This window comes from Sarcophilus harrisii, chromosome 1, assembly GCF_902635505.1.
Source record: "Sarcophilus harrisii chromosome 1, mSarHar1.11, whole genome shotgun sequence".
NCBI lineage: Eukaryota > Metazoa > Chordata > Mammalia > Dasyuromorphia > Dasyuridae > Sarcophilus > Sarcophilus harrisii.
In genome coordinates, this window is record NC_045426.1 from 48,376,609 (window position 1) to 48,520,787 (window position 144,179).

Sequence of the window (144,179 nt, forward strand, 5' to 3'; positions counted from 1 at the left end):
AGATGACCGGGACCCCTAAGAATGTGAATGACTTTGCCCATTTCATAGCTAACATATATCTGAGCTAGCTTGTATCTGGGTCTAAATGACTCCATATCTATACTACTCCACCAAACCAATATCTATATGTATTTCCTTTATTTATTGTTTTTTTAAACTTTAATTTTTCCTAGCTTTATTCAATCAATCCAACATTCAATCAGTACACATTTATTAAGGGCCTCCTATGTGCTGGTACACTATGATAGGCCTTGGGGAGTCATGGGGATACAATACATATGAAACAGTTTCTTCCTCAAGGACTTGCACTTTTACAGGGATGTACTAAATCAGAAAAGGTTTTAAGCAAAAGCAGACCTTTGAGCTGAGACTTCAGGGAAAACAAAGATTTAAAAGGTGGAACTGAGGAAGAACATTCTGGGGATGGGTGGATGGAGGAAGGAGAGCATCTACTGCAAAGACAAAGAGCCTGGAGGTGAGGGATATACATAATAGAATTGTAGGAAGGTCAATTTGGCCAGACCATGAAGAACATGAAGCACAGTAATATGCAATAAGACTGGACAGGTAAAAAGAAATATATGTTCCAACTTCAAATCAGAAATTGGAAATCTCTTTTTTGAAATGAAATAGGGATTTCTTTCTTTGCTCTATCAAAACCTGCCAACTTCCTTCCCCAGCTGCATTCTCCAACTTACTCTTAACCCTCAAGGGCCTTATTTGCCATGACATTGGCCCTGACCCCAGCTTTCCTGAACCTAACCAGCAATAGCAATAAAACTCCAAAGAACAATCGCTTTAAACAATTAAAATTGTCTAGATCATGACATTGCTTTCCACCTCCTTTTCCACCTCCAACAAGCATACTGCTAACCCACAAAGAGATTGTAGCCCATCCATAAATGTTTTTAATGTGATTCACTGAGCCAAAAAGGTCTTGTTTACTGATTACTGAAACACTATTTATATCTTATGCTGTTAAATCCCTAAGGAAAGAGAGAGAGACAGTTATGTTGAGGCTTTAAGGCAAATAGACGCTCAACAACTAGGTCAGGAAAATATCATTTGGTGAGATGGTCTCACTCAGGTGTCTAGTAGGTATAGATTCACAGCAATGGTAAAATCCTTAGCATTTTATCATTTTTCCCATACCTTTTTAGTTTACAAGCATTTCATTCTCTGTCACACTTATAAGAAAGGTTTCAATAAATTCTGGTTTCTTCCAGAAGAGTAAAATTACCTTGAGTGTAGAAAAAAAAATAAAAGGGTTATACCTCACTGGAAGCCTTCAAGCAGATGCTGGGTTAGATGCTGTTGGATGTATTGGAGTGACAGCTCTTTTTAAAGTATAAGTTAAATTAGATGGCCATTGAAGTCTTTTTCTATTCTAAAATCCTGTGATTCTGTGAATGTTTCTCTTGGTTCTTCAGAGAAAGGTGGCAGAATCAGCACTTTTTTTTTCTTTTGGTGGATTGGATGTAGATGTAACAAAATGGAGCTCTATGTATATGGTAAAGCTGGCTAAAATTTCTGGCTAGGATTCTGTCCTTGTGTGTCTAAAAGCAAGACAGAAGAGACATCTCTAGCCTTTTCTCCCCAAACTCTTCTCCAAGTGAGACATTCATTCCTGCCAGAAGAAATGAGTTTGAGGCCAGAGGTCACTCTGCTTTCCTTAGAGAGGAAGGATACTGGATTAGAAGTGTATCTACCAGCTCTTCTTGAATATTATTATTCTAAATGTTACAATCAGGATCCATCTAAATTCTAATCATTTTGTCATTAGGAGGGAAAGGGGACCCCAAGTTTAGACCAAATACCAGTTTCACAATAAACATACATAATAAACAGTGGAGAAATTAATTTATCCAAATCACATAAACGCAGAAATCAGAAAAGTATCCATAGAAGATAATACATCAGGCAGATAATATACTCCATCCTACTGGAAGGGAGATACCTCAACTTAATCAAAAGAAAGAGTCCTGGAACTCACTAAAGTGGAAATTCCTTTCAATCTCTAGGGTAGCAAGCTCTGAATAGGAGGAATCATGAAATGATTTGTTCATAGTCATACAAATTGTAAGAAGTTCAATGAAAGAGAAATGATCTGTTCAAGGCCACATACCCAACACAGAGGAAGAATAAGATTCAAACCCAGTTACCCTAAATTGAGGGAGTTTTGTACTATGTCACACTGTTCTTCTTCAACCCACTAAAGCATCCCCTTCCTTTGATCTGATTCAAGGTTTCAATGGTATTTTGAAAATCATGTTGGGCCATCACTCATAATTTTTAAGAACTGTAAATAAATGTATGTATATTATAATTTTATTATATATATATATACATATACACATACAAACATATTTACATATTTGTGTCTAATGCTAGCCATCTCTAGGGCAAGAGAGAGAAGAAAAAAAGGGAAACAGGAAAGTTGCATGATAACTTTATTTTATATTTAATAGGCATAGTAATGTATATATGATGGATTTACAATTTTATTTATAATCTTTTTCTCTATTCTACTATGTTACAGAAATGTGTGCTTCATTACTTAAGTTTGGAATAAAATGAATAAATCTCAAGAATAAAAAATTTTTTTAAAGAATTCTTAGAGCATATCTAGCTGATACCAGTGTATAGAGTTAGTCCATTGAAAAGAGCAACCATTTCACTGTTTTCCCATTTGGTCTACACTTGGTTAAATAGCCAGTTTGATTGGATTCCTGAGTGATCTGATCAAGGATTTTGAAAATAGCTTATTGTTTATACTTAGCCTCATTTGCCCACAGTTCTCATTTCTTTCCTTCCTGGTCTTATTTCATTTGAGATCTGAATTTCCACAGATAATTTTGGTTTGATTATTTGTGTTTGGTAAATCATGAATTTAATCCTTTATTTACACTCTCCAAGTGCTTAAGTCCTAATTTCAGAAAATGAGCTACCTACTTTTGGATACCTTGGATGTCAGGTCATTGCCTGTGCAAGGGTCTGTAGGGGACCTCTAACTCTTTGTAAACCAAATGCCACACATCTTCTAGATAAGAACACCAATTTAAGGAATTATAAAGCTTGAAGTCTTTAAAGGGAATTTGTCTAGCCTGGGGATTATTAATTGTCATTTATATCAGACACTACTTTGGCAGTTTGGTGAATCTTAAGTATCCTTCTCAGATAATTTTTTTTAACAAAATAAAATCAAATAATAGGATTATAAACAAAACAAAATATACTGAAATATGCTTATCAAAACATTTTTAACAGAGCAGGAATCCTGGATTAACAATCCCTGATCTGTCTTAGTTTCAGAAAGTGGTAGTTCTAGAAAAGCCTTAAAAGTCATGTTCTCCAACTCACTTATTTTACAGAAAAGGACATTAAGAGTCAGAGAGGTAAATGGTTTGTTTGTCCAAAGTTGTCCTAAAACTGTTTCAAATCCTTAATTGTCAATAAATCATAGTAGGGTCAAAAGATTTTGCAACTGGAAGATATCTTAGGGATCATCCATTGTTAGAATATTAATATATAGTGGAAAAAGTTCAGACATAGACAGGATAATAGGATTATAGATTTAGAACTCTAAAAAGCTCCAGAGAACTCCTGGTCCAGAATTTTTCTACCTTTTTTGTCATGAAACTTTTTGCTAATCTGTTGAAACCTATGAAATCTTTCTTGGAATGCCATTTTAATGCATAAAATACACACACACAATTATAAAAAAACACCAATTAAAATAACTAAAAAAATATTGTTTTAAAATACAACACAGATTGGGGCCAACTCTTACTTTTCAGGTGAAGAAACAAAGAAGCCAAGTCAAACAGATAGCAAACATCAGAGATGATATTTGAACCTAGGATCTCTGATTATAGAGTTAGGGATCTTGATACCATTCCCCAAACTCCTAAAATGGGAAAAAGAATGTTTGTAATTCTTTATTCAATTCCTGTCAGCATCAAAAGCAGTGATGGGAAAAACACTTTGGAAAAAATTTAAAATAATGCATAAATGCAGACAACTTTGAGGAAGGAAATGAGAGAAGGACCAGGTTTCTTCATGGAGAAGATGCCTAGGGTGCCCTTGCCTGCCCCTACAGGAGTCTGCCTGTCTGTGGAGGCTCTGCCTTACCCGTGTATGGCTGGGAGTAAAGAAAAATCTGATTCATTTCAAATTCCACATACACAGGGTTTCATTAGGGGAAAAAAAAAAAAACCAAAAAAAAAAAAAACATGGCTTGTCTGTATGAGGGGTTGCCATGGAAAGTGCTATTTTCATCTAATATGAAAGTGAAAAGACACATAAAACAGAGGGAAATGGCCAGAATGTGAGCTCGAAATATCCCTGGGCAGCACTAGCTTCCCAGCATTTTTAGGGAAGGCAGTTTCCTTGCGTTTATGCGACAAGAATGAAAACTATGAAAGGTCTCAATGACCTATTCCTTCCATTTTCCCATTGAGAGAGAAAACATGCTCCAAGCCACGGGCCGCAAGGACTAATCCAAGTAAGTGACAGCTTCCTCAGTGAATGATAGCCTGAAGAGGACAAGTATATAACACGCCATTGCCTCCAAAAAACACAGTCCCTTGCCTTAAAACAATAATACCTGTCTCTCCCTCCACTTCTGCCTATAAAATGAATGCATTAAAGGGGATTAATAACTTGTGGATGTTTCTTTTCAGAGCATATCGTATACCAGGGGAGCATGGAAAAGCATTATGGAGACACCCAGTGCCTTCCAAGAAAAACTTCACCTAAAAAGCCAACACTGAATAGTCTTGGCATTGGCTGGATTACCCACCTTGTGTCTGATAACAAGTGCCCAAGTGAGTGAAGAAGAATTTGGGGGCTGTGTTGGCCAGGGTTGGGGGAAGGGAGTGGCTCTTGGCATTTGGATAAGCCAAAGGTCCAGGGCTTCTCTCCAAAGTCCCAGAAACCAGGGAAGCAAATATTTTGCTAGTGCATCTGGCTCCACTGTGGTCTTGCTGGCAGGACCTTTCAAGTTGAAAGAACTCTGAGGCTGAGGACATAGAGGGAACATTGGCAATTTTAGAGAGGAAGTAAAGGTGGTGGGGGAGAGAGCAGAGGAACAATTATGTGTTTATCTTCCACACCAGTTTTAGAGGAAAATAATTTCAGGCATTTAATCAACATCTTTGAAATAAATACAAAAATATTTAAGAAAGAGAGAGAGAGAGAGAGAGAGAGAGAGAGAGAGAGAGAGAGAGAGAGAGAGAATATCATATATTTGCATCTGGAAATTTCTTTAAAGTCAAATTCTTAACCTGGAGTCTGTGGAATTGTTTAGATAACTATTTCAATATAACTAGTTCTCTTTGTAATATTAGATTTTATCCATTAAATAAAAACATTCTGAGAAAAGATCCATACACTTCAACAGACTTCCAAAGGGACCCATCCATGAAAGGAAGGGAGGGAAAAAGGGGGAAATATTTATTAGGGACCTACTAAATGCCAGACTATGCTAAGTATTTTATAAATACTTTTTTATTTGATGCTCACAACTCTGTGAGTTAGGTGCTATTATTATCACCCCTTCTATATTTGAAGAAACTGAGACAAACAGAGGTTACTACCCCAGGGTCACTTAATCAGCCATTGTCTGAGGACAGATTTGAACTTGTCTTCCTAACTTCATGTCAAGTACTATATCCACTGTACCATTACATACAAAAAAAAATTTTTTTAAGCTTTAAGCGTCTATAACCTCCTTTCATAGATGAAGAAACTGGAAGTTTGAGATTTTAAATGGTTTGACCAAAGTAAACTAGTAAGTGGCAGATCCAGGACTTGAACCTGGATCTTTCAACTTCTGATCCAGCTGTCTAACTCAGCCACCACAAATTATTAGAAGCCATCATCAAGCTCAGTTTGTATTATACTATGGTGTCAGAATTCACATTAACTAGTCAACTAAATTGCTTGCACTGCTAAATAAAAATGGAAGTTTGGGTCATTCTAAATGATGAATGAGTTAAAGAAAAAGTCATTATGTAAACCATTCCCATTTGGTTTGAAGTTATGCTAAATGACCTCCTTTTATTCATCTATCTTTCTTTTTGTGTATTGCTTAGGCTAATAAGAAAATGGTTTTGCTGGCTGAGAGACAACATGGCATAATGGTTAGAAAGCTGACCTTCAAGTCAAGAAGATTCAAATACCACCTCTGATACATACTGATTTTGTCACTCTAGATTAGTCATGTAATTTCTCAATATCCCCAGGCCTCTTTCTAAAATTATACTTCTAGCTATTGAGTCATTTCAGTAATAATGTCTTTTTGACCCCATGTAGAGTTTTCTTGACAAAGATATTGGAGCAGTTTGCCATTTCTTTCTCCACTCAATTTACAAATTGGGTAACTGAGGCAAATAGAATTAAGTGCCTTGCCCAGGATTACACATCTAGTAAGAGTCTGGGCTAGATTTGAACAGGAAGATGAGTCTTCCTGATTCCATACCCAGCATCTATTCACAACACCACATAGCTGCCTCAAATTATAGACAAGGTGTTAATAAACATGGGTAGGAACGGGAGATTCTGCTGAAATAATGAAATTCTCTCCAACAATCACCCAAGGAAAAAGTGACCCAGAAGCAAACTGGGGGGCAAAGAGATGAAATCCTTTTGGGATTTCAGAAATAGCAACAAACATCATTAAATGCCTCCTGTATTCAGAATACTGTACTAGACTAATTGCATATTTTAAATAAGACACATTTATTCTGCTACAGTGATGAATCTTCTATTTTATTAGGGAAATGTCACAATGCAAATAATGATAATATACAATATTATGTAATAAATTCATTAGCAAGATTATAAAGCAAATTGTTAGGTGAGATTTATGGGAGAAAGTTGTTATGGGATAGAGTGAGTTTCCTCCTCTTTAAAATGATGTGATTCCTAAAGCACCTTCTATTTTAAATCTGTGTCACTGATGACCCATAAAGACAATATTCCACACCATCTTCTTCATGTGGAATTACATTGTCAGAGCATTGGGCAGTGTGTCTTTTGCTGCAGCAACACATATTCAGAGAAACTCAAAATTGCTAGGGACAAATCTTTCCTACATCTCCAACAATTGGTCTACAGCCAGAGCTTGAAGGCTTCAGTGAGACTGAATTCTCTCCTAGCTAAAGCAGCCTATTAGCCACTTTGGGATGGCTGTGATTATTAGGATACTTTTTTTGTAGCATCATCATCATGATCATCCTCATCAAGGTACCTTCCTATCATTTGTCACCCTCGTTCCCAGTTGATAGCCAGTACCTAGGACAGTGCCCATCACATTGCAGGGACCTCCACAGGGAAGAATGTCTTAACTGATTCAAGCTTTGTTTTGATGTTTTGCTTTATTTCGCTTTGTCCTACAAGTTTAAGCTGTGACATGGGTTATTACTTTGGGGGTTTAAGATAGTATCAATATTCTGTAATTATTCTTAAAACAAGAAAAATCATTTACTAAATCATAAACTTTTAAAGCAAAATATAATCTGAAAGATCATCTTATGCGACCCCTCTCATTTTGTTCTGATAAGAAAACAAGGCACAGAGAAGTCAATTCAAATCTTCTCTCCTACAAGGAGACTACTGAATTCTTCCGTCCCTCCACTCACTTTCCTAATAACTTTCATCTATTCCTTATATATCTTATATGCACCTATTTATTTACATGTTGTCTCTTCAGTAAAAATGTGTTTGTTTTTTTCCCTTTTCTTTATATCTCTAGCACTTAGCATTGTGCCTGGCATATAATAAGCATTTAATAAATGTTTGTAGACTGATTTATCAAAATCAGTACCACTAGCTTGGGCAGAGCTACAACTAGTATCCAAGTCTTCAGATTTCCTATCTAGTACTATTGCTGCCACCTATCTGGCAGTTAAGTTAGATTTTGCTTATATTCTTCCTAGATTAGAACTCTAATAGAATAGGACCATAAATGGGTTTTTTGGTTGGTTGTTTTGGCAGTCAGATAAAAGGTAAAGTGGGGAAATGTAGAAGTTGGCATCAGAAGGACCTAAGCTTAAACCCTACCTCATCTGCTGTGTGATCCTATAAAAGTCACTTAACCTTTGAGCCTCAGTTTCCCAATGTATAAAATCGGGATAACAATAGCACTTACCTCCCAGGGTTGTTGTGAGCATCAAATGAGTTAGCATATGTAAGATCATCCTTTATATTTTTTAAGACTTACCTGTGAAAGGGACAGTTTCTTATCTTTACTCAATTAATGATGAGTTTCCATCCATAACCTAGTGGCACTAAACAAGGGGCAATTAAATAAGGGATGAGGGAATTGGATGTTAACTTTGCTATTTCTCTGCCATTTCATTTACACTTGTTCATAGATTCATAGAAATTGAGAGCTAGAGATCATCATTTTGGATGATCTTAAAAAACTTTTAGATAGTTTCCCTAACACAGCTATGTGACACAGCGGATAGAGCTCTATAATGTGATTCAGACAATTCCTGTATGACCCTGAGCAAGTCACTTATCCCTATTTGTTTTCATTTCTTTATCTGTAAAATGAGCTAAAAAAGGAAATGGCAAACCATGCCAATATCCTGCCAAGTAACCCTCAAATAAGGTCACAAAGAGTTAGCCACAACTGAAAATGACTGAACATGGCTATTCTAATGTCTTTGTGTTTGTAATTTTCAGAAGTATAAAATCATTGTAAAAATGCATCCCACCACTCTCTCTTGCAATGTGCCATAGTGTTTATCTTCCTATAGGAATGAGAAAGTAGCATCCAAAACCTCTAATGTAACCTCCCGTTGATTTTTCCCAAGTTCCTGGTAGTTAAGAGTAATTGTTTCTATCAATTTACAGCTCACAAGACCCTATTTCTATTAGATCTCCTCCAAATGAGTTAGAATAAAACATTCGACAAAACAATAAGACAAAGGAACTTTACTGAAAATAGAATTAAGTTAAATTCTAAGAGTTAAATCAAGCTGTGAGCCCTCTACTCTCACTTTCCATTTCCTAAAGCTACCTCCTTCCCACACACGCATCCTAAGAAGTACTGGTTATAACTTCTGTATAGACATTTTAAGATAGTCATATTGGATACATAGGGTTTCTTTTCATGGCATGACAAGCTTGGATATATTTGGTATGGTATAGGCAAGGGAACCAGAGAATGCTGTAAAGAAAGAGACTGGTTTTCCCTTTAGCTTAGAGATTGAAGAGTGTTGTAGCTTCCTGAAAGAGAAACTGAGCAATTAGGGCATCAAAGCCCTGGTGCAGATAAAATGTTCTTCCTTGGCTATCTTGCTCCTATCTCCTCCATCTCATCCACTACTTTCCTTGCATGCTAGTCAAACTGTGCATACTAAAAAGTGCTCAGCTGCCCCTAAGTTTGTAGGAGATGTAGTTCCATAATAAGTATGCCCTATGTCCATGATGACCCCTTCCAGATCGCTATGTGTCTTCTTAGAACACTTTTCTATTTAGCCACGAGTTCAACCCATGGTCTAGGATAAGATTTTTTTGCCATGGTTAATTCCCTGAAATAATAGAAAACTGACTTGGGAGCAATGAAGAGGTTGACAATTCTGTGCTCCCTCTAATAAATATGCAAAGTTCTTCAAACAGATTTGCCTCCATTAATTCTTCAATCTCCTTGTACTGTCTTCTGCCTATCCAAAAAAAGGGATTCAATATTTGACATGTGTTTTCTGGGTTAAATGTCCTTTGAAATCTTCAGAGGAATCATGCTGTGTAAGTCTGCGGTCTGATTATTACCTGTTTGGAGTTTTGGAACCTCTCATCACAACAGAGCCTGAAGCAGGCTAAAATGAACACATTCCCTGAACTATGCCTGAGAGGCTCAGCTAATTTTATGAATAAGTATAGCTGGCTCTTAGAAACAATTTTGTTTAAAGTACCAAAGCTTATCCTTTTTGAAGTCCATTGCTGAACTACACCCTCATGTGAAAGTGATAGAGAAGAAAACTTTCCAGAAGTGGTAAATCATTGCTCTGAGTGACATGGTGGGGTGAATCAGAAGCCATCTGCCCATTCCATCCGGGAGCAGAGAATAAGAGTGGACATGAGCAAGGGACAGAAATAGGGGGAAAAAAGAAAAAGGGGAAAAAAAGCTAATATGGTGTGGAGACACAACACTCAAATCAATGTCTAAAGGCATATTTTTCAGCTCTGAAGAGGGAGTATGATATAATGGAAAGTGGGCTGCACTAGGAATCAGGAGAATCAGAGTTCAAATCTCCCATACATTTGTATGGGATCTTAGGAGAAATGACTAAGACTCATTTTCCTCAGAGCCAAATTTTGGCTTCATATCAGGAAAAACTTGCTAATAATTTGATCTGTACAAAAGTAGCATAAGGTCCCTAAAGGACCGGTGAGCCTCCCTTCTTTGGATGAAGTCACACACAAAGACTGGAAAGTCATTTGCCATATCTTTTATAATGGGGTATCCATTTGGGCATAGGTTGGATTAGATGGTGACTAAACTTCCTTCAAACTCTGAAATTCTGTGACTGATTCATCTGCTACATGTGTTCATTTATACCCATCTTCCTTATCTTATTCTACAGAGTTATTGTTAGGATAAAATAATAATTAATAATCAAAACTTACTTAAAACATCATGTTTAGCTTTACAAAGTATTTTCTTCACAAAAACCCAATGACGTAACATATATGTGTGTATGTGTGTGTGTACACACACACATATACATATATATGTGTGCATGTGAAATGGCTGCCAAACCTTTAAGAGCCATACAAAGTTCACCTATTATTATATTCCCTTGGTCCAAAAATAATCAGCAATATTTTTTTAGTGAACTTTCTCCCCTTCTACTCCAAATAAGGGACATTTCCCTGTGGATAAAACTCAATTTCCCAACTGTTTATTTTTATATGAGAAAAAAGTTCTTCTAAATAATCTTCATTTCAAATGGTGTATAGTCTGATAACTTGCTGATTAGTTTATGGATAATTGCCATTTAGGACTTAATGAACATAAAACTAATGAAACAGTTTGTGGATTGTATCCAAATACTCAGCTAGGTCTCTCCAAAATTATCCTACTATGTGTCCAAGAAAGATACATGAAACATACAAAATAGCAGCATTGAGTGCACTGAATTTCTCTCCATGGCAGTGAAAAAGAGTACTGGATATAGTGTTGAAAATCTGAGTTCAAATTCTGCTTCAGAAGCTTACAAGTTTTCAAATCATTGAACCACTCAAATTTGATTTCCTCATCTATAAAATGAGGAAATCTATAAAATAATAGCATCTATTTTGTAAAGATTTGCAAAGATTGTAGAGATTAAATGAGCTAATTTTTATGACCCTTAAGGCATTCTAGAAATGCTTGCTATTATTATCATTAATTACAAAGAACATTTTTTATTCTCCTAAGAAAAAGGTTATAGAGATAAAAAGGAAGCCAAATGTTACATAATTATAATGGGATGACCAACTTTGGTCCCAAATAATAGTGCTTAAAGCACATCAGCCTTCCTTCAGGAGAGTGGAGGAAAGAAGGTTAGAATATTGCCTGTGCCATCAGATACAATCTCTATGGAGATGATTTGCCTTTGGTGCCAGGTCATGGAAATATTTCAAGTCATGACTATAACTTTTATGAAAAGGAAAATGTATAAATATATCCATATTCAGACTTTTTAAAATAATTTATTCATATCATAGATTTAGAGCAGGGTGAGAACATAGAAGTGATCTAATCTAACTCCCTCATTTTATAGATGAGAAAAAATATGAGATTAAATAACCAATACATAAAATGGCAGAAGTAAGATTTGAACCCATAATCTTTGAGTATAAATCCGTTGCCTTTTCTACCATAAAACATGCACTCATTCTGTTAAATTAATAACCATGCTTTAAAAGGAAATGAATAAAGATGTTCATTATCCTGGTCATTAGTCCATATTTGGAACAAATAGGATTTTTTCCCTTCCAAACACAGCCCCTATAAAATTGTATTTACCTTGGAAACCAAAGTCCACAGTTTGACTTCAATATTAACAATCTAAAAATGCTTATATTCACATAGAAGGGAAGCCCCTTTTAAAGTTTAGATTAACCTAATGACTTTATTATATTAATAAAACAGAGGCTTTTTACCTAATGACTTATAAAATAATTACTTATGGTTATTGATACTGATGGCCCATTCTTTTAATTAAAATATTAAAGACTCTACTACCAAAAATAAATATTCTCATACAAAACATGTCTAAACCATAAAAACTTTACAAGGACTTCATTGTTTTAGGTGTTTTTAAATCAGTGCTACAGAAACAAGTCTTTTGCTGTTAATAGTTATTTCTCTAAAATGATGCTCAAATTTGTAAATAAGTCACATTTTCAATTCTTGTGGAAATGTCAGTCTATTTTCCTTTTGGCCCACCTAATTTTCTTTAAGCTTCAGTTGCAATTGGGGTATTTCTGCTACTTGCATTAGATGAGTTGACTAATAAATACAGATTGAGAAACCGTGTGATATAAATTCATTGAGTCATACATTGTTAGGAATCATCTGCTCAAATTCCCTCATTTTACATGTTGACATGTAGAGTCATTAACTGATTTGGCCAAAATCCAACTTCTAGTTAATGTCAGAGCTGAGATGCAAATTTGGTTCTGTTGACACTTACGGCCTTGTCTTTCCACTACACAATCCTAAGCAATAGGGAAGAAGCCAGGAAATCTATGTTCTAGTTCTGAATTTTCCATTCATTAGCTATATGACCTTAAGCATAGTCACCTGAGGCAGCTTAGTTTATGTAGATGATCGAAGGTTGAATTTAGAATCAAGAAAATCCTGGGTATAAGTCCCAAAGTGACCATGGTCATGCCATCTTATATCTCTGTGCCTCAGTTTCCCCATTTTAATGGGAATAAATACTTGAGGTACTTACCTCACAGGGTTGTTGTGAGGATCAAGTAAGATAGTACTTGGATTTTGAAGGCCTTAAAGTGAGGTATAAGTGTTGGAAAGACAGAAGACCATATTGAATGGGTTCTGGGCTTGACAAAGAATTGAGTTTGAACCCAGTTTCTGATACTATGTGTCTAACCATGGGCAAAGTCAGATAGCCTCTTTGAGCTTCACTTTTCCCATTTATAAAATGAGGATCATAATATTTGTAACATAAATTTCACAAGTTTTTGTAAAAAGAAATGTACACAAAAGTACTTGACTTTAGATATATAAGGTACTATCCCAGTACAGTCTGTTATAGTACCTACCTTCTTCAGTCATGTACTCTTTTTCAAGCAATGTTTTTGGTAAGTATCCTCTCACTACTGCAGCTCCTGAAATCCTTTCAGTATTCTTTCTTCCATAATTAACCAGAGGACACATAACTTGGAAACAAAAGACACTTAATAGCTTAGAAAAAATAAGTGACAAAGAAAATCCCTCCCTCATACACATATTTCTATGGAAACCACTCCAGAGACGAGATATATATCCAGGGAGCACTCATTGAGCAAGCATCTAAATTATGGTAAGAGCATTTCCAAGATTGTGAACATTTGGGTGTATCACTGGAGCAATGCATGCTCCTAGAATGCCTCTTTTGGAAGCGTTCAATGACCCTGGCTATTTCAGAGGCTCTTCATTCTTCCCCTACTAGATAGATATCTACATATCCATATCCATACAAATTTGTACAATACACACACATGCACATACACATATATACATAAATACATACATATATGCATGCATATATATACACACAAATACACATACCCATAAGCATATACATACAAATACATGAACACATACACACACATACATTCACACACACACATACATATATATATACTGATATTGTCCAGCTGAATCAATGATTTCAGATACATGTTACTGTGTTAAGCTTTGGGGCACTTCTCAAACTCTTTGTACATCCACTGATCTTTCACTGTCAGGATGCTTTCTGCTGCCATACGCTGTTCATCTGCAGTGTTGTTATTTTATCTGAGTACTATGTTTCTCTTCATTGTCATTTGCTGAACTTCTGTTACTATGGGGCTCTCTTTTCAGAAAGGAGGGCTAAATAAGAGATATGCTGGAACCAGACAGGAAGTCAATTGTTAAAATTTCAATGTGAGCATCTACATCTCAAAATTAAAAAGCTCAAATTAGGCCCTGATTAATTGTTTTGTTGATCATTTAGATTTCAGAAAGTTAAAGAGAAAATGTTTAAAATGTGGATTAAACTTAGAAGTGTATAGAGCATATATTTTTCTAGAAAGTTGATTGTTAAACTTTTGCCAGCTTACCTTTAGAGGGCTTTTTACTTCTAATTGCCTCAAAAGTATCTCCTTCTTTGGTGGTAGCCCTTTCTAGTTCCTCTCCAACCCTAGGGGGAAAAAATCCTTAGGCTTAGGTTAAATCTGTCTTTTGAATTCCCTTGATTTTATCAGAGCTGCTATTCTGTTAGTTTATTCCCTTGTCTGAATTAGAGTGAGAAAATTCCTTTCCATTTTCAGATGCCAGTCAGGGTCCTCAGAAACAACCACCATGGGAGCTTTAATTAGCAATGTCGGAAAAGCAGGATGGGGTTAGGGACTTTTTGTTCCTCATTCCTGCCAACATCAAACTCTTTGCTCTTCCTATGCTATTATTACTGAAGTAACTGTTGCTGCCACAATTCCTTAGATTAAATAGTTTGTTTTTGTTGCCTTGTGCTAGGTTTGCGACTTTGTTTTTATTTTGAAGGTGGAGCATCTCAGTAAACTCTTTTTTGACCAGTACTAGCAAAAAATTCAGAAGATTCTTTAATGTCCTGTACCCTCCATTTATTACCTTATCTGAAAATGTTGAAGTCTTTTGTAAATTAGCCAAAAGAAATAGAGACATGGTCTTAAGCTGGAGACTGGCTGATTAAGTCTTATGTTTGTTTCTAAAACTAAACTTTGTGTCTCTTGTATAGTACAGTATTACATGGGGACTCTACTCTCTGGTTGGCCAGACAGGAGCATCCATAGGAACTGACGAAAAGAGACATAAATTTCCATTCAGATAGATATCCTCATACATGAGAACATACACAGGATCATACAATTAGTAAGTGTTAAGCATCTGAGGACAGATTGGACCCTAACTCCAGAGTCAGTGCTCTATTTATTGTGCTACCCAGCTGTTCCATGGTCCACTATTCTTATTTCCTTGGTAACGTAGAGAGAGAAACTTAGTTACCTTCCCTAAACTATCCCCTTACTCCAACCTTTGCACTGACATCTTTCCCTGTAGGCAACTACTCTCTTCTCTTAAGACACCATTTTTTTCTTCTGATAACTTTATCTATGCCACTATTTAGTGGGTGCTAGTGACTTAAGGTGTTATGAACAAATAATATATTTCCTTTTTTCTAACTGAGGCAATTGGAATTAAGTGATTTTCTCAGGATCACACAGCCAGGAAGTGTTAAGTGTCTTGACTTCAGGACTGCTGCTCTATCAACTAGCTGCTCCATATATTTCCTTTTTTTTTTTTTAACAAGATTAAAAAAGCTACAATTCCACAACTCACAAGAATTACTGTTATTATGGCTATTGAAATCACTATCACAGACTAATTGAAAAGTTCTGGTCAAGAGGAGTCTTTTTTTCTGCAATACCAAATCTTTCCATGGAGATAGATGTTTATCTCATCTATGTATATATATAGAGCTTTCTCTGTGTCATACCTACCCCCATTTCATGAGTATTTGAAAAGGCACCATTTGCTATCCATCTGCTTTTGTCCAGATCATCAAGAATATAGAATTATTACATAACAATTAATTAGAGCCCTGGAGAATGTTCAGGTATCACATTTCTAATTACAAAGAAGTCTCAGAAATTTTGATTAATTCTTATCCTATCTTTGGAATCTTTCTCCTGTCAAGAGAGAAGTTCAAGAATCTAAGAAGATCCACAGATTTCAGTCTATGTCTTCATCTCTAATATTCATGAATATAGCACAACCATGCATATTGGGACCACACCAGAGGGCAACAGGGCATGCCTTTTATAGGCATATTCACGTTGGGTTTTGGGGTGGGTTTTTTTTAAGAGCTGAAGAGGAAACAGTAAAAGCCTGTCACCTCTGGAAAATTCTGGCTAATGACCTAACAGATTAGCAACTGGCCATATTGCTTTGATAAGACTGTCTAGTCCTGTTTATGTTAATAAAGGAAGGGAGACAACTCTGGTATGTCCCATGGCTATAACCTGGAAACTATCAGGTTGCTGAACTTGGAAGCTGGCAAGAAGAGATTCCCTGAGCTCACTCCAGTGGAATGAAAGGTGCCTAAGCTGAACAAAAGCATCTGCTTAAACAAGATCACAGCTAGGGCTTTAGAGACAAGAGCCACACCTAGATTCTATGGTTGTCTTTGTTTTGAGAAGTTGGCAACGGCCCCTCCAAACTTGAATTGGGCTGATTCTTGGCACTTGGGTGGTTTAAACTACGTCAGAGATCACTTTGAGTTTCCTTTTTTTATTTTCAAAAGGAAGATAGACATTCTGATTTCTGCTTTCTTCTTGAAAGTCATTCCAGGGCCTGCCCTTGAACAGAAAAGGCTATTGCCTACATAGCCTAATTGGAAGAAAATCATTCATTCCTACAATGTCAAAATTCCATACTTAGTCCTTTAGGTTTTTCTTCCTATACAAGTCCCATAAAATGCAAAATAGAGTAATCAATTTTGATTGAATTACTCTAACTAGGTATTAGTGACATCAGATCCTTTTTGTTCTAGTAGGAGGATTTGGGTGACAAGGAGATGAGAGAGGGAGGGTTAGAAGGATGACAGGAAAACTAGAAGGCATCACAGCTTCCTTCACAATTTCTTCTGGGTCCCATGATGAGAAAGATGATCATGGAGGATCTTCTGTCAGATGCCAAATGATCTTCCTTAAAATTCTTGTTGCTCTTGGATCTTTCTTGAGTATGGTTACATTGGACAGAGAGAGCAATCACTCACAGTGGGTGGCTGCAAAAAATAGTGCAGCATATTAATAAATCTATTATTTTATAAACAAAGGAATAAGATAGCTCAAGGTAAAGAAGTATGCTTTTATTTCTAACAGCTCAATGTCGTTCTCCCATCTTCCAGGACTGATGAATATAAATTGTGGACATCAGCAGAAGCTTAATAAATGTTAATATTAATTGACCACATTATTTATTGGAAACACGATAAGTGGTGACAGAGAAAATGCTATCAGGTTGTCCTTGTGAGTCTCATGGTGGGTCTGTTGGTAAATGGAAATACTGAAGTGTTATTATGGCAACAACGTAAATGGAATATCTTTATCGCTAGAGAAAAAAAAGAATTCTAAACAATCCTGAGATATACGAATCAATAACAGCCACTATATTAATGACTGTGGGTGGTAGGCAACAGCACTGGAGGAGATTCACAGAACTTACAGTTAGAAACTTTGGTGTGAACGCCAACTTATAAAATTAAGGCCTGAAGTTATTTAGTCTAGAACAAAGATGGTTATGCTGAGATTTAACTAGTGTTTTCAAATTCTTCTGAGAAATTTGCTAACAGTTAAGAGTGACAGAGGTCAAGAAGTTATATAACAACAAGATAAAATTAAGTGAGACAAGAAAGATGTTCTGGAGCGAATAACCATTTCCAAAGATCCCCAAGAATAGTATCTTATGAAATAAAGTATTTCATTATAATGAACACATAACTAATTCTCCATTTAATCTCCCTAGATTTCCATTTTCTTATGTGTAAAATGAGAGGGTTAGATTATGTGGATACTATGTTTCTTCCAGTTCAAAATTTATGATACAATGGGGCTACTTAAAGAAAGGGATTCAACAAGATAATTAAAGAATCGTAGACAGAGATTTAGAAAGGACTTCAAGACCTTCTAGTCTAACTTTCTCGTTTTACAAATAAGGAAAGGGAGGCCCAGAAAGGGCAAATGATTTGTCTCAGATCCTCAGTCTAACAAAATCTTTTCCAATTCTAGGCTCCAATTTTAATTCTTTGCATTTTTTTTTAGAAATGCCATTTGGAATCAAGACAAACTTTGGGTAAAAATTGGATTTGCTGTCATTTTAGTCATAGTTAGTTATCAATGACATCATTTGGAGTTTTCAGTGGTTTGCCATTTTCTTTTCTAACTCATTTTATAGATGAGGAAACTGAGATAGAGTTAAGGGACTTGCCCAGGATCACAGAACTAGTAAGCATCTCAGACCGGATTTGATCTCAAGAAGATAAGTCTTTCTGATTCTATGCCCAGAACAATATCCACTACAATTAGGTACAGTTAAAAGTGTTCATCTGCTATTCTAATTGTAAGGCATCTCTCTTTGCTATTATGAATAATTCACCATGTTGAAAATTAAATACCATTTCCTCCCAAACCAGCTTTATTGCTGGTTTTGCTATTGTCCTAATAGTGATTTTTGAAGGATCTTGGAGAATCAGGAAGGTACTGTAGGATTTTAGAAGGGCAAATGTCGAACCTATTTACACAGGAAGGAGAAAGAAATCTGTGAAATACAGGCCTGTGAGCCTGACTGAGATTTCTGGCACAATCCTAAAATGTTATTACAAGTTTGTCTATTGAACGCTGAAAAGAGAAAGTGGAGAATTACAAAGAGCCAGCATAGTTTCTTTAAGAACAGATTATGCCAAACTGATTTTATTCCCTTATTTGACATAGTTATTAACTAGCAGGAAGAAGAGGTGCTGAAGCTATTGTTTGCCTAGATTTTAGCAGAACCTTTGGTGAAATGTATTATATTTTTCTAGTACAAAGATAGAAAGATGAGAGTTACTTAGTAAGACAACTTAAGTGAATTCTGAGATGCTTGGATGATCCATCCAGAAAAGCAGTAATTAAGAGTTCAGTGCCAACTTAGAAGAAGATGTCTATCTAACTGAGGGCCCAAGGAATCTGTACTTAGTCTGTAATTTCTTTTTATTAATCCATGATTTAGATAAAAGTTCCTGTGGCATACCTATTCAATTTGCAGTTAGCAAAATCTGGGAGGAATAGCTAGCTAATACAGGTTGCAAAATGATGACAGTAGGACTAAATCCAGTCAATCAATATGTCCAAAAGTATTAATGTGTCTACTATGTGCCAAAAATTATTTCTAAAATACTGAGAATACCAAAATTAAAAAAATTACCTCTGTCCTCTAAGAGTTCACTATTATAATGAGAGAAATAATATGTAAAAACCACAAAGATATATAAAGAATATATAAAAGCTAACTATGGTAGAAAGGCACTCACATATGAGGGACAGAGAAAGGTTCAAATAATTAATTTCATTAATACAAGATGGGGAACTATAGATAGATTGAGCTATTCATCCAACTCAATATCATTCTACAATTTAAACTGGCAGCTAAGAAAGTTAATATAGTTTTGGGCTACATTAACAAGGATGTAGCTTTCAAAGAAAAACGAGATAATAGACACTTTGCATTGTGTTCTGATCACACTAGAATATTATGTTCAGTTTGGGGCAGCAAGAACATAGATTGAATGAAGTTTCCATGGAAGATCAACCAGAGATTCAAATTCTTGCCATCAGTAAATTGGTTGAAGAATCTAATTAAGTTTTCCATGGAGAGAAAGCACTCAAAAATTTCTTTTGTGGAAGAGGGATCACTTTGTTTCACTTCACCCAGGAATGTGTAGAAGGCACAAAGAAGCAAATGTCAGCTTAATGGGGGGAAAAGAACTTCCCTACAATTACAGCAATTCCAAAATATCATGATTTGCTTCAGGAATTAGTGGCCCTTACAAATCAGTGAGAGGTGTGCTCCCATCAGCTGATGAGAGTCTATCATTAAATTTTCAGTGTGAGCATTTATGCCTTGGAAATCAGCAAATGCTACAAATCAAGCCTTGACATATTTTTTTTGTTTTTTGTCCAGACTTAAAGTGATGGAGAAGAATGGAAATAATGCAGACTGAATTTTAATTTCTCATACATGTACATTTCTCCCTAGAGAGGAAGTTGCTAAACAAGCACACGGCTGGTTCCATCTCATTGGAGGATATCAAGCAACAACTGGATGTTTGTTTGTTGAAAAAGTTGTCATGGGAATTCTTTTTCAAGTTGAGGTTGTATTTGTTGGCTTCTGATGTCCATTCTATCTTTGAGATTCTGTGATTCTCATCTTCATTTCTGTCACTACCACTCACCGTCACCCTGCTTAGAAAGTGACTAAGTTTCTATGATCTTCCTGTCTTTCTTTATCTATAGTATCAGTTCATTTGGAATCACTTGATTTATCTGGAGTGATACTTAAGAGACTGCATGCTTTAAACTATAGTGAGTTCCAGTCACCACTCCAGTTGATGTACCATTCTACCACCCTGTAAGATGTCATTATCCAAAACCCATTGAGATTCCAATGTCCTTTGATTCACTGCCTTTACCTGATAAATCATTCACATCTAGATAGCAGATGTGGTTTTTATTTGGTTGTTTGAGATTTTAGGGTGTTTTTTTAAACAAATAAGACAGAATTTTTAAAATGTCATAATAAGTACCAATCATACCAACGCTTTTTCATTATCTGTGCAAATAAGTACTAGTCTAAGACTCCAAGACTCCATCTAGATGAACTATTGGTTTGGATTTAGGAATGAAGGAGAAGCAGAGATATATCTAAAGTTTGCATTAATAAATAAGTTTAAAATTATTTATTGTAGAATCAGGGAGGTACTAAAGGATTTTGGAAGAGCAAATGTTGAAACAGTTTCCAATTAAAGGACTTTCTCTAACACATCAAAATTTAAAGGGTACTAAAAATACTTATACTCTATCAGGGAAAAAACAATTGGATTTAGCTCTTAATAAATAAGAATAATTAGTTCAAATAAGCAAATGCCCCCTTCTCCCACTTTCAACTACTGGTCACATCCTAAAGGAAATTCTACCAGACCTTTGTTCCTAGTCCAGCTACCATCATTGTAGATTTCCCCCCATGTATTCCAGATTTTCCCATGTGCTGGGAATAGAGAGACTGGGGCAACTAGGTGGCACAGTGGATAGAGGCCCAGCCCTGAAGTCAGGAGGACCTGAGTTCAAATGTGACCTCAGACACTTCACATTTCATAGCTGTGTGACCCTGGGCAAGTCACTTAATCCCAATTGCCTCAGAGGAAAAAACAAAAGGGGAATAGAGAGACAGTATTCTTATGCGAAGATTTCTATTTTACCTCAGAGTGGAAGTCAGAGAGCTCTTCTCCCATGTGGTCTTATAAGATGAAGACCAAGATTTTTCTGTAAGATCTCTTTTCCCATAATCAGTGTTTGTATCATAATTGTTAGTTATTATTCTAAACAAAAGAAATTTACAAATGAATTCAAAGTTTCCAACCTCCAAATATGACTAAAATGGTGGCAACAAAGACAGAAATAAGGGAATGGGAAAGGAGATGGTTTGGGAAAGAAGAGAATGAATCAGATAATATAATTTGAGTGTATGGCCAATGAAAAATGGAAATATCCTATACAAAGTTGGGAATATGAGATTGGAGTTCAAATGGAAGGTCAAAGGTAGAAATGTAAACTTTGGTATTATTAGACATTTAACCATTCTTATTATTTAATTGATCTTTCAATAGTCAACCAGCAGTTACTGAATATTGGTGATGACCCCAATACTGTCCCTAAGAAGCCAACATCTGGATTCCTGCTCTGGTATGTACATTCTACTCTAGTATCTACCAACCTAATATGAACAATTTATAAACCTCTCAAGTGACAAAAGTTTACTAAGCTAACTGATCATCTACCACAAATTCTGACTCATTGAAGCCAAGAACAATTGTACTACTCCAGGACAAACTTAGGTAACATCTTATTTCTATATGAATCATTTCTAAATGATGTCTAAACATCTCCAAATTATCTGACAATCCCTTAACTCACAAACTAATCCCAACAGAGAAGAGTCAGAAGGGAATAGGGCTAAACTATGTTCTCTGAGGATGCAATTTATTTTCATGTGAAGTTTAGGCCTATTTTTGCAATCAAGTATATGAGTCACATTTTTTTGGCTCCTGGAAAAATTTAATGTGTGTAATAGATTGCTTTAAATCTATATTAAGATCTAGCAGATGAGAGGTGCTGTTTGGATACAATCTTTTCTATTTTAGTTTCTTTCCTTCAATGTACATTCAAAGTCCACATCAATGTGTGGCTGATATTTCTGGCTTCAGTTATTCTTGTTGAAAGTGAGGACTTCTCTCTGTTCTAAGAAGAGACTTCCAATGGATTCCTTCTCCTAAATTCTGGAATATATCAATGCAACTTCATCAGCATAGAATGTTTAATCCCACCCATCTCTTGCCAGTTGATGCTTTCCTTCATCTGATTTCTCAAAAGCCATTCGCCTCTCAATAGGCTCCTTGGGTGTCCCCAGATCTTCCCAACATTTTGGCTCCTATTCTACAGAACAGGAGTTAGAAAGAGCCTTGAGAATACCCCTTGTCAAAGTACACAGTGACTATTGTTAGAAACTCCAGACCTGGCAAATGCAGGGATGTTGGGATGTTGGGATGTTGGGATGTTGGGGTGAATGAGTATTCCCATTGCATGAAAATTCAGAGGATTAGAGCTCTAGAACTAAGCAGTTTTAGATTTATAGATTTAGACCTTAGAGACTACTGAGTTTGGATCTCTCATGTGAGGGTGAGAAACTCTATAATCCATTTAAACTGGTTTACTTACAGTTCCTTATTCCTCTTATCCCAGCATCTTTTCATAGTTGTCTTTACAGACAAGGCTCAGCCCTTTCATCTTTTAGCTTCTTTGGTATCAATCAAGAGTTAGTTTCTGCTTTCTGAGGGCAGGGGTGTCTTTCCTGGGCTCTCCCTTCCCCAACTACTCTTTCCCAATCTGATTGATCTCTACTCTCTATATATCCTGTATGTTCCTAGTTAATTATATGTTGTTTCCACACATATACATACCTTAGAATGTCTGCTTCTTGAAGGCATGAGTTAGCGTTGGATTTTTTTTTTTTATTTTGATTTTGGTTTTTTACCTTTCGTTGTAACTCCAGGACTTAGTACAAGGCCTTTGAGATATCAAATACTTTTCCAAAACCAAGCATCAGAGAGATTTAATGATTTACTCAGGATCATTCAGAAATCAAATGTCTAAGGAAAGATTTGAACCAATGCTTCCTGATTTTAAATTCAGAACTTTATCCACTATATTATACTGCCTCTCTACTCTAATCTCTTCCCCTTACTTACATTAGGAAACTGAGAACCAGGGTGGTTAAGGGACCTTCTCAAAGTGTCATACATTGGTAAGTGTCTTCCTCTGCTTCCAAACCCAATGTTCTTTCACTGTGAATTTCGACATTCATTGAAGAAAATGTCAGACATTGAAGGAAACACAGACGTAAGATATAGCAGTGCCTTCAAGAAGTTAGTAGGTCATTTGCTTATGCACAGGACATTTCCAAACACACACACACACACACACACACACACACACACAAAATAAAATCTGAAAAATAAATTTATGAGGGAAACATCAATAAAGTAGGTTTAGAAGAATGATTACTTATTTCTTTAAATGCTCCTATGGTTCTTCTGTGTGTATGAGATGTCCTCATATAGGTACTCTCTCCAACAATACAGGTCACAATTTCCATCTATAAAATGAGAGCGTTGAACACTATGAGCCTAAAAGTTTCTTCTTGTTCTAAATCTATGAAACTGTCCATGCCTAATAATTCAGTGTGATTCCTGTCTATGTCCTCCCTTTAATCTGCCATATTGTTCAGTCATTTCAATTTTATATGACTCTTTGTTATCCTATCTGGGGTTTTCTGGGCCAGGATACTAGAGTAGTTTGCCATTCCTTTTCCAACTCATTTTACAGATGAAGAAATTGAGGCAGACAAGATTAAGTGACTTGCCCAAAGCTATATAGTCAGTAAGAGTCAGATCAGATTTGAACTAAAAAAGATGAGTCTTCCTAACTCCAGGGCTGGCACTCTATCCAATGTGCCACTTATCTGATCCTTAATCCATCATAGAATTATAGATTTAGAGCTAAAAGGTGATCTTAGAAGTCATCAAGTTCAAACTTCTTGTTTTCCAGATAGAAAACTCTTTAATCCATCTAAACAGGCCTACATACAGTAGATAGGGTACCCAATATAATAGAGGTCTTCCTCTATCTTCTTTTGGATTTTGCAAGCGTGGTTCAACCCCATCCTTACAAATAGATAGCACTGCTAAGTGCATAAATTTTAGGTAATAGTTACCAAAATATTGATGAACTTAAAATAATATGCTGAAAGAGATATAATTTTTCTGGAAGGAAGGAAGTCAAATCTCAAATATCTAGGCTCATTTCCTTAACAAATCTGTCATTCCTACCTTCATATTATCCCTCATCCACACACTCTTCTCTCTTCAGATACTGCCATCACCCTAGACAAAGTTTCATTAGCTCCCACCTAAATTATTGCAAAGATCCAAGTCTTCCTTCACTTAATTCATCCTCCACTCAACTGTCAAATTGTTCTCCCTAAAGTCAAGGTCTGATGTCACCTTCACAGTCAATAAATTCTAGTTTCTCCCTATTACCTCCAGAATCAAACATAATATCCTGTTTCTCTTTTAAAACCTTCATAACACTGCCCCCTCCTTCCTTCTAGTGTCTATAATATACCTTACTCCCTTCTAAGTACTTTACTCATCAGTGACACTCTTCTTCCTGCTATTTTCTCACACGTGATTCCAAAATGATTCCAGGAATTTATGCTGGTTGTTCCCAATGCCTGGAACGCTCTCCCTTCTATCTTTCTTCTAGCTTCTCTGGCTTCCTTCATGGCTCAGCTAAAGTCCCACCTTCCATAAGAATACTTTCCCAATCTATTTTCAGTTTTACTGCCTTTCCTTTGAAATTATCTCCAATTTATCTTCTCTGTGTCTTATTTATATATACTGGTTGGGATGTTGACTACCCATCAGACTGAGCCCCTTGAGAATAAACTTTTTTTCCCTTTTTTTTGTATCATTAACTTTTAGAACTAGCTATCTCATAATGGAGACTTGATAAATATCTATTTACTTGATTTTGTCATTTTAATAACTGGCATTCCTATAGTATCCTAAGATTTTTAACCATTGTACACATGTAAACAATTTCTGGCATTTCTATGGAACTCTAAGTTTATAAAGTATTATACACATGTGAACAATAGATGGTGCTGAAAACTGAAAAAGGCTGAACTCTCAATTATCCCCTGAGCTAGAGGACCTAACTGAATAGGTATGGACAACTTGTTTTCCCCTCCCTTTGTGTGGGTGAAGCTTCCCTACTAGTGAACTAGTGAAGTAGTAATTTCCTTTTGCAGGTATGTTAATTTGTTTTATAACCCAGTGAGGGAAAAGGAAATAGTGGCTGCTGGGGAAATGGGAAAGTTAAAATATATATACTTTGCTCCTTCATAGTCATTTCACATTAACTTTATTTTGAGAGCTATCCGGATTTTGGACCCTTTGCTAAGTTTCTAATAGTTTCATTCAATGGTCATGACCACAGACAAATGGATATTTGGGAAAGATCTTAATTTAGAAAGGTCTAGGTCACCTATTACATCCTGTGCTATTACTGGTTGTCTTGCTACTGGACTCCAATGACTGCAGAAGAGAGAACAAGGGTAATGATTTAACACAGCTCTGCCTCTCTCCAACCCAATTTATGTGCAAGTCTAGACATCACGCTGATAACATCATTGATCATTGTCAAGAATAAAAGGTGAACAACAACATAGACACATTTTTTCCAAAGTATGCTCTCCAAGTCCATATCCTAACTTAGGTAAATTTTCTTGTCTAAGGAAAGGAGGGTCATCTATATATTTAAATACTGAGTAAAATACAATACAATACAATACTGAGTAAAATACAATAACACACTGATTTTCTATTAATCAACAGTAGTTGTTTTTTTTTAAACCAGAGTAAGAAACAAAATAAAACCATATAGAAGAAAGGTATATTGTTCCCTGGTTCCTGAAAAAATCAAGGAGTTTCAAAAGAGCACAAAACCCAAAGAAGGAAAGAGGAGGAAAAAGAAGTAGCACCAGTCTCTATCCCTAGCCTAATCCAGAGCCACATTATAGATTTCACTCAGGACAGAACTCACACTTGAGGTATCCATCCTGCCCTTGCTCAGGACTTATTTGCTATACCTCCACCTTCTCTCCATGACTCTGAATTTGCTTCTCTTGCTTATGATGGAATGTGCCTACCTTTTTTTTTATTTGCTTAGTTAGATATTCTGACTTCTATATTTTCCTCCCCATTAATCCCTTTCCTAGATTGAGTTCTGAGAACCATGAAGAATCTGCTCCTAGGTCAAGTTGAACCTAGCTTGGACTTTGGGAAATGTTGGACCATAAACAAACAAACAAACAAATAAATAAAATAAAACGGTAGTAACAGTAGTAACAGACAGCCTTAACCATCCTGCTTTGCTCAATGGTCAAGTTTTTCGAGAAAATTTAAGACAGATTATACATACATGTATACATATATCATTTGATAAAAAAATCTGAGCTAGGTACTGTCCATATTAATAACCCCATTTTAAAGATGAGGAAATTAAAGGTGAAGAAATTAAATGACTAACTCATGGCCTGTTGACCTGTAACTGTTGGAAATAGGTTTTGAATGAAGGTATATTCTGAGTAAATTCCAGTCTGTTTTGTTGTTGGTTTTGCTTTAGCTTTTGTTTTTTAAACTGTATGGTAGAACTTAATAAATCATTGGAACAACAGAATTAAATTATTATGAAAATTATGGTATTTTCAAAACCATACTATCATCTGTACAATTATAATCTCCTTCCATACTATGTTGCAATTCAATTTTGAGTGGCCACTCTACTCAATGTTTTTCTTTTTTCCTTCCCCATCCTGACACTCCTTCCCTGTCCACCTCCATCCTTTATATTTGAATGATACTATAGGTCAGCAATGTCTCTGTCTTGTGAAAATGAATGGAGAAACCGGAAACACTGTATTTCATTCTGATAAACTGAACATCTTCGTCCAGATTTCCTTCCCCCCACTGTCATCCCCACCCTTGATGAGCTGAGCTCATTGTATGCTTCCAGAGACAGTCACTGGAGAAGCATGGCTGGCCTTCGTCAAAGGGATTTAGTGCCTTCATGCCTTGTTAGTCAAGTATAGTACAGACTCGTCATTCTGCAGCACTCTGTGATCAGGTTGCTTTGGAATTCCACCCCTTGACAATCTAAGCATCACACTGATTCCCAGCAAGCCATTCTCAGGATGTGCCATGGTGTGGCAATCATGCTGAAAATCCTCATGTTAAGAAAAAGGTTCAGAAAATGACCAAATAATAATGGTTTTACCAGTCACTTTTCTCCCTCATGGGACTCATGGAGATTTCTTTTCAGTGTTTCTCTGTCCAACCATCAGAATGAGCTGTGCTCCACGATGTATACCAGCCCAATCCCTAATAATTATAGGCAGAATGTCCAAGAGAGAAGTTCGGATCATATCCTTCTCTCCCTGAAAAATTGTCCAAAGTAGAACTTGTCCTATATATTAGCTAAGTATCACAGGATTGAAGTTTCAAAATTAAGAGGAATGTCATTTAGCTCAAACCCAACATTTTACTGATAAGGAAGAAAAGTTAAAGAACATATCTTTCCCAAAGTCACAAAGACAGTAAATAGCAAAAGGTCCTCTAACTGTGAGTCCAGTGTTCTTTCTACTATACCATTCTGCCTAGCACATAAATAGCTGACGCAATCTTGCAGTACATATTTGTATTCTCCCCTGTGATATGTATTCTCCCCTGTTCAACAGCCTTATTGGTATTATTTTTCTCTTTTTTTCTACATATTTCTCCAGTCATTTTCCTAAGACTTAATATTACATTTCCAAAGGGCTCATCCATTTGAAGTCAAATATGTCAAAAATAGTGTAGCCAACTTGGCAAATAATCTGGAAAATGTTATATAAGAAATGTAAGAAGTGAGGGAAGATAAAACTCAAGTATCTTCAATATTTGAAGGTGCTTTATGTGGGCAAGGGAAAAACATTTTGTATATCCCCAGGAAAAAGAAAACTAAGAGTGGGAGAAGTTATTGGAGGAAAAACACAGATCTGAGCACACAATATTAAATTAAAATCCTTCTGACTCAATTAATTTTTTCAAATAGCTGTCCAATACTAGCTGCTAACTTGTGTTAGTAAAGCAAGAATTTGAATCCTGCCCCAAACCTTGTTAGCTTTGTGGACCACCCTCCCCAGACAAATCACTTACCTTTCTTGAGTCTGACCACTCTGAGCCTTAATTTTTCTAATCTTCAAAATGAGATAATAATAAGGCAGCTAGAGGCACAGTAGATAGAGTACTTAGCCTGGAATCAGGAAATCTGAATTCAATCTACTTTCAGATACTTGCTAGTTGTGTTAGTGGTGTGTGCCTGAGCATGTCCCTTAACTCTGATTTCCATCATCATCATCATCATCATTATCATCATCATCACATTCTTCATCTTCATCAATTTTAATTTGGGCCACTAACACTTTTTTATCACTTAATTTATTTTTGAAAAGTATTATGGATGCATTAGGTTTTACATTATAGGCTATTCAATGGTAAATGGCTAATAAGTATTTGTTTATTGATTACTCCAACCTAGTTCTATAGATCCTCCTAGGCTCTCTCCTAAGAACCATAATCCCATGGGAAGAATGTGGAGTATTTGGATTTACATTTTTGTCCCTGATATATCCATGGTGTTCACATCATTGGGTTAAAATAATGTAGTATCAGAATATAGTCAAATTAGTTTCTCTTGAATTAACTGGACCAGATCAGACTAGCTAGCCTTTTCACTTAAAGAACAGATCCTGAAGTTAGGGGAATCAGGACAGGTAAATTTGAAAGAAAGAAGGTAAGAGATGGAGCTTATCTTTACATCTACCTCACTTATACGTAAGGTACAATAATATGTATCATGTACATAATATTTATAATAATAACAAATGTTTATTGAATCAATTATGCTATACTCAAGAGCAGGTATAAATAAGTATAGTTAAAGATAAGGATAGATATAGAGATGATGAATGAGAAAATGAAAGAGGAAAGAAAAACTTAAACTTCACCTATTGTTCTTGATGTATTTCTCTCACTAGCAAACCATAAAACCGGCTCCCTAATTTTGAAGATCCCAAGCTGATCAGTTATACAGTGGTCCTCAAAGTGTAGTCCAAAGAATTGTTGGGGTCTCTGAAACCCTTTCAGAGGATCTACAAATTCAAAATCATTTTTTATTTCTAATATAGTAAATAGCTATAAATATAACCCATGTGAACAAAAACTCTTTGAACAGATCCTCAATAGTTTTTTTTTAACAACATGAAGATACTGAGAACAAAAGTTTGAGAACCACTGAGTTATGATGTCAGAAACCTTCAATCTAAACTGAATGAACATTACCTTTGTACCTAAGTCACTATATTACCCTCATCATCTTTTTGCAGATAAAAAATCCAATATTCCATGGGGGAAATTATTACCTGTAAAAACAATTTACAAGAGTTCAAATCGAAAAAAAAAACTCTAATGAAGGTTTTAATTATAATGATGTGATCTAGGCTTTGTCAAGGAACTGTCTTCAACCTAAGAAACAATGACCTCACTGTGCTTAATTTGCTCAAAACAATATTGACTGGAACAGTGTGTCTCAAACTTTTGTTCTTCGTATCCCTTAATACTATTAAAAATTATTGGGGACAGCTAGATGGTACAGTGGATAGAGTACCAGTCTTGAGTCAGGAGGACCCAAATTCAAATGCAGCTTCAGACACTTTACACTTCCTAGCTGTGTGACCCTGGATAAGTTACTTAAACCCAATTGCCTCACCAAAAAAAAAAAAAGAAAAGAAAAGAAAAAAAGAAAGAGAAGAAGAAGAAGAAGAAGAAGAAGAAGAAGAAGAAGAAGAAGAAGGAGGAGGAGGAGGAGGAGGGAGGAGGAGGAGGAGGAGGAGGAAGAAGAAGGAAGAAGAAGAAGGAAGAAGAAGGAAGAAGAAGGAAAAGAAAGAAGAAGAAGAAGAAGAAGAAGAAGAAGAAGAAGAAGAAGAAGAAGGAGGAGGAGGAGGAGGAGGAGGAGGAGGAGGAGAGGAGGAGGAGGAGGAGGAGGAGGAGGGAGGAGGAGGAGGGAGGAGGGAGGAGGAGGAGGAGGAGGAGGAGGAGGAGGAGGAGGAGGATCTGGAAGAAAAAAAAAAGGAAGGAGGATCTGTCCTAACAGTTTTTATTTGTGTGGATTTTATTTAAAGTTTAGAAATAAAAAGTAATTTTGGATTTATAGACCTTCTGAAAGGTTTCTCTGGATTCTCTGGACCATATAGAGGAACAAACCTACTTTCCTCTTTAAGGTCCTTCCCACAGGAAGTATAAGATAAATAGGTGTCTTGCATGTATGAAGAGTTTTCTAATAATAAAAATGAGAACTAATCACACAGAGAAGTTTTAGCTTTTCCTGGAATCAGGAAACCTGAATTCAATCTACTTTCAGATACTTGCTAGTTGTGTTAGTGGTGTGTCCCTGAGCATGTTCCTTATGCATGTAATCACCTTGTGCATATTTTACATTTATTCAGCACGTGTGTCAGGGTCTATACATAACACCATAGAAGATAAGCTTCTTGAGACAAGGAAATGCCTCACTTTGTGTCATTCTATCCTCATCATCTGGCACAATGTTTAACACATTATAGGGTCCTTAATAAATGCTTTCTTGACTGAATAATTTATTAGTAAAGACAATTGAGAAAGATCAAGATACAAGGCCTCTGGAGCCAAATGCAACTCATTAATTTTCTATTTATTTCCATTTTATTCTGAAGTTAATTACATTTCAATGATACACAAAAATGCCACTTGAATTCAATTTCTATATTAACAAACTGCTATCTATCATACTATTTATTATAGTAATGATAGGTGAGAATGTGTCTTGATAATTTTCAAAATCTGTATGCCACAGAGACAGTGAAAAGAACACAGGTTGTGAAGTTCAAAATGAGAATTTAGGCAAGTCACTTAATTTCACATGGTATTCAGTTTCCTCATCTACAAAATCCCCATCGAGATGAACAAGATGATCCCTAAATTCCATTTCAGAGGTGGATCTATGATTCTCTGACTCAAATATTGGATTTTCCATCCACTATCAGTTTTTGGATTAGTTAGTCTCTGAGGTGCAGTTTCTTCATATTAAAAATTAAGAGATTATTAGAAGACCTCTTTCAATGCTCCCAATTGTAAAGTCCTATGACAGAACTTCTATATAGAGTCAGAGCTAGAAGGAATATTAGATATCAAGTCAAGCTCCCTCTCTTTTTTAGGTGAGGAAACAAAAACTCAACAAGATATAGTGAAGTATTCAAGATCATACAGCTAGTAAGGATCTGAGGTGTGATTTGCACTCAGATCTCCCTGTCTCCAACTCTAGTCCCTCTATCCACTATAATAAATAATAGCCTCATCCTTCATGCCCAATATAGCTTCTTTCAAAACTATATACATAATCCCTCCATTTGATGTATTTCTCTCATTAACAAACCATAAAACTAGCTCTCCCACTTGGAAGGTCCCAAGCTGATGAGTTATGATTTCAGTAACCGCCAATATAAACTGAGTCAATATGTCACCCCTGCTTAAGTCTATATATAATGAACCAAAACTGAACTTACTACAAAAGACCTACAATATCCTCACTAGGAAAGCCCCTTATATTTAGTTTGTCCATTGTTCCTGACCAAGACTTTCGAAGGAATTCTTAGATAATGATCTGGGAACCACAAACATTTCTTTCAATCATAACAAGTACCCTTTTTCCATACTGAGAACATCCCATTCACACACATGTCTCAAAAGCAAGAGGACTTTTTGAAATAACAAATGACAATCTAGGTTGGGTTTTACAGCCAATCCAGCATTAGTGCCCTAAAGACCAAAGAAAGATCTTTTACAGTGGTCTTCAGGACTCTAACCCAAATACTGATTTATCTGGCTGTGAAAGTGCCTTTAAACATGAACTTGGGACCAATGTTGTGGAGAAATTGAGCCAAGGTGTGAATATGAAAACAGAGGAATAGACCAGAAGTTCATTCTAGTTCTAAAACCTTTCTTTTCATGACATTAGGATTTTAGTTTATCAAGATGACCAGCCAAAATCAGTCCCCACAAATTGTAATAAGAGACTTCTCGGCCAGAGATAACTGGTCTCTAGGGTTTTTAATTCAGGATGGATATAGTCCAAGAAAGCCTGTCTGAAGTTCTTAAATAAGAAGCTATGTAACTCTGTCTTGACTGTTGACAGAGGAATGGGCTTCATAGCTTAATAGAAAGAAGATTGAAGTTAGAATCAAAGAACCCACAGTTGAATCTTGGCTTTGGCAGATATATGTGAATTGGAAGAAATCCTCCTTTTTAGGGTCTGTCTTTTTCTATTAAAAAAAAAAAAAAAGAAAGAAAGAAAGATTTGGAGAGCATGATCTCTAAATTTAGGACTTTAGATTACTTAATATTAAGAATCATTGTAATTAGAATTCTAACCAAACTTTCCTGGGCTAGATCAATGGAACCTAATTAAAATGTGTTTATATTAGAACATTATTATTAAATTATTAATTTATTAAAACATTATGAAATATATATTGATGAAAGAATTTAAAATTGCTGGAGGATCATGGAAGTTCATTGTGTATTTTTCACACTTTAGTGAGGTATTATGCAGTGAGTAGTGAAAAAAAAACCTATAATTAAGATCTAGAAGATTCACATTCTCCAGGGTCTGCATTTACTAGCTTGGACAGCATTGTTGACTATTCTAAGGCTTATTGCCTCAACTGTAGAGAGAGAAAAAATTGTTATCCCCTATCTCACAGGATAATTATGAGAAAAAATATTTCATGAATCTCAAAGCACTGTATAAGTATGAATAATTTCAAATGGAGTCATAATGTATTATAGAGAAGTGAGGATTTAAAATCAGTTTTTTTTTTTTGAGATGGTAAGAGTCAATCAAGTAGTATTTATTAAGCATCTACTAAATGCTAGGAATATTCACTTTTTTGAACCTCATCTTGGAAAATGGGAACAGTAGTACCTGTCTTCCTAATCTAATGAGTCTGAGCAATTGCTAAATTAAAGGAGGATTGTTTATACATACATATATATATATATACACATAGATATATATATAATGTTAAAGTAATTTAAGAAATGGGAATCTGATTCTTGACAAGCTTGCATGGTGTACTGAAACAGCAATTGCCTAGGTTTCGGAAATAATGTGATATAGTGGCGAGAATATTGAAATTCTAACACAGGCTTGCTGTATGACACTGGGAGAGGCACCTTACTTTTCTGTGCCTCAGTTTCCTCATCTATTTTGGGCATCTAGATGGTACAGTAGATAGATTGTTGATAGTGAAATCAGGAAAACCTTCATATACTTCCCCCAATACATAGTAGCTCTACAAATCTAGTCAAAGCATTTAACCAGCCCAGGTTCCATTTTGTCACTGGTTAAACCTGAAGATTGAACTCAATGGCCTCTCAGGCTTTTTCCACCTAATAGTCAGATGATCCAGATTCAAGCCTGGACTCTCCAATATTCTAGCTATGTGTCGTTTTATCACAGATAACAATTTCTGTACTGCCTACCATGGGCAGCTAGATGGCACAGTGGATAGAGCACTGGACCTAGAGACAGGGAAACAAATTTGACCTCAGACTTTAGCTGTATGATTCTTGGAAATTCAGTTAACCCTGTTTGCCTCAGTTTCCTCCTCTGTATAATGAGTTGGAGAAAGAAATGGCAAACCACTCCAGTACTTTTGTCAAGAAAACCACAAATTGTGTCAGAAAGACTGAATTAACTAAACAACATCATGTTGTTTATAAACAAACTGTTATAAAATTCAAACTAGATAATGAACTAAAGTGTTTTGTAAAGCAGCTCAGTGGCTCATTGATTAGAATGTTGGGCTGAGATTTAGGAACATCTGAATTAAAATCCTGCCTCAGATAATTACTATGAAAATCTGAACATTCCATGTAAATATTGTTAGTATTATTAAAACCTAAAGTATATGTAAAGGTCAATCATAATATTTTTAAGATTAACTGGAATGAACAGCAGAAAATATTGTTGAAGAAGTGATGAAAATAATTTTATTTGAGAATTTGTTTGTTTTTTTTCTTTTTAATTATAGCAAGGAATAACATCTCTTTTACTGCTCTCTTTGATTCATTTAAGACAGATCCAAATATAAGGGTTTCTGGCTTTCAGCCATTGCCTATGTGATGCCCCTGTTCCAAGGCCCTGCTATAGAAAGGGCTATTCATGGTGAGGTTATCCTCATTAGTCAATGCTTATCTTGGCTCATGTCTATTTGCATTCCATTTAATAAGACCCCACTTCAGGGGGGAAGAGGGAAGTAGTCCAGACCTGTGATTTCATCAGTATAAGGAGCACCCATGATAGAAACTCCTTCCACAGAAACAAATTGGTTAGTGTTAAGGGGAAAAAATTCATTTATGTAAATCTGTAAGATTTATAGCCTTAGAGAGTTGGGTGGAGCATTAAAAGGTTCACTGATTTACTCAAGGTCACATAATTAGTATGTGTCAGAAGCAAGAATTCTTGACTCTAATGTGAGCCTTATCTTTTACTAACAGAATGATAATTTTTAACATGGAAGACAGGAAAAGTTCTTCATTGGTTAAATAATAGGACCAAAGTAATAAGGCTTTATGTCTGCTTAAAGATTTATTAGCTCAACCATTGGAACAAAATAATCTACAATAATGCTGCTTGGCTTTCAAGTCAATTAGCCCAATTGCTTCTTTTTAAAAATGCATTTATTTATTTGTATTGTCTTTAAATATTTTTGAATCTAAGCAAAATAAGAAAAAAAAATAGTAAGAGAAAGATAGAAAAAGAAAAACATGAAAAAAAAAATCCCCGGCAGAGCATGGGGAAGATTCAAAATATATAATAATAAATTTCCATTTCAAGAAAAGATATATAATAATAGAAGAAATTGTATTTACAATTGCCCATCTTTTTTTTTGTTTTCTTATAGTTTTTTTTTTTTTTTTGCTCTCTGCTCTGTACTTTTTACTTTATTTTTTTTTCCCTCCCCCACCCCAACCTCCTCCAAGCAGGCTGCAGTTAAGTATGGATATATTTGTGAATGCATACACACATACATACATGCACACATATACATACACAAATATATACATGCATATATTCCTATACATGTAAGACCATATTAATATGACTTTTAAAAAATGAAATGACTTCTTCATTTAAAGAAGAAAACACTGAAAACTAAGGCTATATTAACAAGGTTAATAATAGGTGGAAATTATTTAGCACTTTAAGATTTGAAAAGTCCTTTATATATATAGATCCTCATGACAATATTGTGAGACAGTTGCCATTATATTTTCATTTTTATAATGAAATGAGTACAAGATGTTAAGTGACTTTCCTCATATCATACAGGAAATCTGATGTGAAATTTCAATCCTGGACTTCCTGATTACAGGTTCAATGTTTTATCCACTATACCAGTCAGCTGCGTCTAGGTTAAATGATTTGTAAAAGGTCTCACAGATAATAAGGGGCAGAAATAGAATTCCAATGCAGATACTCTGATATAAACTCAGAACTTTTGTCACTTAGCCTTTCAGACTTAGAAATGGGTATCATTAACAACCCATTTTTAAAATGCTATCTGCCAAAAAACAATGACAAATTAACAGAATCCTTAGGAATGACCTATGGGAAAAAAGGAAAAGATGGTCAAATGATTGGCCATTTATTATTAATTTCAAGAGAAATTAAAGCCCCTTTCAGGAACGTATCCAAGAAATGAAACCTTAAAAACCGCTACTGATGAAATGACCAAACTTGACTAAAAGAATTGTTAATAAAACACACGGGCAGCTAGGAGGAACAGTAGATAGAGCATTGGACTTGGAATTAGAAGACTTCTACTTCAGGCAAATCCTAGGTGTGTGATCCTGGCAAAGTCAATTAACCTCCTTTGACCTCAGTTTTATCGCCTATAAAATGTGGATAAGAATAGCATCTACCCTCCAAGGTTATTTTGAGAATCAAATGAGATAGCATGTATAAATACTACAAATTATTATATAGTCTTCTCTCAGAGAGGTAGAGGATTTAAGTATAGAAAAATATAATATCACATATGATCATGTATCATTACTTTAATATACTTTGTAACAAGGAAGGATTTTATTGGATGATGATGAAAACTATGTTGTTGTTGTTTTTTAAAGCATCAATAAAACATTAGGGGGAAGGAATGATAATATACAAGGCATCTAAGATTCTAAAGAAAATGCATTTATCAAAACTAGTCCTCTCCATCCCCTATTTACCCCCTCCCACTCCTGCCCAAATTCTCCTCTTCTGCTAATGAGCAACACATCTTGGAAAGCTGTTAAATAGCAAATTTCATATTCTAGGTGTTTTGCCCCCTAGATAATCACTAATGTCTGGCAAGGGAATGAGTGGCAGTGGCAGTGCCAGGTTCCAATCAGGAGTGAGAAAGGAAGATAAAAAGAAATGTGCTCTCTCAACAGGATTAAAGGGGTCTGGGTTTAATCCCTTGTCTGGTAAGGGAAAAATACTTTCAGGGCCCAGATCTGTGATACTCATTAAAAACAAAATGATGGTCCATCACCGGACAAGGAGGTATAAAAAGAAAAGTTTTGGCTGGCTTCATTTTACAGGAGTCACTAAGTCACTAACCCAGCACCATCAACCAATTTTCAGCCCAAATTGAAAAAACTCCCCTTTATATAAGGTACTAGCACTGCTGCCTATAGCAGACTGATTCAAAATAATAATGTTTTTCTTCCCTACTCCACCACACCCTTCTTCATTCTCCATGACTTTTCCTCTCTATGTACTCACCAGTACTTCCTAAAGTGAAAAACATTTCCGATGGCAAATAATAATGATTGTGTTGAAACAACTTGAACTACTCTCCCTTCTCTCATTTTCTTTATAAGATCCCTCACTTCTTTCAAGAGAGAGCAACTGCCACAGCCTCCTGGAGACCTCTCCTCAAACATCCTATTATTTTTTATGATTTTTAAATTTTTTTATTAAAGCTTTTTATTTTCAAAACATATGCATGGATAATTTTTCACCATTGATCCTTGCAAAACCTTGTGTTCAAATTTTCTCCTCCTTCCTCCTACCCCCTCCCCAGGATGGCAGGTAATCCAATAATGTTAACATATTAAAATATATGCTAAATCCAATATACATACATCCTATTATTACCATTCATTCCCTCTTGAAATGATTTTGTATAGAGTATGCGGGTAAGGGAGGCAAGGAGGGACAATGTGATGAACACTGGGGTTAGAGATGCTTGGTTTAAATCCTATTTCCTATGATGTGTGTCACTTGAGAAAGTTATTTTGCCTTCATGGGCCACAGTTTCCTCATATGTAAAATGTAGGAATTGGACTCAGTGGCCTCTGAGATCCCAACTCTCCATCTGTGAACATTTTCATATCATTCCGGGAGAACGTAAGTAAGCATGACGAGTGTCTCACTTTTTTCTTTAAATCCCTACTATTAGTCCGGAGCCCTGCACATAGTAGGAGCTTAATGCCTGCAATGGAATTTAATTATTGAACGAATGGAATTGAGCCCCGCCACCATTCTCATGAATGAGCTGCCTGCCAGGGGAATCTATGGACCAAGGAATTGGCTCACACAGTGACATTATCTGTAGGAGGTCTGTCATCCCTGCCAAGCTTTGTAATTACTTGCTCCTCATTCTGTTTCCAACAAATTGTAAATCACCTCCAGGGCTGTATCTCCCAGATTACCAGAAAATGTTAACAGGCCTTGGAAAAAATTAGTAGATTTTGAGTCAACACTAAGACTACAAACCTTGCCCCCTTTCTCTTAAGTCAGAAATGGTGGGAAGGGGAGCATGGCTCAGAGTTTATTTTTGGATCCAGTTTAACTAAATAGACCCGTGTTTTCTTGGTCAAATCACACTCCCTTTTGGCCTGAATGAATGACTAAAGGCCCTGCTCCTCCCCTCTCTTTTCCTTTAAAGGCAATGGCAGAGGGTGGGGTGGGGCTGAGGGTGGAGGGGAAAGCTGGGTACAGTCTAGTCCAGATCCCGGGAGTGTGAATTCCCGTCTCCCTGCACACACAGCAGCTCCAATCCAGTGGGACAGATGTGAATCAAGCCTCAGGCAGCTGGCTCAGCTTCCTGAGCCTGACGTCACACTGGGTGACACCTCTCCCCTCTCCTCTCTACCTCCCAAGCAAAAGGGACAGTAGGAGCAAAGCTTCAGCCTGGGATTGGTCAGAAAAGTTGGCAAATGCTCGGCGATTGGCTGGCAAGATTTTAGAGGGAGTCCTGTTCTCCAATTAAAGCCGCCTGAAACAGCCTGGCTGGGTACAGAGCTCACAACTGGAACTAGAGTATTATTATCCATCTCTCAACATCTCCCAGACATCAGTCATTCAAACAAGAGCTGTCAGAAGCGCTCCCCACAGCTCTCAGTGCAGTCAATCCATAGCACTGCAAAATCTGAACCTGCCTCTGTTCAAGAAGAAAAGGGAAAATTGGCCATGGATCTGAACCCTGCAGTCCAAAAGGTGAGTTGAGATTTTATTTAACCTGGTTAACTTTCTTTTTCTACCTTTCTGCTTTCCTGAAATGTACTAGGAATTCTCAGGAGGATCAAGTATTTTTTTTTCCCCTCTCTGATTCTCACTAAACCCAATGTCACCACGAAAAAGTTCCAGCTACCTCTAGGCACCAAGGTAATGGGTTCCCAAACCCATTAGTTCACAGTCACTGAAAACCAGACTAGATCCTTGGAGGTAATCTGATTCCCATCATTGCCTTCATGAAAGTTTAAACAGAAGCTTTAATTTGACAGATGAAACTTGTCTGTTCTCCTACTCTCTAGTACCAGGGAGGGAAGAACAGATTTTTCATTTTTCATACTGAAAATGTATTTTGCCAAAAGGGAAATTCTTCTTTTGCTTTCATCCTTGGGGTTTCTCCTCCACTCGTTCCAGTCATAGCCAAAACTGCTTCTTCAGTGGCTGACATTGGCAGCTGGAGCAGCAATTCAAGCACAAGGGAACTGATTTCTGTCCCCCGGGGTCTGCACATTTCCCTCTTGAGAAGGGCTGGCCAGAAGCCCAGCAGGCAGCGTGTAAAGAATCACAGGTCACAGGAAATCAAGCTGAAGGAGAGGGTTTCAGTTGTTCCTGAGGCTCAAAAACATGCTATTTACCTGGCCCATGGTCAAAGGGAAAGAAAAAGTTTGAGAATCACAGAATGCCAGGGAGACTAAGAAGGGAACATAGAAAGTGTCTAGTTGAACCCTCCTATTTCATAGCTGGGGATTTTGAGACTCAAAGATGAGATATTACTCACATAGCTAGATGACTAGAAGTAGTTAGGGACTAGAACTCGGAACTCCTGCTACCTAAAGCACTGTCCATGTCCTATGAGACACCATGTAAGGTTAAGCACTGAAAGGAATCTTAATAGTTCACCTGCTCCAACCCTTCATTTTAGAGAAGACAAGACTGGGAACCAGATAGAGAAATGACGACTTATCCAAGATCATTCAAATAGCAAGTGGTACAACTGGTTTTTGAACTCTGACCTTCTTACTCTGAGACCAGCGTTCTTTCCAATACACCTCACCAAAACTGGAAAGTGGAGAATTCACCAGGGAACTTAGGCAATGAGAGAAGGTGAAATGCCAATCAGTGGATGTATTTCTTTGCTATTAATTCTGAGAAAAGAGCTATTCACATACAGTTTTCCAGAGGTGGGTCATTGAAGAATCTCTTTTATGGGTTGATCCCCACTGCAGTCTCTCTTCTTGATCACATCTGCTTAAAGGCTTCTCTAGATCCTATTGACCAGAATCTATAAATTACATGGAGAAAGTCCATGATAATCATTATTCTCATCTATGACAATACCTAAATTCATTTATAAAATAGCAGGCATTTTATCCACTTGCTTAAAAATCCACAGAACAATAAATAGAACAGAACAGAAGGATATCTGTCTGAAGACCAAATCTGTCTGAAGTCCTATCAAAAAAAGAATTACACTAATAACAATAGATATTGATAAATCATAATAAGGCAGTGGCATAGAGCATTTTGAAGTCTGTAATTTACTTGGGTTATCTCATTTGAGCCATGAAATAATTCTGTGAAATAGAAGTCATAGTTCTTAACCTATTTTACAGATGAGGAAATTGAGACTTAGAGAGGTAAAGTTACTTTGCCATGGTCACAGGATGTCAGTGTGGTGATGCAGCTTGTCAGATTACTTCAGTAAATGATGAGAGTCCCCAAATAAGAGCATGTATACCCAAAATATGGGGGGAAATACATGATCTAAATAGTGATATAGTCTAAATAGTGATAAGCGATCGTCTTTTCATTTTTCTTTCATAGCGTAGGGAATTACGAAAGATTATTCTACCAGCAGATAATTTTTGTCCAAACCTCTCCTCCCTAGACCTAGTGAAGAGAGCAATTTTAGAGGAAGAGCTCCTCTCGAAATTTTGTAATGTTGTCTTTTGGCCCAAGCCGATTAATTGCTAAGAAGGATAGCAGGTCCAAGCCTGCTCTAGCAGCGTGCAGACAGCCCCTTTGCAGTCCTATTTTGTTTTTTGTATGGCAATTTTGTTTTGTTTTGCATGGGAAAACAGGATTATCTGGTTTAGAGGAAGAACATTTTCTCCTCCTTGCCACTCTCGAATGCCAACTTCCCTGGCCTACACAGAGTGAATTTTCCATTAGGATCCAATTACAGGCTTAGAAAAGGTATGTGACGGTGCAGACATGAAAGGAAAGATATTTAATGCCTCTTGGGATTGTGACAATCAAAAAGATGAGTATAGCTTTAGAGGTTACCGAATGTCTTATGTACCAAAAAAAAAAAAAAAAAAAAAAAAAAGGAAAAATAGTAGGGGGGAGGTGGCGAGGATTGGAGGAAGAGCGTGGTTGGCTATCCTGAAAAGAATAGCAGTCATAAAGTTTCATGTCTCTCCAAATGCATGTTGGAATGCTTTATTACCTTTTTACTTATTAAATTCACAACTGGGCTGCCTTATACCGTTTGCCTAGTGGATACACAATCACAGACATTTTGAAATACTTTCATAAGTATTTAGATTTGAAGAGGATATGCTTACAGATGGAGTCATTTCAATGAACTTACAAAAGATAACAAAATAATTCCTCTCCCCTCAAAAAAAAAATCTAATGATACTAAAGTGCCTCAAGAGCCCTTGCCTTGGTGATTTGATTTTTACTTAATATAATAAACTTAACAGCTGCACTTGGAAGTCAATGAATTTGCTACTCAGAGTGAGGGATGTCTGAATGGAAAGAGCTCCCTACAAAATGGGGAGATTCTGGATTCATAGATTTAGAGTTGAATGGGACTATAGAGCCCACCATATTCAACCCTCTGCTTTTGCAGATACATGACAAACATCTGACCTTTCCACGATTATGCAAGTGGAAAATTGCAGAACTGAAATCTGAACCCTAATCCTTTGGCCCCAAACCCATTGTTCTCACTACCAAACAACATTATCTATCGCTATTTAGATATGCTGGTGCTGGGTCATTCTGTTAGGCACAGACTTTCAGAAGCCATCTCATGAAAACCATACCCAAACAAGAATTTCTTTGATAATAAACACTATATTCCTCAATGAGAAGGAACCCATCACCTCCAGATATGGCTCCTTCCACTTACACATAGCTGGACTGTTAGTCATGCTTCTTTATGTCAAGCTTAAATTTGCCTTTTTCAACTTCCTCTCCTTATTCTTAACTGTCCTCTAGGACCAAAGAATGAAAGTAATCTTTATACTCCATGGCTTCTGTTTTGAAACTAAAGTTCCTATTAACCCATTAATTCATTAGTCTTCATACATCATAAAGTTGAGGCAATTCCCTAGAGCAATTACCTTCCTCTAGAGCCCTCCAAGTTTATTGACGCAGCCCCTAAAATGTACCACTCAGGACTGAACATATACTCCAGATGAGGTCTGAACAGGGCTTTCTTATTAATTGATATAGAATTTACTAATGTCTTCGGAAATGGAAAAAAAATAACAAAAGCTGATGTTTATATTGCTCATGAAGGGTTTTTTAAAATAAATTTGTAGTGATTTCTTTTGATTCCTTTAGGGTTTGCAAAACACTAGGATCACATTTGAAGCTCACCACACACAACTCTTTGAGGATTACTAGTGTTATTATTCTAATTTTGCAACTGAGGAAATTGAGACAAAATGACATCTATGATTATACAGCTAGCAAATGTTAGTATCAGGAGCTGGATCCTGGTGTTTCCTAACATTAATCCAAGGTTCCTTCCACTATACTGTACTACTAACCACTTTGACATTTTAGTAAATAGTCCTCGCAAAATTCACACTAAGGAATTTTGCAGCTCTGAAACAAAGCACCAGCAAGCATTTTATCATTTTTGTAGTTGTTGTGTTGTCTTTTAGGAAACTAAGGCTAAGAAGTTATACAATTGATAGAATTATAAAGTATCTATAATTGATATGACCAAAAGAACTCTTAGAAATTATATTTCATTTTTCAGTTATTTGGTCATGTTTGATTTTATATGATCTCATTTGGGATTTTTGGCAAAAATACTGGAGTAATTTGCCATTCCCATTTCTGGCTCATTTTACAGATGAGGAAATTGAGGTAAATAGGATTAATAACTTGCCCAGGGTCACACAGCTAGAAAATGTCTAAAGTGGAATTTGAACTCACATTTTCTAACTCCAGGCCTAATGCTCTATCCACCTACCCTCCCTAATCGCTATCAACTCTATGCAATTACAGTGTTGCAGATTTAGATATAGAAGGAACCTCAGAGGTCACAGGGTCTAATTATCTCATTTTACAAATAAGGAAACTGAGGCTCAGAGAAAGGCTTTGAGTAAAGTAGAGAGAGCAACAAAAGAATTCCTTTGATATCTATCCAGCCTGAGTCTCTGTCCAGAGCCACAATAATGCATGAGCAACTGTGTTTTGGACCAGTTTTCCCATAGGCATTTCATAGGCAAATTATTTAATTTCTTAGAGTCTCTATTTCTTCATCAAGCAAAACGCAGGCATTTAATAAATGACCTCTACGTTCCCTTTGGGCTTGAAATCTGTGATACCATGTGGCTTCCCAGATCATGTTAGGTATCTCTAGACTTTTCCCCATCAATCTTTCTTCCCATTATCTTGCTCCAGGCTAAATCTCCCCCTGGTACTCAGTGGACCTTCCCTGATTTCACCTCTCATTCCTACACTGTGCTTCTTGGCAAGGTCTCCAGGCAAGCCATCCAACATAAACATGGCTCCTGGGGAATTGACATTGGCTCCTTCTGTCTTCAAAACATACTAAGCCATTCCTTAAAGACTTTAATTACTATGACATTGGAAGGATGCCCGTAGGTACAGCTCCTTCGGCCCAAAATGAGCTAGAGGAGAATATTCCCTGTGCCAGTGCCTCTGAGAATCAACACTGAAGATGTGATTTTTAAAATTGTAGATTTTTATGGTATTATGGGAATATGCTTCAGTTCTCAGATTGGTTGAAGATTTGCAACTGACATGTGCAAAAACAGCCAATTTTGGATTACCTGTGGCTATGGGGATCATTAAAAGTTAGAGAATAGCCAGCAATCTAAGCTTTTAAGCCTTCAGTTTCAGAATCAGCACAGAGCTTACCAATCTAGCAAACATCTTTTAGGGGAATACTGAATTCAGGGAACTGTGGTAGGTGCTGGGATCACAAAGGAAAAAAAAACAGTTTGGTTCCTGCCCTCTAAGAGCTTACATACTCGGGGGTAGGATTCAAATACTAAGATAAGTAAATTTATATTTAATTTGTAGAAGGAAAAAGAGAAAGAGCTTATCTGATTCTATTAGTATGTAAATATATTCACTTATTGGAATTGTCTTCCTTTCACTCACTGCTCATCAAATGATGGACAAAAAAAAAAAAAAAAAAGGCAAGTTCCTCACCACTGTTTAAAAAAATAAATAAATAAAAAGAAATGGTTCCTGGAAAAGAAAAGACTCTAGGAGTAGCATGATAGCTGTAATAACTTTTTAATTGATTTCTTTTAACTATTTGCCTCAATTCTTTCCCCAACTCCAGTCCATCCAAAGCAATCCAAAATACAAGTCTGACCACATCTCCCACTACTTAATATATTCCCATGACTCCCTATTCCTTCCAGAATTAAAGACAAAGTAATCTGTTTGGCATTTAAAACCCTTCACAACTAGACCCCCATTCGATGTTTCTCACTGGACAGAGAAAGAAAGTGTTTTGCCCAATCCACACAACTGGTGATAGGTAGAACTTGAACTCAGGTCTTGCTAGGTTAGTCCAAAAAACATATCTCTACTGGAGGCAAAAGAATGATGCTTTGAAGGCTCTTAGTTCAAGAGCTAGAGAGGATTTCAGAAGCCATCTTCTCCAATTCTTTCATATCACAATGAAGAATGCTGAGATCCAAGGACTTTAAAGGATCTGCCCAATGTCATATAATATTATGTCAGAAGCAAAATTTTAATACAAGGTTTTGTGGATACAGATTTCAAAAGACCCAAAAGCCAATGTGAGAAAACTTCTGTTTTCAAAATGTCTTCATTAACAAAAAACAAAAAAACACTTTTCTTTTTCTATATCTGACAAAGGCTTTCTTTCTATTCCATTCAAGGGCTTCATTAAGGTGATTAAATGGGTTTGACTTTGTAAGGATAATTCTTAAACTAGTCTCTGAGGGGATAATATATACACACCCTTTAGCTCTGGAATTTTCTAGTGCATCTGTTGGCAATTCACAAAATTAAAAAAAAATGCACTATCAAGGGCACTTAAAGTACTCCATAGTGAAGAGAATATGGGCCTGTTGTCAAGAAGACTTGAGTCCAAATGCAACCTCAGATAGACTTCCAAGCTTTGTGACTCTGATCAAGTTACTTAACTATGTTTGCCTCAGTTTCCTCATCTGTCAAATGAGCTAGAGAAAGAAATGGCAAATCACCTTAGTACGTTTGTGAAGAAAACCTTAAATGGGGTCACAAAGTGTTGGACAACACCAAAAAGAACAGCTAACCAATAACAATGAGCTATCAATCTCATCTCATCTATGCTCAATGACATTTCTAATAGTTTCCATCAGCACTCTCATCTCATTCAAGCCCATGATGGAAGAGTATAATTTACTCAAAAATCACATTTTCTAAATTATTATTGGACAACAAAAGAAGATGGCTTTAAAAGAAACATGTCCCATGTGTGCAACACACACAAATACACATATACACACACACACAAAGTATCTGCTTTTCTTCAAGCAGCCTAGTTTCTCTGGACTACTAATTGAATTTCTGACCAACTTGCTTTTACCCTTTAGGGCTAAAAATGGGAACAGGTAGAGGTCCAAGAGTATATATTCTGCTAAAACAGTGATTCTAGAGGTCAATGGTTATTATTATAGGCTTTATGTGCAGATTGTAAATTACACAAAAAAATCCGATCCAGTATTCACCAAACAAGTCCCCAGATGTTATACAGAAACTCCTTCCTCTTCTGACCACCCACTTTGCACAGCTCTTTTTTGGTCCAAACCAGATGCTTATTAACAACAAGCTAATGCCATCTCCAGGGATTAGCTACTTGATGGTTGCCTGAGGCTGCTGTTGCTGTTACCCTCCATGCCATAAGAATGTCCCCTGTTTCCCCCATGGATTTCTAAACTCCGGAGGCAAGTGGAGAAAAATAAAGGTGACAAATTTAAAGGAACTAAGAACACAATTTTAAACTTGAAAACTCCCTAAGAAAAGACTACAAATTTGATGTTCACACACTCAAAATATGTTTACCACATGTAAATATGGTCCACTTATTTCCTATGTCTAGATTTGGCCTTCAGAAGAATCCTAGAGATCCTCTGTCTTGAAGCTTCCAGGAAATACAAGTCCAGGGCACGTACTTGGCCTCTGGGATGTGTATCGTTGCTTGTCTAATTGGTCTGACTCATGGTCTGTCTTGTAACATGTGAATCAGAACCAAACAAAACACCGGACCCAAGCCCCCACTCGGACATACTTTAAAAGGAAATGCTATTTCTATTTCATAGGCCTCTGAACACTGAGGAACCCGTTAGTAAATCCTTCAATCTGAAAAAAGAGAGCTGAACACTCTAGTTAGATAGCAGCTGTTTCCAATCCTGACTGTTTGTTCTACTGATCTTGGTTTCTGTACTTAAACGTTGGATTTTTTATTAAAATTCCCTTTGAGGATAGCATATGAATTAAGCATAGAGTGGTAAATTCAACACAAATTTAAGTACTTACTATGATCTAGCCAATGAACTTGGAATTGAAGATATTAATACAAAACAAAATGATCCTCACTCTCCATGAGCTCACATAACTTTTAATCTAGGTGAGGGGAGGGGAAGGAGACTATATTAAACAGATAAATAAATACAAAGGTATTACTATTGTTAGTAAACAAAACAGTCTCTTGTCCCCAAGAAGTTTAAATATTACTAGGGATTAAATATGCAATAAAGAAAATAGATTGATAGACAGATAGGCAAATGAGTAAATATAAAGAACAAACAAAATTATTTCAAGAAGGAGTGAATACAGAGACCTTTTTTCAAGAATTTGAGACCCTGTTCCATGGAAGGAGCATTATATTTGCTCCAGGGAGTAAAAATGAAGGCAGTAGTTGAAAATGACAGAAGCAGATTTTAATTCATAGTTGGGAAGAACTTCTTAGCAAACTGCATTGTCCCAAAATTCTGTAGGCTGAGTGCTGGGTAAGTAGATTGGCTCTTCACCAGAGGTCTTGAAGGCAAGAATCCTTTGAGATCATAAGATCATAGACTGAGAGCTGAATGCAAGAACTGAAACCATTGACTTTAGAGTCAAGAATGCTGAAAGGTTAAAAAGGATGCATAAAGGTTAAAAATGGCTAGCTTAAAGTCACAGGGGTATTATTTTCCTAAATTGGGATTTGAATTCAAGTGTTATTATTCCAAATTCAGCAGGAAGATTTAGTCCTTTTGTTCCCTGCCATATGTGGATTTTTCATCATTGGGTACAATCCCTTCTTTTGTCAAAGAATGACAAAGACTTGGCTAAGATTTCATGACTATTTGTCATGAGTACAAGAAACAAAGCTAAGTTCTCTAAACTACCAATCCATTGTTCACTCCTCTCTCCCACACTGCCTTGAATGCTAAGCTAAAAGACAGACATGTGTTCTTCACTTCTTGGCCAAGAGAGCCATGTCATCCCTCATTCTTTCTATCTCCACATGTCTAGGTCAAATATGGATATCCTGTAGCCTATAAAAGTCAGTCCTAACTTCACTGGTTATTATCATATTATATGAGTAGACATAGGAGAAACAATATAAATCTTGTAGCATGTCCTTTGTACTTTATCATTTTTTGAGTGTTTTCATCTTTGATTTGGAGTCAGTAGATCAAGGTTCAAATTGTGACTCTGATATTTCCTAGTAGCATAAATCTAAAGCAAATCACTTGCCTCTCTGAGACTCAGTTTCTCTCCCTCCAAAAATGTAACTAATAAAAACGACGAAAGAGGAATAGAATAAGTATTTATGTAGCACCTACTGTGTGTCAAGCAAAGTTCTGAGCACTTTTAAAAAATTAATACTTTCTCTTTTGATCCTGACCACAACCTGCACTAGCCTACCATTTAGGTGGCTTTTAAAATCCTAGGGAGCAATAGAAATGGAAATACACTATTCATCAGGATATTTTTTCCCACATCAGCCTTGAGAGGAAAATAGATCAGGGATTGTTGTCCTTCATTCATAGGATTGATCAGTCATGGAAGAGGGAACTGAGAGAAGGCACTTGATCAAACTCCCATACCTAGGTAGTAGCAAGGGCAGGATTCACCCAGGCATCTCCAAATTCTGTGCGTTCACATCAAGCTATCAATAAAGAACTTTGGACATTGAACCCTAATGAGACCAATATCAGGCAAAATTATGAAGTGGGTGGGTACTAGATTCCATTTTATCCCTTTCATTAACTACTCCCATTGACCCCTGAGACAAAGACCAGCTTGGGCATGCTTTCTTATTCAAGTCTCCCATCCTTACAAAATCACAAACTCTCTAAGTTACAAAGAACCCTAAATGCTTTTTTGGTTTAAGCCAACCCTGAAATGTTTCCTTTATAACATCTCCCACAAATCATCATCCAGGCTTGGCTTGAAGAAATCTTGCAAAGGGAATATCATTCCCCCGAGTCAGCTCAGTACCCTTTTGAAGTGCTCAAATTATTAAGGCAATTATCCTTACATTAACATTGTCTGTCTCTTTGACACTCCTACCCATTGGTAGCCTACCCAGTTTTAGATATCAAATTAATAAGTTAAATCCAGAGTCACACTAAATAAAACTGATCTCTCTCCCACTTGCCAAATAGCTATTATGCTCCACCCCCAATTAAAGTTAATAAGCATTTAGTAAGTATCTACTGTGTACCAAGCAATGTGTTAAGCCCTAGAGGTGCCAAGAAAGGCAAAAAATAGTCCGTTCTCTCAAAGAACTCACAGTCTAATGGAGGAGACAATATATCAAGGGAAAAAAAAAACACCTATGTATCAGTAAGATAGATATGTGTGTATGTGTGTGTTTGTGTGTGTGTGTGTGTGTGTGTGAGTGTATGTAAGTGTGTGTTTGTGTGTGTGTGTGTGTGTGAGTGTATGTAAGTGTGGTAAATTGAAGATAACCTCAGAGGGAAGATACAAACATTACTAAATAATGGGAAAGCTTTCTGTTAAAGATTGAATTTAAGTTCCTTTACCCTAGTGGTTCTTAAACCTTTGTTCTCAGTATCCCTTTATAGCATTAAGAAGTGTTGTTCAAAGACAATATTATTGTTCAAATATTGTCCAATTAAAATTATCTGTCCAAAGAGTTTTTATTTATGTAGGTTATGTGTGTATATATATATATGTGTGTGTATATATATATGTATATATTTACCATATCAGAAATAAAAACTAATTTTGAATTTGTAGATCCTCTGAAAAAAGTTTCAGAGATGCCTGGGATACTTTGGACCACTCTTTGAGAACCATTGTCTTACCCAATCTTCATGTAAACTCAAGGGCCCTCAACATCCTTATTGCCTTCCTCTTAATATTCTTTACTTTTTTCAATGTCCTTCTTAAGATGCAGCATTTAAATCTGACCCTTTACCACTCCTTCCCTCCCCAAATTAATCAGTTCTGAGTTCCAGGCATTCATAAACCTACTTCAATCTCTGCTACCAAAATAGTGAAAGCTACTAGAAGATTGCTGTTTTATACTGTCCTAGGGAATTACATTTGTATTTTTAATGGGCTTCTTTGGAGGTCATAGGTAGGCTGGTACTATTTTGGGTTGGGCAGGCTTTTTAGTACTTTAAAACATATCATTCGAGTGGCTACCTTTACTACCTTTGTGTAGGGCTTTGTCTGCCCAAAATATTTTTATTTTTGTATAAGACAAATAATTCTTTTATGAACATTGAAAATTTTATCATGTGTTAGCAATGTTAATAGAACTAGGGGAGAGTGATGCTTAATTAAAGAAGGATGATCCAAGAAGAGCAAAGTCTTACCTCTCTTCTCTCTGAGTAAGCAACCTGTCCTTAAGATGTTCTCATCTATTTGGACAGCATGACTAACAGGTTTTTCCAGGTACTGATTCACAAGGTTCCCTACAGAGGTCAATGAGAACATGAGTCTATGAGAAGCCAAAGGGAATCGGATCTGTCTCATGACTTGTCCAACTCCCTTATTAGGAAAGTGACTTCCAGAGATTCCTGTCTCCCCCTTGCCCTGGTTTCATTAAAGACATATTGTCTGTCACCTGTCTCTCTAAATACATGATTATACAATCCTGTTTTATTTTCTTATCTCTGGCTTCAGTGTTTAAACTTTTTATAAAAAGCAATCATTTCTTATATTCAGCAGTTGTCTCACTCAACCGAGAATGGACTCATAGGATTATGGATTTAGCACCAGATAGGACCTTAGAATTCAGACCTTTCATTTTATACATAAAATGAAAGCCCAAAATAATTTACCCAAAGTCATACTGCAGGCAGCCAATAGCCCAGTTAGGGTTTAAATCCAGGTCTTTTGACTCCAGATTTCAGTGTTCTCTGCTATCTCTTTTGAGGAAAGAATTGAATTTTTAAAGCTGATTGTAGGGTAGGGTTTTTTTTTTTCTTTTGAAACTATAGTTGTGATTTATATGGCATAAGGAAATAAAAATGAATAAAATCTCTCTCCGCAATCAAACCAGCACTTGCTCTTCAATTTATAGGTATTTCCACATGTCCAGATCATTGGGAAGTTAAATGACTTGGGGAGGATGAATTTAAACCTAGATCTGCTTCCTACCCACTATGTCTACTAATTCTGGTGCCTCTTTCCTCCACTGGATGACTTGCAAGAATATACATTTCATGGAAGGGCCTGTGATTTAGAGTTACAAAGTACTAGTATGCTCTAGGTCTACCTCCTATTTTTACAGATGAAAAAAACAAAGCTTAGAAAGTGAAGTAATTGACTGGTCTGAGGTGACACAAATAACATAGAACTGGTCCAAGATCCTAAAGAATGGTGCCCTGCTTCCAATTCCAGTAGGGGAGAGGGGCAGCTACATGGTATAGTGGATAGAGCATTGGATCAGTAGTCAGGAACACTCATCTTCCTGAGTTCAGACCCAGCCTCAGGCATTAGCTGTATGACCCTGGACAAGTCACTTGCCTTAGTTTCCTCATGTGTATAATGAGCTGGAGAAAGTAAATAACAAACTACTCCAGTACTTTTGCCAAAAAAAAAAAAAAAAAAACCCAAGATCACAAAGAGCTAGACATGACTAGACCCTAACAGTGCTCTGTACCTAACAGGTATACAGATTGTATACACAATAAATGTTTTTGGAATTGGTTGAATCTTGAATTCATCTTTTACCCATTTGTCCAAACTTTGGTAATCTAATAGTAGGATCAGAAAGAACATGAATCGAGAAGTAAATTTCATTTTCATTTCCCATCCCATCTATCTGAATACTAATTGGGAAATGAATAACTTTGTCCTCTCCTTCACTCTGTTTTGTGGCCTAAGGATACATATTTTAATTTCCCCATCCATATAGGAGCAGAACTCCCTCCTTTTCATCTAAGCTCTTACTCTCTTTCCCTTCTAGCCCAAATCCATTCCACGACAATGAGGTGGCAAAAAGAGCCTGCCAGTCTGGCACAGTGAGAACCTGGGAAGGCTGTTACTTGAGAGGCCCACATTCTGAAAGGAAGCCCAAGAACAGTTAGTTTCTTAATGTCCTCATTCCTAGTGAGCCTCGCTGTTTTAAGTCTCAGACCAAAGGCCCCAAGAAGGCATAGGGAACATATGAGAACAAGAGGGACCAAAAAATGTATTCACTAACTCAGTCCAGGAGTGATGATCTATATAACCACTCACCTGCCAAACACAGTACTCTATGTTCTGGCAAAAGACAAAATATGCCATTTAAGGTGTCATGTGGAAAGGACATGCTCAGTACTTCACCTTTAGTTTTGAAACCATTTAAATAATTAGAGGAAAGAAAACTTGAATAGGAATCTTTAATGAACTGTGAAGAAAACAAACTTTTCTGAAATATGAGAATTCAGTTAACAAGGTCCAAAATCTCCAGTTAGTTCCCTCATGGCATTCTCACTGCAGATTTTGTCAAGCGGTAATGTATATGTTTTCTTGTGATATTCTGGAGCATTGGAAAGCCTGTTCTGTGCTGAAATGCTGAACACACATGGTTTTGATATCAAAATGCCACTTGGGTGATTGTTCTTGACTTTTGACAGTTGCTTATGGTTACATTAGGAAGAACCAGACAGTCTATGTGGTTCTCTGCCAGTTATCTGGAGAATGAAATTAGAGGGATCATCCTTCTGTTTATAGAGGCCCAGGGACTAGACAGGGGTAGATGGGAAAAGTATCCCACCTCATTCTTGCCTCCCTAAACAGCCATCAGAGTTAAATGGATGGTGGAAAATAATTCTGTTGAAATAACTTGGAACTTGCTAAAAGGAACGTGGGGCTAAGGATGGACTAACCAGAGTAGAACTTTTCAGTCTTAAAAGAGAAGAATGGAATGGGAATCTATGCAAGTTTCTAAACACTTGAAGAGGATCAAGAGAATGAGTGGGGGAGGAGGGTTTCCCCAAATCTTGGAATCTGAAAGTGTCAAGAGTCCTTCGGGCTTCCTTGAAACTTCCTGTCTAAAAGCAACTGCTGCAGAAAAAGAGGTTACTTTGGGACAAATATACAGCTAATAGGGATTTTAAGGGATGTTATGTCCATGAACCCAAGAGGTGGTTCAGACTAAAGTTACCCTTAGCCAATATTCAATTCAAAGGGCCCATTGAGATGAAAGCCAGAAATTCTGGCACTTGAGACAAATACCTACCACACAGTGTGCCCAGAGCAAAATATGTGAAGGATATATTAAATTCATACTTTAAAGACAAATACTATCAAGTGGGGAAGAGATAATGGACCAAGGAGCATAGAGATCCTGTGGTGCCATCAAAGGAAAGACATCGTTGGAGACAGAATTGGAGAGTTGGAAGGGACCACTCCACTCACAAGGGAATCCTCCCTCTAATATACCCACCAAGGGACTATCTATCCACTACTTGAAGATCTCCAAGGAGGAGAAAAATCTATCACATCTCAAGGCAATCCATTCCACTTTCAAAAAGCTCTCATTATTAGGAAGCTTTTTTATTATTTTTTTCTGATATCAGCCTGAATTGACTTCTTTGCAATATATATACCCATTACTCTTGATTCTGCCCTATGGGACAAAATAAAGCAAAATTAATAATGCTTAGCAAATATTTGAGGTGGAATTTGAACACAGGTCTTCCCAATTAAGAATCCATAGAAAATAATGAAGTGTAATTTCACTACAATGTAAAATCATGGACAAGAGGACTTTTAATATTTGAATGTAGTAATGATTCTTCTAAGATACCTGAAAAGTCTATTTCTAGGAATTCAGCCATGGACACAAAAAAAAGCAGGATAAGGTTGGACCAGGTAGACTTCCCTTGGACCACAGCCAAATAAATAGGGGAAAGGTTCACAATATGGCACCTTCTTATTTTAGCTAATTATTATTAATAGTTGTTTCTACTTATAGACAGAATACAGGAACTGTCAGTACCTGGGGATAGAGGCGAGCAGTTTTGACCTAATTATGATTCTGATTACAGAAATTATAGTCAGAGGAGAAATAGAGAAATTTGAGGGTGGGGGTGGGGGAGGTAGAAGAAATGGAAATGAGACCCTTTTCCAATTAAGGCCCCTAGACTTTAAATGTAGTATCCAGTGATTTGGGCCAGCATCATTATTCTCCTAACTTGTTTTGTTTTGTGAATACATACATGGATGAGCCAGAAACTGGTCCACTTTAATTATGGCTATAGATTTATTTTTGCAAGGAATTTTAGAGGTCTGAAGATAATAATAATAATGATAATTAATATCTATATAGTGCTTTAGTGTTTACAGAACACTTTGTATTCAACACCCTGCCCTCATTTTCAAGATAAGGAAACTGAGGTCAGGAAGCTAAGTGATTTTGCCCAGTGTCACAGAGCCAGCAAATGTTTGAGTCTTCCTGACTCCAGGGCCAATGTTCAATAGCAACCCGACTCTATCTCATGTTTCCTTAATTGTTTCAAAATCTATGCCTTGAACTTCAGTTAAACCGCCCTACTCTGCCTGGGACTCTCAAGAGGACAGACTCTTCACAGAGTTTTCAGCTAAGAATTCTTATTGGTCCACAACCATTATGTTAGCAATAGCTCGCTTTCTCTACTATTAAGTGAGTCTGAGTTTGTGATCCAGAGTGACAACTTTAAAAGTTACCAAAAATCTGTTGGAAATTACTGAAAGTTTACATCATTTCCTAATTTTCAGTTTCTTAAGTTTGTTGGGTTTTCAAAGCCCAACTTAAGACAACTGGAAAAGTTCTTTTCTCATTGCATTACAGGATGTCCTCTCCCCACCCCCATTTCCTTTCTTTTCCAGAATTATTATTATTATTTTTTTTTTGCCAAATACATGCTCTTCAATGTATATGACAGTAGAGACTCTGGAACCATCCCATGTCCTTTTGCACTGCACTCTAACTGTTGGCACTCCCATTTTTAAAGCAAGGCTCTCATCACCTATTGCTGCTTTGTAATTCTGGCCAAGTCCTTGTTTTCATGGGAAAAATCCCACTGTTTTGAAAATTAAGTCAGCTAGGTGATGCCATGGATAGAGCACTGAGTAGAGAGTCAAAAAGACTCTAGTTCAAATCCAACTTCAGACACTCACTAGACATGTGATCCTGGGCAAATCATTTAACCTCTCTCTGCCTTAATTTCCTCAATTGTAAAATCAAATGATAATAGCATATACTTTACAGGTTATTGTGAACATCAAATAAAATCACATTTGTATAACAGAGTCAAAAAAGACCCTAAGTCAAATCCAGCTTCAGACACTCACTAGATATGTGATCCTGAGCAAATCACTTTACCTCTCTCTGTCTTAAGATCCTCAACTGTAAAATGGGGGTAATAATGCATATACTTTCCAAGTTATTGTGAGCATCAAATAAGATCATATTTATACAGCACTCAGCACAGTGCCTGAACCATAGAGTCAAAAGACCCTAGTTCAAATCCAGCTTCAGATACTTACTAGATATGTGATCCTGGGCAAATCACTTAACCTCTCTCTGACTTAACCATAAAATGTGGATGATAATAGCATATGCCTTCCAGGTTATAGTGAACATCAAATAAAATCACATTTATACAGCACAGTGCCTGACAGATAGTAAATGCTTAATAAATGCTTGCCCCCTTCTCCCTTTCCCTTTTGTAAGGGAAATAATCATCCATTTACTTATCAATTTTGTTAGGTCAATTTTGGATTTCAAAGGACAAAGACAGGACTCTTTAAACAAATTAACTAACTATGGGGCTTACGTATATTATATAAACAGATATGATTCAAATATTAGCTCTGCAACTACTTGTGTGAACTCAATCAGGTCATCTCAACAGTTTAAATCCAGCCAAATAATTTCAGCAATTTGAGCCTTGATTTTCTCTTCTATAAAAAAAAGAGTTGGATTAAATGACAGCTATGATTTCTTCCAGCCTAAAATCAATGATTCTCTCAATCTAAGCCATTGGTAATACACAGGAAAAGTATGTTAGGAGATATGAGCTAGAATCCTTTAAGAATGCATGGATATTTTCAGGCATTTTACCTCAGTTACCTTCCAATACACCAATCCTCAATAATCTGGCTGAGGATGAACATAGACTTGGGAAAAAAAATTAATGTCGGTATAAAGGGGCTGCATCTCAATTCATCACTCACCTTAACCATTTCAGTGTATTTCACTGATTCCCTCTAAAAAATTGGAGCCTATTTGGACCATATTGCAACCTCTATTCATCTTTCCTAACCATGGGAGCCCCTCTATATAATCAATATAATGAACATTACTGGGAAAAAATAAAAAAGAGAGGAAAATTATTCCTTGAAAACACAATTTCATATCACTTGAAAGAAACTCTTACTAGAGAAGAGGCAAGGAAAGCAATTTGAAAACAAGGTTCATTTTAATTCTGACCTAACTTTTTACATAGCTTATCTTCAAAATTCAAACTATGACTTTTACTATTTAAGATACCATGGTTTGTTTAAAGAAATCTTCTTCATGTCAGTCTCTCCCTCACTCCTCTATTGTCTGGTAAAAATGCTTAAGAAATCAACAACGAGACTAGCAAAAATACTTTTATATAAACAAAGATTTTAGAATTATTTTTAAAATATACATTTGTGAAGCAGTTGCTTTTAAAAAAAGAACTAAAAATTTAAAATATCCAAGATATTTTAGCCCCCTTCCAAAGATATCTTTTCCTGAGGCAAATCCATTTTTAAGATGAAAACTAATGAAAGTATATTATTCTTGAAATCCTCAGACATGTGGAATTTGGGAAGTTTTTTTTTTCTTTCCTTTTCGTCCAAATTTACCCCTAGTAAACATCTTTAAAAATCCTAAGAAGAAGATAGGAGAGCCTTATAAAATATGGGATATTTGTAAATCTAAAGAGGTCAACTAGGGCAGTATCACAAAACATGAGATTCCAGATGTTTACTTATAAACCATCCTGGTTAGAGTAGAAAGAGAGAGAAAGAGAGAGAGAGAGAGAGAGAGAGAGAGAGAGAGAGAGAGAGAGAGAGAGAACCATAAAGACAAGTCATTTTTCAAATGTCAAGGATAACCTTAAGGCATCATTTGATGGTAGGAATCATTTGTGTTCAATTAAGAAATAGAAAAATACAATTTTAAAAAAGCAGAATGAAGAAGATCCATTACAATAGTAACTTTCGGCTTTGGTGTTTCCTTGATCTTGAATCTTCAAAATTGGATGGGAAATCCCTGCACAAATGATTCCCAGGAGACTTCAGTTACCGACTGCTTGTAAAAAAGCATATGTTGGCAAAAAAGGAGTCCCCAGAAGGAACACAAATCCTAAAGGAAAAGTGAACTTTAGGGAGCTTTTTCATCCATTCAAATTCAATTTTTCTTTTTTTAGATAAGATCAAATCAAGTCATTCCATATTAACCAATTTTTTTTTCAGTTTTGAAACACAAAGGTTGTATTTGGGATGGGAGGTCTTCAGTCATCTCAAAAGTTCCCTTATAATTTAAAAATTGTTAGATATCTAGAAGAAAAAATTTTCCTTCCCTGGCTACTAAAATAAGCCATTAGTCCTTCAAATAAAGGCCCAAATAATTTGTTGGAAATGTAGGCAGTTTACAGTCACATCAGAGACAGGGTCACGATAATTCCACTGATTCTGCCAGTCTGCATTTGTCTTTACCAGGGGCAATGTCTCTGTCTGGTTCCAAAGGAACTGGTGTCAAAGGAAAATATTAGCACAGCACTGAAGTCCTATCAGTGCTATCCAGTCGGGGTCTTTGTACACATAGGATTTCAAAGGAAGACTTTGGCCACAAGTACATGTAAACATCAACTATCAGCAAGAAACTGGCAAGAGAAGGACTGGTTTCCTTTCGTTGGTCAGTCATAATCGTTTTGTTTAACATTCTTCTGGCAGACTGAAAAGAGACCAGAGTACTTAGCTGGTACTCCAGGATGGCTTACTCATGGAGGCTTCCTATTTTTTCCATGTTGAACCCATTAACCAAAGGTGGTCCTGGCACCTGGTTGCCAAATGCTATATTGAGGAAGACTTGGTCCATAAACAACATTGCCTCACTCATAGGATTCTTGGGGTTACTTTGTTTTTTTTCAAAGCAAGGTGGTCCTATCTTTTAACTTTGAAAAGAGAACATGTTGTTAACTATCAAGTGTAGTCTAGACAACCTCCAAGGATGCATTCCAGTTGGGAGAGACAATGTCAATAAGTTAAAATTACATAGAACTTCTGTACCTCCTTTGTTAAACTATTTCTAGTATCTAGCTATTCTGGTTGTTCCAAAAAAATGACTTTTTCATTCCTTTTTAACTTATTTATCTTTGTCTGAGATGATTTTTTTAAATCATTGAAATTTTTTTTTTGTTTAGTTTTGTTTTTAATTGTGATAGAAAGAATTAGAGAGGCTGGGAAAATCCATAAAATTGGAATATTCAGTTCTCCACTAAGAGTTAAGCATATTTTGTGCTATATATCTTGCAAATTAGTAAGACAAGAAAAGTCATTTTCATGTAATTCTGTGAACCAGAATGACGGGATTTCAGAACTAGAAGAAAACTCAGTATTCTTCAATCCAATCTACATCTAATTAAAAATTCCTTTTATCACATATCCAACAAGTAATCACTCTTCCAAAGACTCTGCCAACAGCTACTTGCAGCTGAAGCAGGAACTTTAGCTTTGTAAGACATTAAAGACCTCAAAGTTCTCTCCTGTATCCTGGGCCATTGCCAGTGGTCCTGACTTTTGCTTTGCCACTGAATTTTGATGACTCTGGAAGAGAAAGTAAAGCTGGCGACTTTGCTCTACTCTGCCTCATTTAAATCTAGTTCACACCCAAGTTAAGACATCCAGTGATATTTTTGGTCCTCTTTAAAAATGAAGGACTGATAATTAGTATTTCCAAATATGAACATTAAAATAGCAAATGCCATTATAAAAATGGCTCCAAGGTCTGAAAGCAATACCTTTGTCTTTTGATCAATAAATGATACCTCAACTGCTGAAAAGGACAAATCAATATTCTCACTGATGTTAATACTCCCTTCAGTACATCTAGTCCTACCTGTCCTGTGTGAAGATCATTTGTATCTTTGTGTAATTCCCTACAGGGGGTTCATCCAAAATATAATTTCTTCACATCTTGAGATGAGTGGTAAAGCACATGGGATATCCATAAATTATTTAGCTTCCATGCCTACTTTGCCATCAAAGCTAACTTTCTTTTCTGATCATTCTTGTCTTTCATAACATCTTTTACATTGTCTTTCCTTCATAATTTCTTGTTTGTGTGCTGTAGTCTGTTCATACCCACTTTTTGGGTGACCCAGAACTTCAATTATTTAGAAATGGCAGTATACCATGATTCATGGACATATAACATCCTCAGAATAATATAAAACACTAATCACTCACATTTTTATAATTCTTCACTGTCTGCCCAGTACTTTTTTTTTTTTAACAACAATCCTCAGAAGTACCATTGCCCCATTTTACAGATGAGTAAATTGAGAGCATCAGTGGCTTGCATATATTTACACAGTTGGTCTGTTTTGGGAAATTCTGCCTCTAGATCACACTCAAATGTATTCAAAATAATTTTATTATTAAATATATTTTTATTTTATTTTAATTCTTTAGACCCTGGTTCATTCAAGTAGGAGTTATAGAGCATAAGTACCAGATTAACCAAAATGCCCCATTATATTATAATTCCATGCCCATTCTGGACAGAAAGGTGGCACAGTGGATAGAGTACTAGTCCTAGAGTGAGAAAATCCATTTTCCTTGATCGAATCTGGCCTCAAACACTTACTAGCTATGTGACCCTGAGTAAGTCATTTAACCCTGCTTACCCAACTTTCCTCATCTATAAAATGAACTGCAAGAAGAAATGGCAAAATATTCTGCTATTTGCGCCAAGACAACCTTAAAGAGGCTCACATAGACATAGATAAAGTTATAAAACAACTGAGAAGCAACATGCTATTCCTAATAACAAAGACTTCTCAAAACTAATCTGAGTTTAATACGATGAAGAATGGAAGCTTCCAGGTTTTATTTTATATAGACTAATAGTTCATTATTATAGCTTTTTATTGATTTTTGTTTGTTTGTTTTTATATCACTTATATTTTACAAAGCCCCCTGTCCTTGTGATGTTAGCCCATTCTTAATTTGTTTTTTCCTTGTCTCATTGTTGAAAGGCCTGAGCTGATTGCATAGTTACTCTGGCAAATTAATTACTCTTACCATATGTCAGAAATGAATCAACAGCCACCCTAAATTATCTACTTTTCAAAAGAAAAAAAACACTTTATTTGGAATACTAAGGTAACCCTGAGAAGACATTTATCAGATCCCTACACTCACATATAAGTAGGTCTAAACTTCATCTTTCTGTACAAGAAAAATGAATAGAGTCAAATTATAGATAGACTGTTTAGACTACCAAAGAAAAATTCTACTCAAGCATTTTAGCTATTCATTTGCATATAATTAATGCAGTAGATTTAAATAATTCATATCTATTCACTAAAGCAAGTCTAGTGAGACCTCTCTTTGATAGCCCCATAGTTCAAACTATTAGATGGATATACTTGAATTTAATAAACTTCATTTAACAAAGAAACATAAAGCAGAGTTTTCAGTTCAGATGGAATTTCATCCTCAAATTATTTCAAATTATAAGATTTTGCTGCATTAGTATTTTTATTTTAAAAGAGTAGGGAAGACAGAATTCATCCCACAAGGAAAGTTAGCCCAGTGAAATAAGATAGAAATAAAATAGAAATAAGATAGAAAGAGGGGGCCATTGACATTAAACAGGAGAAGCAAGGCACCATTGCTGCTATAGACTTTTGGAATGGCTCTTTAATAACTTAGCCAACTTGAAGATAAATAATAAAGTATCAGAAGAGAACTAGAGGCAATCAGGTGGGACCTTTGTATAAAAAAAAAGAAATAAGGTAGTAGTGATCTGGAATCCTGGAGAATATTTCTCCCTATGTGTGTTTTCCCCATGTTTTCTTCTAGAATTCCTCCCTTTCTGGAATGGAGATCAATAAGGTGTATTTATTTCATGGCATGGGGCAGATCTTGCTAAATTATCTTGAGTCAAGGGTCAGAGCCCAGAAACAGCAAAGTAGAGAACAGCTTAAGATGAATCTCTTCTTTGAAGGTTGGACCTCTTCCCATTCTTAGAAAAGTGCTTCGTAGACATTAGTATGTGACATAGGAAAGCAATAAAATAAGGTAACAGTAAAAGAGAAATCTCTAAATAAATTTGGCATTTCCAAGTCATCTTCAGCAGAGAAGGGAAGAATAAGGCAAGTGAAATCACATCCTTTCCTATCAGGAAAGGTAACCATCCTCCTCTTCTCTAGGCAGCATGGAACCAATTAACTATAGTTTCCATGTCTAGTGATGCACAGTTTTTATAAGAAGAATAACTACGAGAAACACTCTTTGGAAACATTTTATTTCCAGGAGGACCATTTTCCAAAAGTGTGACCTGATCATTTGCTAAACTACAATACTCCTTAATTGTGCTAATGACATTGGAGGAGATTGGGAAGGAGAATGGTTTGTGTTTATGGATGTGAGTTAGCTATTGGGGGTATGGATAGACTGGAATTTTCTGCCACGTTCATGAGATATATAGACTAATCAAAGAAAAAGTTCTGAGGAACATTATTGTCGAAAAAAGGGTCTGTACTTTGGGATCTGTTCCTCCTTCTATTTGGTTATACATGAAACTGTTGGATGAAGAGAGAAGATGACTTCAACTTGTAACCCTGGACAAGTCATTGGACTCTAAACCTCAGTTTCTCCATCTGTCATATGAAGGGAATGAACTGGATGTTTTCAAAAATCCCCTGTAGCTCAAAGTCACTGTTTTTATGCCCATGGCTCGGACCCCATCGATGTTGTTAAAACTTTTGAATGAGGTTAGACATCCATGTGTATTTGCCTCTTATTATCATGGCTCTGAGTGTTAGGCAATTCCTGGAACCAGCCCCAGGGCACGGAAAACTGGCTGTACATTTTAGACAGAGAAATCTTTCACTTTATAATGTTTCCTTCTCTCCATATGGAGTTGCTTTGCTAAGTATAACTACCCACTTACTCTTGCTCAAATTTCATAACCATATTAACCCTTCATTTACATTCAATGTCAATATTGGGTGAGGAGAAGCATGGGAAGTAGCCAAATTTTTCACATATTTCATAAAACTAACCTACTTTTCCTACTGATTTTTAACATACACAACTATCTGTAATATAGGCAATTTGCATGATTATACATTTAAAAGACTAAAAGTATTTTATCACTTTCAAGGAAAAATTTGACAACTAAGTGACAAAGCATTAGGCTTAAAATCAGGAAAATCAAATTTGGCTTTAGACACCCATTAGCTATGTGACCCTGGGCAAGTCCATTTACCACAACTGGCCTCAGTTTCCTCAATATAAAACGGTGATAATAGCATCTACTTCCCAAAGTTGTTATGAGGATAAAATGAGATTTTTAAAAATGCTTCTCATTAGAGTGTGGCATATAGCAGGAACTTAGTAAATCTTGTTCCTTTTTCCCTTACCCCCACTAAAGCACTCTTGCCTTCTAAAGCATTTTTTCTAAGAAGCAAATATATTTAGTAATATACAAAAATAAATGATATTCTGGCTTTAGAGCCAGAAAACCTATGTTCAAGTGGCTCTGTTGTTGCTAATCATCTGTGTGGAAGCAAGTCACATTCTCATTCAACTTCATTTTCCCCATCTGTAAAATGGACATAATATAGTCCTATATCACAAGGTTGTTGAGAAGTTTAGATGAGATATCAGATGTAAATAATTCAGAAGAATTTAAATTATAATATAAATGTAACTTGAAACTATTATTCTGCCAACATAGATAGGATCTTCTGGATGGAATCACTGGAAGGTCTTTCACAGATAGAACTAGAGGGTACATGTGTAAATCACGCTGCATTTTCCACCATCACATTGAGTTGTCTGGGTATTAGTTTAAAAAAAAAAAAAAGCAAGAGGGAGACAGAAAACTATAAATGAAAAAAGCTCAGGATATCTATAGAATAAAAAGAAAATCTGATTAACTCTCCAGATGAGAGGTTGTGAAACAGAATCCCATTTGCATCCCTTATTTCTTATCCTGTATCTGTGTGACAGATCAATACCAATTGAATATTTGGAGCAGAGGAGAAATTTCCTAGCATGTAACTACCTCTATGGGAGATATCACTGTGAGTTTAAATGGTAGGGGAAAATTCCATGGGGGAAGTAGACTAGAACTAGTCACTGAAGGATGGAAAGCATTCCAGATTAGAAATCAGGGAATTGGGCTCCATTTTGGGCTCTATTACCACAGAAGTGTTCTTGGGAGAACAATAATAAGAGCTAGAGTTTCTATAGCTCTGTAGGACCTCCAAAATACTTCCCTCACAACTTAGTAATGGATGGATAGATAGATAGATAGATAGATAGATAGATAGATAGATGGATGGGTGAATGGATATAAAATAAAAGTGTAATTATCCCCATTTACTTATCCAGGCCCATAATATAGACTAGGTCTGGGAATCAAATTTCTGTCTTCTGATGCTAAGACCAACACTGTTTTGAGATGATTGGGCTAGTACTATCTGATATTTTTTTTTAAATCTGTGAGCCAGATTTTCTTTATTTGTGAAAGAGTAATCAAACTAGTAAAATTCTCTATGTATTCCAAAAATGTGTGATTCTATGAATGGGTAGTGTTGGATTAAGAGATAAGAAGTGGGTATGACTTCAGTGAGGGAGAGCTCACAGTGAAATTCAAAAAAGAATAATGTCATAAAAGTAGAAATGACTAAGGCTTATTGAGGAAATGAAGGTGCCTGTCGAATGTAGTGGGTTCATGGTAGAGGGTTAGGAGGAGATAAGTAAGGTGGAGGCAAATTGAGGGAGTCTGGTGCTCTACTTTAGAAAATACCAATATTTTGTTCTCCATCAAACCCCTTAGTTCTTTATATCAGGAGCATTTAATTAAAATTTAATAAAAAATTAATTTTGTATGTATCATACATCACTATCTTAGGCTGGTAAGATTATGAACTCCTCAGAATAATGTTTCTAAATGCATAAAATAAAATATATTTATATTCCAAAAGAAAGCAACTATAGTTCTCAAAAAAATTAACCAAGTTCATAGACTCCAAGTTGAGAACCTCTGATTTAATACATCCTAAAAGTAGAAGAACAATAAGGGAAACTACTTAAGAATCAGGAATGAGCTAGTTGACTCCTATTGCCTGTTTGTGTGTTTAGTGATGATGGTTTCTAGGAAACTTGTCTTCAAGGTACACACATCTCCCTACCCTGCTTCCTCCTCCACCTACATTCAGAACTCAAATGTGATATTTCTCTAGATTTTTATTAGTGCAAAATGTATCCAGCATGTAAGTCCGCCTTTCTCTTAAGGGGCACAAGTTTAAGTAGTGAATTTTCAGACTGGCCTTTCATGGGAAAACTATGTGAAACCAGGGCTGTTGTCCCTGTTTCCCTCTAAGGAAAGCCATCATTCTGGTCCACTGCCCATTGACAGTTAGCATTCATCCATTAGAAATGTCCATCTTTGTGTTGCCCTGAATATTTACAAAAGGAAACACTTAAGTTTATTTCAAGGAACAGGGCTGGCTTTGAGAAACTCAGGACCCGGGTAAGAGTAACCAAGTTGTGCTATGTACCCTTCAAACCCAGTCTCCCAATGCCCCCCTTCCCATCAGATAGATGATTTCGCCATCTTTGGCCCCAGCTGGCCTGCTGTCATAAGTCAAGGCTAAAGACCGTGAGAGATTTAAAATCAGAGGGAGTTTCTCTCACCCTCCACAGGCTGACAAAGCCAGCTGGGCCACTGTTAAAGAATGGCATCTTGATAGCCTGCCTGTTGGAGGACTTGGATTGGTCCAAGAACTATGGCCAAGCTTATGTCTCCTGGGATAAATTACAAAGAGACCCTTTCCATGAAGCAGCTTCCACCCAGAGATTTTCTGGAGGAAGGCCCCTTTCTTTTCTTTCTAAGAGGACTTGATTCCTTTATCATCACCATAGTCCCAAGACTGTGTCTTCTCCCCTTTGTGATATGCTTTGCTCTGTGAGCTCTCAGAAGCATTACAGTTTGGAAACAATGAGTTTTAGCAATATTTCTCATTTTAAATCAGTTTAACTGGACCTTCTCATTCATTATTATGATTTGCAAGTCCCCTAATTAGCATAGATGGAATCAGGGAACCTTAGAGCAAGTTTATGATGTATTATGGAATTGTTGCTTGGAAAAAACAAAACAAAATAAATGTTTTCCTTTTCTTTTTACCCATGATGGCCTACAGTAAAAGTAAATTCAATTGTCACCACCCAACAAACCATCCATGCTCTAAGTAACTGAGTTCTAATAATCTAAGGGAGGGTACTATTCTACTGATAGAATTAATGAATGAATAGGAAATCATTTCTTTATCATTTTTATGTCAAGCACTGCAATAATTGCTGAAGATATAAAGAAAAAATTATGACAATTCCTGCTCTAAGATCTTAATCTGCTTCATCACAAATTTAATTTATCCTATAGCATGTAGGGCTATGAGAACTTTGCTCATTTTTTCCTAAGGGTGGAAGTAGGATGGAGTACAGGAAACTTGAGAGCATGGAGAATTGGTTCATGTAAGCATTGAATAGCCAGAATGCATCGTGAAGGCACTAGTACCTGGGGTATTCAGGTGAGCAGGGGAATGTTGAGGAGGACAGGGTAAGTTACTAGAATACAAAGCCTGTTTTTGTTTTGTCTTTCTCATGTTTGCTGAATTGAATAGATTCAAGGAGAGAAAATTAGTTAGGAGGGAAGAGAAACAAAAAGGAAAGGTAAATTAAGTAGAAAGAAGACAAAGATCACAATCTTGGGGAAGGAGATTCATTTCTACTCTACACACTGTGAACCTAACTGGTACTTAGGCACCAACTTAAAAATCTTTTTAAAAAAGCACTTAAATAAGCAAAAACCATAAATAACTTTTACTTTCTTTGTATCCGAACAAAAATATTTTGCTAAAAATTAATCTATGGAAAGTTCATACACTGATAAAAATTAATGGAAAAAAGTAATGGAAATAAAAATATAGAAGAAAACAAAAGAAAGACATTACTTTATCTCATGCCACGTCTATGTCCCACTCTGTAGACTTGCTTTCCAGAACTCTCCATAGGCCAGGGCTCAAAGGTCAATGACTATTTCTAAGCATAGCATGGGAAATTAAAGCAGTCAAACAAGGACATAAGGAATGTTACAACTATGGGACTATCCATCACTCTTTGTATTTCCACAGATTGTAGTTCTGGTCCTTGTCAACACTTGGACCCTGAAGGTTAAGGAAACCTCAATCTCTGGGCAAGTTCTATGTGCCTTCAAACATCCCAGCAGTCAGTTCTACAGGCCCTCAAATGGAGAAGAAAGAACCAAAACTCAGAAATGGGATGTAGCTCAATTTTCTGGTGGTCAATCAAGAGAACAGTCATGCATGGATGATAAAACCTTCTACTGATCTGATACTCCAAGGCTTACAGAGCAACATACTTATAACAGACTTGTAGAATTGGTTATATAAGTATTATTACTATTAGGATTATTTAAATAAGTAATTCTGGTTAGGTACTGTAATTTCACCAATTTTAAATTGTCTTCATCCTTGACAACTGGTACCTTTCTAACTTATCATCTTAGAGTATAACCAGGTTCCTTGATATGTTAAATGAATTTCCCATCATCACAAAGCTACTTGACTTCAAAACCAGCCCTCTCTTCAATAGAACATATTGCATCTCCCCAAGAATTATTATAATCTCTGTTTTCCAAATTGCTGATCTACCTACTCCCCCTACCCCACACAGACTTTTAGATAAATAGATATGATTCCTTTGCCCTTTCAGAACTGCCCTTGATAATCATTTATCACTCATTCCCCACAAATAGACATGGTGGGGACTGAGGGAAGGGGCATATGTTGGCGTTATTTGGCTTTCCTGATCCTAAATTTCCCAGGGTAGGCTCAGATCTGCCTAGCACTTTTGAAATTCTTGACATAATTGTGTTTTATCAGATGCATTAACATACAGTAAATAGAAGATAAAGACTATTTTGCATCTTGTTGTGGCTGTCCCCCATCCCAGGCAAAAGCTCCAGAGCAGACATTGTCTTCCTTCCAAGTTATCCCTTTAATCTTTCCTTTTAAGTTATTTTATTCTTGGCTCCTGTGAGAAAGTATGCATTCTTTTGATAGACAGTCCCCATTTAATAAACCTAGAATTTAAAGACAATAATATATGATTTTAAACTTTGTTTCTGGGTGAGTTTTCCCCCAATAAACAAAATCATCATTTTTCTGAGTTGCTTCTCACAACACTATGGTTTGTCCAAAGCTTGCATTATGCTGATTCCTGAATAAATGGCCGAGAAAAAGCAAATGAGAATTTATTATGTTCTGCCTTTTGCCAGTGGCCTGGCTGCAAGTATAACCAGATTGCCAAAATGTATTTCTTCCCTGGTAGGGATACTTATTTTTTTCCTCCCTTTGGGGGCCTCTGTCACTATGGAAACCATCCACAAAAAATATAACAGAGAAATGTGTCAAGACTGAATTTTCTATCTTCTCAACATACATTTGAATCAATGATTCAACATAATGAGAGTACCTCTTTTCTCTTGGCTGTCTTTTCTTTTCCTTTTTTGCTTCTTACTCATTCTATTCTTTCTCCTCCTCCTTTTCTTTTTCTTATTCTGAGGAATATTTAATCTTACTTAGAGAAGAAAAATCTCCAACTGTTTTACTTGGTTCCCAGAGGGGAAAACTAGGACCAATGAGTAAAAATTGAAAAGAATCAAATTTTGGTTTAATACCAGGAAGGAAAACAACTTTCTAACAATTAGAGTGATTTCAAAGTAAAATGGGCTTCCTGGGGAGTCATGAGTATTCCTTTACTGGGTGTCTTTGAACAAAGGCTAGATAAGTAATTGAATATATTACAATAAGGTTATTTGGTTTGGGTTTTGATCCTATTCCAACTCTGAATTCTCATGTGTCTATAGGGTATATATACATTGACCCCCTCATATGCTGAGCACCATGCTCCATGATGGAAGGTCCTTGCTCTCAATTAGTTGATAGTCTAAATAGAGAGATAAGGCTCACATGAGTGGAAGAAAAAATAAGGATAAAATAATTTAAATTATAATGTAAACAAGTGGTAAAATAGGAGTTCAAAGAGAACCTCTTCTCAGAATCTCCAAACTGAATATACTGAAGTCTAGCTCTAGTGTGAGAATAGGACAAGGCCCTTCCTTCTGTGGCATCTGTGGCAGTTAAGGCGGCTCATTGGATAGAGTATCAGGCCTAAAGTCAGGAAGATTCATCTTCCTCAGTTCAAATCTGGCCTTAGACACTTATTAGCTATGTGCTTATGGGGAAAGTTGCTTAACCATGTTTGCTTCAGTGCCTCATCTGAAAGAAAAGGAGGGAGGGAAAAGGGAGGGAGAAATGGAGGGATAGAGGGAGGGAGGAAGGGAAGGACAGAGAGAGGAAGGAAGAAAAAAGAGCTGGAAAAGGAAATGGCAAATGACTTTAGTGTCTTCACCAAGAAAATTCCAAAAAATAGTGTTTCAAAGAATCAGACACAACTGAACTGAACATGAGTAAACAGAAAAAATCAGAGGCATTGCTCTAATACTTTGCTGAATAAATGTGCATTTTCTCTTCACAATGGCCATCCTCTCTCCATAACCGTAATTCCTCCCCATCTCTCATTATCTTTCTATTTTGCTATTTAGGGGGCCTAATATATTACAAAAGGAAGAGAGTTGAATTTGGAGTCAAAGGACTGCCCAAATCCCCTTTCTGCCATTACTATAAAGTGACCTTGAGCAATTCATGTAAGCTTAGGATTTCATTTTCCTCACCTATCAAATTAAGGAATTAGATTAGAAAACAGTAAAGTTCCTTCCGGCTCTAAGCCAACAATCCTTCTATAAATTCTCCTTAGAAATTTTCTTATGGAATAATGGTATTAGAATTTACCTCTAGTTCCATTTTTATATGTAATAATGCAAAACATATATATATATATATTGAAGGCACTAGTACCTTCTACTCTCATTAGAAATGTATTAAAGAGTAAGCAATACATATATATATATATATATATATATATATATATATATATATATATATATATATTCAAGGGGGAAAAACATATAATTTTAGAAACATATAATGTGACCAAAATAACAATCTTCCTTACTCTGGGAAGGGCTTTCCAGTTAACTATCCGTAAAAATCTCAAGCCAGGAAGAGCTTGTTAAGAATCTAATTGAATGTGTAAGTGATAAAACAAAATGTTGAATGTTTAATTATGGGAACCTAAATTATTGTCTAATAATCTACTTTCTTTGTATGACATAAGAGAATCCCAACAGTCCAATTAAATGATGCTATGCATTAGATGGACCTGTCTTGTCTTGCAGTTCCATAATAACATATCAACTTCTGGAAAGATTGAGGCTGCTACTTAGCATGTGAATAAGTTTCTTTTCCTTTTAATTTGGCTATTTATTCATTTTCCCTCCAGTCTTCCAACTCACTGGTAGGTGAGACTTTCCAGGAATCATGACTGAAAATGGATGGAGTGTTGAAGTTAGGGTCAAGGACAATCAAATCCCACTTTTGCCATTCAAATATTTGATTTATAGTCAGAGGACTTGTCATTATCCATCTCTGCCACTACTGGATAGGTGACCACTTCAGCTCCCTGGGCCTCCATTTCCTGCAAAATGAAAGGAGTTGAGTGATTTGACTCCTAAGATCTCCAATTCTAAATCTATGTACCTATGATCCTATCCAAGAAGGTAATGGTCTATATTGGTAATTAGCTGGCAAGAGAGTGCTTTCTGTTCCCACCTCTGCCATCATGAAAATTCCATAAACAAGTCACTTCATTTCTTTGGGCCTCAGTTTTCCCATTTGTAAAATGATAGAATTGCCGTTGATGCCTTCTGAAGACATTCCAAGATTTAACATGCTATAATATTTTAAATATGTTTTACTCTTTGTTGTTGTTGGGGGTTTTTTATTTTGTTTTGTTTTGTTGTTGAGGAAATTGGGATTAAATGACTTGCCCAGGAAGTGTTAAGTGTCTGAGGCGATATTTGAACTCAGGTCCTCCTGACTTCAGGGCTGGTGCTCTATCCACTGCACCATCTAGCTGCCCTTTGTTTGTTTGTTTTAAAAACAGAAATCATTTAAAGAGCCCATATTATCTCCCTTGGTTATTTAAGCATTCTCATCCAAGGGATAGGAATTATCCATTTTCTAGAGTAGCAGGTTCTACCTACCGACTTCATCAGAAACCCAAATCTTTGCCTTGAAAGTTGACAAAGATTTATTTTATAATGCTTTTCAGTTCCAGCATCAGTTTGGTTCTAAACATGTTCAAGTATGATCAAGTTTTTTTTCCAAACACATATTATATTGCTCTTTCCTCCCTAGAACTTGCTATCTACATTGAAGAGACAAATATAATAGAAGTACATACAGAACACACCATGTTGACCATGTCCAGCTAGAAATTATCATTTGGAGTTTTAGGTCTAGAAAAACAGCATTGTTCAGGATAATTTTCCCAAGTTCCTCTGTGAGAAGGAAGCATGTTTAGAATGTGTGGTAGACAGCAGGGAACTATTTGTGCATTTTTCACAGATTGGATTCAATACACATTATGTCCTGTGGCTAGTTATCTTTTTGCCCTATAACAAATACAGAATATCTTCCCTTCATCAGAAATGGAGGCCCACTTGGATCTAGCCTCCACACATTAAACATTTCAGCAAAAATATTTAAGTTCTATTTCAGACCATAAACATGTGGGGGAATAAACATCTGTTTGTGTTTGCCACTCTGATTTAATCATGCTCTGTCCATAAATCACAGATAGATGAAGCAGAGAGCCTGAGCCCAAAGATTCCATTGCAGTGAGGGGAGGGAGGGATAGAAGGAGATGGGAAGTGGAAGAGGAGTTTAATTCACTTCTGAGCATTTGAAATGTTGCCTTGGTGATTCACAACAACAGCAGAGGCCCTGGGAATTAGCACCCCTATATTTCATCCTGGAGAACCCCACCCTTTCAGATTTACATCCCGGAGAACTACTTCCCTAGCTGCCCTTCATGTAGCCTTGGTAAACAATAAGTGATAGCTTATTCATCTCAAGCCCTCCGTACTCTACACAATTCCTTGGCCCTCTAGCCAAGTTTTTTTTTTTTTTTCCTTTTGAGGTCAAGCATCCAAGTCCAAGATGTTTTGAAGGAAAACACCCTCTTTTTGTCTCTTTTTTCCAGATGTCCCTAGGCCAACAGCAATCAGCCAGAGGTGTGCCTTGTTTGAGATGCAAGGGGACGTGTGCGGGCTTCGAGCCACATCCTTGGAGGTAATGGAGCGGCTGTAGGAAAGGCCCCTGCCTTCCCCGATTTCCTAACTGTCCTTTTTAATAATTTTGGTCATCCCTCTATGCCAGGCCTACTTAGCTTACATGCCACACTAAGTAGAAACAGTTCAAAATGGCCTGTACTGAGTCCAAAGCGAATGCACTTCTTACTTTTCTGAAATTTATCTTATTCAGCATGAGATCTTGTCAATTTGAAAAACAGAAAAGAAGAAAGAAATATTTGGCAAATGAGTGGAAGCATAAAGCCTGAGATTAACTCTTTATAAATCTTTTAAAGGCTTCATATGCCTATTTCTATTCGATTCAATTCAGTTCAACAGATATTTCTTAATTGATTATTTACATAGTTGGCAGCATATTAGATGCTAAAGAAAGAAAGGAGGTAAGGAAAGAAGGAAGGAAGGAAGAAACAAAGAAAGAAGGAAGGAAGGAAGAAACAGAGAAAGAAATAAGGAAGGAAGGAAGAAACAAAGAAAGAAATAAGGAAGGAAGGAAGAGAAAGAAAGAAAGGAATAAAGAAAGAAATAAGGAAGGAAGGAAGAGAGAGAAAGAGAAAGAGAAAAAGAAAGAAAGAGCGAGAGGAAGGGAGGAAATTAGTTAAGAATTCCACAAAAAACTTATATTCTAATAGAAGTGTGGGGAGAGGGGAGAGAAGGAGATAATGTATAGGCTGATGAACATGTACAAAATTTATACAGAGTAAATACAAAAGAATTTTAGTGGGGGAGAATAATAATTAGGTCCATCAGGAAGGACCTGCTCTGCTCTTCATTAAACAGCTTCCTAGTTTGTTTAGCACTAGCCCTGTCTCTATCTCTTCCCCTACTTTTCCTTACAGCCAGAATCATACATAACTATGATTTATATTATCTTGGTCAAGAGTATGGCAGAGGAGGTCATCTGGAATGAGCCAACTAGGCAAAAGAAGCATGCCCTTGGAAACTGTAAAGTTTCTCTAATGTGGAAAAATTAGCTACAGCTGTAAGGTCGGGGAGAGCAGAGGAGAGGAGGAAGCATGTTCCGCATCAGGGCCCCCTAAATGTCAGGGCTCTAAGACAAAGGCTCTACTGCCCCATTGTACCGTGATTATGGGCATCGATTCTTGGAAGCAGTCACTCAGCTAGTCAGCAAGTGCTAATTAACTGCTTAAATATGCCGGGCTGTGTGTAAAGTTAGGGATATAAAGAAAGTAAAAACCAGAGGTCCCTGGCTTTGAGAATTACACCCAATTCAAATGCGGAGACAAAATACAAATATCTATGGACCCCTATGTTATATGCAGTGTCAATGGGATGTGATCTTGGTGAGAACAGCGTGGAAAAAGAAAAGTTAATATTCCAGGTTGTTCTAGATTCAATTTAATTCAAAAAGAGTTTATCGAGTTCCTCTTTGTATTCTAGAAATAAGAAAATGAAATGGTCTTTACTCTCTCAGATCTTAGGCTCCAGTGGAGGAACCTGTGTGTGTGTGTGTGTGTGTGTGTGTGTGTGTGTACACACACACAGAGTAAATACAAAGAGATTTTGATAGGGAAAGAATACTAGTGACGAGAGGGATAGGGAAAACCTATAGAAACTAGCTTCTGACCTCTCTTTGGTCGGAAGTGAGCAGTTGTAAGAGGTGGAGGTAAAGGAGAACATTCCAGGGATGGGCATTTAAAAGCTGGGCAAAAGCACCAAGGCTAAAAAAAGACCTGAGGCTCTTAAAATGCATTCAGTCCATAACAGCCTCTAGTAATCAGCCAGGCAAAAGGGGAGATCAGGAAGGATTTTCCCTTCTCTTTTCTATCCCAATCCATGCTGGCTGCCCTTCTGATGACATGTTTTTCTCTTCAAAGTTTCCCAGAATATTTATTTGAACCTAGATAGAAATGCCAAGAACAGGGGGCACTGGTATATAATGGGATGTTTTTTAATCCCTCTGCCTAAGGCCAGTCATTCTTTACTAACACTGATGCAAAATATGGGCTATGTTGTTAATCAGGGAATATGTGTGAAGTAAGCACATTAGACAAGGGGTTCTCCAGAGCACATAAAAATAATTGTGATACATGATATGTCCACGCCTCTACTAAAGTCCATTCCTGGTGCCTCATGGCCTAGAAATGACCCTAGATTCTTGAAGGCCAAAGAACAAAATCCCTGCTGGAGGGTCTTACCCAGTTAAAGAGCTTTTTAGAATAGACCTGGGGGTTTGATTGGATTCAAAAACATTTATTAAGTACTTATTATGAGCCAGGAATGAACATATGTTGACTGTTTGAGAACCAATCCAGCTAAATTAGGAAAAGCTATAAAGCAGATGGTTGATTTTTTCTTTTGTCTTTTTTTTTGGGGGGGGGAGGATTAATGGGGGATTTTGTTTGTATGGTTGTTGTTTTGTAGGTAAGGTGATAATCACAACAAATTAATGAAACCACCTACAAGAATCATATCATACAGGATCTATCTCTGTATCCAGATTTATGGAATTAATTATAATTTCATAGTGCCTTTCAAACATTTTCAAAAACATATAATCTTGCCTCAGTTTATGCTTGTTTCAAGCATAAAACATTTGTGAAGTATCCAAGAGAGATGACATTATGTTCACTCTATTCATGAGGATACCACCTGAAATTTCACCCATATTATATCACAAATACAGAAAATAAAAGTCAAGTTGAACGTTAAAAAAAAGAATTCATTCTATCTAATCTTGAAAATACCCCTTTTTCCATACTTTACTATTTCTATTAAGACTACCACCATCCACCTTGTCACTCAGGCATCCTTTACTCTTCCTTCTACGATGCCCTCCATCATCAATCAATTGCCAAATATTGTAAAAAAAAAATTCTACTTCTGCAACATCTTTGTCATTCATCCTCTTCTTTCCATTCACATGACCCTTATATCTCACTGGAACGTTGCAGTAGCTTCCTGAATCGTCTCCATTTCTAATCTTTTCATTTGCAAATGCATTCTTCTTATAAACTTCCAAGGTAAAATACTGATTTATTGCATTTACAGAGAGCTCGTATAAAGAGAAGGAATGGAATAAAGGTAGAATACAATCTCATTTTATACTTAAAACTATCTTGCAAGGTAGAGGCTATTACTATTCTTATTTTTTAGTTGAAGACACTAAAAGAAGCTTAGATTTTTCCCTTGAGTGGGTAAGTCAGTTTATTTCCCTTAGTTTTTTCAACTATAAAATAAGAATAATAATAGAATCTACCTCGCAACATTGTTTTGTGATCTACGCAGGATCATACACTATGTAAGGCTGTATTTGAACTTGGATTTTCTTGATTCTAGTCACTGTGCTCAATTCACAGAGCTATCAAATGCCTTTGTGATTTAAAGACAGGGATGACCTATGTTTGGCCCAAAATGGCATTTTACTTCACTGAAATCCCATTCTGAAGTCCTATGTTGCATTGGAGTTGATACTGAGTACTCAAAGCATATTTCTGTAGAGGATAATTCTATTGGATCCTACCAAAGTGTACAGGGTTCAAGAAAAAAGCCTGTTGATGGGCTTTCATTCAAGGACTACCCTCACTTTGGAAAGGCTCACCTCTTGAAGGTTAGGTTCATGCAGTTTTTAGACATAGCACTAACAAAGTGACCATATCTCCTGAAGTTTGAAGGAATTCGAACACAAGAAAAGTATAATAGAATAAAGAGCTGTGCTCAAAATGAGAAAAGCCTTGGCTTTAAGTCCCACATTGTAACACATACTGGTTGTGTGATCCTGGGCAAGTCCTTTGAGCTCTTAATGTCCCAGAAACTCCCTAAGAATAGAAATTGCAGGAAAAAAATATTAGATTTGCATTGGAAGAGAGAATTCCTCCACTGGGACTTTTTTTTTTTAAAGCTTTAACCCTACCAAGAGACCTCTTGATATGTTAGTAAATACTACTATGACTAATGATGATGATGACATCTGATTGTATGTGGAATTTTAAAATTTATAGACCCTTTTACATACATAATTTCATTTGAGCCTCCCAATATCCCTAAGAGATTAAATGATTTGTCTATATGGCCAGTAAGAGTAAGAGGCAGGATTTGAACCATGTCTTCCTGACAGCTATATTCTATGATATTGTGCCTCTGAAGAAAGGCCAAGAGAGGCAATGAAGTTAGACAAGAAGACTATTGTTTGGGAGCTGAAGCTGCCCACAAGATGACAAAAAATTGTACTGGCCTAGAGCTACCACAAATTTCTTTGTCTCTGAATGGAACTTTCAGTCTAGCTAATTTGTTATAAAGGTTAATTCCCACTTAACAGGGAAATATGATTCCAGAGTACAGTGTTGAGGGATTTCTTTAGTGCAAATACCATTCACAGTATGTATGTCTAAAGGGGTTGGGTTTTTCTGAACATGTGGAGAATTTCTGATTTCATTTAATTTTAGCTTTCATTTAAAAGCAATCTAGCTTTAGCATTCAGAACTTTCTTACATGTCAGCAAAGGGAGAAAAACCCCAGGTGGTAAAGGGGGAAAGAAATTGGAGAACAGAAACACACACATACATAGTACAAGGATCTTATGGCAATTGTTTATTTTTAAGTGTTTTTTTTTAAGACTATGGGGTTAAGTGACTTTTTTAGGGTCCACACAGTGTTTGCTTTTTATTTTTAAAATGTCCATGTCTCTTAATGCCTACTTGTGGTAGACTCCTAACAACCTCCAACTCAAAAAGCAATTCTGAATCAGAAAATGCTCTGCAACAATTCCTATTTATCTAAATTTTTAGCAACCTGTCTTGAACATGATTCAATTTCTCTATATTCCTTTTCTGGAAGAAATCATTTTCAACTTATATGTGATGATAATGAATAGAGTTTCTTCTCTCAGCTAACTATGGTGCTGTATATTTTATGGTGATGTCTGGATTGATGTTAAATTGACATTAAGTTTCATAAAGTCATCAGCTTCATTCTCTCTTCTAAAGCCATCATTTTCCAATGATATGACAGAGTCAAGATGATTGGTGATGGCTTAAGATGCAGGGGATGAACTTGGTGTCTTTGAAGTCAAATCAAGTTCTAAGCACTCCACAAATGAAGAGTTTTAGCTGCCTTCATGGCCGTTGGGACAAATTTTATCAGCCCATTCCATTAGGAGAATCCTCCACATATTTGAGGTAGACACCCCCTATCTCACCATAGGGTTTGAGACCCTTTCGTTATACTCAACCTGGTTTAGCCCATCTGCTGAAATGGTTTACTGGGATGTGGCCACTGTGCTTGCTACAGCTACTTGGAGCCACAGGTAAAGGTCAGGTGGATCAGATGGACACCGAAGGTGGAAAGCAGCCCTGTAAAGGGCTAGACAGCCTTCATCCCAGAGGTACTAGCCTTCCCTGAACACACTGTCATCTCTCTATGTATTTACTACACTGTTTAAAAGAAATTCTAGCCTGTCAACCTCTTGATACCTACAGTGAATGCAAGAATGATAGAGAGGGGGTAAATTAGATTACCTTCTACTCCAAATCTTTCATTTTATAAAGGGGGAAAGTGACACCAAAAGAGGTAAAGTGATTTGCTGAAACTCACAGGACTAATAACTGATAGACTTAAAATTAGTGCCCAAGTATTCTGACTTCCAACCTTCTCTCCTTCCCATAACGTTATGCTCCCTACAAGAGATATTTTTAATTCATTATGTACAAGACCCTATGCTAAGCGATGGGAAAACAAAGACAGAAATAAAATATAATTTGCACTCAAGGAATTCACAGTCAACTGGGGTAAGAATGTGTATATGAAAAGCCTTTTAAAATACACATGCAGCAAATAAACAGTAATTTTCAGGAGGTAAGACTAATAACCAATATTCAGGAAAGATCTCACGTCTAAGGCAATGCTTAAAACTGAAGGAAGCCAAGATCCAGGGGTGTGGGAATGTATCCCAGGCATGAACACAACCTAGAAAAGGAAGTAGAAGTAGGAGATGTTATGTACATTGAACTGAAAAGAGGCCAGTTTAATCATAATGCAGAATTATTGGAGGATAATATAAAATTATTCTGGGAAGATCAAATTCAGTCAGATTGTGAAAAACTTTTCATGCTAAAGGACTTTATATTTTATCCCTAAGATAATAAGGGGAGTAGGGAAGTGACGTGTGCAAATCTGTATTGTAGGGAATGTCCATTTCAGAGTTCTACAGAGGATAATTTGGAGGGAGGGGAATTGAAGGCAGAGTGACTTTTGCAATAGTCTAATGCTTCTAATTTTACAGATGAGGGAACTGAGAACCAAAGAGTCTAAGTCCAGCACAGAATCCAATTTTTTCTGTTTCATTTTCTTTCTACTATTCCAAACTTCCTCTAAATCCCTTTGGTATACCCAAAGCCTTTCCTAGAATTATGAGACAATATGCTATGAAATATAATTGCTAAGCTCAATTCCCATTCTCTTCATTTCCTAATAGACTTATACAAATTAAAATGCATGGGATGTTAGCCCAACACATCCTTGGGCATCCTTACAACATGAAACTTTTATGACCTAAAACATCATTTACTGATCTTCTTGAGGAGACTCAGAGGAAAAGAAGAATAGATTAAAGGGCAGCCCTCGATGGGGAATCAGGAGACTAAGCTCCTCATTTTGGTTCTGCCCAACTGGGCTACCTTGAGAAATTCGATTGTTTCCTCTGAGTCTCATATTCTAGATGCTCTTCAAGGACTTTGCCAATGCCTAAAAATTCTATGACTGGATATAAACTAGTAATGCCAAGCTGGCTTTTCATTCATGTAAATGAGGCAGCAAGACCAGAGTGTGAGAACAAAGTATCTTCCCTTTTAAGAAACTACCCTAAAGCATAATTTTCCAAAAGAATAAGAAGCTTCCCTTCAGAAACCTTCCTAAGAAAAGGAATATAGAGTAACTAGAGTGTAAAAATGGCAGATACTTCCTTCTGTCCTATGTTCCTGTTCTCCATCCCTTCCTCCCTGCCATGCCCTCTGTGACCTTGCCATCTTCCCCTGTCTCTGCTATCCCTTGCCCCACATCCCTGCCATCCCTTCTATGTTTTTGCCATGCTCTCTTTGTTTTGCCACCTTTCTGTGTTCCTCCTCGCTTCTTTTTCCTTTTCTCAGAAAAGGAGAAATATAAATATAAAATGTGCCTTGAATTAAAACCTATTGGCAAGACATGATGGTGCATACCTGTAATCCCAATTACTGAGGGATCCTGAAGCTGATGATCTCGTGACCTGGGGATGCAAAGGGCTCTGCTGATGGGGAAGCTGTGTTAAGTTCAACATTTAATCTGATGAGGTCCTAGGAATGGGAGGTTGAGGGGGCTGCCTCAGTCCAAGTAAGAAATAAAACACACAGAAAAAGCTCAGATGCCGATCACTACTGAACTCCACTTAACTGAATAAGCTTTTAATGCATAAAAGTTAGGGAGTCAGCAACTTAGTCTATCTCCAGTAATCCTTTGCAAGGGAAAGGACTGATTTTTCTGCAATTGAACAGTAACAGTATCTGGATATCTAAGGTTTAGCTGCATGACTTAAAGTGGCCAGATTCTAACGTGAATAATATTTGACAAATATCAGAATTTCAGTGTTACAAAATGATTCGTCTTTGCACATACACTGAGACACAAGCATACACCCCTCAGATTCTTCCCCGCCAAGTTAAGCAAGTTTTCATCCATCCCAATATCTCCTGCTTAGCTTTTAGCCTTTTAATAGATTTCCTTTCCTCTGGGTGCTGTCCACTCTTCCCCAAGAAACCTCACAGCTGCCTTCTGTCAAAAGTGCACTAGCTTAGCCAAACGTACAAATATCTGTTTTTATTGGGGCCCATAAATCTTGGGGGAAACTCCTAGGAGCATCTTTTTAATGAATGAGCCTACCCCTGTCACTACAGGGCATAAAAATCAGCTGGTTGGTTTTTTTGTTTGTTTGTTTGTTTGGTTTTTAGTTTTTTATTTATTTATTTATTGCAGAAGAAAGGTGGGGGACATTCTCCATTTCCTCATGGGAAAACAGTAAAAATCTGTCTCATATTTTACATTCCTTGCAGAACTATCACGCTGACTTTTCCCAAATAAGGTTTTCAATCACAAAGGCGGCTCCTTGTCTAGGGTCACAATCTGATCCTGCCGCTAACCTTTCCAAGGGATTTAAGTTAAACTTTGAGCTTTCAAAAGAGCAAATGCCGCCCCAGTCCTGCTCATAGCCAAAGGATGATCTCACTTGTCCCACCATCCTTCCCCCCACAGGAAAATATGCAAGTCATGTAAATGCAGCTATGAAGATCACAGCCTGAGCTCTGAAATGGAAGATGATCGGAAAATTGGCCGCTTGCTGACAGATTCCAAATACTCCACCCTCACTGCCCGAGTCAAAGGCGGAGATGGCATCCGCATTTACAAGAGGAACCGGATGATTATGACCAACCCTATTGCAACAGGGAAGGATCCCACTTTTGATACTATCACATATGAATGGGCTCCTCCAGGACTGACTCAGAAACTGGTAAGCACATCTCTCTAGTCATGAAGAACCTCCTGAAACTCTGAATTTGATAGGCTATTGCTTAGTAGCAATAGAAAGAGATTTAGTCAAATTATGCCTTTCTTCTGTTCAGATATCATATCATATCTAAGTCATATTTCTTATAGCTTGTTACTCAACATTTACAAACACAGGACATCAGGGGTGGCTGGTTACACTTGGATGACCACAGGCAGTGCCCTGGAACACAACTTATTAAATTATTATTATTATTATAACCTACAGGTTGCTGGCCATGACTGTGAGGGTTGCAAAAAAATTGGCAACAGTAAAAAGTTTCTAAATGCAACAGCCAAAAATTAATTCAAAATCAACTATATAATGAATGTGAGATGCTCCTGGCAATATTTACCTGTATTATATTGTGATTTTACTCCAGCCTTTGTTTTGAACACAAAATATATATTTCACACTTCACATGCATGTGCTGCCAGAAACACCTCCCTTCAGATTTGGGACAAAGTCATATAAAAATTTCTTGGGTAAAAAGGAGTTATGAATGAAAAAAGTTTAAGAGGCCCTGACCTAGCTGTTAGTTTACTCATTTGCAAAATAACAAGATTATAAGGAGTGGTTCCTGAGGTCCTTTCCAGTCCTAGATACATTATCATTTGTCTATCGATTCACTTAAATGGTCAAAAATTCATTTCAGTTCAATTATATTTAATTAGCACTTGTCTCTAGGTAGACACTATGTTAGGTACTAATAAAATAAAAGTAAAATTCATTATTCCTTTCTCTCAAAGAGCTTACATTTTTCTGGGGAAATATAACATTAAAAAGATAAATGAATGTAAGTGTGAGAGGCAATATGAAATATGGCAGAAAGCATAATACAGTGAAAGGAATGCTAGATTAGGAAGCCTGTAGGTAGGTTATACCAAAAAGGAAGGAAGGAAGGAAGGAAGGAAGGAAGGAAGGAAGGAAGGAAGGAAGGAAGGAAGGAAGGAAGGAAGGAAGAAAGGAAGGAAGGAAGGAAGGAAGGGAAAAGAAAGAAAGGAAGGAAGGAGGGAAGGAGGGAAGGAAGGAAGGAAGGAAGGAAGGAAGGAAGGAAGGAAGGAAGGAAGGAAGGAAGGAAGGAAGGAAAGGAGGAAAGGGAAGGAGGGAAGGAAGAAAGGAGGGAAGGAGGAAGGGAAGGAGGAAGGAAGGAACATAAAACATTATTTAAGGAATTTGAATTGGGAAGATACCCCAGCAGCCATGTAGTTCAAATCATACACTAAGTCCCATTGTAATACACTAACCAAATAATGCAGCCTCCACTTGAAGATTTCCTAACAGAGGGAGTTCCTATGGCCCATATTTCCAGATTCAGCCCAATCCATTTTGAAATGGTTGGACTTGTAACTAATTTTCAGTTTTTGTTTCCTCCCCAGCCCAACATCAAATTAAATTTCCCTCTTCACAAATTCCACTGATTGTTCCTGGTACTGCCTTCTTCTTGGGCCAAATAGAATTACTTTTAATTCCTCTTCCATATGACAAACTTTCAGATACTTGAAGGCAGTTCACCCTAAGTCCTCTCACCTTCATGCTGAACATGTCCAATTCCTTTATTTATCTGCATACATCATAGACTCAAAGCCCCTATCATCTTGATTGCATACCTTTGAATATTCTATATACTTTGGTAAAGTTCTCCATTATTCTGGTCTTCTTTTGCATCCTATGTAAAATAAGAAAGTGGAACTAAATAATATTGAAAATTCCTCATTTACAAATGCCTAATTCTAAAATCATGCTCATCTATAGCTTTGGGTTTCCCAGATCAAAAGAAAGGTGAGGAGGGCAGGTAGATGGCACAGTGGATAGAGCACCAGTCCTGGTGTCAGGAGAACCTGAGTTCAACATGATTTACCGCCATGTAAAAACTCAGTGACCACTTGCTGGAGAAAGAATTCAGGTTCAGGTACAGGTTGGCCAAGATGGCAGCTGAAGTCCCTAGAAACTGAGATCTCGTGAATCAGGAATGCATTACTTCATTCTAACCAGGCTTACCCTGTATGGAAGAGAAAGTACACATCCTGAGCAGAGAAAGTTTCCTCTCCCTTTCCTACCCAAGAAGGCTGGATACAAAACAATAAAAAATAACATTAATTTTGCCCTTATCCTGAAATGGTTTAATCCTGGTAAGGGAGTCCCAAAAGAATGGAAAGGCAATGGAATTTTTGACAAAAATTTTAAAAATGTTACAAAAAATAAACCCCAAAATTCCTTCAACAGAACAACTGTGATTTTTAAGCATTTATTCCAAACCAAAAAAATCAAAGAAGTTTGGGAAAGCATACCTCTAGGTAGGAGAAATCCAGGATAGCTTTACAAATATAATGTAGTCAAAGTTTTTTTAAGTAATATTTCACTTTGGAAACATCCTTCACAAATATTTCTAAGATTCCTAATGTACTTAACATGCCCTTCCTCTGTTATTTTGTTTCATTTTGTTCTTTAGGTTTTTAAATGGCATTTTCCTCAAATGGATGTTTCTAACCTTATATTTCATTCCTTTTGCCTATACCTTACCTCTCAACAAATTGCTTTCTTGAAAGAGTTTAGTTTTATTTCTGTTTCTAGGGTCATAAATACCAGTTGTTTGGGGGGGGACCTATTAATAGCAGGGTTCAAAATAGATGATCATCAAGGTGATATTGTCATAGAAAACTAAATATGGGAAGGATTTTAGAAATTATCTAGTCCAGTATTTGAGCTACAGATAAGGAAACTGAAACTCAAAGAGTCTGATTAAGTGACTCGGGTATATGCAGCTGATTATTGGCTTGAGCTGGGCTTAGAACTCTGGTGTCCAGACTCCCAGTGCAATGTTCTTTCCACTACAGCATACTTAACGAGCATGATATTCTAAATTTGTACTCCCAGGTTTCTTTTCCACTTTAAACTGCAGTTCATTCATTTCTTTGTGTCTGCTGACGCCATTATTGATGACTGATGGTCTGAGCATGTTGACTATCATGATTCAGCAGTTATGTCTACAGACCTACAGATTGCTTACTTTCCTCGGTAAATCATCAAATGGCCCCCTGCATCTGGAATTGCATTTTTGGCTCTTCTTTAGAGTGACCTTAAGGGCACATCTGAATTCATTCATTACTTAAAGGCTCAGGCTGAACTGTCTGAAAGTTACCCAGTGGCCTCTTTGATAATGGCACAAATAATTAGCAGTTCAACTATAATATGTGCTCAAGATTGAAGTGAAATTGATGTATTTGTATTCTTTAACTTAACACGTGAAAGAGTCCTTAACGGATTTTCTTTTGCCTTTAAAGTTAATATTAAGCATGGAATATTAAGCTATGAATCTGAAGATTTTCCTGTGTAACTTGGGACAAATCAATTGCCCTCTCTGAAGAATTGAATCATAATCTCTTTTAGAATTCAGGTATAGCTTTTAAAGTTGCCAATATATTATTCCTGACCCACCACCCATAAAAAAAAAAAACCAAAGCAAAGTTTGTTTTCCCTTTATGAGAATAGGTTTATTCTCTCACCCAAACAATGTAATCTCGTGATCTGAGTCTCATTCACACCAAATTCTAACCTACCCAAACAAATGTCATGACCCATTCCCCAACTAGTCTTGAGCACATAATGTTCTCATTTCCTAGCACTAACATCACCCTCACCCAAAAGACCATCATATTACCCATCAACAATATATATAACTGGCACTTACAAAGTATCTACTCAGAATGAGGTGCTTCGGGAGATAGTGATACATGAGACATGGTTCTTCAAAAAACCGATCCTCTCATAGAGAGATGACATCTACAAAAATAATAATATAACTGAATATGAAATATGACTATAAAAAAGATACAGAACTCTAGGCAAGTTCTGGGAGGAAAAAAAATTTAAACCATTATCTTTGAATAGTGCTTGAACATTGACAGTGGCAGGTAATATCATAGCAGAAACACAGTATGTCATGGTAGAAAGAAGATTAAATTTGGAGTTAAAATTTTAAAAAAGAGATTTAAATCCTGCCTTAGACACATATTAGCATTGTGAGTGGGGACAAACAAACAAACAAAAAAATAAAATAAAACCACTTTTCAGAACCTTAGAGTCCTTAAGTGGGAATAATAATATTACACTATCTTATATCATATTTTTGTTGTAAAGAAAATGCTTTCCAAACCTTAAAGCATTAGATAAATATGAATTTTAATAGTTTTATATGAATAGAACTATAAATAGAACAGATCTGACCAGAAATCGACTGTCTGCTGGATAAAAACTTGTAGCAGCTAAACTGCTCCCTTTCCATCGCCCAAGGCATTTCTTCCAATCTATTCCCATATATTCCCAACTTCTGTTCACCAAGCTCCTGCAATGCCCACCCTTTACCACTGCCCTTGATTCTAACTTTCTGAAACTTTTCCCTTTATCCAAATTACCCACAGATAACAGAACCAGAAGCCCATTTGAATACTAGTTCTGCCATTGGCCATCTGGGTGGCATCCCACAGGACATTTAGCCTCTCTAGTTCTCAGTTTCCTCAACTGTAAAATGAAGTTCATGTGAATAACCTCTAAGTTTCTTTCCAGTTCTGGGTCTATAATTTATACTCAGAACCACCAAGGTTATTGACAGGCTAAAATACTTGTCAATGGTCACATAGTGAGTAGGTGCCAAAGGCAAAGATTGCAATCAAGAGCCTCCTAACTCTAGGGCCAGCCCTTTATGCACTAACCCCAGGCTGCCTTTCTAAACATAAACTACACCAAAATTATTGCTGAGCTCAGCTCTGCTTTTATGATGTTATGGGAAAATCCTGAGCCAAACCAAGGTCAGGATGCCATAAAATTAGGATGAATTTAAAGTCAAAAGGGAAAAAAAGCTCCAGATCTGATAACACATTCCTTGCCTTGCATTATGTTTAGATTCTGAATAGTACAAGACAGATATAGTAACAGATGTCAGAACCTCCAGGTGCAGTATTCTAAAGGGTAACAGGCAAGACATGCTCCTCTTGGGCTGCTATTTCAGAAATTCAATCTCTAATTTGTCCTAGGAAGCATGATCCTCTCTCCCCTTGCTTTCCTACACTTTCCTTGTCTTCCTCTGCCTCTCTCCCTTTTCTTCCCCTTCCTTCCTCTTTCTTTCCTTTCTCTTTATCTCCTATTTCCTCTCCTTTTTCCTTCCTTTTCCTTCTCTCCCTTTCCCTTTCCTCTTCTCTCTTCTTTTTCATCTCCTTCCCTCTCCTCCTCTCTTCTCCATTTTTATCTTCCTTCTCTTTCCCCTCCTTTCCTTCTCCTCTTTTCCCCTTTTTCCACTCCTCTCTTTCTCTTTCTTTCCATCCATTCATCTACACTTTTAACATTATTTAAACACTTTAAACATTATTTCTATATTTAACTTATAGACATATTTATTTTATTTAACTTATAGAATTATATTTAACTTATATAAAGCAAGGCTTTATTTTATAAATAAGGAATCAGAAGTATAGATTCACAAGCTCTTGAGAACATAGGCCATGAAGCTCCTTTTCAGTTTCCAAAATGGCAACATAGTCCTGACTTGAAATGCTTTGTATAAAAGAATTGCTGGGCTAATACTCAGAGTCAGTATCTGAATCAGTTAGAGGGACATACTAGAACCTGTCGATATTTTCTTTTTTTTTTTAATTTAATAGTATTTTATGTTTCCGATGACATATAAAGATAATTCTCAGCTTTCGTTTTTGAAAGGTTTTAGGTTTCAAATTTTTCTCCTCTTTTATCTCCCCCCTCCCCAATATAGCAATCAATCTGACATAGACTATATATGTATAATCATTTTATACATTTCAATATTAGTAACCAATATTTACAATGACAATTCACTGACACCTCAGAAATTAGCAAGTGCTGCAAATTGGGGCTTAATATATTGTCTTGTTGATCTGTAAGACTTACAAATGGGATGGTGAAAAATGTTAATAATTCAGATGAAATTTGAAAGTATGTGAGGTTCATTTTTCCACCCAGTATTACAATTGTTAAACATTTACTACTGTGCCCCGATAGTTAACAGGAAAACTATGCATGATGCTTCTAGCTGTGGAGATGAGGAGACAGTTGGGGAGATCCCAAAGGGTCTCATTCACAAAGCTATCTGGGTCCTAAAATCATAGATTTTGAGATAGAAGGGATCTCATAGATCACAAAGCCCTTCATTTTATCGAGAAGGAAATTGAGACCCACAGACATTGAGTGACTTTCCTGAAGTCATACAAATATTAAGTGACAGAGCCGGGATTTGAACCCAGGGCTTCTTACTCCAGAGCCAGCACCCTTTTTATTTCCCCACAGTACTTCTCAGTAATCAGAATGTAATTAATATTGGACCATGAAACCCAAACTTGACAAAAACAAAACAAAACAAACAAACAAACAAAAAATCATCTCTCCCAGTCTAAATTGAATGCAAGCTGTGTATCTTGATGGACAGCTCTCCCTTTCCTCTCAGTGCTCAGCTCTCCCACCATTCCGCTTCCAATCCCAAAAAGTTCTGAAAAGTTTTAGGAAAGGGAGAAATCACTGGTGGCAGGGGCAGTCTGACAAGGTGGGACTTAAACTGAACTTTGAAAGCTAAGGGAACTTGGGCTCCCTAATATGAATCAGGGATAGTACATTCCTTAAAATAAGGGCCTATGTGTGTATACTAGGTGTGTATGTATGTATTGTGTGTATGCATGCATAAATATGCACGTGTACATGCATACATGAGTATATATGTACATGTACTTGTGAATTGTGCACATGTATGCATATATGTGTGCATGTACATATGCAGTGTGTACATGCTCTGTATATAGAGTGTATGTTTGTATGCATGTAAATATGTTATATGTGTGAGTGATTTTGTGTGTTACATTATGTATGTATATATGTATTTGCATTATATATAGGGAATATATGTGTACATGTGTGTAAATGCATATATATGTGGATTGTATATTTATGTGTGCATATATGTGCATATGTATGCTATGTGATTACATGTTTCTACATGTGTGTATATGTACATATATGCATATACATATGGCTCACACATATATTTCATGAATGTGTACCGTGCGTTGTGTGAGCATGTGTGTATACATGCACATGCTCATGCAAGCACACAGCATGACCTCATTCACATATATGTATGACAGCATGGATGCATACATGTGTGTGAGTGTGTGTTGAAAATGTCTGTGGATTTCAAGATGCTTTTGAATGAATGCTCCTATTCTACAGCAGAGAAAACTTGAACTCAGAGAAATAATGCAGAGTCCAAGGCCACCGAGCATTAGGTTCAACCTTAGGATTCTATCATCCTTAGTCTTCCTGATTGGAAGATAAGCATTCCTTCAATAATGCTTCTTATCTAGCCAGTTCCAAAGAGTGAAATTAGAACAAAATTTCCCACGGTCACTTAAAATCTTTAAAGGATAAATTTTCTTCTTTGGTTATATTAAGGCAAGTTCTTAATGTTGACTTTGAACACTGAATGAAAATAAAGAAAATGGAAAATTGTGTTTTAATATTATTTCTCCCTCTTCCTGCCTGGATCACTTTGGACAAGTTAAAGTGACTTCCTCTCCCTCAGCCTCAGTTTTCCCATCTGTAATATGAAAGAGGCAAACCAGATGATTTCTGAGATGCCTTCCAGCTCTCCCTCTCTGTGGTCTTGTTAATGCTATTTCAAGAGCTGGTGCTCTCCAAAGTTGGAATGCTGGCATTGAGAGCAGCCAACAATATTCGGGGACAAATGGCAGTCATCAAATCCAAGAGCTCCCCCAGCCACCTCTTTTCCATTAATTTACTTCATCTAAAAAACAGAAAAGTCCCAGCAGCCTTTTGGCAGTACAAATGCAATTTAATTCAATAAGCATTTATTAGACATCTCTTCTGTACCCGGCACAGTGCTAACCACTGGGCAGAGACTCAAAGACAAGATGAAACAGTCTCTGCCCTCAATAAGTATGCAGTCTACCAGGAGAGGATGAAGGAGAGAGGGTCACACACTCAGAATTGCAAAAATACAATCATATGAAATACATGCAAAGTAATTGGTGGGAAGAGACAATATTAACAACTGGGAAATTAAATGAAAGCATATTGTAGGAAGTAGCATTTGAATTTAGCCTTGAGGTGAACTACAAACTTCTAAGAAGTAGAGGGAAGGAGGAAAAATGTTCCAGGAGTCAAGGGAGAGGCGGCCTAGCATAGTCACCAAGAGGAAAAAATGAAGAGCACGTGAGCCAGTTGGGCTTGAATGTAGAATATATGATGTCATGGGGAATAAATTAGGAAGGACTTTAAACACTAAACATAGAGGTTTGTATTCTATCCTAGAGAAATAAGGAGTCACTGAACCTTCTGGAGCAGAGTAATGACATACTTAAACACAATATCTTGACTTTAGGAATATTACTTTGGGAAGGATGGATTGGAGAGAGGAGAGAGACTAGATCTAGGAGAACCAGGTGGGAGGCAATTACAGTAGTCCAAGGGAGAGGTAATAACAATATTGATTATCTTTATAATAATTTAAGGAAGGAAGGAAAGAGGGAAGAAGGGAAGGAAAGAGGGATGGAGGGAAGAAGGGAAGAAGGGAGAAGTGTTGACAGTCCTCAGTGGTTCTAGAAGACTCATATGAGGGGAAAGTAAGAGTGAAGAACTGATGGCAATGAGCCCCATATCTTTAGATTCCTTTGGAACTTTCAGAACTGTCAGCTTGGAGGAAGATGCATGTTAGTGGTATCTTGGAAGTGTCATAGAAACTCCTTTAACTGGAGGAAACCTCAAAAATCATCTAAGCCAACCATAGAGGCAGAGGAATTTGCAAAGGTCATACTGTCAGTAAGTTGCAGAACCAGGATTTGAAGCTGGGGCCTCTGGCTTTATACCTGAGCTCTGTGTCAAATTGATTTCTTAAGCAAGTCACTCCTTTTGGGACATCTCTGATATAAGAGGATTTAAGAGATTTCACATCTAAGGTCTTTTCCATTTCTAATGATGACCCAAGGAACTTATCTCCACATTTTCCACTGATTTCTGAAAGGGAAGATTCCTGAATTGTCTTTTAGAATGATCCTATTTATGTTTTTGCAAACCATTTTTGATTCTAAGGGCTAGGCAGAGATATCTCTGAAAGAAAGGGTAATTCATTTGAAAGATTTTTAACGTTGATCCAATCTTTTCAACTAACCTTTGAAAAAGCCAGAGGTAATGGGGTTGGATTTCACAACCAGTTTTCCTGGAGGTTCAGGACAGCTCCAGGTAATTGACACTGAAGAAAATCTATCTCTTCATCAAGCCACCCACACACAGTTGGTCAATGGTTGGCTTCTTACTTAATCCCTAGCCAGCCGTGCAACTGCTAACCATGTACAACCACATCTGTGGCAGCTGTAAGTGTGATCTTTACAATACAATGGCAAAAGGCCAACTAGCCAGCCATGCTTAAAGCTACAATAGGAAAAAGAGTCTCCTGGGAAGGAAACTCCCTTCTCTCCCAGGCTTCTGGCCAGAAATCAGTTAACTCATTGGTTCTCCTAACTTAATGTGTAATTCTACTAGAGTTCTGCTGGGCATCTTGAATTCTAGGGAAAATAAATAGTTATCTATCCAATAGATATTGTAGGAAACAGTCAACTAGTCAAGGTCATTTTACTTAAGTTGATAAGTTAAGATACAAAGTAGTATATATTCTGTTATTGAGGACCAGACAACACAGCTAGCTTCCTCCCTTCCTCTCTCCCTTTTTCCCTCCCTCCCTTCATTCCTTTATTCTTCCTTCCCTCCCTTCCTCCCTCCCTTTCTTCTTGCTTCCCTTCCTTCCTTGCTTCCTCCCATCATCCCTCCATTCCTCTCTCCCTCCCTTCCTCCTTCCATCCCTCCTTTCCTCCTTCCCTTCCTTCCTTCTTTTCTTCCTTCCTTTCTTCCTTCCTTCCTTCCTTCCTTTCTTCCTTCCTTCCTTCCCTCCTTCCTTCTTTCCTTCCTGATCTTGAAGTTTACCAGCTTAATTCCTTTCTTAAGAACCATGCCTTAAAACCAAATCACTTTGGCTCTTATTGAGTGGCTAATAAAAGGTCCCAGACCAAATCCCATTTCATGTTGGTTTGAGTCCTGATTGCCTCAGAGTGAGTATAAATAACAATCACAGTGGTTTGGCCAGAAACCCTGAAAGTCTACTCCTCCCAGACTGAACAGATCAAGAAGAAAATGAGAATTTTTTCTAATGCTCGGGAACTCTCACTTTCCCCTTTTGCAAATTACTTAAATCCAAAATTGACCCAGACATCACCAAAACAAAAGTACATTCTAAATGATCTAGGACTCTTGGTATTTAAATAGCAAACTCCTACAAGGGAAGGAACTAGGCTAATCTGATTTGGTTTTGTGTGATACTCAGACTTACAGGCAGTGTCTAGATCCAAGCATCCTGGATATAAATCTATCTATAGAAGCTTTTACTATGGTTTCATACCAGAAGATTTTGCCCTTTTAACTTTATAAGACCATTTTAGAGGTAAAAAGAGACCTGGGAAATCATCTAATCCAACAATTTTACAGAAGAGGGACCCCAAGGGACACTGTGCCTCATGTCACACAGGTAGTAACTAGCAGATCCAGGTTTCTAATGCAGGTTTTCTCATTCCTCAGGATTAGGATTCAAGATCCAATGCATCTTCCACCATTCCACAAGGCTGACAAATAATTCCTCTCTAATCATAGGAAACTGAATGTTCTTCACTTGGCTCTGGGATGTAATAGAAGTAAATATTTGAAACATCTTTCAAACAGAGGCTCTGGTAAACTGTAGACAATCTGAGAGCCTCAACCTCAGAAACTTCCATGTGGCAAGTCCTTCACCAAGGCAGATATCAAACTATCTATGATTTAATAAATAAATCCTAGGAAATTGCTTGAGCCACATAGAGGTTAAGTGACAAAACCATAGCTGATAACTCTTTTTTAACCAGAGGAAACTGAATAATGTTGACCTGGTTCTGAGATGAAGTAGAAGTATTTATTTATCTTTTTTAATCATAACCTTAGTCCCAGAGGATCGGATAAATGCGAGAGCCTCAACCTTGGGAGCTCCTTAGGTATTGAATTCTCCACCAAGACAAATCCCAACTCATCTATGATTTATTTAATAGAGAAATCCTAGGAAGTTTCTTGAGCCATATAAAGATTAAAAGCCTTGAACATAAAAATAAATGTTATTTTTGTTGTGGTTATTATTATTGTTACCACATAATTAATGTATGTCAAGAGATAGAATTTGAACCCAAAGTACAGCACTCTAACTACTATTGCTGTGCTACCCCTAAAATGGAAAGAAGAGAATAGGAACTTTACCTCTTTTTAAGATTTCACTTTCTCCTCTGTTCTGATCTTTAACATGGTTAATAATTATTTTCACATAATGAGTCAAGAACCAGCCAATTATGTGTAAGACAATTGATTATATTGACTCCCCAAATCAATTTCTAAATTTTATTTATCTTGAAACATGCTAATTTTACTCTTTAGGGCATAAACATCAATGCTTTTGATCTCAGCAACTATGTACTGCTTTTAAAACCTATAATGATTTCATTTCAATTTTCTAGGAAAAGCAATATAAAATTACACTGCCAATTTTTAATTAAATATGCTGCCTTATATGATCGGGAGCTGAATTTCAATTTTGAAGAAAACAAAATTCATCTAGCAAAACCAGTAAGATAGAATTAATGTCAATTTCAATTATATAATTATTTAGGGAAATATATGGCCCTGCCACATGTTGCCCTTGTCAGACCACATCTGAGTATAGTCCTGAGTTCTTGGTTCAAAGAAGAGCATCTAGAGAGTGAGGCAGTGTGAATAATAAAGAAACTTAAGTCCATGCCAGATAAAGAACCATTGAAGGAAGTAAGAACATTTTAGGCTAGAACATAGAAGATTTGGGGGAGGGAAAATAGAGAAGCGGGGGAATGTAAGGGAAGAGAGGGATGATAGTTATCTTCAACTATTTGAAGTTCACTTGTATGGAAGAAAAATTAGATTTGCTTTGATTTTAGCCCCAGAAATCAAATTAAGAGAAATGGATGGAAGAGATAGAAGCAAATTTAAGCTTTGTGGCAGGAAAAACTTCCAAACAAAACCACCCAAAAGTGGAATGAGTTGTCCATTGGGAAAGAGATTTCCTATCATTGGGAGTCTTCAAGAAAATAGGGACTGAGTGTTAGGTATGTTGATTGTGCCCAGACTGCCTGCAGTATATGGACTTATAGAATAATTCAATAGACTTCCTACTGGACTGCATATCATATCTTGAACAGTATGAACTCTTCATCCACTTTTAGTTTTTTCTTGTATGAACCACTAGGCCAAAGGTCTCTTGCTAGTGCTCTCACAGAGAAGCCTTAAAGTGCTTCAATAAAAATGAGATAATAGCTAAGGTTCTTTCAAACCCTCAATCTGTGACTCTATAATCCACACAAAAATAGTATCTGGAGAAGCTTATGTGCCATCCAATACAATTCAATAAGCACTTACTGTATTTCTATATGTGTAAGACACTATGCGATGCACTGAGAATACACAAAACAATGAAAACCAATCCCTGCCTCAAGAAGTTTATATTATACTAGATGAACACAGAAGGAAAGAAACAAAGAAAATCTGAGGTCAGAGAGAGCTCTACCAATTTATAGAAGAATTAGGAATTCACTATTGTATGTAATTTTTTTTATAATTTTGATAATTTTCCATATCATTGAACAAAGTTATTTCTGAGGTTGTTATCTCTCATACACCTTTGAATGATCTTATCCGGGGCTATGAGTTACCCTTTGGGAAGAAAAACAAAGTTTTACTCTACTAGATAGTGTTACTTTTAATAATAAGCAAACTCTAGCAAATAGCAGTGTTTTATATTCTGTACACCAAAGGTTCTTTAACTTGTTCTGTAATAGACCTCATTAGTAATCAGGAAAAGCCTTAGGATTCTTTCACAGAAAAATATTTTTAGACATATTAAATAAAATGCATAGCACTATCAAGGGAATCAACTGACACAGTTTAAAAGAAAAAGGTCATCGACCTCAGAAAAGGAACCTATGCTCTCCATCTTTCAGATAATTATAAGATTATGAAGATGTGGCCAGTTTTAACTTAGCTAGAACACAGTTTATGTGAGGTGGAATAGTATGAGAAAAGAGTAGGAGGTAGGTTGAAGCTCAGTTGTAGAGGGTCTTAAATATCATGATCAGTAACTACTTGATTTTTTCAGTGTTGGAAGTGATCTCACATTAGTTTAGTACAATCTATATCTGAAAAATAATTCCTTCTGTAACATAATTAACATATAGTCATTCAGTCTCTGCATGAAGATTTCCAGGGGAGGAATCCATGACTTCCCAAAGTATGCCGTTTTACTTTGGTATAGCCCCAATTGTTAGAAAGTTTGTTCTTAATACCAAACCTAAATTTGCCTCTTTGAATTCCTAACCACTACTCCTAGCTCTTCTTTGTGAACAGAACACATTGAAATCTGTCTTCCACAGGAGAGCTCTTTTAAATATGTATAAAGAGCTATCATGTTCCCATTAAGCATTCTCCAGACCAAGTACCCCATATCCTTCAATGAATCCCCACATGCTGCAAATTTGATCATCTTCACCATCCTGGTTGCATTCATATGGACATATTACAGTCAGTGATCACTGTCTTTCTCAAACATAATGATGTCCAAAACTGAACTTAACATTAACTCAATATGATATGACTAAGGCTGAGAAATTTTCCCCCTTTATTTGGTAGGCACTGGGGAGCTTAAAAAAAAGGTTTTAAAATAGAGGAGGTATGTCATCGTACATCATCATTGTCCTGTATTAAGAAGATGACTAGCAATATATGGATAATGTCCTGGAAAAGAGCTAGAGGCAGGGCAAGAGGGAACTCATGTAATTATCACATAGATAAGCAGACAGATAGATGGATTACATATATTATATGTGTTCTGTCTTCCTCTCTTTTTCTTTCCATACTCTCATCCCTCTAGATTTTTAAATTCTAAGACATCAAGACAAAGTTTAAATAATATTTGTATCTATTTCATCCACCACAAATTCTTTGCACACATTAAATATTTAAGAAATAGGAGGATGAATGAGTCTAGACTGGCTTTTGAAGATTGATTAAGATTTGGTAAGTCTAGGGAAAGAATGAAATAGGGAAAACAACATAAATTGAGGCATTGTGGGAATGATCATGGAATGGTTTTTGCCAAAGAGGAGTTTTGATGGACAATAATGGGACTGGCCTGAAAATAACCATCATTATGGGAATGGAAGCAGGTTTCATTACTTCTCACTTTAGAATGAAAAGCTTTATAAATAGATACTTGAGCAGCCTGAGAACAATCCACAATTTCTAGTGGGTAAGTTTGAAAAAATGATTTTCTTCTTAGCACCTGCTGTTCCTATTAACATGGTGAGATAGTCCAAGTGATAATGATATCAATTATTCTTTGCAGAGAGACACGTTGGCTTTTAGTGCTTATTTGCAATGCTCAATTAAAGATTGTTCTGGGCTCTAGCCATGTCCTGTTTCTTCACTGGCAGGCTATCCACTATATGGAATTGATTCCAAAAGAGATGCAGCCAGTCACAGGGACTGAAGGAGCTTTCCTCCGCCGGCGACAACTCATGAGGCAGCTGCCAATTTACGATCAAGACCCTTCTCGATGTCGCAGCCTTTTGGAAAATGAAGTGAAACTGATGGAAGATTTTGTCAAGAAATACAAAAGTGATGCCCTTGGAGTGGGAGAGGTAGCTCTCCCAGGACAAGGTGGGCTCCCCAAAGATGAGGGAAAGCAACAGGAAAAACCTGAAGGAGCAGGAAGCACACCACCCACCACAAATGGAAGTATTGGTGACTCAACAAAGGAAGTGGAATATGTAAGTATTTTGCCTATTATGAGTTTCGATTCACATGTTTCCTTGTTCCTCAAGCTAAGGGCCAACCCCGGCTAGAATTAATTTAATTTAATAATCTTTTAAAGTAATTTAATTTAATTAAATATTAAATTAATTAAATTAAAGACTCTGCTTTGTGCCCAGCAAAGAGGTAAGCACTGGGGATACTAAGAATGAAAGTCTTTGTTCTCAAAAAGCTTACATTCTACTGGGATGTAGATGGATAAGCAAAATCTAAAATATATTCAAATGAAATACAAAGTTATTTGAAAGGATATCATTATTAAAGAATGTGGTAGTTGAGCTGGATTTTGAAAAAAAAACAAGACTTCTACATGTAGAGGTAAAGAGGTAGAATGTTCTAAGCATAGTCTATAGTCAGATCAAATACAAAGAGGTCAGAGATAGATGGTTTCTTCCAATTCTGTCATCCTATAAAATAGTTGAAATTGCTGCTTTAAGGTTTTTTTTAATTTTGTTTTTGTTTTTGTCTTGCTGAGGCAATTGGGGTTAAGTGACTTGCCCAGGGTCACACAGCTAGGAATGCTTTATGATTCTTACAATAAATTTTATGTGACTTATTTTACTCAAGCCTTACAATAACCCAATGAAATATGTTGTACTATATTTGGTCCATTCTTGTGATTCCATTTGTGGAGGGAATTCCCAATGAGGAAACAGTTGTATAACTCATAGTGAGAGAAATTATTATTTTATTATTATACTAATAACCAATTATTAAACTAAGATCCAAGCTTCATTTTTCAATTTCCTCATTAAGGCCCAGGTCTTGTTAAAGAGCTAGACAGGACTGATTGAGGAGATTACCTCTAGCCTCAAGAAATTTCTGTTTAGAGTGTAAAGAGAATTCATTCAGGGTGAGTTCTCACCTTGTGGAAAGGATCTTCTGTCCTTGTTGCCTCTCCATTAGAATATAGAGCGACCCAGTTCATGAAGGATAAAACCAATGAATGGATGGAAATGGATTTCTCTGTCCAGATCGTTGGAAACTGCTGAATGTCATGATTAAGTCATGTACTTAATAGAAGGGTCTTAAGACTTCTACCCCACTTCCCCATTAAATGTCTACTAATCAGGGCTGATTGTCCTTAGTCAGGGACATTCCTTTTTACAAATGTACTTAAAGCTTCCAGGGTCTCCATTGTGCATCTTTAATTACTTAGAGAAACCACTAGTCATCAATTTATTAATTGCCAACTAAAGCAATGTTTTCTAATAGATATGTATATAATATATATTATATATTATATATATTATATTATTTATATATTTATATTATATTATTATATATTATAATATATTATATATATATATATTAGAAAACATTGCTTTAGTTGGCAATATACATATATATATATATGTAAGCCATTTCTATTGAGATTAATGTTTTCATCAAGAAATACCATCATGGACCTCTTGTCAGTTGTCAAATACATATTTTCAGAAGCTTGGGGAATATTGACTCAATTTATCCCTGCCCAGGAGTTTTCTGTGTGGGAGATCCTTTTTTAGACAAATTTACATTTTGGTTAACGTTTAAGTAGTCTTTAAAACAACTATCAACCTCCTCTAACATTGTTTTCTCTGAGAACTTAGGGCAAATGATAAAACTGAAGAACGTTAGTTTTTTTTTTCCTTTGGCTCTTAATGGACAATGATTTTATAGTTTTATTTAAGAATGAATGGCAGCCCAATGGCCCAGGGAGAAAGACAGATCCAATTGCATTGCTCTATTTCATAATCCATTTGTGTCCCGCCAGCTGACTGCCTTAAAGCTGGAACAAATTGGATAGAATGCCAAAGAAATAATCAAGTTTTCAAACTCTCTGCAACCTCCCTGAAGGAGAGCTAGAAAGAACCTTAAAGTTATACTCTAACCATCTCATTTGCTTTTGAAGAAACTGAGCCCCAGAAAGGCTGTGACATATGCAAAGTGCAATTGCCAGTAAATGGACAAACTGAGATTTGAATATCTGAACTGAGACTCTAAATCCTGGACCCCTTTTCATCATGTAATAGTGCCATGAATCTTTTGCCATTCATTTTGCTTGAAAACAAGATGCACTGCTCTAGCAATGCTTTTTATTTTTTGTTTGTTTTCCCATTTCCCCCTAAAACAGGAGTCCTTAACCTTTTTTATGCCATGGATCCCTGTGGCAGTCTGATGAAGCTTATGGACTCCTCAGAATAATACTTGTTGCCTACATTTGTAATTGAGGAAAATGTTCAATTTCAGTTACAGGTTAGTGAAAATAAAGATGTGATATAGCTTGTTCCTATGCAGGATTACTGCAACTCAGGTTAAAAACTCTGGTCCTATAAGTCAAATGCAGGACTCTGAGGCAAAAGGCTATAGATTTAAAATTGGGAAAGCCTTTAAGCATCATCTAGTCCAACCCCCTTACTTTACACATCAAAAGAAAACACAGTTTTTGTAAATCTTAAAACATCATAGAAATGCTAGTTATTGTTAGTTATTATTACAGTACAGATGAAGAAACTGAGTTTTTCTGAGAGATGAACAGACATGACCAAGGTGACTCAGGGTTGGGGTAGAGTCAGGATTTGAACCCAGCAACACTGAACTGGACATTAGTCATTTAGGAAATCTAGAAGGTAGAACCTGATCTGGGGAAAGTTTGGTTGATCTTCCTCCTCCCCCTCCCCCCCACCATGGGGAGACTATACTTTGTCCAAGTTTTAGTACATAGCATTAGGGAAAGAATTTCCCTTCTGTGACTCCCTGTTTAGTCTTTGGGAGTAGGGAGCAGAAGCTGGTAAGAGACTGTGTGTGATGGTCTAGTAAACTGTCTGTTTCTTATTTAGAATTTGCTCTAACATTAGATTCCTTTGTGTGGATACAAGTGGGGATGTCCCTGCCTCTGCAGTTTGGCCTGGAGCCTAAAAGGGGCCATATTTTGTGGATTAAGCTGCTCCCACAAGGAAGCCTTTGTGCTGCCAGCCTTATTTGCACCTGTTTATTTTCTGTTCTGCACTTAAAACAAAATTTGGGGTGGGGGTGGTCTTAGAGGAAATGCTGCAAATCTATGCCCATTTAATAAGAGAAGCTAATTTGACCAGAAGTCAGAAAGGCAGCTAAGTCTGTAGAACTAAAATCTATGGAAGAAATCTAAATTTTGTGGGAAAATCATAATCAAGATGATGATGTATAAGAATTAAAGTGAGTGAGGGCTGTGCAAAGTCATCAGCCTCACGTTCTCCTCCAGAGACATCTGGGTCCAATGGCAAGATATCAGGTTGAGTGGAGATGACCTCAGGAGGAGCTGAGTTCAAATCCATCCAATTCATCCATCAAATCCTTCCATCCACTTATTAGATGGGCAAGTCATTTAACTCTGATTGCTTTATCCCTGCCCCCAAAAAACTTATAGAAATATGTATTAAATATGTATATATAGATATACATATATTACATATAATTATTTTTTCTGAACCCCTTTTCTTGACAGAGATATTAGAGTAGATTTTCATTTCCTTTTCTAGCTCATTTTACAATTGAAGAACTGAGAGAAATAAGGATTAAGTGACTTGCTCAGTGTCACACAACTAATAAGTGTCTGAGGCTGGATTGAAATCAGGTCTTCCTCACTGAGCTATATTCTTTCCATGAACCAATCTCGATAAAATGCACACATTCCAGCCGACTTCTCTGGACTGGATATATACTATTCTACCTCTCCATCTTCTGATGTCCAGCCTGACCAACCTGTATCATAAGAAATTGGTTAGGGAATATATACCTACTTAAATACTCCATTGAATTCCTTCATCTACTCATTGGTTTATTCAAGAAACATTTATTAAGCACATGTCAGGACTATAGTCAAGGAACACACCTTTCTTGCCTTCAAGGACTTTTTTAGGGTAATGATGTGTACATAAAATGAGGAGATTGGTCTAAATGGCCTCTGATATTCCTGCCATCTCTGTTTATCATACTATAAATACATATCCAATATATCACTATAAATAAATTCCAAAAATTAATATAATATAAATAATTTATATATTATATATTCAGGAGGGTCCTAGTAGTGAGGGAGAATCAAGAAGGGCCTCATGCACTTGATCTGAGTTTCAAAAGAAGCCAGAGATTCTAAGAGGTGCAAATATAGAAAGAACATAGGAATCAGGAGGCAGGACATCAAATATAGGGAAGTATAATTAATCATCCAGTTTTAATAAAACACAGATCCAGGTCAAGGGGAGAAATGTGTAATCAACCTTGGAAAGGTAGATTGGATTAAAAGCGTGAAGGTATTTAAATACTAAACAGAGAAGTCTGCATCTTAGTTCCAGAAACAATAGGGAACCCTTTGGATTTTTCAGTAGGGGAAAAATATAATTAAACTTTTCTTTGTCTTTTTTGAAGAAACCAATAAAAACCTACCCTTGTCTGACATGGTAGATACCATGTTAAAGACATGACAGAAACTAAAAGGAAAAAGATTCAGGGACAGTATATGAAAAATGAAATTATGTAAGGCAATATTATTTAAAAATATACAATTTAATAATTTACCCATCATCATTCACTATTAATTGGATTGTCATTATTTTCTCATTAAATAACTGCCCATTATTATTAGTTGCCCATTATGGCAATTAGACAAACTTTATAATTTAAAAAATTGAACCACACTGCTTACCTTCATTTTTCCCACTAGTTTAGGTGGAGGAAGTTCTGGTGAATTCTTAGCAGGTCCTAAGTAACAGGGGGATCAATATCACTACTATCTACCTGAATCTAAAGGTATTAAATAACAATGCTAGTTAAATTTGTAAATATCTAGTCCTGTATTTTGAATGGTTAAGATGAGGAGTCAATCCTTGAATATTTCTCCAGTCTCCCCATCTCTTCCCCGAATACACTTCCATATATTATGGGCCCCTAATAACTTGGTCTTAAAGAGTCTTGTGTCTGGTAGGCAGTCAGTCTGAGACAAGTTTGCCTCAATCTCATCAACATCCCTTGTTTTTCAAGACCTTCGCCCACAGAGATGAAATTTAGAGGTGTCCCCAGGCTTAGGCAGTTGGGCTAAAATCATGAGTGTCAGCATTTATGTCAAATGGGCTCATTCATTTCATTCATTCAGGCTTTCAGAAGGCTTTTACATTAATAGGATTCCCAAGTTTCCAAGCAGATACTTTGGCCCAGGAATTCTCTCTTCTACAAAGCAATGAGATATAATGAAAGGATTGTTGGATTTGCAATCAGAGAAACGTGGTTCAAATCTTACCTCTGTCCCTTATAACCTTAGCCAATTCATCTAGCCTCAACTATAAGAGCTATACTAGGAAGACTATAAGAATCTTTTTTGTTTTTAATCAATATTTCCACTCCATAACTCCAGTTAAAAAGCCACTGCAAGTCATAAAGTTTTACTTAATCCTCATTAATAGATATCAATTTTTTATTGTTCCAGAATCCCTTTTGTAAAGTCAAACGATTACATTAAAATCTTGAAATAAAGAACCTGACTGGGGGGGGGGGGGGGGGGGAAAGGAAAGAAAAATAGGGACATTCCTTCCATTCATAAAAATTCCACTAATTTGATCTGGAATTTGACAGTGGGGACAGGGAACACATAGAGTCAGACTCTTTCAGTGTCTGAGCAGATGAACGTTCAGGGGCCATATAAGGCTGGGAGGGTCCCGAAATATATCCTTGTCCCAATCCTAACAGCCAAATGTCTGGGCTGCAGATGGAAACTCCAGGCAACTTGAGAGTTTAGTTGGAGTTTGCATAGACTGCTACTAAGGTACATTCTTGTGGGCAAATGAATCTTCCAGGATGTTGTCCAAGCAAATGTTTTGCTTGTGGGTTAATCGACTTTTTTTCTTTCCTGTTGAATCTTCTCTGGAAATTTGAAAACACAGCTCTCCTCAGTCACTAAAAAAATAAAGTATCATTGGATTTAGAACTGAAAAGGACTGTGGAGATCATTTCTTCCAGCCTAGCCCCATTGAACAGAGAAACTGAGGTTCAAAGAGTTAAAATTGAGGTTTGAATTTGTTTTCAAACTCCCTTAAATTTTTATACATCATTTAATCTATAAGATGAAAGAAGAAAAGATAAGCAAGAGCAGAGTTGGAATAGACATCTTATTTACCCCTCCCTCTACCAGTATAGACCTTGGAATAGTCTTAAATAATTACCAGCTTTCTGGGTTTCCTAAACCTTGTTCTTTCTTTCAGCCTAACCAGTGCCTTTTTTTTGGCAGAACCAACTAGTTACCAGTTTACCACTCCATTCAGTACCACAGTCTCATAGATTAGAGCTAGAAAATACAATTTGGTCCAATTGCATTTTTTATGGGAGAAGAATTTCTTCAGTCTCGTATTCAGAGAAGTTTGAACTCAGGGCATCTGGCTATAAATTCAATGTTCTTTCCATTGTATCATGTTATTTCTTTTTTATGTGTGGTAATAGTCCAAAGGACCATTAGATCCTATTGTTCATGAGGCCCAAAGGCACCTCATAGATTCAACAGCTATACTACATATGAAATCCACTTCTCAAAAGCAAATAAGATACAGTGAGTTGAGACATTTCAAGTTAGAAACTGTTGATGTTTTTACCCCTGATGGTTGAGAACATCGTGTTCAATAACAAATCCATTTGTTCTTCCCAAAGAAGCAGAGATGACAGATGAAGGAGGCATATATGATAACTATTATAGATACTATACATATTTGTCCTTAAATATTCTCAGCATGAAGAAGGGGAGAGTGCTACAGACCTCAAAAACAACAAATGGAGGAAATCCCTCTCTGATGACTGTTTGGTTGCTAAGTGAAGATAGTGAATGATCACCATAAGAGGAAACAGGGAGATTGTGTTTATAAATAAATTGGAAGTATTTGCTTTGGAAAGAAGCCAGAGCTTGGATTTAAGGTTCTTGTGTTAATATTTACTGTGCTGTAATAGTGAAATTTTTACAATCCTCTTTGGATTAAAGTGGGTCAGCAAGTGAATAAGGAGTTTCCAAAAAGAAACATCATATGATGGAGATATGACTCTTGGCCATTCAAACCACTGGGATTATAGTGTTAAGCCACCACAGTCTAGAGGGATTTTCTCAAACATCACTTTAAGATAGTGAAGTTTTAACCAAAAGAATAGTGTGTAGCTATTAACCATATTAGTCTGCTGTTGCTTGAAACAAAATATAAATTGATTTCTCCTACTAGGAAGCCCCCTAGGGATGCTATCAAGAAAAAAAAAGAAATTTTATGATTATCAGAGAATTTTTGATTCTCTCCATTTAGGAGAGAATTGATTGATTGATTCCAATCTCTTACCTTCTTCTCCTACCATGTAAATAGCGACTGCTTTTATCTTTGTTTTCCCAGAATTTTGCTGATTGTTTGAACAAGAGCTGGGCATTTAATAAACTGTTATTGAATTGAGTTGTTGGGAAAGGATACAAAAGTACTAATCAGTTTGTTATTCTATGTACTATCTGGGAAGATAAAAGATTTACAAGGCAACTAAATCATGCAGTGGATAGAATGCAGGGTCTGAGAATTGGGATGACCAGAGTTTAAATTTAGCATCAGACCTTACTTCTTGTATGATAGAAAAAATTATTCACTTTCTTTTTACCTCATTTTTTTTCAACTGTAAAGTGGGCATAATAATAGCACCCACCTCCCACTATTGTGAGGTCAAATGAAATGATATTTATAAAAATACTTAACACAATATCTGGTATATAATAGTCACTTAATAAGTGTTTCATCTCTTCCCCTCCTCCAATCTAGACAAAATTAGAAGATAAATGCTTAAACTCTGTAAGTGACCAGCTTGTTTTAAGTTCTTTGAAAGCAAATGGTATGCTCATTATAAATTATCTTTATCTATCCCTCAAGAGGAACCCAGATAATCTCTTCGAGATAACACTGTCTCATTCTCAGAATACATTTGAGAATCACAAATTTTTTTTTCCTTTAAAAGAGTCATCAGACATTTTTTACCAAAGCACTTTGACCTTTCCTACAATTTGGAATTTTTTGTTGTAGTTTTCTATAAGAACATTATATATCTATAAGAACATTCTATAGAACATTTCTATAAGAATATTATGTTTCCTTTTTCTTTACAATCAAGGAAATACCACTGTTGTCTTGAATAATGCCTGCCTCCCTGATTTTAAAGGTTCTCCAGGCTTTAAAGGGAGGCTAAAAAGAACATATAATCCAGTTTTCAAAGCTTACTATCATGATATTCTACCTTCTGTAAGATATTAGCTTCAATTCTACCTGCTCTCCTCACGATGCTCTTAGAGCATGCTTATTATAAGATATTTAATTGGTCAACCAAAGCACGATTGAGGTTCAAATGGTGTTCAATTGTCCTACCTCATTCTGCAGTAATAATGTGACTTTGCTCTCCATCTGATTTCTTGCTTTTAAAACTGTTTATGAAATATCAACTTGATTAAGTATTCCTAATCTGGGAGTCTGGCACCAATTCCCATTTTCCAATAATAACACAGAGATTCAAGATTTTAAAGGATAGAGAAAGAATCTTGTGTTGAAATCCAGAAATCTGGGGTCAAATCAGACCTGAATTCAAATTCTTACTTTTCTCCATATTAGTTGTATGACCTTGAACAAGCTGGTTACTTTTCTGAATTTCAGTTTAGTAATTTTTAAGATAAAAAGATTAGATAAAATAACCTCATATGGCTCTTCAAAATCATAGATTTATGTTATTCTATGTGATAAATGAGGATTGAAGTTATCAAGGAAGGCTTCATAGAAGAAACAAAATAAATAAGATAGAACTTAAAATTAAGATCAGATTTGAATAAGGAATATGTAGAAAATGGAGGAGGAATGAGGAAATCAGAGGAAGAAAAATGTACATTAGTCATACATTTAGAGCTGAAAAAAACTTAAAAGCCATTAAATCCAACTCTCTCTTTTATAACAGGCTAATAAGGCTTAAATGACTTTCCAGAAGTTCTACAGCTAGGAAAAATCTGTGGCAGGATTCAAATTCAGCTCTGCTTTCCTCCATGCCTTCTACTTTCTCCACTGGCCATCTAGATCTAGATCCTATAAGATGGAAATAATAAGGTGTGACTACAATGTATAATGTCCCTTAGGAAGTATAGCAGTTTAACAAAGTGGCTGAATTGATCCATGTCCTAATGAATAAAAACTGAATTTAGGGTGAAATATCAAAGGAAAAAACATCATCATCTTTGAGCTGGCTCATGCTTCAGGGGTGAGACCAGAAGAAAAAAAATCTTGTCTTAGGGTCCTATGCTTTTCCCTTCCCCATTTTTATTAGCTCATAATTAAAAAAGTAATAGTCATGATCCAGTCCCAACTCCATGATGAGATCAGAAATTTGGGGTACTAGAATTCTTCTGGGTTATGAAAGTCACCCTTTGGAATCTGTTAAGATTTCACAAGAAAGAGACATGGAAAACAGCTTATGGCAAGAAATTAATTCCTGACATGTGCTGACAGACCTTATTATTTGGGACATCTTGTTTTCATAAAATGGCAATTAGACTGTTTACTTTAAAGGCTACTGGAAGAAATAAAGCCTGTTGTAGAGATGTTGTAAGACAGTAGAGGCACTGATATTCCCAAAAGCATTCTGGGGTAACTGAAAAAGTTGAAACCCATAGCAGATAGAACATCCATGAGAATTAATGTAGCTAGGTAAATCAAGATTATGCAATAAGATATCAGAGAATCTCCTTCAAGGAAGAGACAGCATCTAAGATAGCTCTGGTATTGTAATGATGAAAAAGCTTTGGATTCAGAGGTAGAAAATCTGGGTTCAAATCCCAATTGTGAGATTGGATGAGTCTCTCTTGGTCTCAATTTATACTTTTAAAAAATTGTGTTAAGGAAGGGATTGGATTCCATAACCATTAATCTCCTTCAGCTCTAAATCTTCAGGTCCTTTGACATAGGATTGACCTGCTTTAGACCAAGTCCAAAAGTTCACCACTTTTACAAATAATCAGTTATAAGGACCAGACCATTTTCTGTTGCATGTCAAAGAGAATCTAAGTCTCTTGAGATCAAGGGCTCTTAGGGTTTTAATCTTTGTTTCTTCAGTGCTTAGTAAAATTCCTAGCATATAACCATAGCTTTTGGATGACCTGAAGTACTTACCTTTTTAAGTAAGGCTGGGGATGGAAGTTGGGGCGATCTGGAGATCTCTACCTAATAATGGAGCATGTTGGGAATTGTCCTGCCTCTTCTTTGGGATGAGCTACAGACTCTCTTCCATTAGTCCCAGGGCAGAAAACATTTTGCAGTTAGAGAACTCATCTTGGTCTAGTTCTTTTAAATAATGTACCTGTTTCCCATTGTTCTGACATGCTTTCCCTTCTTTAATCAATAATGCTGTTTTATATATATATATATATATATATATATATGTGTGTGTGTGTGTGTGTGTATGTATGTATACACATACATATATACATATATATAAAGAAAGAGAGAACATGTATATATAAATATATAGAGAGAAAACACACACACACACATATATATGTATATATATATATATATGTATATATATATATATATATATGCATTAAGGCTAGTTATTCCTGGATCACGGCACTCTTGATGTTTTCAGAACAAAAGTTTGTTTCAGAAAATTTGTGCTAAGGCATTATCCATTTCACAGAGTAGCAGCATTTTATAGTTGAAAGGGTCCTTCAAAAGTCATCAATCCAAACTCCCACCCAGTAGAGAAATTTTCTAGACTGCAAATACTAGGCAGCCCTAATTATTTAAAAACACATACTCCAGGCCTTCAGGGACTCCAGACAATAGAAGAAAATTCAAAACCCTGAGCTTTCCTTTATAGGACTCACATGGCTTTTGAACATATATATCAGAGTGGGGAAATAAGCTAATTTCTTTCCCATGGGAGTCATGACCTTAGAAATTGTAAAACTTTTAACGTTTTTAGCCAGCCAGGTAGAAAATGTACTTTACATCCAAATAGCATTCACAGCGTACCCTTCCCAGCTATTTTTAGGTTATCATGAAACTAATGAATGAATTAATTAATTCTAAGACCCCTGGTTAGCTCCAGGCCATCTAGAAAAGTTTATATACATAGTCACATTAGGAAGTCATATTACCTGCGCATCACATTAGATCTTAAGGAAAGCTTCTGAAGGCTCTAAAATGGAATTTTACAAGGGATAATTTTAAGGAAGTAGGAAGAGCTTATTTTTTTATAGAGCTTATTGCTAAACACTATATATATATATATATATATGTCTATAAATATATGCACACATATGGATATTCTTATATAATATGTACAACACACACACATATATGTACACACACATACATATCAAATAAGATGTATATATATGTAAAATCTCATTTAATCCTCATAGCAATTCTCTGAGTAGATGCTCTTATTATCTGCATTTTATTATTGAGGAAACTGAGGCACACAGAGGATTAAACAGCAAATAAGTGTCTGAGGTCATATTTGAATTCAATTCTTCCTAACTCCAGGTCCAGGGCTTTACTCATTATGCTTTTTGGCTTGGCTTGGAATCAGAAAAATCTGGGTTCAAGTCCTGCTCCTAACACATCTTGGCTACTCAACTGACAAGTCACTAAGCTCTTGATGCTCTAAGTGACTCTCTAATAATGTTACTCAGAAGGTACCAACGTGGTAGAGGGAATTTTTTTTTGGTAAAAAGGAATTTACTTACCAGGGAACTCCATTCTCCAGTGAATCAGTCAACAGGCTTCATAGGGGGATTTGCAGGTGGGGTTTTACCACTAATAGGATGGACATTAATGCCACCTTTCTTGGCTACTTCACAGTGCAATCATGAAAATAAAATGAGGTGAGTCATAGATCTGAAAGTCAGTCAACAAGCATTTATTAAATACTTACTATGAGTAAAACAATATGCTCAGCTTGAGGGATACAAAATATGGTTAAAAGGCAGTTTTATGTCTTGATGGAACTCGCATGATATTAGAATTCTTACAAGGTGCTAAGGCAGTGGAATTGATAGAGACAATCATTGTTCAGCAGGGTGCTTACAGTTCTCTAGATGTACTTAGTACTTATTAGAGTTCACACCTTTAAGAGAGCATATATAAGGAGGAGCCCTCAAGCCCATTAAAGAGGAAGCCCACTAAGACACAAGCCCACTCTCAGAGGAGGAGACAGATTCATTCCATTTTCCACCTTAGTGCTGGCTGGAGGCTGAAGCTGAAGAGGCAAAGGACTAGCGGCAGGAGCTCTCAGAACCAAGGAGAGATAGGCTCTAAGAAAGCTAACTGGGCCCAAGGAAAAAGACAAGACTTAAAAGGAAACAATAAAGGATTTGGACTTTAACTCCTGCCTGAATTTAAGATGATTGTTACATTGAACTGAAACTAAGGCTACTCCCAGAAGCCCCCCAAGAAACCTGCTCCCAGAGAACAATTATATTTTAGAGAAGAATATTGCACATTCCAATTAAGGCATGCAAATAATAATGTACATTCAAGATCTACATGGTATAGATGGAGGGTCATCTAAGAGGGAAAGAAGCAGGAGTGGGGAAGAAACGTGAGCTCAGAAAGGCTTCCTATATCAGGCAGCATTTGAGTTAAGTCTTAAAAGAAACCATGAGGGAAGGAAGGAGGGAGAGGGTTATAAGCATGGAGGGGTGGGAGATACAGTCTAAAAGTACAGGGAAAGGAAGCTTAAATGTCCTGTGCCAGGAACAACAAACAGGCCAATGGAGCTGGGATTTAGAATAACTGGAGGGGAAGAAAGTGTAAGACTGGAAGAACAGAGAGGAGATTCATTAAAAGGGAATGAAAAAACAATTTTATATATAATCCTGGACATACTATGGAGCCATTAGAATTTATTGAATTGGGAATGGTGGGTATAAAATAGCCACTTCTGTGCTTTAGGAAAATCTTTTTGATGGCTGAATGAAGGGTGGATTGCAATGAGTGTGGGGGTAGACAGGTGATCAACCAGACTTGGCCAGGGAGTTTGAGCAAGAGATGCCAAATGGGGCTGTCACAATTTCCCAATATGGCAAAACCAGGTTAAAATGTAACTGAGAAATATGACACAAAATAAGTAAAAATACAATATGTGTTAATTTTGGTTTTCTGAGAAAATATAAGGTTCATAAAAATCCCTTCCTATTTGAAACTGTTACCACTGATCAGAACAATTCTGTTTATTACATAAATATGTTTTTCTCCAAGTGCTTATTTTTTATGTTTCTGAGCTTAATTTCCCCAATAATACATTTATTCATAACTCATAAAGGGAAGAGAATGTGTACTTTTAGATTTTGGGACTATTATACAAAAATGCAGGTGAGAAAACCCCTTCTACCCATGAAACTGCTTCATTAACACATTATTTAAGGGGTGTTTAGAGCACCATATGGGTAAGGGACCCATCCAGGGTCATAGAGACAATATGTATCAATAGTATAATGTAAACCCTACTTTCTTTGACTGATGCTGACTTTTCTTTATTCTTCTGCCTCTGGCATGTTTTAATCCTCCCTTATATCCCCCACAATGTCCAGGGAAAGCTCATTATAGATTTTTGCTGGTTTGCTTTGCAGTATGGGACTGAATTAGGGCAGCCACTCACTATGTGCCTTTTTGTGTTCTGCTTTTAGATCTGTGAGCACTGTAAGCAGGCTGCCCCCTCAGACTGCCCTGTGGTGTATGCAGACCGAGCTGGTTATGATAGACAATGGCATCCTGCCTGCTTTGTATGTGCCAAGTGCTCTGAACCTCTGGTGGACCTGATCTACTTCTGGAAAAATGGGGTTCCCCTTTGTGGGCGCCATTACTGTGAGAGTGTACGGCCCCGGTGCAAGGGCTGTGATGAGGTAAGCATATTATTTCTTGCAAAGATAGTCTTTCCCATGGAGTCCATATAGATCTGGGGAAGTATCAAGTAACAGAGGATCATGGAACTCAAGTTACAGTGGACTTCAGGGGCCATCTATTCAACAGAGAAAAATCCACAGAGGTTAAATGACTCGTCCATTGGTAGAATTCATTTGGGCTGGGATTTGAACTCAAGTCTTCTAATTACAGAGTCAGTACTCCTTCTGTTTCCCTTCCCCTTAAGAAGTCTTACATCCCAGAAATCTAGGAACTTTCACCAAATGATTCCCCTGTCCACAGTTGAAGGTTAGATCACCATTCTCCATATATGTGGTTAGGATGCAATAAATTTCCTGAAGCTACATGATTAAAAGACCCTGATTCTGGTTCTTATTGCCACCTCTTCAATTTAATTCATAAAATATTTATTGACTACCTACTGTGGTCCAGGCATGTGCTGGAGAAACAGAGACAAAAGTGTAATAGTCCCTGCCCTGAAGAAACTTATATTTTACTAGGACCACATGGGTAAGAGCACATGTCATTGCATTGTACCTCTTGCTTTAAAACACCACCATTAGGAAATGGGATACAAAGGAATTTTATATATAATTATATATATATATATATATATATATTAATTCCATGGTCCCACGTTCTTGACTTTTGTCATGAAGAACCAACAGTGTCTCTCATTCCAAGAGATGGTAGCTATGGAGAGGTAAACCACATGTCTAAGTAGTGGGAGTTTATATATGCCAACTTTTGGGGAGAAATGATATCTCTTCCATAAGTAAGCAAATCTCTAGTCACACAGAAGTTTTGATGATGTAAAAAATAACAATATAACCTAGAAATTACAACTATAAAGTGCTTTATCCAAATCTAAGTATGGTCACATCAATCATCTCATTTAGTTCTTACAGCAAGTCTGTATCTAAAATGGGTAGCATCATAAACCCCATTTGACAAACTAGCAAACAGAGATCCAAATGTTTTAAAGATTTAGTCAAGTTTCAAATCAATACCAAGTATTTTGACTCCCAGTTAAGCGCCCTTTATTCTTTTTCTGAAACTTCAATAAAACATGACCCCTTTTGGCCTGTTTTTTTCCCCTATTCCCTGTGGTTTTATTGTTCATACCAAACTGAGACAACCAAGATTTCTAGGGCTGAGGTCATTCCAAGACCATGTGAGTATATTGGAACATAGTGATTGGAAGTTGAAATGATCTACCCACATGATTCTGACCTACACAAACTTAAAATTTATTCACTTGCTTCTGATACCCTCAAAGCAGAGGTTAAGAGGATCACTTCCTAGGGAGACCCAAATCTTAATCAATGACCAAGCCCTGGAAGATCACTAGTTCCACAAACTCACTGCATTTGGATTTATCTCAGTCAGAGAAAATGCCTTTTTAAGGGAAGGGTTAATCCATCAGGCCCAGGGAAACAAGAGGACTGAGAGCTGGATTTTGGTTTCAATCCAAAGAATATCACAAGATATCATGAAGCAATAAATTGACTGCAAGTAACCTCAATCCCCAAGTAAAGAATCTTTCACATCTGTGACTGGGAATGCTATATACCACATCCCCCAAATACCATGTTTATACATAGAGAATGGTGGAAGAAGTTCTCTCCTGATTTTCTTATGGATCAATTTAAAGATGTTTTTTGTTTGTTTGTTTTTTAAATCGTCTGAAAGCCTAGGCTCTTAAGTCTATGATATTGCCAGGTCATTGCCTTTTGTAAATCTGGATGAGCTCTTTTTTCTCTGCCCAAGAACTGAATTGAGTTTTGTGGCTTATTTTTTTCTATTCTGTCAGATTATATTCACCGAGGACTACCAGAGAGTGGAAGATCTGGCCTGGCATCGAAAGCACTTTGTCTGCGAGGGTTGCGAGCAATCATTGACTGGCCGAGCTTACATTGTGACAAAGGGCCAGCTTTTGTGCCCCACCTGTAGCAAAACCCAGCGTTCTTAAGGGGTGTCCCCTTGGAGCCTGAGTGGAGGGAGACAGCCAGAATCCCTGCCATCTCACCCTGAGGCAGAAGAGAATGTCTGAGCTCGAGCAAGCAACTAATACATATTTCAGTGGGATATTTTTTAAAGGAAAGATACTTGTGGGTAGATAGTTTCAAAACCAAAAAAATGTTCTGTGTAAACATGGGGAAGAAAGTTATTTTCAGAGGAAAGGAGGAGTGCTATATGGCACCACTGGTGTTTTATAGAAGGAGTTTCCCAAAATGCCAGTGTGAGAGGTTAGATCATATAGGAATAGAATCTGAGTGCTTTTTCATGAACACAGGAGCTCCTGAAACATCAAGGAGTTAGAGGGGGGTGGGTGGGACGTTGGATTCCAGAGTTTTTTTTTCAGCCTCCTTTTCAAATATAATTCAAATTTCAAAGTGCATTTTTTGCATGTTAAGCTTATTCTCAATAAAAATTCTATTAAATCAAAGTATTTCTCCTTATTTGGCTATTCACACTGTTCATTGTTTGAAAGATTCTGGTTAATGATCATTGTATATACTAACAGCAATGTTGTTTTAACTAGAACTTTGGGCAATTAAGTCATTTTGACTATTAAAAATATCCAAATAAATTACAAAGGACCTATGAAGGAAGATACTATCTGCATACAAAGAAAGAACTGATAAATAAAAATGTGTATAGAATATTTTTTATACACACACATATTGTGTCTACTGGTAACAAATGACTAGAGAAAAAGCAAAAAAGAAAAAGAAAAAGAAAGTTACATTACACCTCAGAGTTAGTTTCTGCTGGTGAAGACACCATCAGAATAGAAGAAAATAGAAGAATAGACACAAAAGATTAATCTGCAGTAGAAAAAATAATAAGCATTATTTCTTACTCGTTCCTCCTTCATTTCCCTACCAAACCTTTTTTTTTTTACCAGAGCTATAAAGATGGCACCAGAAAACCTTATAGAAACAATCTAATCTAGAGGTTCTGAATTTTTTTCATTTCATTGATCTTTGGTAGTCTGGTCTATCTTCAAAAATAAAACTTTTTGAATGAAGTAAAACACATAAGATTGCAAATGAAACAAACTACATTAAATTATAATTACCAAAAAAAAATAAGTTTATGGACTATGGAGTAAGAATCCTTGATGACCTGACCTCTTCACATTATAGAGAAGGAATGGATATTCAGAGAAATTATGACCTGTCCAAATTCTCACAGATAATTAGTTGGTGTCAGGATAAAGATTAAAAATCCAGTTTGTTTAATTATCAATTCAACACTCTTTATACTACGTAAATTAAAGAACAGTAAAATCAACTGGTCTACATTTTACAAACTTTCACTTTAATGATTTCAGTATAATGTAGTCTTTTGAGGTCATGTCTGATTTGGTATACAATGTGCAATAAGGTTTTAATGAGGTGATTCTGTCACTTTCCCCTGGGAAATATTATCTGGCTAATGCCAAATTCCACATTGTCATGTGCTAACAAGGAGAGCATGGACTCCCTCTGGGAAGTGATAATGAGAGGGAAATGGACTTTAAATTTCAGGAAGATAGGAGATGAACCCAAAGGTCCAGATGTCCCACATCTGCATTTTCATCTCTTAAACCATCAAAATTCAGCTGCATTGGAATTACAAGCATGAGCTCAAGAGACTTTACCTTATTTAACCCTAATCCTAAAAAGCCAGGAAATAAGGGTATGGATTTACCAGAAATATTTTTCAGAAGCTTCCGTCTCTATTTTCTTCTCTTTTCTACTGCAGTCAAATTTTCAAGTATCTTAAGTCACTTCTATCTGGAAAACCTAGGCTAATCATGTCTGGGCACTGTTCATTCATACAACCATTGCAAACTTAAGAGAGAGAGAGAATTGAATAGAGAAAGAGACAGAGACAAGAGACAAAAAAAAAGAAAAAGAAAAAGAAAGAGACAGAGAGAGACAGAGACAAAGAAGGATGGGGATAGACAGAGAGCACATGGACACAAAGAGACAGAGAGAAACACACAGAAAGAAAATGAGAGACCCACACACTGAGTGAGAGAAACAGAGAGAGAATATAAAAATTATCTAAAATTATTATTATTAGTCCCTGCCCTAAGAGTAAAGTAAAGATATAAATGTTGTCTGGATAAAGCAACAATTGTTTCCATTATCGCAGTCTGCTCAAAAATATCATATATCTATCATCCAGGAGCTATGTCTGGATCTAATGCTAATTCCCATTTCCTAGATTCATTTGCCTTGCATGCCTGACTATTCCACAGACTTTCTTTCTCCCTAACTTCCATGTCTATTGCCTGTTTTGAGCCCCACTACCTGCCTCGCCATGAATCAATCCCCAGATTTTAGACCTAATATTACCTTGGTACCTCGTTGTTGGTCTAGTTTCTGACTTCACCAAGCCTTACTCTGACTAAACTGACTCAAAATCTAGATATGCTCCTAAACCAGCCTCCCTTTTATTCCTGATTCCACCTTGATCGCTACTGTTCAAAATCTTCCCTTCTGTCCTGCTGTCATAATAAAAGAAAAAAAAATGTGCTTCAAGTTTCATAAAATGCTTCTCAAATATTATCTTATTTGATCTTTGAACAAGTCTGTAAGGTAGATGTTATTATCATCTTTTACATGTAAAGAAGCTGAGGGCAGAAGGCATTAAGTGACTTGCCCATTTTTGTACAAATAAAACTAATGCAGACAAGATTAGAAAGGAAGCAATAAACTGGGAAAACATTTTTACAGTCAAAGGTTCTGATAAAGGCCTCATTTCTAAAATATATAGAGAATTGACTCTAATTTATAAGAAATCAAGCCATTCTCCAATTGATAAATGGTCAAAGGATATGAACAGACAATTCTCAGATGAAGAAATTGAAACTATTTCTGGCCATATGAAAAGATGCTCCAAGTCATTATTAATTAGAGAAATGCAAATTAAGACAACTCTGAGATACCACTCCACACCTGTCAGATTGGCTAGAATGACAGGGAAAGATAATGAGGAATGTTGGAGGGGAGGTGGGAAAACTGGGACACTGATACATTGTTGGTGGAATTGGGAATACATCCAGCCATTCTGAAGAGCGATTTGGAACTGTGCTCAAAAAGTTATCAAACTTTAATCCAGCAGTGTTGCTACTGAGCTTATATCCCAAAGAGATCAAAAAGAAGGGAAAGGGACCTGTATGTGCACGAATGTTTGTGGCAGCCCTCTTTGTAGTGGCCAGAAACTGAAAACTGAGTAGATGCCCATCAATTGGAGAATGGTTGGGTAAATTTTGGTATATGAATATTATGGAATATTATTATTCTGTAAGAAATGACCAACAGGATGATTTCAGAAAGGCCTGGAGAGACTTACCCAAACTGATGCTGAGTGAAATGAGCAGGGCCAGGAGATCATTATATACTTCAACAACAACACTATATGATGACCAATTCTGATGGACGTGGCTCTCTTCAACAATGAGAGGATCCAAATCAGTTCCAATAGAACAGTAATGAATTGAACCAGCTACACACAGTGAAAGAACTCTGGGAAATTAGTATGAACCACTACATAGAATTCCCAATCACTCTATTTTTGTCCACCTGCATTTTTTATTTCCTTCACAGGCTAATTGTACTATATTTCAAAGTCCAATTCTTTTTGTACAGCAAAATAACCGTTTGGACATGTATACATATATTGTATTTAATTTATATTTTTAACATATTTAACATGTGTTGGTCAACCTGCCATCTGGGGAAAGGGATGGGGGAAGGAAGGGAAAAGTTGAAACAAAAGATTTTGCAATTGTCAATGCTGAAAAATTACCCATACATATATCTTGTAAATAAAAAAGTTATAATAAAAAAGTAAACCCTCCCCCCAAAAAAATTCACTTGCCTACAGGTACCCAGCTGACAAGAGTCTGAGATCACATTTGAAGCCAGGTCATTTTGACTTTAAGTCTGGTAGTCTATCCATGATACCACCTAATTTCCTCAATCTACTACTCCCTATATTCTTGTCACTAATGTTCCTCAATAAGGTATCTTACAACCTGTCTTAGAGAGGTCTGGGAATTCTTTGGTTATTCTCCTTAGGTATCTTTGCCATATTTCCATTAAAAAACACACAGTGAGAAAGAAGTCCCATGAAAATGAGTAAATCACATTGGTTGGGTTTGTTAAACTGATGTTTCTTTTTTTTCTGTCCAGGTTATATATGGAAACAAAGATGATATGAAACCAAAATATAGCAATAAAAATTGTTAAGGGAAAAGGGATGTGTAGCCTTTTGTAAAAAGTGGGATTTGAGTTAAATCTTGAAAAAAGCCGAAGAGGGCAGAATATTCCAGGAATGAAAGAGGATAGCTACTTTAAAAATACTGAGAATAGATAGAATGTTGTGTGGGTCTGTATAACTCGCAGTATAGACTCTCTGGAGGGAAGAAAAATATAAAATGATTGGAAAAGTAGGAAGAGATCAGGCTATGGTTTTAAATGTCAAATCAAGGATTATATGTTTGATTCTGGATATAATGGAGAGACCCTGGAGTTTATTAGGGGTGGGTGGTGAGGAGAGGGAGGCTGGTCAGAGCTTCATTTTAGGAAAATGCTGAGGGAAAGGTACATTAAAATAGGGAGACAATGAGGCAGAGTTTTTTAAGACTGATAATGGAGAATAATGATAAGATTCTGTGACTCCATGATTCACAGTCTACTACAATCTTATGTACAAATCTAAATGTGTAGTTTAAGCAAGCTGGGTAATTCTGATGTTATCCAAACACGTGTTCTTCAGATATAGTGGAGATCAAAGGTCATATATAAATTTGTATTATTTCTGGCAGCTAGTATGATTTATGTACCACCAACCTTCCAATATGCTGCAAAAGAAAAATTTAGAGATAGGTAATTTAATGATATCATGAGGAGTGAGACCATCCAACAGCTTTTACTACTTACCAACAAAATTAGATCCCTAGAGAGGAAACCTTGCTTGTCCACATTACTACCATTTATATCGATCCTGTCGACTAGAAAAGTTTTAATTGAGCAAAGTTTTAAGGAGTTCATGCCTTCACATAGAATCACATACCTCTTTTTAAAGAACAAATTGGCCTACAGACAAGGGGAAATTTATTTTCTAGATTAGGTCTGCCTTGAAATAGACAATACAAGCATAATTGAGACATATTGCAGTTTTGGCAGACCACTGCAATAAAATTGAGTCATACATTTTTTTTTTGGTTTCCCGGAGTATATAAAAGTTATGTTTATTCTACACTATACTATATTTAGTGTGCAATAGTATTATGTCTAAAAACATATACATATATATGTCAATTAAAATACTTTATTACTAAAAATGTTAACCATCATCTGAGTCTTTAAAAAATTGTAATCATCTTTTGGTACATCTTGCCTTGATGTTGATAGTTACTGACTAATAGGGTGGTGGTTGATGAAAGTTAGGTTGGAAATTTCTTCAAAATAAGACAACAAAGTTTGCCACATTGGGTGACTATCTTTTACTTGAACACTTAGAGGCCATTGTAGGGTTATTAATTGCCCTAATTTCAATATTGTTGTGTCTTAAATAGGATTGCCCAAGGAAAGGAAGAAAGAAGGAAAGGTTAATGAGTCAGAACACACATAACATTTGTAGATTAAGTTTATCATCTTATATGGGCATCAAATACCACTGATCACAATTATCATAACATACAATAACAATGAAAAGGTTTGAATTGTTGCAAGAGTTACCAAAACATGACACAGACATGGTACAACCTCATGTTGTTGAATAAATGGTGCTGAAAGGATTGCTTGACATAGGGTTGCGGCAAATCTTTCATTTGGTTAAGAAAATGTATTGTCTGTGAAGTACAAGAAAGCAAAGTATGCTAAGAAGAGTTAGACAAATTTGTCAAGATTGAAAACTGGCCAAATATTCTCTGCTAATTCACATTAAGATCAATGTACATGACATTCCCCAAAGAAATTAGGATTTTGAAAAGTCTGAGAGATGTGTTTTATTTTTGGAAGAAGAAAGTGCGAGAAAAGGATGTAAAATGAAAATGAAGAAAAAAATGAGTGCCCCAAGTATTGAATGGGACAATATTTCGTGATCTAGACATGCACTGACAATTAGTTATAAGAATGCCCCAATATTTAGCATTTTCCATCCTTTTGTCATTAAAAAAAGACAAATAGACAAAATGAGTACTCTCTAATTCTAAGTACATCTGACCTAAATTATAGGAAGGATTTACTTTGTTCAAATCAACAAATATTGATTAAGTACTACCTATTAACTAGCCAGGTATTTTGTTAGATACTAGAAATAGAAAGAGAAAAACAAAAATAAACTTTCCCTTCCCTTAGAGAACTTACCATCTATATTGATAGAATTCCCAGAATCAAATACTTCAGCACTTCAATGCATATAGAATCTTATTGTAGTTAAGTATTATCACAACCTCTCTATACCTCATCTGCATGTTACTAGTCCATTTTCCTCCCCCCTCCCCATTATCTCTTCACAGGGAATGGGTAGTACATACTTAAGTCCTTCCTCTATTTTTAGCTTTCCATAGATATCAGCACAGCGATTAAGATATCTATGTTCCCTTACTGCATAACCACCATACTATATGATTAATTCATCCCTTTTTCTATATATTAATTTCTGAATGATATCCCTTAAATTATTTTTGTATGCAAGTTATCATTTGTGTAGTGCCTCTTTCAGATACTCCCAACTCACAATGGTATTAGAAAGATGGAGTTCCAAAAAAATTGACTGCCACCTTGAGTTCTAGAGATATTCATATCAATGATTGCTCCTAATACTGTAATCCACAAGTTCCCACCAGTGTGTTCCTTATTAATACCCATCTAAGAGATCCAACTAGTTCTTAAAAAATAAATTTATTCAAATGGCAGAGCAAGAACAGTATTTATAAAGAAACCCACCCTCACTTCTGGCATTCTATATAATAACTGGAGTCCACTTCTCCTACAAAAACATTTAAAACAGAGTGGAGCAGAGTAGATTCAGATTTAGACGAGTGACTCATTTGTATAGGAAACACACCTGGCCAAATCGCTCACAACTGAACCTTCGTCCATGTCCTCTTTCTCTGGAAAGTCCTCACGAAATTCCCTGCAGGATAGAATGAATCACTCTGCTGCTAAGCTAGTGAGCTCTCCATAGAACATGCTCAGCTAGATGGGGAACATTTCAACTGACAATCAGGAGAATTACATTATAGGCGTGGGAGAACAGAGAGGATATTGGGAGATAGAAAGTAATAGTCAAATTTGTCATGATCATAAATAAGACTAGAAAAGTGCAAAATTGTAAAGAGTATTGAATGTTAAAGACAATGGATTTACACCTCATTCTGAAGATAACAGGGTACCACAGAATATTTTTGAACAGATGCTTGACAGGATCAGATACAGGTTGCAGGAAGCTTATCTGGCAGAAGTATGTTGAATCAATTGGAAAAGGGGTTTATTTCTTCATTTTTATACCTTGTGTAAATGGTGTAGATAGTGACCATATTTTTTACATATACTAATTATGTCACAAGATAAACTTGATATTTTAACTAGCTAGTATAGAGGATGATGAACTGGATTGGGAGACATGTGAAAATCTAAAAGAAAGAGTAATTAGCATGTGGAAGTGAATCTGATTTGTCTTAGGTAACCCAATAGAAATAATTACTGAATAAAGATGAAGTTGAAGGAACTAGGGATATTCAACATGGAGTAGAAAAGTACAGTTATCCCTTCCACATTGCAACTTTCCCCATTTAGATGTCAAAATATGACAGGTCAGCATAAGAAATTAAATGGGGACTTGGGGGCTAATTTTGCAGAAGCCTTAAATGATGCAGGAAGGCTAACAGACAACACAGAAAAGGTTTTGGAAGTCATAAATACATACAACAAATACATAGCATTATATAATATCAACTCAAATTTTATAAAAAGGTATAGTAAATACCCCATAAAAAAAAGAAAAAAACTCAAACTTCTCTGGTACAAAGGGAGGGACGAAAATATTATGCATATTTCCAGATGGTGGCAGTTGTATGTCCCTAACCCCCACATTGTGGAAGGGATAACTGTACCATGTGAACTTTATCAAGTGTCCTCAACTTTCTAAGATTCAAGTTTTCTCTTCCAAAAAATAAAGGAGATTACCTGGACTAGATAGCAGAGGCAGTTAAGTGATGCAGTGGATATACTACCTGGTCTAGAATGAGGAAGACCTTGATACAAATGTGGCTTTAGACACTTACTAGTTGTGTGACCCAAATCACTAGCTCTGTGGGCAAGTTGCTTCACTTGTCCTTCAGTTTTCCTCACCAGAAAATGAGGACAATAATAAACAACTACCTCATAGTTGTGAGGATCAACTGGGATAATAATGGTAAAGTATTTAGCAGTGTCTGTCTGGCACATAGTACGTACTTAATAAATGCTTATTCATTGGATGATATATGAGCACCTTTCCAACACTAAATATAGGATTCTGTGAGAAAACAAAGCTCAGAGAGGGTCCCATGGCTAATAAAAAACTAAAACAGAATTTGTAACCAGATTGGTCCTAACACCAAGATTACTATGCACAATTCTGCATTGTCTCATATTACCAGATGGTTCAGGATGCAGTGAGTTTTCCATCACCAGAGACAGTCAATCAGAATCTAAATGGTCACTTTCCAAGAATACTCTGTAGAGATTCCTTCATTGAAAGACATTGAAATACATGGCTTTTAAAATCATTTTCTACTCCAAGATACCAAGATTCTGGATTGTCCAAGAAGTTGCCATAGCTGCTTGGAATTTATTTAATTTAATATTCCCACTAATTTCCAAGTCTTTCCTTCTTCCCTGTTCCCAATTTCTATACCTCTAAATTGACAACATTGAACTAGGGGACCTCTAGAGATCCTTCAGCTAAAACAATACATGAGTCTATAATTCTAGATCAATATATACAACTTGTGGTCTTTGAAATCTAGAATATGTAAACTTTCTACTCATACTGACACAGACACAGAAGGGAACTTCCTTCCTGTGGAATTTCTTAAGCTCACATTTTATTTTTCTTAGAAGTTGTGTTGATTATTGATGAGTTACAATAAATGCCTTAATAAAATTGTATCATCTAAAAAAATCCTTCACAGTTTTTTTCCCATAAAAGATGAAGAGATCTTACTGAATTCCTTCCTTCTTTTTTTGGTGGGAAGAGGGGAGCAGGGCAGAAGCTTAATAAATATGAGGGATGTGTTTCCAAGAGTTCAAATAAGGAAAGGTTTAAAATAGCAAAATGACACAATCAGCTAATTATTTGAATATGCTACATTTTACTCACTGTTGGCAATCTATCTGGTTTTTAATAAAAGATAAAAATTACGAAAGTTTAGTGACTAGTCTTTGCCCCTATATGGGAAAACTCTTTGCTTCATTGACAGGAGATTGTGGAATCTCTCTTCTCTAACTGATAAGAAGAAGAGCAGGAAAAGATAGATCTGAAGTGACCCCTAAGGACTTGGCTTAGCAAGAGTGGGGAAGATGCTAAGCTTACTCAGTAGGATATATACTGATTTAAAGTGGATGCCAAATGGGAAGGATTTCATTTTTCAGATAAATTGCCTGTGTGGCCTCTCTCTAAGAGAGTTTTTTGTATTTCTTTCCCTTATTCTTTGGAAATAATTTCTCCTTCTAAGTGAAAAGTACCTTGAGGTCTGTGGTCCCCTTACCTTAGGATAAATATGGCCTACTGGGAAAAAATATGTTGTCTATAAATGTGTGCTTCTTTTGGCTTAAGCCCCCTTCCCAGTTCAGCTTAGCACTGCTAAGACCATCTAAAATGGGCAAATTACGGCACACGAGCCAAATTCAGCCCACCATCTGTTTTTGTATGGCCCTCAAGCTAAAACTGGTTTTTACATTTTTAAATAAAATTTTATTGTACTTAACTAAGAAACTAAAGAAGCTTATACTGTTTTTTATATTTTTAAATAAAGTTTTATTATTTTTTTAAAGTAAAAATCATTCTTAACTCACAAGACTTACAAAAAGAGGCCATCTGTCTGGATTTGGCCTAAGGGTTTGTAGTTTGCTGACTCCTATTCTAAACTCAGATTTTACAAGACAAGGAAAATGAATTGTAAAAATACATTTAATCAAGACTTTTTAAAAAAATAAAGAAAGCAATATCTGCAAACACACTGTCTTTAGGTTCAAGTCTTACTCCTGGAGAAATAATGAAGAAAACTAACTAATCAAAATCCTTGGATGTAAATTTTTTTCCCAGTTTTCTGCTTCTCTTCTACTCTTGGCTGCATTGAGTTTGTACAAAAAGTTTTAAAATTTAATATAATCAAAATTATCCATGTTCTATTTCATAATGTACTCTAGTTCTTCTTTGGCCATAACTTCAAAAGATTCGGATTTTAAAAAATAAAAAAATTAAAATAGATTCATATTTCTCCAGTTTGAAACATAAAATTTACTATTAGATTGTTTCCTTTATTATTTCTGTCTCTGTCTCACTCTTTCACTCTGGAATGAGATGTATATAGCCTTCATTGTAGTATGTTAGCTTGTAGCTTACATCTGCTGCCATTAATTTGTTCAAACTCAGTTCTTTGCTCTCAACAACCATCAATCTTTGTGCTATGGAGTCTCAGAAATTTGTGACAATTCCTCGGTTTCTAGGTACCATGACTGTAGCCTCTTCACATGACTTTCCCCTCTCTAAAAGTGTCCATCATCCTTATTAAGCAATCATCCCATGCTGGAAGTATATAGTCTCAGTGGAATAAAAATCCTGGAAACTTGAATCTGTCCCATTCTTGAGACCCAGAACTTAATGGAAAATGTAGTTCTCTCCATGGGTGTTCACTTATTAGTTTATATTCAAGACAGAGTATTTAACTGGGAATAATCTAGACCAGTGGTATCTAACTCACAAAGAAACAGATCCCTGCAGTGGTAAAATAGAAAACTATACATTATCTATATTGTATTGTACTTTAATTTATTTTAACATTTCCCAATTATATTTTGCTCTGGTTTAAGTGTTACTCAGGTGAATGTGACCTAAGGTTTGAAAGCTTGACATTTCTACTTTAGACACATCTTTCCAGTAATTATCTGCGTGATCTTGGTAACTTAGCATCCTGGAATCCAATTTCTTCTTCCACAAATTAAGGGATTGGACTAGAAATTCTATAGGGCACTTTTCAACTCTACTAGTCTATCACTGATATTTGTCATCAGTATATATGCATTATCATCTTGAGTAAGGACTTTGGTACAACCATCTTAATATACTATCCTAATTTTGTCCCTGAAAACCAATTGTAAATAATCATTCTTTCAGTTTCTTTAAGCATATTACCACTGTTCTTAGAGTCTGCCATGCTTGTTTTCTTTGTCTTCCAAATATGTTTTCACTCACCTCTACCTTAATGAAAATAATTGACACAGAGAGATGAGCAAAAGAACAGAAAGGTTCCCCAGAGCTCAAGAATGTCTGCAGAATTAACAGTGTGTTCTTTTAATTTGTTTATAGAGAAACTATAGGAAGCCTCACTACAGTGAGTCTCCTAAAACCAGAACTTTTCAAAAGAGTACATGAAGAGCTTACACATCAAGAAATAGAGGTCTTAGGCCAGGGTACAAGGCTAGAAGGCTACCTTCACCAAGGTTAATTTGGGTAGTACAGGGGTATGAAGTCCGGACTAGCTCCCTGGAGGCCTCAGGGTCAGCCAGAGTCAGGACAAGCAAAAGCCCTTGGTCTTTAGGGGAACAAGTGAAGGAGATGGACAAAACTGCTAGGAGTTTTGCCAAGGATTGCTCCTCCATTCTAGAATCCAGAATCTCCACACATCCTGTGGCCAAATGAAGTTCTCTCATCTCTCTCACTCCACCCCCTAATCATTACCTAAAATTCTCTTACCCCTAAGCACTGAGCTAGCATTGACTGAGAGAAGAGAAAATCCAAACATATGCTAATAGAGTTATTGTCCAATAGGTAATTAGCCTTAAATACTCTGTTGTCTGATTCAAGCAGTTTCAGCCCTTAGGGGAAGTTCAAGAATATGGACTTACCCCATTATCCCAGACCAAACTTTCAACAAAATTGTACAGTAAGCAATCACTCTTTGCCCATGTCAACTAAACACCCCCACAATAAATACCACAAGCCTTAAATGTAATGCCAAAGGTCACTTCAATTATGTCATACCTTGCTGTTTCCAATCTGGTTATGTGTAATCACTATATCCTAAATACTTGAGCAAATAAGTATTTAGTCTGGTCATCTATTGGTTATGAGATATTGTGTCTGGATAATCAAGTTGTTTTTTTTTAAGGTTTTTAACTAATGAGAGGCCACATCTTGTAGCAGTCCTTGTGGACTGGTCTTTCTATCTCAGACTGTTCTAATTTTTCTTTGTTAGATTTGTTTTTATTTCTAAATTTGGTCAAATTGCAGATATATTGACTTGCTTCTGGGACTTAGATCAAACCTTTGTTTGTCAGCTCGCCACACTACAGACCCATCCCCCTCGCAGACTGAGCATCGTCCCTAGCATCGTCCCTGTCCAGCTTGAAGAAGCAAATGACAGCCATCGCCCGTGCCCACTTTTCCTGATGTAATTTGGACTGATGGGGGGGAGTGGGAATGTGGTTGACTTGTTAAATTTTTCACTGTATTACTGTGTGTTTAAGATTTGGAATGGAAATTGTTAAACTTGTGTAACTATTGCTATTATGTTTGAGGGACTTTTAGTCTGTTATGTATATGCATATGTGTATGATTTATATGTGGGATGGTTATTTGATAATTCCTTTCCAAAAAAAAAAAAAAAGGGAGGAGAAGAAATAGGAAATTGGGAAAACTGGTACCTTGATAGTTCAGATTTAATTGGAAGTTGGGAAAACTGGTATCTTGCTAGTTCAGATTTAATTGGAAGTCCTTTACTCCTTGCTTAAATTTACTAGACTACAATTTGCTGGTTGTGCTTTAACTTGGAAATCCCTTATTCTGTTGGAATTGCCCTGGCCGACTCAGTTTTGGGGATTATTTTTTAGAAACAACCAGAAATCGGATACCTGTCTTGTAACTGGCAGTCTCTCTGAGCTGTTTTTCCACTCCTGTTACCCCAGATCCTTAATTAGTATTTCAGCGTACTTAAAAGGACCTTGTTGATATCGAGGCCTCTAAAAAGTTTGGGGTTGCCTCCCTTGGTCTAACTGCATAATCTGCTCAGAAATCTGTATTCTAGTGGCAGCCCTGTTTGTTCCTCTGGGCAGGACAGGTGGAGCCGCTCCAAGCCTTGCCCTTCTCTCCTGGAGCCGGCTGCCCCTCTGAATGGGCAACACAACTGCCTTGAGCCTGCTGCTCTCTGTAAGCAGAGGCCGAGTCATGCACAAATGACCACAGCTGTCCATATGCTCCCCAACTGCAGAGGATCTGACAATTGATTGTCAGAAATAATTGAAATAAGAAACTTTGTATACTGCTGATTAATTCTGAGATTATCAGGGAGAGGCTTGTCCTTGCATTGGTCTAGCTTTATTTTGATTTACTTCACATAGGGTTGTTCAAATTATAGTGCTAAGGCCTTCTAGAGGAAGGTAATTCAAAGATTTGAAAAGTTCCAAGAGAAAAAGGAGGGAATGTAATGCCAAAGGTCACTTTTAATGGGGTGACCAGTTCCTCCATTTGTCCTATTTCATAATTCTGCCTTAAGGTTATGACCATCCCCTCTTAATGGTTGAGATAAAGGTGTTATAGACATTCCTTAATGTCATTAGAATATCAGTAACCTCCATCTATGAGGCTGTCCCCACCTATGTCTCTGCATTATGTCATTTTTCTTGTTATTCCATAAAAGGCTTGCTGTCCTGATACCTGGGCTAGACTCTTGAGATGATAGTCTTGTCTAGCCCTGGGATCCATTGGTCCCAGTATTTCTCTCCATTTAATAAACTATTGAATTGGTCTCTAATCTCTGTCTTGCTCAGTTTCTTTTGGCATTACATAAATACCTGCTCTTCAGGGTTCAATTTAAAAATACCAGCTCACATTGATATAGCAAGTCACAAACTGGAAGGGTCTGGAGGGTGTTGCATACAACTATTTGAATTTGACAAAATCATTCCCATTTTATACACAGAGGAAGTGAGACTTAAGAAATGAAGTTGTTTCATATGGCTTAGAAGCTACCAAGAATCTCAAAGATCATTTGGCCCAAGTTCATTCTTTTATAAAAGAGGAAAGTGAGCTACACAGTGATTAGGCAACTTTCCAAAGATTAAATAGGCTGAGAACTGAGATCCAGGATTCAAGTCTACTGACTCTAAATCTAATGCCTTACTCACTAGATTAAGTTGAATTGTACTAAACACTTGCTGCCTTCCAACCAAAGTCACAAGGCAAGATTTAAATCCAAATCTTTTGAATTTATGGCCAAAGAACTAGAGTGCATTAAGAAATGCAAAATGAGTAATTTTGATTATATTAAGTTTTAAAAGTTTTTATACAAGCAAACCCAAAGCAAACCCAGCCAAAATTAGAAGGGAAGCAGAAAACTGGGGGGAAATGTTTACATCCAAGGGTTCTGATAAAAGCCTTATTTCTAAAGTAGAGAACTAACTTAAATTTATAGGAACACAAGCCATTCTCCAATTGATAAATAGTCAAAGGATATGAACAGACAATTTCCAGATGAAGAAATTAAAACCATTTCTAGTCATATGGAAAAAATGTTCTCAATCACTATTGGTCAGAGAAATGCAAATTAAGACAACTCTGAGATACCACTACCCATCTATGGCTAAGATGACAGGAAAAGATAATGATGAATGTTGGAGGGGATGTGGGAAAATTGGGATACTAATGCATTGTTGGTGGAGTTGTGAACTGATCTAACCATTCTGGAGAGCAATTTAGAATTATGCCCAAAGGGCTATCAAACTGTGTATACCTTTGATCCAGCAGTATTGTAATGTGGGAGACACCTGACAGTGGCTGCTGGAGATCCAGACCTGCAGAATGGATTTCCTCGTGTGAGAGGATGATACAAGGAGACTGAGAGGCAGGTGTTGTCTGACCTCTCTCCTCTTCCCTCTGCCTCCAATTTATTTCATTCTAGTCCACAAGCAACACCTGTGTTTGTAAAGGCTGCCCCACAACTCCCTCAAGAGTCACAATCCACAACTCTGGAAGCTCTCAGGGCATTGACCTGCCCTTTCATCCAGGCATGGTCCTTAACACAACAATGTCTCTCCTGGGTCTATATTCCAAAGGGAACTTAAAGAAGGAAAACAGACCTGTATGTGCAAAAATGTTTGTAGCAGCCCTTTTTGTAGTAGTGAAAAACTGGAGACCGAATGGATGCCCATCAGTTGGAGAATGGCTGAATAAGTTATGGCATATGAATGTTATGGAATATTATTGTTCTGTAAGAAATGACAGCAGGATGAATACAGAGAGGCTTGGGGAGACTTACATGAACTGATGCTGTGTGAAATGAGCAGAAGCCAAAGATCATTGTATACATCAACAAGATTATAAGACAATCAATTCTGATGGATGTGGTTCTTTTTAACAATGAGATGATTCAGGTCAGTTCCAATGGTCTTGTGATGGACAGAGCCATCTGCATCCAGAGAGAAGATTATGGGGACTGAATATGGATTATAGGATAGTATTTTCACATTTTGTTGTTGTTTGCTTGTATTTTGTTTTCTTTTTCATTTTTTTTCTTTTTGATCTATTTTTCTTGTGCAGCATGTTACATGTAGAAATATGTATAGAAGAACTACACATGTTTAACATATATTGGATTGCTTGCCATCTAAGGGAGGGATTGGGAAGAAAGGAAAGAGAAAAAATTGAAACACAAGGTTTTGCAAGGGTCAATGTTGAAAACTATCTTTGAATATACTTTAAAAATTTTTAAAAACCTATTATTAAAATAAATAAATAAAGCCAAATCTTCCAATATTGATTACTTGTGTGACCTTGGGCAAGATATGGGATCTCCTTGGGGCTGTTACCTCATCTGTAAAATAAGAGGGTTAGACTAAAGAACCTTTGAGATTCCTATGATCCCATGGTCCCAACATCAAGGCTCTCACCTCTATCTCAAGAAGGTAATAATGACTTCCTTTTTATATTAGTCTAGGTGGTGGGGGACTAGAGAGAGAAGCAGTGCTACAACACTGAGCAACAGTTTTTTTGTCCAACAGTTTGTTTATGCCATACTCAATGTTCTTGTTTGGCATTTTCTTACTCCTTTTGCATCCAAAGAACTTTCCTTTCTTGAAATCTCCATCTCTTATAATTAATACATGCTTTCTGACTTATGGGAAACTGATTAGATGTTCCTAAGTGAAAACTTCCCATTCCTATAAGATCTCTGACCCTCCTCAGAAGCAAAGAGTCACCCCACTTCATGCAGTGAGTTCGGGAGAAGTGATCAGAGCTTGGTGAAGTGATACCATCAATCCTGAGAATGGACTGTCACAGGACCTCTTTGGAATGCCTTTCATTTTTATGTACAAGAACTGCCTCCCCATTTCTAACTGACCCTCTGTAACCTGTAGTGTTTACCTGTACTGCCAGTTATTGAGATCAGATCCTGTATATCCTAGCCAATTCCAGATTTCCTTGTCCTCTGGATTCTGGCTATATCTGGTGCTCTACTTTTAACCCCAACACTTCCATTCTTTTGGGCATCTTCAATTAAAACAGGTAGTTTTTCCTTATAAGTTAAAATACTCCAGATAAAAGGGCTTATTGTTTTGGACATTTATTAGCTCATTTGATTTATCCTTAAAATCCCTTTTTTATCCCAGAAACAAGTCCACTTCAACTGTATACATGTTGTGATTTGGAGATTAAACCTCCTTCAATATAGGTAGGTTATTTCTTTGCTCAAACTGTGATTATTCTGAAATCTCTCTATCCCATCATCCAGCCCTAAGAGGCAATCATGAGATTAGAGAAGGGACTAGATGTAACCCTATAAGAAAAGAAAAAAAATCCCACATTCCTCTGATTATAAAAAAAAATCCATAATGAAACTTTATAAAATGAGGTAATCAAGATAAAGAGAATAAAGGTGTGTCTTAAGATCTGGCAACTAGAATCCCTTAAATCAAGAAGTTTTTTTCATTCTGAAAACTCCTTCAAATGTTTCTGTATGATATCAAAATGAGATTTCTTGGAAACTCTTAGTCTTGGGGAGCACTTGTAAAAAAATAGTCAATATGTTGATACATCAAGATTATTCCATAAGGAAATTCCCCAAAGCCAGACCTCCTGTTGTCATATCTAAGCCTGCCTGAAGCCCAATCACATAAAAATAACACATTTTAGAGGAATATATGAATTATGATCATAAACAAGAAAGCCACAGACACCAGAGAAAAAGAAGCTATGGTAGCATGACCTAGTTTTTATCCAAAACAATTACCTTTGCAAACTTTAAAAATATTACCACATGGAGTGGTGAAAGGAATAAGTTTCTGATTTTCAATCAGTGGTTTCTGAGAAAGGAGATTTCTTTATAAAAATATCATCATAGTAGTAGAGGATAACAGTTGACTAGAGAAGGAGTTGTATTCAATCATGTCTGTTTGAAGTGATTTGTATGCAATCATCAGTACCATAATTAGGACAGGGCAATCAGAAATTTACCTCAGAGCTCCAGAATTTAGAGAATCACTAGTGGTATTGCATTCTTTCAGCAGCATAAAAACTTCTTAATTTTGTACCTAGTTAGCAAGAATGTTTAGTTAAAATAGGAAGCTATCGGATAGTGGCTTCCATATTCTAGGCAACTGTATTCCTACGTGAATTCTTTCCAGGGCAATCATGTTTCTCTATAAGTACCAAACTCTCCAGTAACAAACCCAAAGTGCTCCAGAACTTCTGTTTGATCTTTCAAACCACTAGCAACCAGAATTGAGGGTTTATTTTGTGGCACTAGGCACAGAAATAATTAATTATGTCTCTGAGGTTCAAAGTATACTGGAAAATTCCATTTGGGGCCAAAAAGACATGAGCCCACTAAGCCAGAAGACTGCATATTTGGCATTGGGCACCCAAAAGTAAACAAAAAAACAAAACAAACAACAAATTAAAAAGGTCCACTGTGCATTAAAGATACCCCAAAAGACATGATATAATTAAACAAGTCATCAAAAATATTGTTTTATAAAGGAGATAATTAATTTGTTTTGCCCAGTAGGAATTGATTTCCAAAAAAATAAAAAAGGATTCTAGAAAAGGAGCTGGTAGAAGCAGGGAAAACAAAAATGAATACCCTAGTTTTTGACCTTGAAAAACTTGCAGTCTACTAAAAGGAAAAGAATTTGTATATCAATAAATATAACAAAAGATAGCATGTGATTGATCAAAAGTGAGGACAGATAAAGTATTTCACAGAAATATGGCAAAAGAGGAAATAAATTTATTATCTATAACTTCATTTATATTGGAATGCTTCCTACTGATAGATGCAGTTTGCAAATTCTCTATACTTTAGTAGATAATTTTCTATGTATGCTGCTAAAAACACACATTGGCTGGTAGTCCTTGTATTCTCACATCACTAAAATATCTTGAAACTCAATATATGCTTATCTGGTCAAGTTGTTTATTCTGTTTCATGTTTTTTCTATTACTTCTACCTACTTGCATTCCAGTTTTTTACTATCTATGCCCTTGCGCAAAAGGTTCAAAAACAATAGAATGCTGTGATTTCATTATTGAAGAAAAAAATAGACAATTACAAAAATGTTGATGGATCTGTACCATGTCTAATCTGTTTGTTGTCCTTTTTGGGGATTCATCTGCAATTACTCATGGAGGTAATCTTAAAAATTATCTGAATCTGAACTGCCAAACAGTTAGCATATTCCTTGTTTTAATCTGCTTTTCTTGCTTTTCTATGATAATCTTCCATCATTTTCTATTATGGATTTTTATAAATGGACTAATACTTTACACTCATTTGATCATCAACTATTACATCTCTTCAATTATCAAGGATAGCATTTGTTAATTAAAAAATATCTGGGTTCTTTTTGTTTCCTCAAAATCTTAGCCATTTTAGACCAGTTAAACTTGTCTGGAACACAGTTAGTGGTCAGAATCGACATTTTTACTTTTATTGACTTTGAATTTTCACAAATTCCAGCTTATTTTAAATAGTTTTTAAGCTGTTTAAAATTTGTTGTTCAATGGTGTCTGCTTTTTCATGAGTCCATTTGGGTTTTTCCTGGCAAGGACACTAGAATGATTTGCCTTTTCCTTCTCCAGTTCATTTTACAGATGAGGAATTGACACAAATAGAGTTAAATGACTTGCCCAGAACCACACAGCTAGTAAGTATTTAAGGCTAGATTTAAACTCAGGGAGGTGAGCCTTCCCCACTCTGGGCCCACTGTCCACTACATTAAGTAGGAAAGGGCTTAATCCCCTTCTTTGCTGTAGTAATTTCTTATCTTTGTTCTTTCTGCTTTGAGATCAGACAATTGAGTAAGCAATTGATAAGCCTCCAAAGGCATAGAGATTTCAAGAAAGCTGAATCTTTCTTGAATGAGCAAAGCATTGTCTTAAAAACTTTTCTTAAACAAAATGTTTCCCATCCATCTGTCAACATCATCCAAGATTTCATGACAGATTCAACCAGGAAGATTGCCTTGTTCAACAGACTCCTGAAAATTAACATCAAGTGAAGCATCTAGGCATGAGTAAGCTGTATTCTGCATCATTGGAGAGAATAACTACATTTACGAGATCACAGACCTGTCTGAGTATTTGAGTATTTTTTGATGAGTATCTTGTCAGAAGGTATGTGTTTGCAAAGAGTGATTGCTAGAATCATAGAGTACCCTGCACAAGGTCAAGAGGAAAAATAAAGATTTCCTACCAATGCCAAGATCTTGAAAGGACTCTTTTTATGACTGACATTCTATTTATTGCACTGAATCCTAGAAATACAACAACATATTTTTAGTGAAATGTATAGGAATGTAGAAGGTCAATATAAAAATCCATATAGGAAAAACCAGGTTCTAGCACTAAATTTATCCAGAGTAGATGCTTAAGAAATGTTCCCTGAATCGAAATAAAAGTAGATGAAAACACTAGTTATCCAGAATATGACATTCAATGGATGAGTGGCTTATGGGACTAATTTGTCCAAGGAGAATTTGATTCAGCTTTGGTTGGGAAGAAGAATAACTTGGATTACATTTCTGAATTTGTGTAGTATTTTTGGTCACTAAAAATCATCCACCACTACAAGAACCCATTTTCTTAAGTCCGTTATTCTCTTGGTCATGGAAGAATGTCATATTGGAAAGAGTACTGTACTCGGAGTCCAAAAAATTTTAGTTCTCTAGAGCAAGGCTTCTTAAACTTTTTTCACTACCAACCCTTTTTCATTTGAGAAATTTTTATATGGCTCCAGGTATATAAGTATATAAAACAGGTATACAAATCCAACATTTACTGATAATAAATCATAATTTCATGACCCCTCACATTCAATTACAAGACCCCCGTATGGGGTTGCAATCCACAGTTTAAGAATCTGGGTTCAAGTATTAACTAACTATATGATTCTGGGCAAATTATTTCATCATTATGTGCCTTAGACTAGTCCCTAGGATTTATCTACTAAGGCAGAAATACCCCAGCTTTCTTGGTTCTTAGCCTTAATTAGTTTTTTCACAGATCCTATAGACCAAAAGAAAAACCTAACAGTTCCATTTATTGGGTTGTTAGGTCAAAACTATAAACTACTCTATGGTATACTAAGGACTAACTAAAATCTAAGCAACCTGTGATAGTTGAAGGAGTTGCCACACTTGGAATTTCCCTTGTTAGTGGAACCATAGATCTTTCTTAGAGTATGTAGAACTGGCTGTCAACTATGGGGCACAATCTTTGTCCATAGAAGAACTAAAATTAGAAATAACTCGTGGACCAGTAGAAAGATATATAATGAGTATAATAAGCATTTATTCAAGTATTATTATTACTATTATTAAGGTAGCTATGTAGCACAGCAGAGAGTGTCAAGTCTGGAGTCCAGGGAGATTAATCTTCCTGAATTCAAATGTAGCCTCAAATACTTCCTAGCTGTGTGATTCTGGCCATGTCACTTAATCTTATTTACTTCAGTTTTCTCATGTCTAAAATGAGTTGAAGAAGGAAATGGCAGACCACTCCAGTATCTTTGGCAAGAAAACCCTACATAAGTGATAAAGAGTTAACCATGACTGAAAAACTATTAAGTCACTGTGTAAAACACTTTACAAATATCATCTCATTTGGTGCTTATTAAAAACATTAAGAGATATATGCTATTATTATTTCCGTTTTACAACTAAAGAACTGAGGCAGACCAAGGTTAAGTGACTTGCTCAAAGTCCCACAACTAGCAAATGTCCAAGTTAGAATTTTAACTCAGATGTTCCTGACTCCTAGCCCAGTGCTCTCTCAATCAGGTAACCAAATAATTTTCTGCCTGTATCCCCAATTGCTCATAAACTCCCACACTGCTGGGTGAGAGAATAAACCCTACATCGCTCATAATCTTGGGGCTGTCTTGCCACTGAAAAGAGGCTTACAGTTCCATCTCTCGGTAGTCAGCCATACCTCATTGCCGCTCCCCTTTGGCTGCATAACTGCTGTCTCCAAGACTGTGGTTCTTTGCTTTTCTACAAGCTACTACCATAAGCTACAGCTGTTTCTTCTTCCTCCCAAGTGTTATCACTTTGGTGAGAGAGTCAGGGATCTAACAACATATTTTTTCCTTTTTTAATAATCAAGATTGCACATAAAAGGATCCCTCAGCTAGTGATTCTCACTTTTTTTAAAACCATATCCACACTCCTTTCAATGAGAATCCCTTAGCCTCCCCACATTGTCTTAGAGTAGGGGAAAGGAATTTTCTCAATTTCAATCAATCTTCTAGCAATTAATATCCAGGTCACATGAACTTTATTAAAACTTTTTTTTTTATTTAATAGCCTTTTATTTACAGGTTATATGCATGGGTAACTTTACAGCGTTAACAATTGCCAAACCTCTTCTTCCAATTTTTCACCTCTTACCCCCCACCCCCTCCCCTAGATGGCAGGATGACCAGTAGATGTTAAATACATTAAAATATAAATTAGATACACAATAAGTATACATGACCAAAATGTTATTTTGCTGTACAAAAAGAATCAGACTCTGAAATATTGTACAATTAGCTTGTGAAGGAAGTCAAAAATGCAGGTGGGCATAAATATAGGGATTGGGAATTCAATGTAATGGTTTTTAGTCATCTCCCAGAGTTCTTTCTCTAGGCGTAGCTGGTTCAGTTCATTACTACTCCATTGGAAATGATTTGGTTCATCTCGTTGCTGAGGATGGCCAGGTCCATCAGAACTGGTCATCATATAGTATTGTTGTAAAACCTTTTTAAATACAGATTTTTAAATTTTATTTTTGTTTTTATTAGATTTTTTTTTATTTACAAAACATAGGGATGGGTACTTTTTCAACAGTGACTCTTGCAAAACCTTCTGTTCCAAATTTTCCCCTCCTTCTCCTCACCCCCTCCCCTAGCTGACCGGTAGTCCAATACAGGTTAAATATGTTAAATTATATAACATAGATTTTTAAAAGAGATTTCATCACCTAGATTTCTTCCATGTCCTTTCTCTCCCCCATTTCCCGCGTCTTTCCTTATCCTTTATAAGAAAGATTTTTTTTTGTTATCAAACTGTGGCTACCCTTTGATCCAGCAGTGTTACTACTGGGCTTATATCCCAAAGAGATCATAAAGAATGGAAAGGGACCTGTATGTGCACGAATGTTTGTGGCAGGTCTCTTTGTAGTGGCCAGAAACTGGAAACTGAGTAGATGCCCATCAATTGGAGAGTGGCTGAATAAATTGTGGTATACGAATATTATGGAATATTATTGTTCTGTAAGAAATGACCAGCAGCATGATTTCAGAAAGGCCTGGAGAGACTTACACGAACTGATGCTGAGTGAAATGAGCAGGGCCAGAAGATCATTATATACTTCAACAACAATACTATCTGATGACCAGTTCTGATGGACCTGGCCATCCTCAGCAATGAGATGAACCAAATCAGTTCCAATGGAGCAGTAATGAACTGAACCAGCTACGCCCTGCGAAAGAACTCTGGGAGATGACTAAAAACCATTAAATTGAATTCTCAATCCCTATATTTTCGCCTGCATGCATTTTGGATTTCCTTCACAGGCTAATTGTACAATATTTCAGAGTCCGATTCTTTTTGTACAACAAAATAACGGTTTGGTCATGTATACTTATTGTGTATCTAATTTATACTTTAATATATTTAACATCTACTGGTCATCCTGCCATCTGGGGGAGGGGGTGGCGGTAAAGAGGGGAAAAACTGGAAAAAGAGGTTTGGCAATTGTCAGTGCTGTAAAGTTACCCATACATATAACTTGTAAATAAAAGGCTATTAAAGTAAAAAAAAAAAAAAAGAAAGAAAGATTTTTTTTAACAAAAAAGAGAAAGAAGAGAAAACAATTCTCCAAAATTGACCAACACATTGAAATATCTGTAATGTTTCACATCCATAGACCTTCAACCTCCACAGAGGATTAGAGAAAATCTTATCCCCATATGTATTTTTAGTTCTGAGTTTGATCTTTATAATTTTGCAACATTCAGTTTTGATTGTTTTGTGGTGGTTGTATTATAGTGTATTTTTTGCTGGTTCTGCTTACTTTGTTCTATTCATGTAAGTCTTTCTATGATTCTCTTTATTCCTCATATTCATTGTCTCTTACAGTACAAAAATATTCCATTACATATATTTTGTCATTATCAAGTTAATGGACTTCGAATTCTTTACTACTATAAAAATGCTGTTAAAATATTCATATGTTTATATTTTATATGTAATCTATTTGTTAGTATATATGGAATTTTGCTTTCTATCAGTGACCTCCTTTGTATATATGTCTACCAGTAGAATTTCTGATTCGAAGGATGTGGACATTTCAGTCCCTTTATTTGCATAGTACCCAAATGCTTTCCAGAATGGTGGTATTCATTTTTAACTTCACCAGTAATGTATGAGTGTAATGGTCTTTCTACATACATTGATTTCTACTGCCCTTTCTCATCATTGCCAAAAAGAATGCTTTCTCTAGGACCTGAGTCCAGGTTCCTTCCTCTTATTACCTTACTTACTTATATGAAGCCCTTGAACTTTTGATAAGTTTTATAAACAAACTTCACAATATTATGGATTGGAGGGGAGCCAAAGAGTTGGAGTCTGCTTGCCCTTCATTCTAACCAATATAGAAAAGGTCTCTTTCACACATGGACACTGGAACCAGCTGGAAATTGCCCTAACCCATTGGTCCCAATCTTTCATCATTAGGAGTTATACCTCAAAAATTGGCAAAGCTACAGATCAGGGTTTGATTTCTTATTTAGTTAATTGTCTAGATTTAAGAAAGAAATTGCAGGAAAAATGTTAAAAATTAGAATTAAATTTAAGTTTAGAGAATCACTGGTATACACTTATATCTCTGCTTTCCTCATTAAATAAGTAAGATGTAAATGACTGTTCTCAGATCTTTTCCAAGGGGTAAAGGGTGCCACAGACGCAGGGAATGATACAGAACAAGGAGATGGGTGGTCCAGACAAAATGTGGCCTCCTCTCTAACGCAGATGACAGTCACATCCTTTTGCAATGTCAAGAGCCTCCCAGGTGCATGTTTTTTCACAGCTGTCTCAATCAGTCAGTGCTTCCCTCCAGGGAAAATCTTCTTTCTCCCCATCATTCATCAAATGTGGCTGCTGCTTTGGCAAGCTCCCAGCTTTCAGCAAGGAAGACCACATTTATAGAGTATAGAAGTCTGATTTCATAATCTCCTAAAGATTTGAAAGGTATAGAATTAAGAAAAGATGGAATTTTGATTTTTCTCCCCTGCATTCAAAGTTCAGGCGGTAAGGAGTAGGAATCAGAAAGACTTTCTCCTCTCCAAAAATTATTTAGAAATTTTCTCATGGTGCATCTGTCCAGTTGCCAGTGTCTTACTGCTTTGCTAACAGAAGGCTAAATATGGAAAGTATTTTAAATTCACCTCAAAATCTTTTAGGCAAAGATAACTACATCTAACATATTCAGACCCACATCAGGGACATCCCTGGCAAAGGCTGTTGAAATTCATAGAATCACAGAATGTTAGAATTGGAAATTTCCTTAGTGATCTAAATCAGACCCCTTATTTTTCAAATGAGGAAACTAGGCTGAGAGACGCAAGATGCAGTAGAAAAGTACCAGTTTTATACTGGGTACAATGAAAAGTATGTACCACTCCTGCCATTTGCTATGTTGCCTGAGATTGCTTCTTCAGTGGTACATTGGAAAGAATGCTTTCTCTAGGGTCAAGGGACCTGAGTTCAAATCCCTCCCTCTTATTACTTTACTTTCTACTATATTCACTACTCTGGTGACATTGGGCAAATCCCTCAACAACTCAGTATCTCAGTTTTCTTCCCTGCAAAATGACAGAATGGAGATTTTTTGGCCTCAGATCTTTTTTAAGTTCAGAGCTAGGGTTTCTCTTAACCTGAGTTTCCTCCTTTATAAAGTGGGAGGATTGGACTTGATGGCTTCTTAGACATTTTTCACCTAGAAATTCCATGACTTAATAAACATAGTTCTAATACAAGGGATTTATCCAGTTGATGTTGTTCCAAAAATATCATTGTATCAGTGTATGAATCAAATGAGATAATATTTGTAAAGTATTTAGCTGGGTACCCAGCACATGGTTTGAGTTATTTAAATGTTTTTTTTTATTTTAATTATTTTATAAGTTCCTAAGGCCTCGAAATGTATAGAATTAAGAAAATATGGAATGTAGATTTTCTTTCCCTCCACATACAAAACTCAGGAGTGAAACAATAGGAATCAGAGAGATTTTCTGCTCTTTTTTATTTGTTTTTTAGTTTTTAGTTACATGTTACATTTACATGTTAAATGTATCCAGTTACATGTAAAAAACATTTGGGGGGGGGGGTTATACATGTAAATTCTTTTTTTTTTCCATGCTTCTTATGAATCATGTTGAGAGAGAAAAATGAGAACAAATAGGAAAAATCACAAGAAAAAAAAAACAGAAGAAAAAGAGAAAAAAGACACATTAGCATGTGCTGATTTGCATTCAGTCTCCATAGTTCTCTCTCTTGATACAGATGGAACATCCAAAATTTGTTGGAATTTTCTTGGATCACTGAGCCTCTGAGAAGACCAAGTCTGTCATAGTTTATTATTGCACAATCTTGCTGCTGCTATGCCCAATGTATTCCTGGTTCTGTTTGTTTCATTCAGCATCAGCTCATGTAAATCTTTCTAGGCCTTTCTAAAATCAGCTTGTTCATCATTTTTTATAGAACAATAGTATTCCATTACTTTCATATACCATAACATATTCAACCATTCCCTAATTGAGGGGCATCTACTCATTTTCCAATTCTTTGCCACCACAAAAAGAGCTGCTACAAACATTTTTGCCCATGTGGGTCCTTTTCCATCTTTTATGATTTCTTTGGCCTATAGACCTAATAGTAGTACTACTAGATCAAAGGGTATGTACAGTTTTATAACCCTTTGGCCATATTTCCAAATTGCTCTCCAGAAAGGTTGGATTATTTCACAACTCCACCAACAATGCATTAGTGTCCCAGTTTTCCCCCATCGCCTCCAACATTTATCATTAATCCTTTCCTGTCATCTTAGCCAAAGCAATTAGCCAATGATTTAATTTCTTCATCTGAAAATTGTCTGTTCATATCTTTTGACCATTTATCAACTGGGAAATGATGAGACTTTCTACTCTCCAAAAATTATTTAATAACTCCCAGTGAGGAAACTTCCTTCACTAAAATAGATCAGCCTCTTGAATGAATGAATGCAAGCTTCATTTATTAAGTGCTTACTATTTATCAGGAACTATACTAAGTATTAATAATATAAATAATTATAAAAACTGAATAATTCCTGCTCTCTTGGATCTTACATGCCAATGAAAGATAATAGGGGGTCTGCTAGAGCCAGCACTGTTAAATTTTCAGTATGTTTCCATCTTAGAAACCAGGGGGAAAATAGTATAAATTAGAACTTGATTTACTGGGTTTTTTGTTTGTCTATACCTAAGAAAGTGGAAAAAATATCACTAATGCAGATTGTTTACCTTTTTTTCCCAATAGAACTGATTGTTCAAGATTTACCAGCTCACCTTTGGTAGTACAATGTATAAAGAGGAAAAATTGCCAAGAAAGGATGAAGTCAAAAGGAAGTGGAACCTTAGGGAAATTAGATGATGACTTCTTTCCAAAAGCAAAGATAATATTGGAATGTAGATTCTCTTTCCCCTACATACAAAGCTCAAGGGTGAAACAAGAGGAATCAGAGAGACTTTCTGTTCTGATTAGCTGAGGTAGAAGAGGGGCCTGGTGAAAGGCCCAGTGGAGTGGTTAGAGGTGCCTGAGGGCAGGAGCTGGCAATCTGACCAGGATGGTAAAGGGCAGGAATAAGCAAGTAGAATGCTAGAAAAGTGGCAACTTAGAGTCTTGGAGTATTGCCTAGGTCAAGCAGAAATCAAATGGCTTGCCCTAAGTACGTCAATAGGGGAGAATCTTGCACCCAGGCCCAGAAAGCTCTCTGGCCATCCTTCTCTCCACTGTGTCTTCCCAAAGGTAAGGATAATTATTCACATTACTCATTACTTTTTATCATTGTCTAAACTTGCAATCAGCAAATCGAATTCGAGAAACCTGCATTAAGCATTCACTTGTCTGCAAGCTCATTGCTCTTTTCCCTACCCCTGTTGCATCTCCAACTTCCCCTGTACAATAAAAGTAGGATGTCAGCCTAGATGAGTTATAATGAAAAACTCCCAGTAAATGGCTGGACAACTCCTGACTTGCCTCTGGACCTTTGATGCCCATGGTTATAGATGTTGAACTTATTACTTTATAGTTACCTTGGTAAGTGAACAGCCAAGGAGAGATGCTGAAAGCTGTTCCATGGATGGGTGTTAGCAACAGGCCCTAGACGAATGATCTATGGCTAATCCTTTCTAAGAAGCTATTGTTCCCTCACCGTGGCTCTAATGAGGGCCTGTGTACAAGCATGTTATTATTGGACCAGATGTTTGCTTTACTGGGTCCCTAAATTCCTCCAGCAATACACCCTGGGAGTGAGCTACAGAAAGGAGCCTTCAGAACACGGGCGCTAGGCATGGATCTGAGCGTGCAAACCATAGAAGGTTTGGGCCAAGTTAGAGCTCAGGGCCCCAAAGCCTCTTTTCAACAGAGGCCTAGTGAAACAGTGCCAGGCTTGCCCCTCGGGACCAGCCCAAGCAAATTCCCTCAGACAGACTTGTCTGGCAAAGGGACCTTTTAGCCAACCCAATTCAAAGACTGTTTAACTTGGGTGGGGCTAGCTTCATTTTTCCCCCACTAAATTGTATTGACTTGCAAATGAAAAGTTATTTTTTAACCTCAAAAAAATTGCCGTAGTAATTTTGAGTCTTGGGTAATGAGACTTGTGTCCCTTGCTGCAATTAAAACAACAAAGAGATTTACTTGGAAGCATCTGAAGTGGGGAGAATGTAGAGGGAAAAGCCCTAAATGGAAAATCAAAAGGAAAAAACATTTAAAAAGAAAAAATTCTACACACTGAGACATTAATAGTGATAGTTGTCCTGGCTCAACCGTCCACTAGCTATGTGATCATGAATAATTCAATTAACTCTTCTGGACCTCATTTTCCTCCTCTGTAATTCAATTCAGCAAGCATTTACTAAAACAATGACGAAGAGTCGGACACTAGTCAAAGCACTGAAGCCTGACAAAAAAGAGTAAGCAGTCCCTGTCCACAGGAGAATGCATCCTACTGGGGGAAATCAACAAAATGAGCATATAAAATATATGCTTTTGGGTAGGAGCAAGGAAAAGCAACCAAAGAGATCAGGAGATGATGCCTGTATTGGCCTTATGGGGGTGTTAGGAGAAAAACGAATGAAACTGATATGAGGGAGTTTTAAATTATAAGAAACATTATGAAAATTAAAAAATCTTCATGATTTGCATCACTAAGTCTTCCTGACTCCAACATTCTTCTTCTATCTACTAAGCAATGTTGATTCTCCTCTCTGAGGCTATTGGTTGTTTATTCAATGTTGTCCACTGTGTTTTCCTTCTTGTAATTAAAAACTTCAATATTAGGAACTATGTGCTTACAGTTGGGGACTTAACTTCATTTCTTTGTAGAAGTGGGGGTCTACTATGTGGAATATTGCATATGTAACTCTTTTTTGATATTGTTTAGTGTGGTGTTCTGATTGGTTTTCTGGAGTTCTTGGGACCAGCCTTGTTTCAGTAGAGTAATTACCACAAGAATTGCTAGGTGTTAAAGTCCAAATTCTTTTTTCTTTATTGTCCCCTTGCCTGGGGCTTTCTTGAAGCCCTTTAGATGAGCTTATAATTTTACAGCAACTGGAACCAGATTCCAAATTTGAATCTTATTAAATTTATTTTAACTAACAGATAAGACATTTGTTGTTTTAAATCTTTTATTTTAAAATGATTTACTATATATATTAAACCTCAATACAGTCAAATAAACTTGTTTTGCAACTATTTAGATTTAAGTAAATGAATTTTAATTTACAAAATGTTGTAAATGATTTAGTGACAAGATTCATTTGTAATTAGCAATCCAGAATCCAAAGATTCTAGAATTATAGTTCTGGAAGTGACCTTTAAAATCATTTGATTCAACGCTACCATTTTACGTATGAGAAAACCAAGGTCCAAGAAAAGAAAATTATTCATCAAAGTCATGTAGTTGATTAGTGGCATATTAAATATTAAAACCCCAGTCTCCTACTCTTAATCCAATAATCTTACCACTTCATTTTGCTTCATATAGATAAATATGCTAAAGTCCAAAAGAAAGAAAAATTATCATAATAACTTCAACATAACTCCTGCAATTTATTTTGCATGACAAATTGCCCGCACAGTAAGATTTTCATAGAGAGTACAAAGGCAAACTAGTCCAGTTTGTAGTGAATCACTAAAACTTTCAAATGAATGGAGTTTTGAATAAATATTGAATGTCTGAAACTTCATCTAAGACCATAAAATTACACATAACTGAAAGATCAAGTCAAAATGATATAATAATAATAATAATGACCTTTTTGAAAGGACAGAATGTCCCCAACTATAAAAATACTATCACAAATCAAAAGCCTAAACATTATATTTTGGAACATGGAATATAAGTTCAAATGACTCCAATATACTTTCTAGAAACAAGTGAGATCTTTCATTATTTAAAAGTCTGAAATAGCTTAATGGTAACAAATAGCAGCTGCTGCCCTCAAGGGATAGACTTTCTGTTTAAGCTCTTTTTTTTTTTTCCTGCTTCTTTATTCAAGGACATGAATGCTCTCTGTTGGAATACCTTGAAGGACCAAGCTGTGTTAATTGATGTGATGCTTTTTTTTTAATCCACAGGCAAAGAAAATAGAAATAGTAAGAGAAAAAAAATTATTCCAAAGTTAAATTACAATACCTGTTTGTAATTATTTGTATTTCAAGTGCAGTTCAATAGATAAAAGAAACTGTAGTAACATAATGGAATTATGAAAAAATATTTTGTGTTAATTGATACACCAAGGTCATCTTGTGTTAAATATATTGGAGATGGAAATTGCCAGTCTACAATGCCTAGTGAGATCCTAAGACTAATATGAGGATCACAGAAATGGGGGTTTGATAAAATTTAGAGATCATCTTGTCCCATCTTTTCATTTTACATATGTGGACACTGAGGTCTAAGGTCACTTGTCCAAAGTCACCCCAGTAGTAAGCAGCAAAGGAGACATTTGAACCCTGCTCTTGTTCTCAACGTGAACATCTAGGGATGCAGTGGAAAGCATTGACCCCACAATCATGAAGACTCATTTTTCTGAATTCAAATCTGGCCTCAGACATTTCCTATTGTTTCCTATTTCATTCTAGGCAAGTCACTTAATCCTGTTTGCCTTAGTTTCCTCATCAGTAAAATGAATTCTTTCATTGTTCTTGTTTCCATTATTGTTTGCTAAGGCAGGCAAAAAAGAGTGCTGGATGCGAAATCATTTAAATCTACATCTATTTAAAAGCTGTGTAATAAAGGCAATTTACTTAATCTTTCCTTGATTCAACACCACACACACACACATATTTACATGTTCAAGGCAAAGTTATACAAAAAATAAAACAATATTCCAGAACCTTACATTCAACTTAAATGGACATCCAATGGACCCAGATTTGTGGACTCAATTGTCTATAGATGAGTGGAAAATTGAGGAGGGGAAAGGGTGTTAACAACTGCAGTCATCATGGAAACCTTCACAGGTGAGGGACCACTCAACCTGAGCCTAGAAAGAAGCTACAGATTCTGAGAACTAGGGAAGAATGAAGCGAAGAAGGAAACCACAGAGGCAGGGGATATAGAGCATAATATTCAAGTAACTAAACTAAATGTAAACTCCTTGAGGGCAGCAGCCATTTCATTTATATCTTCATATACATGTTGCTTAATATGGTACCTTATATATAAGTAGGCATTTAATATTTCTTAAATTAAAATGAAATGAGGGAACAACTTGTAGTTGAGTTTTGCTGGAGAATAGAAATCATGATAGTGAATAGCATGAAATAATACTGGAAAGAAGGTGGGAGTCATATCACAGAGGATCCTAAATTTTAGATTAAGACATTTAGTCTGCTCCATACAACATACACATATATATGTATATGTGTATATGCATATTAGGATTCTCCATTTTATGACTCTCCTCATTCCAGTAGTGTTATCCTGAAAAATTTTTGCAAATTTATAAATATAGGTTTGTAGTTATATACATATAATTATATATATGTATATAATTACATATGATGTTATTATTATTTGTCCATTTTCAAAGAGGACCAATGACATCACATGGTGATATCTTGACTCTAAGGTGAATTAGCTTGAAATGAAGCAGAGTCACACAAAGTCATCAGCTTCACTTTCCCCTTCAGAGTCATCTAGGTCCTGTAGCAAGATATAGATTAAAATGACTGGAGATGGTCCTGGATGAAATGGAAGACACTGAATGCCTATTTAAGCTAAGGTCTTCCACAACTCTCATGTTGACTGAGTCTTCATTGCATTGATTTTGTTTGTACAAAAGCTTTTTATTTTAACATAATAAAATTATCTATTTTACATTTCAGAAAGCCTGACCCTTCTTTAACTTTTTAAAGAATTTATATGTTATGCTACTTGGTGCATATATGTTTAGAAATTATTTCATTGTCTATGGTGCCTTTTAATAAGATGTAGTTTCCTTCTTTATCTTTTTAAATTGGGTCTATTTTTGCTTTTACTCATTGTGTGATCAAGATTGCTACTCCCTACTTTTTTACTTTAGCTGAAACAAAATAGATTCTGCTCCAATTCCTTACCTTTACTCTGTTTTTGTCTTTCTATTTCAAGGAATGTTTCTTGTAAGCAACATAATCTAGAATTCTGGTTTTTGATCCACTTTTCTATCTGCTTCCATTTTATAGGAGAGTGCATTCCATTCACATTTGCAGTTATGATAACTTACTGTATTTTCCTCCATCCTATTTTTCCGCCCATTGGTCTTCTCTCTCTTTTTACCCTTTTTTCACCAGTGTTTTGCTTCTGTCTAGCATTTCTCCTGATCTATCCTCCTTTCTGTCAGTTCCTCCTCTCCCTTACTTAATTTCCTCCCCTTCAACTCTGACAGGTAAAATAGATCTCTATAATCAACTAATTGTGTATGTTATTTCCTCTTTGAGTCAATACTGATGAGAGTAAGACTCAAGCAATGCCCACTGCTCCAACTTCCATCTTCCTCTCCCCTTTAAAAGGTCTTTTGCATTTCTTTGTGTAAAATAATTTACTCTATTTTACCTCTCCCATCCTTCTATACCCAGTGTACGCCCCTTTATCATCCGTTAATTATTTTTATGTTTTTCCTCACATTTACTTTACACTCATACCATCTGTCTATATATATATATTCCTTCTAATTATACTATTAGTAATACAATTTTTAAGAATTAGAAGTATCACCTTCCTATGTAGAAATGTAAACAGTTTAGCTCAATATGTTTTCTTTTTCCTTTTTACCTGATTATGCTTTTCTTAAGTCTTGATATGAGATCAAATTATTGGTTTAATTTTGGTCTCCTTATGAAAACTTGAAATCCTTCTATTTAATTGAACCACCTTAATTTTCTGCATAAGTGATTATTGGTTGCAGTCCTAGTTCCTTTGGCTTCTAGAATATCATGTTCCGTGACTTCTGATCATTTAATGTTGCAGCTGCTAAGTTCTTCTTAATGCTGATTGTGGTCCCTGATATTTGAATTGCAATTGAAGTATTTTTTGTTTGATCAGATAG

The 144,179-nt window shown here is 36.4% G+C and overlaps 1 protein-coding gene across 2 annotated transcripts; it reads left to right on the forward strand.

Annotated features, from left to right (window-relative positions):
* Positions 1-38,341: 38,341 nt before the first annotated feature.
* Positions 38,342-110,989, forward strand: LMCD1 (LIM and cysteine rich domains 1). 2 transcript variants are annotated; one of them, XM_003762397.3, is made up of 6 exons: positions 38,342-38,805; positions 71,020-71,108; positions 79,364-79,619; positions 94,274-94,609; positions 108,340-108,555; positions 110,388-110,988. In XM_003762397.3, the coding sequence occupies exons 1-6, from the start codon at positions 38,779-38,781 to the stop codon at positions 110,544-110,546; spliced, it is 1,083 nt and encodes a 360-aa protein (XP_003762445.2). In that variant the 5' UTR covers positions 38,342-38,778; the 3' UTR covers positions 110,547-110,988. The 2 variants fall into 2 exon arrangements, with proteins under 2 accessions (XP_003762445.2, XP_031810256.1); XM_031954396.1 differs by lacking the exon at positions 71,020-71,108 and having other exon boundaries at positions 110,388-110,989.
* Positions 110,990-144,179: the final 33,190 nt, after the last annotated feature.

Coding starts and splice junctions, on each gene's coding strand:
- LMCD1 (XM_003762397.3), top strand. CDS start 38,779: ATGGATCTGAACCCTGCAGTCCAAAAG. Junction 94,610..108,339: donor CAACAAAGGAAGTGGAATAT/GTAAGTATTTTG, acceptor TTCTGCTTTTAG/ATCTGTGAGCACTGTAAGCA. Junction 108,556..110,387: donor GGTGCAAGGGCTGTGATGAG/GTAAGCATATTA, acceptor CTATTCTGTCAG/ATTATATTCACCGAGGACTA.